General features: G+C 35.3%; 2 protein-coding genes across 3 annotated transcripts; both read left to right on the top strand.

Annotated features, from left to right (window-relative positions):
• Window positions 1-1,947: 1,947 nt before the first annotated feature.
• LOC145668743 (lysozyme 2-like) lies at window positions 1,948-96,888 on the top strand. 2 transcript variants are annotated; one of them, XM_081736874.1, is made up of 5 exons: window positions 1,948-2,104; window positions 25,397-25,582; window positions 28,160-28,233; window positions 33,531-33,685; window positions 96,875-96,888. In XM_081736874.1, exons 1-4 carry the CDS (start codon window positions 2,047-2,049, stop codon window positions 33,681-33,683), a joined length of 471 nt encoding a protein of 156 aa, XP_081593000.1. In that variant the 5' UTR covers window positions 1,948-2,046; the 3' UTR covers window positions 33,684-33,685; window positions 96,875-96,888. The 2 variants fall into 2 exon arrangements, with proteins under 2 accessions (XP_081593000.1, XP_081592999.1); XM_081736873.1 differs by lacking the exon at window positions 96,875-96,888 and having other exon boundaries at window positions 33,531-33,872.
• On the top strand, window positions 34,848-70,023 carry LOC145669328 (invertebrate-type lysozyme 3-like). Its single transcript, XM_081737634.1, has 4 exons — window positions 34,848-35,166; window positions 54,548-54,751; window positions 60,799-60,872; window positions 69,833-70,023. The coding sequence occupies exons 1-4, from the start codon at window positions 35,106-35,108 to the stop codon at window positions 69,986-69,988; spliced, it is 495 nt and encodes a 164-aa protein (XP_081593760.1). The 5' UTR covers window positions 34,848-35,105; the 3' UTR covers window positions 69,989-70,023.
• Window positions 96,889-144,179: the final 47,291 nt, after the last annotated feature.

Here is a 144,179-nt window from a genome sequence, read left to right on the forward strand (position 1 = left end):
AATTTTAAAGACAATATTTATTACCAATAAATTTTACGGCTAAACAACGATGTAGGAATAAGTGGAGTATGTTTTTATGAATCGGAAAATATTCATGACTTTTAATAAAGTGAAATTTTAAATAATACAATGGGATATTTGTACTCTACGAACTCGATGTATGTTCCTTGCACTTTACACACACACACACACACACAGATAGAGAGAGTTGAATTGAGTTGATTTTGAGTTTAACGTCCCTTTCAGCAGCGAGGCTATATGAAACCGGTTTCGGTTTTCTTCAAAACCGTTTCGGTTTTCACCGAAACCGGTTATCGGTTTTCTCCAAAACAGGTTCGGTTTTTCACCGAATTCGATTTCGGTTTTCTTCAAAACCGGTTCCGTTTTTTTTTCAAAATTTGTTCTATTTCTGACCAGAATAGTGTTTCGTTGTTCTCCGGAAACCGAATCCGTTTCCACAGAAATAGTTTTATGTGTTTTTCAAAAGTTTTCACCGGAACCAGTTTTGGTGAAAACCGAAACCGGTTTCGGTGAAAAACCAAACAGGTTTTGGAGAAAACCAAAGTGTCGTTTTTTTGGTTTTCGATTTGTCGGGTTTCGTTTTTTCTAGAAACCGGTTTCCGATTTTTATAAAAACCAGTTTTGTCCATCCCTACTATCAACCCATTAATCAAAGTTCATAGCTACATGAGTGATAATGACTTTATTTGTAAGCTGAAATGATCAGAAACCGCTCGAAATCAATAAAAGTACCCACAGGAAGCTATATTTATACAGTTATGCACATCCATGCAGACCTCTATGTTGCAATTGACCATCCATCACAACAGAATAAAATTTTGGTATGTTCGATATGTAAATTATTGTCATATGATACGACAATTAAGAGACACACGAATTTACTCTTCACTCTGGAACCTGGTAATGCACTATTATTACTTCCACTTTAAAAAAGAAAATATATTCGATTAAATTGTACACAGTTCGAAATAGCCTGCATAAAACAAACACAAATTTACAAGTAAGATAAGTTAGAAACAGATTTTCTAAAACTTCTGAATATCATTTCTGAAACTTCTGAACTGCACGTATGGCTGTCTTCTCGGAGAAAATGTCACAGATTTTTACAAGGGAAAAACGTTTTTTTTTTCCTTGTATATGTAATATACATGGGAAGAATGTAATATATGGAAGCTTCTCAGTTGCGGCAAGTGACCTGCCACTATTGACAGATCACTTATGATCATGATGATGATGATATGGGGTAATACGAAGCCATCCCGCGTGGCCTTGCGCGGAGGGGGGTCCAAGAAATATACGTTAGTAGCTTGAAGATGCTCCTCCTCATTGTTACCTCCTCAGATGTAGGTCATGTTTTAAACAGCATTGAAATTTAATAAAATTAATTTTTAATTATCATATGCTAATATTAACTCGGTGAGAAAAAGTAAAAGTGGATATAAAGTATTAATAATAATAAAAATCTGGACGAATTTTGGAATATAGAAAATAAATAACTTTATAATAGTTTCGAAAGAAATATTCTGTTATTATACAGAGAAGGCCCCAATCCATCACAGACGCTGGACACAGGCTTAATGTTCAGTAAGCAACGCCGAATAGTTCTGTGCAATATACTTTTTAATTGAAGCATCAATACATTTAAGATACATAGATTTAACTTTACTATGTTAATAATATTATTACTTCCATGTGCCAAAAGATAGGAAGGAATCCAAATTGCATTTCTTTGTGCAGAGCTTACAGTACTATTAAGATGATTGTAGCTTTAATCTGTTAAGCGTTTAATTAAGAAATGCAATGCGGTGGAAATTCAAATAACAGAGAATGAAGTATAAGTTGAGAAGAGAGCACAGGAGAGATTTGAAAGCGTGGATTGCACAGAATCACAAGGCCATCCCGTTGGGAGCTGCACTTCCAATGCTTCGGATGTCTCCGCCTTCCTTCTCCCCGCTTCTATGAGAAGATATATTAGTGTTTGAGAAGTTGTGGCGCTGCCAGTCAAGTTCTTAACACGCTGCCAGCATGCAGAGTACAGTGGTGCTGTGTTTTGTTTGTGCCTTTGCATTTTACATCGTGCTGGGTAAGTAAATATCTTATAATATTTTTTTTAAATGATTCTTCAGTAACAAACTACTGCCTAAAAAAAAGTAGTTCCAGTAACTTTGATCATATTTCTGTACTAATATTCAAGAATGTACAGTCAAGTTAAAAAACAGCCACTCGTCTTGCTTAGAAGACTTATGGGGAATTATATAAACAAAATGTGTACACTTTTTTTCATTATTATATTTTTAATGCTGCAAATTATAAAATACCATGTTCATATGATTGCGATTCTAAAGGCTTTTAAAGATAGGTACTCGGGATTATTAGAAAGCATGACTATATGATAAATCTAAGTTTTTGAATAATAATAATAATAATAATAATAATAATAATAATAATAATAATAATAATAATAATAATAATAATAATAATAATAATAATAATAATAACATTTTTAACTTATGCGACTATACATGCAAATAAGGTACTTCGTGCAGATGTAAATAAGGGACATTTGAAATAAAATTTTTAGTTTTACGTCCTACGGTTATGCCCTTTAGGATAAAGGAAACATGTGATTATAGAAGAATAAATTTAAGAGAAAACGCGGGAAGAAACAGATGGAGGCATGTATATGACGTTGTCCACTAAAAACTGTCACTTGTCCTAGGATCGAACTAAAGACCTGTAGCACCAGAAGTGAGCGCTCCAGCCCTGAGCCACCGTACACCCAGGTAATTTGAGGGAAAAATGGATGATCGTCACTATTTTAAAACAAGACATTTTAACATAAATTTAAGAAAATTATATGTAAACTACTGCTGAAAGTTTGTAAGTGATCGAAAGCTTAGTACACTTGGCTTCGGCCCGTGGTTCGATCCTTATTGAGCGTTTCACAAGATTTCAACATTAACGCAGTATATTCAAACTTTTGTAGAGTTACTTGAATTAAGACGTACAGAACTCCAAAAGCAATTGCAATGGAAATCAATATGCTAACTGCACATCAATCAATTAGAAACTGAAAAGCTTTCATTGCTCACTTACCACTTTGGGAGTTACTTTAGCTGATAATCAATACAGAAAAATATATTAAAACGCTTCCCAAGTAGAGTAATATATTTGACAAGTGCACAACAATTCTTTCTTTATTCAAACAAGGTATAGAAACCTTTGGATATCATAGGCTAAGAGTCATACTTGATAAATAAGAGTGGGAAAATAAGCGCGACTAAACGATAGAACGAGGTGAGGTATGTCCATAAATTTATAAAGCTTTAAAAGAAATTTTGTGATAAAGACTTAAACATACAATATACAGCAGAGAACTGATTCCTTGATTAATGAGCAATTGCAGATTCCATATAATTACTTAAAAATATATATAAATTTTGGTATTGACTTGAATTCATGAAATTGGAATTAACCAAGAAAGTATTGCAACACACTTTCCTTTAGATAAATACAAATATACTGTATCTTCCAAATTATATCAAAATTGATTTATTGATCATTAAGTTGTTCAAATAGAGCTAATTTATGATAAGTAAAGCTTCATAGTGGATAAGTGATTAGCATGAATTTCGCCTGTTTATGTAGTAACGATCAACCTCGGTGAGAGCATATAGTGTCGGATCTAATGTTAAAGTGTAAAATTAAATATTTTAAGATTTACGTCCCACCCGTTAGGCTAAAGGAAACGAATAATTTATGAGAGTGAAAGAATTTATGTAATAATAATGTGGAAGGAAGCGGAGGGTGTTGTCCACTACAAACTTGCATGCTCTTGAATCGAACTAAGAATACCCCACACTCTACTAATAAGACCCCTTATGTTAAATTGTAAATACGAGTTTCATACATAGCATCTGTATCAACAAAAGATCTTCAAACAAACAAACATTATAATTATGGATTAATTTTAATTAACTTTTACTGTAATTGATTTTATTTATTTCTAAAATTATTTTTATCTACTTCAATTCTATTTAAAAGAAAAAGAAACTTTTCAGGTTTCATTCTTTGTCTCTTGCCTGAATATTTCTAAACTTATATATCTTATACTGAAGAATACGATACGAAAGAAAATTCGAGTCATCGTACATACTTAGAAATACCTGATAAACTAGAATTGACACAGAGGATCGAATCCAGAATTTTAAAATCAGTCAAATTATATACATTATATGTAGTATTTAAAATTATTTAGTTTTACCATAATATTAGTACGAATGAAACTAAGTTGGGTATCGTTTCCAAACGAGACCAAATTTGAGATATAGAACTACAATTTGATGAGCATATGTATTCTTGAGTTCTAGATTGGCGGGAAATCAAACCTTGTGTTTTCAGGTTGATGAGCTGATATTTTATATCAAAACTATTACAAGCAAGTTGAAGTCTATGGTTCTATTCCCAGAGATTTAACAAGTTCTACATCGTTCCATACATATCACTATGGTACAAAATATAAAAAAAAAATAATAATAAAAAAAAGAGTAATACGTGACACTAGACGTTTAAAACAGAAAAATACTCATTAGAAAATAATACATAGTAATAGATTTTATCCATAAAAAGTATTACCAGCAAATTTTTATCAGAAATTGGTCTCGTTATTTAGGGAGTAAATAACAAACACAAACAGAAACATAAATGCGACCGTGCATCTAGGAGCAGAACATCGCCCTGAAAAGAAGGAAGAGTGAATGTTTTTCTCTGCTAGTTCTGTTGTTTGACCAGTTTGAGAAGTTGTTTGTTTTCATTTAACATTGCGGTAAGATAGTACTTAACTCATAATAGTTGCAAAACAACGCTTATGGATACCACGGTTCTGCTAACAAAGATTTTTAAACTATATGTACATTAACCCTACGTACACTAAGGTGACTTAAAAATTGTCGACACTTTTATTAGGATGAGAATTTTTATGGATATTTCTTTCGTATCATGTCATAATTCAGGGTTTGTGTCAAAAATAATATAATTTGTTTTCTCTGTCATTCAATACTTTTAATTTCTAGAAAATAACCTAAAATTTTAAAAAAAGTTTTCGTGGTGGACATAAAGTTCTCACCCTTGGTGTAACGTGTTGCCATAATGTGCATGAGGTTATTTTCAATTAAAGTTGTAGATTTTGACACTAGGCATCGCTACGAGTACAGCTGACGCAAAGCGTCGTACACGGAAGTAGTGTTTACCATTATGTTTGCCCTAGCCGTTCATATCCTGAATCGAGCCCGCAACCAGAGGGGGGGCTGCCCCCCTAAACTTTTCGTGGCACCTCCAGTCCTTAATACAAAATGGTATTGTTAATACAGAAAATACAATTTACTTATTTGTAAGAGAATCTTTAATGACTTGCCCCCCCCGAACATATTCATCGCCCCCAAACCTAGGGATGCGCACGAGACAAGATTTGAGATTGTCTCGTCTCGAAAATATGCTGTAAAAGTGGTGTCTCGACTCGAAAAATATATATTTTTCTATTGGAAGAGCTGCGTCTCGAATCGAATTTTGTCTGGAAAATTCTGTCTCGACTCGAGTCGAGCGCATCCCTACCCAAACCTCTGAGGCTGGTTGCGGGCCTGTCCTCAATATATCGGGCCTATGCATTTTATATGTATTAGTATTAATGGCACAATAGTTAAATATAAAACAGATGTGGTAATGTAAGATACCGTACCATAGGAAGACGTATGTACCAATGGAAGTTATACAGGTGGAAGCTTCATAAGCATATTAGAACCGTATTTATTCTATTAATAATTTAAAACTAAATATTGAAAACATAAATTAAACTTTCCTATGTCCCATAAAGATTCTATCAGTACAACTACATTGACGTATCTGCAGTTTAGATTCAACTATTGTGTCACTGTTTCCTTAATAAAAAAAAAAAAAAAAAAAAAAAAAAACCTTAGTCCCGAGATATATAATTGAAGTCTATTATGACCCATAGAAGTTCTTAATCCATAGCAACTCCTGCCTGAAAGATTACTATTGTACACTTCATTTGTCTCAAAGATGTCACTCGGCGTTAGTGGAAAATGGTTCTAAACCTAATTCCTATCACGACCCCCATTTTATCACATCCTCTTGCCAGCAACCCCTTATAATCTCTAGTTTGTAATAAGCTTGTGTGGAACTTTTAATATATCTATTGCGGAGATTTCACAATATCCATCTATTTCTATAATAGTAAAATCCATTTCTTCTATAGTGGATACAGTAATTTCCCTAAAAGCGAATGGATTAAAACCAAATTTGGTCAGTTCATTTATCTTACAAATATCGAATCCGATGCGTCATACTGCTTCAAAATGGAGGCTTTTTGAAAATTTTAAAACTTCATAACTCCCTTAATTTTGGGTCAATATGATAAAAGAAAAATAAAGTGATTTCTAATTTTGGTTTTAAAAAACTTGAACAGTTTTTTTTTAAAAAAAGTTGTTGATTATTTTAATTTTCGAGAAGCCGCCAGTTTGAGTTACCTTTTATTGTTCAATGTCACCAAAAACTGTTAAAAGCAAGTTGTTTCATTTAAAATTTAGGAAACAAATAAAATCCCACGCCAAAAATCTACCTTCATTGTGTCTAGCTTGCTGGAAAAAAAGACTATTCGCTCACACATATATGTATCTCAATATATTCCAATTTTAGTTGTACAGTGAAACCTGTCTATGTTGGCCACCATCGGTTCCATCGAAAAGTGGCCAACTTAGACAGGTGGCCAACTTACAGAAAATAAATGTGATTTGTGTATTTTTAGAGTAGGATTTCTAGTATTACTTGATTGTAAAATTTTAATAAGCAGTGGCACGACAGCTACTTATAAATAATGTATATAGAGTAATCATAAAAATACACAGTACTAGAAAATATTACTATAGTATGTTTAATATATTTGCATACTTTTCACTTCCTGAAAACTAGTCTGGTACATTGGATTACTCGGATTGAAAACACAATAACACAAACAACCATGAAATAGAAGCGTATGTACGCAGTTTATTGAAATTAATATTGTAGCACACTGAGTTATTCAGATTGAAAACAAGAAAACCTAAGTTATAAATAGAGAAATTCATATACAATTTATATTACTTTTTTTCAGTTGTTACTGAATGGTGATTCATTCTAGACGTATTTGTTTTATTCTTTTTGGCAGATATGCACATTCTAATATTGTAGTTAACTACCTCTTGTTAATGAGCTAGAAGTTTTTCCCTTGGAGCAAAAGATGTTTTGAGAAAATCTTGAGGGAATTGATATCTCAAAAACTCCGCTATCTTTTGACAAGCCGACAGGTGCCAATAGTTGACAATTGAGATGGTTAGTTTTAACCTTAAGAATTTTTCGTAATTACTAAAGCTCCTCATTGATGAGAGGAGTTGATATAGCTAATGGTTTTACTAAAACAGACAGGGTAAACAAATACGTACAACCATTTAATGAATTCATGTACGTGCTTTTCTTATTCACACCTTCCTTCACCACCCCTTTATGAGGGTAGCGTTCTGACCATTGACCTCCAAGAACAAATCATGCGAATCTATGCTTCTTTGTGTTCAGTCACAAATACAGAACATCTGCCTCTCATATGGGAATACGAAAGAGTTAAGAAAAATAACAAAACAGTATTTTGCGTGGCCAAGATACGCAGGTAAACTTATTATTATCATCATAGGGTAAACATTGCTTCAGTGTGGCCAACTTCCAAGATAGACAGGTGGCCAACTTATAGAGTAGTAAGTAACGAATGTCTTATGGGAAAATGCAGGTTCAAGACGAACTAGGCCAAGATAAGCAGGTGGCCAAGTTGACAGGTTTCACTGTATTTCAATATACAATTCTCGTTAGTTTCATATCGTACCTCTTTCATTTAAATTTATTTTTAAACAACTCAGCACTTGTGGAAAACGTTTAGTAGACCTAATTTTTTGTTGTTCTTAACAGTATGTATAAAAATGAAAATATACCTATCAGAACAAACTTCAAAATAATATTTAAAAATATTTTCCACCATTAGATTCTAATTATATTTATTTCTTCCGCTCATTTTCGCGGCTTCCATGAAACCCCCTTGCGACCCGATGTTGAGAAACCCTGCCCTATAGTATATATGCATCTACAGTTCATTGAATTAAAGAGAAAATCGATCTTGATCTTCTTTGCTTATTAGCTACATTTTGGATTATTTCGCAAAATATCAAATGCACATAACTTACGTCCCTTCACTTTCGAGCCATAACGGAAGAGAAGAGAGAACGATGGTCGTAAAAATAAATCTTTAAAAAAAAATGGTTGTAAATTTCAACGATTCACATGTTTCATGGCTCCTGCATACCAGGGGCAGATCCAGGATGGACTTCAGGGGGGGCGGTAGAACGTAATACTGCTACTTAGAGCTCCTTTTAAGAGCTCTCGGGTGGGTTTTAATTACATATAAAATAAGAAAGTTTCCTCTTCTGGGGGGGATCGCCCCGATCCCCCCTGGATCCGCCCCGGAAATGTCATTTTTGACTACTGATGGTCTGTTCATCCTTTGTCTCGATGTATTTACATCAGGGGTAAAAGTGAAGGGGAACGCGGAGGGACGCTGTCCTTCCACGTCCAAAAAATATGTAAGGCGTCCCCCCAGGTTCCTAAAAAAATTCAGTGGTCAAAGATAGACAGGAGGACGTCATGACGTCATGCCGCTACTAGGGATGCGCACGAGACAAGATTTGAGACTGTCTCGACTCGAAAATGTGCTATAAAAGTGATGTCTCGACTCGAAAAATATATATTTTTCTATTGGAAGAGCTGTGTCTCGACTCGAATTTTGTCAGGAAAATTCTGTCTCGACTCGACTCGAACGCATCCCTAGCCGCTACCTATCGTCCAATATCTTTTCACATCCACTTTTACCCCTGATTTACTTTCTCCTATAAGCCATACTATAGAACGTATCTTCACCAAATTTTAAACTTCAGATTTTCATTAGATTACTCAGAGAGATTTTTTAAAATTTTCTTCCTATTCTCAAAATTAAAGATGTTTTACTGGTGAATAAAAATATAATTTTCGAACGATTGCTTTATTCTTCACAATATTTCATTATAGAACCTAAGTAGCCTCTCTGGGGAAAAAATCAGAAAAGGAGTTTACTTTCCGGATGAGTTCATTTTGGACGATTTCCTCAAAATCAACTCACGTTTTTTTTTTTTTTTTTTTTTTTTTTTTTTTTTTTTTTTTTTTTACATAAATAAATGTCTTACTGAAAGCACCACCATGTTTTCATTTTATTGCACATGAAAATATCCGAAAGGGGGTAGTTTACTTTTGGTGGCGAGCTTATACGGGCTTTTTCAAAAAACTGTTCATGAGATTTTGTTGTCATAAATAAACATTTCATTAATAACATTATGTATTATATTACAATATATCTTGAGGCGAGTTTTCTTTGGATGAACTTTCCCGACTACACCTCCTCAGTGTAAGAAATTAGAGTGACAACGTTTAGTGGTGCATATGGTGGATATAGATAAAGTTTTGACTCTCAAGTGGGAATTAAATGCCAAAAAGGTGAAAGTTCTAACATTCGGATGCTCAGAAACTACACGTCATATGAGTATATTTTGCCATGTTAAATGATTTCTAGTTAAGAATTCATTAGGTGACGTCATCATTGTTGAACCAGTCACATGTAAAGCCGCTAATTTCTCTCTATTAACGTACACAAGGGCGTGCTGGGAATAAACTGAGGAAATGATGTAAGTGTGAGTGAGATGACCATATGATCTCATACTCCTTAGAACTAACATAAGCCATAGACATCAGTATATTTATGAATCATTTTTTTTTTTTACATACGTACTCTTTCTTTTTTTTTTCCTTAAGAGGGAGCAAGAGTGGGTATAGAGTTTCTATTTAACATGGGCCATAAACACTTTTCATTATACAGGGTGTTACAGAAATTTGTTGTTACAATATTTTGGGAATAGAAAAATCTTTTGAGCTTTACGTCCCATGGTTATGCCGGTTAGGCTAAAGGAGACGGTGATGATGAGTGATGAATGAAATGGTGGAATGAAGAAAGTGGGAGGAAATGGGAGAACCCCGAGAAAAACTCACGCACACGGTGTTAGTCCACCACAAAGTTCACTTGGCGGGGGCTGGGATCGAACCCGGGACCCTAAGCACCAGAGGTGAACGCTCTACCACTGAGCTACCGTGACCCTTTTTTAGGGGGGGTAGATTCCTCATGCCAAAATAAGAAAAAAAATCATACGGACCTGTGGTTGGACGTGCATAGTTTTGTAGTTATACGGTGCCGAAAATTTGAAAAAATGAACTTTAAAGGTCCATAGTTCCACTACAATAGGACCGATCGTAGGCGGGTCAAGTTATCACTGAGGAACTAGTATGTAAATTATAAAAATATCCATCTTTCAGAACCTCCGGTACTTGCACAATCATTTTTAGAGAGCTTGTTTGGGAGTACTTGATCACTCTCCACCTACCTCTCTAAAAATTGGTGTGTAAGTACTGAAGCATTCTTGACCATGGATATTTGGACAGTTAACACATCAGTTTCTCAATGATGTCTTGACCCGACTATAATAGGTTTCATAGTAGTGGAGCTATGAACTTTTAATGTTCATTTGTTTCACGTTTTCGGCACCCTATAACTCCGAAACTATCCATTTTTGAGCATAGGTCCATATGAACTTTTTTTCTAATTTTGGTGTGAGAAATCTGTTTCCAAAATATTATGACACATTTTCCTAACACTCTGTATATCTCAGGGTCTATATGAAGCTTTTGGAATAAATGGCACAAGAGATCAATGTAAACGATAGATACATTAATGTAGTTGTATTGATAAAAGGGCTCATGGTCATATTAAAATTGTAATTTATTATTGGAAATTATCAATGTAAAAAAACCGTTAAATACCCATCCTATTGCTTCACATTACCAACATCCATCACCACTTTTATTTTGCACTCTAACATTATTATTTATTAAGTGTACCAACATTCTATCGAAGAGACTGTGAGAGAAAACCTGTGAAAATCTCAGCCAGAATGGGTGACCAATTCATTCACTTCTAATCCAGAATTTCATAATTGTGAAGGGAGTATGCCTCTTTCTCTTAACTTCCTTGGTACTAGAGTATTTATAAAGAACCGGAGATTTTTTTTTAATGTGAAAAATATCCTTCCCATTTTCTATGTGCTATTATAGCTTATGAAAAATATATAAATAGATAGATTGATTGGGGTTTAACATCTCTTCCCAATACCGAGACTATATAAGATGGGGTCTCTATTGCTTAAAATGGGCCAAAAATGACCCTTTCACCGTTTTTTTTTTTCGAAATTGATAACAGTCTACTGCAGACAAGTTGTATGTAGATGTATATACCGGTAGTAAACGTGCAAAATTTGGGTGGAATAGAACGTCTTGAGGTTTCAGTAGGCGCCCGTGCAAAACAAGGCATTTTTGACGCTTTGAAAGATGTTATGAGAAATATTATACGCTTGTTTCCTCGATAACCTTGGTCTAAGATGACGTTGACTGTTGCTTTGTTAGTTGACCTTTCTGAGGTTAAACCTATGTATTCTTTCAGTAAAATATTTCTACTTGATGCCCTTGATGAACAATCGCTATAGATAGCACTAAAACCTTAGCACATACTCATACGCTTTTGATTTTGAAAGTTCATACTTTGCATTGGACAAGATATGACCAGGGGCGGCTATAGGATTTTAATTTTGGGAATTCCCGCTCCCTTGCTTACGGATACATTATACACATTTGATTGCTCAATGACAGTAGGAAATTACTGTTACAGTAGTGGTTGATGCTATTTGTTAAATAATTACCTATCATTAATATAAATAGTGAAAAATATATCTACTCATTATTATATCTTTTACCGTTTATATATTTTTCAAAATTTTTGGGTAGGCCCATGCCTACCCGGCCTACCCGCTAAAACCGCCACTGGATATTGCATAAATAAGCTTATATGACTCCCAAAGAGTGATACTTAATTGAAACGTTTAATATGGTCATTTTGTGTTTGAATATATATTTTTATTCGATGCTCCCAAATGAGTAAGATTTATGTTCGTGTGGTAACAATTGATTTAACCCATAGGTTCTGTGATATACTTCCTTTCAGGTGGTTTCTGTCCATCAAAGTGTAGTGAAATTGTGATAAGCGAATGAAGACAAATCGTATAAAAATTAATGACCAATTCTGTTGATAAAGCTAAACTATTCCTTTTCTAACACATTAATGTTGGTAAGAAGCAGACTAGGTGATTATAGAGGACTCTCTATCAAAAAGAGAAAGAATAAACATTAAGGTTCTAATTACAACGACAAAACCTGAAATATTTCCTACATTGTTGGAAGAAGAATATATACTGTTAATATTTTCTACGTCAACAGAAAGGCGATTGTAAATATTCAAAATAGCATTTGTAGTGATGAAACAAGTGTTTCTCGATAGATAAAACAAATTAACAGCAGATAAAATTACGATAAATTCATTTTATAAAAAGGTAATTTGGCTCCAAAACCAGTTTTTTTTCACGTTATTAAGATAATGACTATTTTTTCCACAATGTGTAATTTAGACAAAGTGTAAGATACGGTAAACTTAACAACACTTTAATGGCCTTTCAGCAAATTTAATTAAAAAGGTAAATTACTTAAAATAAACAAAGTAACCAACCAAAAAAAATCATCTTCCCTTCAATCTACAAATTACATCGCAAGCAGAGCAACTCAAAACAAACAAAAATGAAAAACAATTATCAGAACTTCAGAGTAAAGATAGCAGAGTCTGATTTCCAGTAATATTTTACAATTTAGAATGTGTGTGTATTAAATTCAACTTGTAAATTTACGCTCTTGAGCCACATCTCTAAAATGATATGTTTAGATTCCTAATATTATGTTTTGGCATTCATTCAATTTAAAAATAATCAACAGTTTTGCTCCAATTTGTAAGTTATGTAATATAATGTTTGCATTTAAATTCTTATTCCTTTTACTTTCACTACCTAGGTAGTACTTGAGCTATGACAAACCAAACAACTTCAAACTGTAATTTTTTGAATTGTTCATGGTTACAAACACTTTGGTTTAATATTTGCAATTATATGTCATAATGTTCACTACAAACTCAGGATATGGGTGAAAAAGACAATCTACACTTCTCAAGAAATGGAACACCTACATTAGATAGAGAAGTATAGTAATTTGCTATTAGGAGTAATACATATGAGATATTTACTCTATTTTCATATTCTCTATACCACGAAAACTTTAAGCTAGTACATTCAATTTCATATTATTCAAATCAATACCTTATATGCACTAAACAATTAATACAATATTATGCACAGCGAATTTACTAAAACCTTACCAAACCATTTCCTACTAGTCGTTTCTGTTAACATTAAAGCTTCAACATTTTAATAGAAAGTAAAGAAATAGTATTGTAACGAAATAAACATTTCACTATGTATTAGTGAATAAATAATCAAACACATATGTATTTAAAATTTAAACTACGTTTTCTGACTTCAAAAATAGCACTTTTTTTTTGTCTAAAATTAATGATAGTTTGTAAACAAGATGTAGATATACGGATGTGAAATGTATGCAGTGAAGAGCAAATTCATACACACAAATAACTAACTATTCTATCAGGTCTTGTTTCCATATTGTCAGAGTAACTACAACAACACACTGATCAAGTTATGTGACAACATACATAAAACACGTGACAATATACATAAAATACACAATCACGTAATAGTTTCAAGAGAATTGGAAGTCTGATGAAGATACAGTTATTGTGTTAAAACTGTTACATGATTGTGTTTTATGTGTACTATTACATAGCCTTGCTCAGTATGTTGTTGTGTTTAGTTTAACAAATACGTAAATAGAACATGCAAACATTAAACAACTATTTAAGAAAATAGGCATTCATACATATATCTCCATATATAACGAATGTAATGCCCGATTATTTTGGGGCAGCAGTATCTCTGTAGCTGCAGTGTTCTGGTTACGAAAATCACTTCCACCCCTTCATCTATTTACAACATCATTTGCTTTGCTTGATAATGAGAATCTGCAAAATATATAGATACAATAATCCAACATCTAACAATAATTTTGCCTTGTCTTATGCATTCGTACAAAAGGAAATAGTTAAACGATATCCTATTTCTGTGAATAGTACTCAAATTTTGTGGAAAAGAAACGGTTAATTTAAGTAAATTAACAGTAAAATAAAAGTAAAGTAAAAGGAGGAGGAAAATAAGGATATATTTCAGAAGCCGTTTCTCTAGATATTGAAGAGAGACTGTCAATAGTACTGTCACTCTATACTACTACTACTACTACTACTACTACTTCTACTACTACTACTACTACTACTACTACTACTACTACTACTACTACTACTACTAATAATAATAATAATAATAATAATAATAATAATAATAATAATAATAATAATAATAATAATAATAATAATAATAATAATAAATTGTTTGTCAGAGGTCCAGTCGATCAAAGAATGCATGTTCAGCTGCGTGATGCATGGTCAGCTCATTTGCTTCCAATACAATTGCTACTGGCTTGTTTGACTCATAGTCTTTGTTTATTGCTTTTAAGTGATGATAGGTAAACACCGAAAATTCTGCGCTACATACACACATTATTTGGCTGCATGGGACTTAACTCGGCTTAATGATGTTAAATTCAAAAGTTATTTTGTCAAAGATATCATTTATTCGAAAGTAGAAAAATCTCATTGATTCACTTCATCTATTAAAAAAAAAAAAGATACTTTCTTATGCGTGATAATAAAAATGATTGGTTCCTTCGACATTCATTGTTCGTGAGCAATTAATTTTATTTCAGACGGAAACAATGAAAATTCCAATATTAGATAGGGTTCATAAAAATCAAGGTGAAACATACTAGTAATTAATTACTATATGTAATAAATGCCTTTTTATTTACCGCCTTTCCTTCCGTAAGAGAAAAATCAATTAAATAAATCTATTTCTATCTCACAAGTTAAGTTGATAATTAGATATATAAATTCTATTTTTATGTATCATTATATGATGTTTTAAGAATGTTTCTTCAATAAAGTCAGATCAGCATGTTATAATCTCTCATAAATTCATCTTAGTATTTACAACGAATTTAATGACACATTTCCTTGTTGTAAACCATAAATGCACCGCAACGCTTAATAATTTACATTCCTTTCCTCCTGCGTACCTACCTCTGAATCATCCATATTAAATTTATGAAAGTAACTAACAGATTAAGTATTCTCTAATGCTAAAATTTCGTGCCAGACTTCGTGTATTTGTCTCCAGCGATTGGGAGGAAGCTACTTTTTTTTTTTTTTTTTCATCTGCAAGAGCAACGGCTTAGATGAAATATAATACAATAATAGTGAAAATGTTTACTTTTTTTGCTAGGGCTGGATAATAAAAACTTGCCAAACTTGCCAACTAATATTTACCATTTGTTGTTCAGAAGTTCATCACGATTGGCAGAGCTATTTTAGATCTATTATATACATAGCCCACAAAAGGATTCTCGCTTGCGTAAGCAATAGGGGTATAATTTTTCGGGTAATTTAAGAAGTCACGTTGTATAGCAATTCTGGATGAACATTTCGTACATTAGTTCACTAAGGGCGGTTGTCTCAAAATCTAGTTTTTCAGAAGCAAAAAACGAAAGCAAAGGGTGAACTTCTTAATGGACACCCCCCTTTTCACAACAGCAACAACTCTGAAACTAGCAGGCTTAGTGCTGTTAGAGGGCATCACTGTTATACACTGATAGGGCATCTCTACTTCTATAATGTAAAAAAGTAGCAAGCGCTAAAAATGGATCCACGCCCTAAGTGAACTAAGGTATAAAATTAGACATATACCAAAAAAGACGAAAAGTGAATAATTTTAAACTAACCTTAAAAATATTCAGTACTGATTATAAATCCAAGACTTTTTTCTTAAAACATGAGAGTTTTTATTGAATGAATCTTCTTGATATATTGGTTTCTACCTATCTATTTTAATTAAGTTGTCTTAATGGAGATGTAATAGAAGCTATGGTAAAAGGTTAGGAGAGAGAGAAGGAAGAGGATTGCAACTGAATGGTGATATTATAGAGGATAATTATAACGCTAATTACTATTAGAATTTATTATTAAGTTTATTTATAATCATACATATAATAGTATACGGATCAATAACGTACCCAAGATTTTATTTCGACGAAACAAAAATTAAATCTTAATATTGGATAAAAATGAAGTAAATTCCAATTAATAATGTGCATTATGCAAAACATGTAATTTCTGTAGAATGAGTACGTTTTCAATACACGCTGCAACGACAGTCACGTTGAGGGAATTATATTGTTAATCTGTGTTGTGAAATACTTATCCCTCCTCCCCTGAAAGATCACTTTTATGGCTAAAAGATGTTTGTTATTGAACTTTGCTTGATTTCAATTTTTTTTATGTATATAAATTTAAACATTGTAAAGGTATTCAGTTTAGAAGTAAATTATTACACAAAAAGGTTATAAATATTTATATTGAAAATTACTAATTTCCTCTGTATCATTTTAAGTTACTTGCTTTCTTAAAAATGTCTTATATGTATGAGTTTAATCTTTGGTTCTACATGTATTTAAGGTGTATTCAGTTTGGAACTAAATACTTACATTATTAGCTATATTTAGTCTACATTATTAGGAGTTGATGAACTAACTTCAAGTCGTAAGAAAATAGCAGGTTTGTCACTGCAGAACACAAGAATTTGCCATTAGAACCAATTTTGTACCTAGTTAATCACGCCAGATTTGTTATGTTAGGTATATCCATCTTCAAAAGATTCTGCTTTATGTTATCCTAACACCTTTTTGGTTGAACCTAAGATCAATTTCCCATCAGAACACCATACATGTAACTCGCGTAACAAAATGCTAAGCAACATGAAAAATTACAGTAACGAAATATCCACTTATAGAAATGATAACCTGATCAAATGTACCCCTGTAGGAAAGCTAAACTCCAGAATATTTTTGTGAATTAAAGTTACCAAAATCTATACATGTTATATTAGTAATTTTATGTGCCCCACCTTCTTTAAGTACATTTTCAAAACTTAAAATTGTTTCCGAAACGTTTAATTAACTAAACATTTTGCGAAATGTTTAAAATTAGATATATAACTTCAATTGTCTAAATGTTTTCTTGTTAAACTTAATATTTGTGTACTAGTTAACGCTCAAGTGTTTACCAAAAACTTTATATATATATATATATATATATATATATATATATATATATATATATATATATATATATATATATATATCGTATTGAATTCGTGGAAGTGAATGGGACATTAATTTTCGATGAACCAAATCTTCTCATATACAAAACTTCCTGTTTTTATGTTAAATGATTTACTTTTTATGAATGATTTACTAAATACATATTTTTAAAAAAATACTTTATTAAGCATTTGTTATTCGTTCAATCGAAAAGACATTTTGGATTAATGCATATGATCTAAGTATTTTTCAAGGCTCTTCCTGAAAATATCCAGGAGAACATTTGAGTTTTACTGGCGCAAACCTGTAGACTCTAATAAGAAAGGATTAACGATTTTAATTGGTACTTCTTCACCGAACTTCTACGTTTTATTCCCTCACCCTTTGTTCTCATGCTTACGTCATTGGGCAACAGACCGTTTCAGAAAGAACCGCAATTAGTATAAAGAGATGCAATTAAGATATGTATGAATTTGTAATATGCTTAAAAGAAGTACTGATTATTGTAGCTAACGACATATAAAAGGATCAATGCACACGCCATATTTTACATTTATATATTCATTCATTTGTCTGGACAGACGTGTATATACTTACGCCGTATTTCTTAGTGCAAATAAGTTCTTATTAAATTCACCACTATCGCACTGTATCAAAATTGTAGACGTAAATTGAATCAGGGCCGTGAAAATGGCCTTGAATTTTTGTTGTTGTTTAATTCATAATATTACACAACACAACACAATGCTTCAACAAACGTTATCATTCAATCCTATTCTTTAACACAATATGAAAGTATCATGTTTAATTGATATATTTTTTTTGTAAAAAACAAAAAAAAATCTTCACTACATCCCACTTTAAAGGATTTTATGAATAATTTGAAAACAATAAAGAATATGAACAAGTAGCAGCGTTACAGTGTGTCAAAATTCTAAAAATTGAAGTTTGAATTTTTTGCATTTTCTCTTACCGTACAAGGATTAGGATTAGAAATTAGATTTCTGAACTTTCGGGATCTATGGCCATGTTAGCCCGTTACTTACGAGGGATGACGTCCCTCAGTGATCACATTATCCGGGGATAGGGAAGGAAGGAAGAGAGAAGAGACCTGCAACCTGTACGTTTAGGTACCATCCGGACATTTACCTGGTGTAAATGTAGAGAACACCGGAAAACCTCACTCAGGATGACTGATCTGAAAAAAAAAAAAAAACTTTTACACTTTTTCGACCGAGAGTCAACACATTCCTATTCAAAAACTTGAGTAAGATAAATGAATATTTGAAAATAGAAAATATTTAATTTCTTTTTTTAAGATTTGTCGAGCAGAAAGTCATTTAGCTTCATTTTAGCGTTGTATTTCACGTATAGATTTGCGTTTTGCATTTTGAACATTATACTAATTCACTAATTTCAACAGCATTGCAGATAGTTTATCAAACAAGGATGACATTCATAATTTATTATTCTCATAGCAACATATGGGGAACCGATTTTTGATTGTCCGATCCATATTTTGGAATTGATCATGTCCATTAATGACCTTGAGTAGAAACTTTTGACTAATACATCCTGGCTAAAATGGATGGTCCATCAAATAGTTCCTGAGATTTTGTGTTTCCCGGATGGACACACGGACAGACTAAATATATAAAGAGATTTTTTGATAGATCAAATTCCTTAAAGATTGAGAAAACGGTGGCTAAGTGGTAGACCGTGTACCTCTGGTGTGTGGGTCCCTGGTTCCATCCTGACCAAGTAAGTTTGTGGGGACAGCATCGTGTCCGTGAGTTTTCTCGGAATGCTCTCGTTTCCCCCCATATTTTTATTCCACACCAATTTTTTCCAGCACCATTCATTTGCCTTAGTCATCCGTCTCTCTTAGGCCAAAAAGCATAATCGTGGGACGTTAAACTGAAAGATTTAATTTCATTTCATTTTTACCATTTGAAAAAATTCTAGATACGCGAAAAAGTTATCCCTGCCAGAGATGGAAATTTTCTTCTCGAGGGATTTTTTTCTTTTTTTTTTTGTCATGGGGAAAATCCCTTCCATCTCTTCGTCAGTTTGCACTTCCTTCTTTGCTTTAACTTTTATATGATAATTGCCACACTTCTTTTTGTTTTAGTCACCACTGTCTTTTTTAATATTTATATTCATTCATACTCTTCACGAGCTCCTTCGTGGCTAAGCGGTTAGCATACACGCCTTTGGTTTGGGAGATCCGGGTTCGATTCCTGGTGGGAGCTCGTGTGATTTGGATTCCACGTTAATCCGTAGGTCCACGTCTCATGTAGCCACGCTCCTGAAAGAGATGTTATAATCAAAATCAACTCAACTCCATATTCTTCACAGACTTCCCTCAAGTTTTGTAACGTCATGTAAATTTTCAATTCAGATTCAATAATAAGGCATGGGTGCCCGCAGAGGGGGGCTATGACGCAAACTGCGTCATTGGAATATTGGGGGGGTTAAAATCTATATACATATGTTTGATGGGGTGTAAAAATTAATCGAAAAGATTTTTTTGTGTGTGTGGAAGAACACCTACGGATAGACAATTGAGGGGGGGCTGCGTCATGGATATGAGAGGGGGGGCACCACTGAAAGGACTATACCATTTGACGAATACCCTTAACCTTTTTTACATCATACTGTACTCTGTAGTCAAGCTCTTCTACAGTAATTATTAGTAATTAGTAATTATGAATACGTTGTAGAATTTTGCAATCAGAGTATTATCTCATTATTACAACGTTTTGAAAGACGTGAAAATAATTTAAAGCACTTCATTATGAAGGGATTAATGTTTTAACAACAGTTCTCACACAAGTTTCTTTCAGATTTCTTTTTTAATACATAAATATTGCTAAATTGGCGTCAAAATTTGGTTGTATTCTGAAATCGCGTTTATTTCCTGGAAATTTTTAGTGAAAGTTAAAAGAGAAATTGCTAATCAGTTTTTTCTGCTTTATAACATGTCAATAATATTTTAAACAATTAAGAATTAAAATCTTTTAGTGGTGAGGAAATTGTACTGCAAAGATGTAGCCATTAAACAGTAAAAAGAGATCAAATATTGAAGCTGTGTAAAGAGGAAACAATCTGCCATTCCCAGCAGTTAAAGAAAAATCATAAAGAAATTCTTTTTTGTTTGAAGCGGGAGTAGTAAAACGTTACAAAATTTATACTAATAGTATAACAAACATGTTGCCTGCACTGAAGTGTGGGAAAACCCACAAGGTTTTTTTCATTTTTTATTTTTTTTAAAAAGAAAGAAGAATAAAGAATGAATCGCAACAGGTCATTACGAAGCAACATGCAGCACAAAAGAATTTTCAACCATGAAACCTTCAGAATTCTAACAGAATAACTATATCTATGGGTTTGCATTGGTATACATAAACTGACATTGAATAGACCACGTGACATGAGTGATCATTACTATGACTCAGTTATACAAATATATAATTGCTAGCAAAAATACTTTCCCAAACATGGTGTATTTTCAGTATAGTTCGTATTATTGGATCATGTACTACCAGATATAGACATCAAAATATTTGGCTAAGGTCTACAGGAAACTTCTACCCGTTTTGCAGCTCCTATAAAGACAATGTTATTTTCAGGTTAACAATTATTGTTTCACATAAATTCCATGACCATTCACAACTTCTCCCAACCTAGATGGTAGCTTTAGAGAACCAAATTGTTGTGCATAAGTGTCAGAAGTCATATCATAAAACGTTAAGTTCGTTTGTCTGCCGACAAGTATGGGAGCAAAAACTGAAAGAGAGATCGAGAAGTGGCTTTTTTGTAATTGACTCAACGTCCCAGGAAAAGTTTCGATCTTATTTCTTAAAGCTCTATTCAAGCCAAAAGTGGAATTAAATTAACCATTTCCGGTTTCAATGTTGATCGAGGATTTTTTTAAAAAATCTCGAGAAACGTTACTGTCTTCACCTGCATCTCTGTATTAAAACCGGAAATGGAAGAAATTATCAACTTTTTCCGGTTTCAATATTAATCTCCATAGACTAAAAGCGGTAAGAGATCGCAAAAAGCTATTTTCCGAAATCTACTCAGCCTTCCTGCAAGAGGTTCCATTTATCCCGTCAACCCTCTAATCAAACCGGAAGTGGTCGAAATTAACCATTTCTAGTTTCAATGTTGATCAATATTGAGATCACTCTCGGTAAAAGCGAGAAGCGTTTGTTTGAAATCGATTCAGCCTTTCAAGAAACGATACCATCTTTACCCGCATCTCTCTCTACTAAAACCGAAAGTGATAGTGATTTACTAATATTTCCAGCTTCACTATGGATTTCCTTAGAGCACGAACGGTAATAGATAATGAGAAACAGTTTTCTGGAATCGATTAAGGTCCGAAGAACATATTCCATCTCGGACTTGATTCCACTATTGGGCATATATTCCGAAGTTGGGCGTCCGCTTTCGTTAAGTTTTTTCACTGTTATCTCCTTTCCACACTTTCTGCAATTTGTTATTAGGTTCATTAATCCGTGCTCTTCACAAACTTTTAAAAGATTTTGCTCGTTATTAATGTATTCCTTCACAAATGTTAAAAATGCTAGTTCATTGCCCTTGTACATTCGCCATGTTGGTAACATAAATGCTCGTTTCTTTCCCACAATGCAACTGTTCGGTTACCTTGCGCCAAGTAGTTCCCTCCGCTCGCCATATAGTTCCATGTTTGTAACCGTTTATATATAACAAATATACAGATTTTTCGAGACTCTTATATATTATCAAGCACACAAACGATCAAATTATCCATATATTTCCTGTAAATTTTAAAAATTTCGCTGGAAACGGACGCCCAACTTAGGAATTTAACCCCACTATTGCAACCGGAAGTTGTAGAGGTCTACTACCACTTTCGGTTTGAATATACCAAACCGGTAAGAGATACCAAGCAAGAAATGGCTTTTTAATATGAAATCAACATACCTACAAGTTCCATCCCTAACCTTATTCCTGTATTACAAGTGGAAGTAATAGACCTACTACGACTAGTTTTCGTTTTGAGTTCGCATAGTTTGAAAATCTAACGTAATTTCATACTATGAAACGAAACTCGCCTATTTCAATCCTTCTTCTGTAGAATGTCTCATCTTTAGAGTCTCAAAACTGTCACAGCATCCTTCACATCATTTTCATTTCTGAACCTTTGTTTGTAACACTACTGGTTCTTAATAAATATTTCTTGAGCCACAATATCTATAACAGAACATTGAATCGTAAATATTATTTATTTATACCTTCGTTTACAAACCGCTAATTTCTTGTACATCAATTCTTCTGAGAACTTCCTAATCTTTTTACTTAACAACCTCTCTTATTTATTTTTCATTTACTGTAACTAAGGAGCAATAATAATCTTTACAATTTCCTTTTTCTTTTTCTTTACAAAATATGCTCCGTTGTCGCACCTCTGATCGTCTTTCTAAGACCTGTACAGATAAATAATAGTACAACAGTACAACACATACAACATACCGTTGTATGTTTCCATTTAAGGAAAATTGAAGAGATAGAAAGAGGTAGTAATCTCTGGGAGCAATATAAGGTGAATATGATGGGTGACAGCTTAGGAAACAAACTTCGGTATTTTTTGTTGCGTCTTTAAAGAAACACAAGGTTTTCCATTATTACGCAACGGAGTGACACCTTTTCTGTTCGCTACTGCTGGCCGTTTTTCTTTGATTTTTGCATTCAAAGGTGCCAACCGAAGGCAGTATTTGCCAGAATTGATTGTCTCGTTTACTTTTACTAAATCATAATGAACTGTTCATCTCATATGCCACCATATTGACGACAATTTCTCGTTTGGAGTAGAGAGAATTTTCTTGGACTTGTCCTGGTTGACAGTAACCTCTGTTCCTAACCACATTCGTAGGCGATCCATTTAATTTCCACTAACTAAAAGATCTAAAAGGAGAACAATAGAAAGGAATGCAGAGATCTTATTAAATGCTTGCAGGGACATGGGTTTAGAAGTAAATGCAGAGAAAACTAAATACATGGAAGTGCGTCGGGACCGGAATACAGCAAATTATGGATGCGTTAAAATATTAAATAATACTTTTGATAAAGTGGATACTTTCAAATATCTAGGATCAATATTAACAGAGAAAAATCATATTCACGGAGAAATTAAATGTCGACTAAAAGCATGGAATTCGTGTTACTATTCGGTTCAAAATCTCCTGTCGTCGCGAATTCTGTCGAGGAATTTGAAGCTTAAAATATATAAAACGATAATTATGCCTGTTGTTCTGTATGGCAGCGAAACATGGTCACTTACTCTGAGGGAAGAACATAGACTGAAAGTATTTGAGAACAAGATCCTGAGAAGAATATTCGGACCCAAGAGGAACGGGAATGAGGAATGGCGGAAACTTCATAACGAGAAACTACATCATTTATATGGTTTACCCAACATTGTTAGGGTCATCAAGTCTAGGAGGCTTAGGTGGGCGGGTCATGTAGCTAGAATGGAAAAAAGTAGAAACGCTTTCAAAGTCTTGACTGGAAGACTAAGCGGAAAACGACCATTAGGAAGACCTAGGCGCAGATGGGAGGACAATATTAAGATGGATCTCGCAGAGATTGGAATACAAAGTAGAAACTGGATGCAGTTAGCTAAGAATAGAAGTCAGTGGAGAGCTTTTGTGAACGCGGCATTGAATCTCCGGGTTCCATAGGCCATAGAGTTAGTTAGTTAGTTAGTTAGTTAAAAGATCTGGAAGTGGTTCATTTCTATGATACAAAATCATTTTATCAACAGAAATCTTTTAGAACTACAGATCCTGTAAGAAATATATATAAGAAAAACTCATTACAATTTTAAAAATTATTCAGTATTCATACAATAAAAATGCATGAGATATTATACTACTACAGAAATTATTAATGTATGGAATATAATAGGATTTAGTGTTCCAAGAACAAAGAACTTCATAGTAGACTTTATAATTTTCTGTGTGTTATGGTAACCTGTATTCAATTGCTCAATTTATTCCAAAAATATTGGGAAAAGAAAATCCATATACAGAACAGCATTTCTCAAACCTTTTCTAGTGAGGACCACTTTTATTAGTCAAAATGTTCGGACCACCATACTTTCGTCCCTTTCCAAAGTAAATTTACTATTGTTTAATGTTTTGAGCTTATACCACTATTTTAAAAATATTATTAATTAAAGTTCACTTGTTTTTATATTAGTATACACTGTAAAAAATTTCATAGGTAAATTTACAAAAAACGTTGGCAATCTGTTTGCCACTCCTATATGTAAATCAATTTACGCCTATAAAGTAAATTTACTAATATGAAATTATGTAAAATTACATTTTTATCAATAAAAATATCACACTTTCTTATAAATTTACTGTAAATTTGTAAAAAGATCCAGCAAATTTTGTAATTTAATCTAAGGAAATGTATATCAACTTAGAAAATGAAGGGAAATGAAGGAAGATATTTGGCAATTTAATTACAATTTTTTTTTCAGTGTATACAAAAGAAAATACATACAAGATTTTTAACAATAATGAAGGTTATCAATAATATTTTATAATAATACACCCATTAGGTATTAAAATTTGAATGAACTTAATTTTATTAAGTTGTATAATGTATTATTTATACACTCTATAGATGTTTGAGATTCTTAACTATAGTGTGTAATACGCAATCTACTTGAATTTTATTATTTCTGTCTTCTTGGACTAATGTTATCAATCTAAGAGGACACAAAGGCATACCTTGAGGACCACTTTTGGTCGACGGATCATAGTTTGGGAATCATTCATGTATAGTATAATAAGTGCGTATATCTAAATATGATCTAATTTGCAACAAGAATTTTATTTGTTTTGCTAAGGATGATATTTTATGATTTCAGGCCAGAATCTCCAAAGAGAGCCAGTGACTGATGTGTGCCTAGGATGTATCTGTGAAGCTAGTTCCAACTGCAACTTGACGATGGGCTGTGATGGAAGCGTGTGTGGTCTTTTTAGAATAACGTGGGCGTACTGGGCGGATGCTAATAAAGTTGTGCTTGCAGGAGATGACCCTAACAGGGAAGGAGGTAAGAATATGTTTGTAATAAAATAGTCGGAAATTCCCATACATTTACAACAATCTGTTCACAACTTTAGTAGTTAAGAGGCATTGGCAATGATGACGTGAATGCATTCAATTTGCATACTATGGCGATCGTCCCACTCTCGTTTCTATATCAGACTAAGAAGTATTGAAGTGTGAAATGCACAAGTCACTCCCAGGGTGGGACTTACAAGGATGTATTTATTAAATATTCATAACTTGTCATTGTGACGCATTTAATTCTAAAAGGACTATGACCTTCGCCCTCTTCCACTAACACTAAATATGTTTTATGGAGAGGTTGTAAGAAGGTGAATAGCTTTGGTATTCCATCGTACATTTTATTTTCATTATATGGACATCTTTGAGAGGGGACTATACAATATTAATGTATTATTGTCAGGGCCGGATTTCCCAATAGGCCCGGGGCTATGGGCGCAAGCTCTCAGGGGGCGCACGGCCGAGAGAAAAAAATAAAAAATATCTAGAAATAAAAATAAATAGCCATAACTTAACATATTTTTTGAATTGATTAAAAAAATCAGGCTAATAAAGCATTCTGATTTTGAAGTTCATAGGAACAAATACGGTAATTGTTGGTAAAGTTAAACTATTTTTCAACATTATGCATCAACTTTGTTACAACATTGATCTCAAACACGGGAGAACTGGCTGTAATTTTTTAATAAATGTTTTTAGGAAAGTAACTTTAACCATATTAGAGGGCGGAAAAAATTATTGGGCCTAGGGCAGGGGCGTCATTTAGGGAGGGCAGGAGGGGGCAATTGCCCCCCCCAAGAGTTTGAAAAATACATATAGTTTAATTGATTGTCTACTAATATACTAGTACAAAACCGGAAAGTCTTATGTCTGTGGTGCTTTTGCCCCCCTCAAGCGAAGTCTGAAATGACGCTCCTGGCCTAGGGGCACCAAAATTCTAAATACGGCCCTGATTATTGTTAGGTTCAATGTAACCGAAGTCATTTTGGACAGAGAAACAGAGGGTCAATTATCATACCTCCTGTAGTAATCAAAATTAACATTATAAAAATGAGAACTTCTAGGTTAGTTGCAAATTTGGCCTTAAAACGGGCTGGCAATTTTAATGAAATTAGGAGTTACTATTTTTAGGCACGGGGTAGAATTTAGCTAGGTCCTGGTTTACGGAAAACTCATTTTGAGCCAATTTTAGAAAATAGTGTTGGAACACCTTCAAGTACTCATGGTGCGTTTATCATTTTCACCTCCCCTACATAGCAAAGTCCAGTCTTCCAGATATTTGAGAAGAATTAGGAACACACAGTAACCAGGCTCAATAAAGAACGGAGAATAATTTTAAAAATCTGAGCTTTCTATTTCAGACCATCTCGTGAATCGTATTAGTTTGTCTAACCAGGAGGCGTAGGAAGAATTGGCACAACGGAATGAAACGTTGTAGATGTCAACGTTGTCCGAGAGAGCGCTCATGGTCAATTCATAATTATTCTTAATTTCAATCCATTCGAATTTATTCCATACTTCTGGTTTACCTTTGCAAAGCAGCGGCACACTGCAGAGACCAAATTTCTGTCTATGTCATATGCCATTTTCTTGTGTTTGCAATTTTAAGATGCGAAAGTTTTGTGGTCGATGATTTTCAACATGCTTACGTGAACGCTTCGTTTATTGAGATATGTAAACTAATTTTGAACTTGTTCTTTTAGTAGTGGTCCAAATAAGTCGCCTAATTTATTTATAAATATTAAAATTACAATTAACTATTTGTAAAGTTGAGGGACATTTAACTAGAACTGAAGAAGAAATAAAATATTAATATAAGTTTCCCGATTACGGAGAACAGTCATCGTTCAGTGCTTTTATAAAGAATTTTTAAAATTTTCTTTATTTTCGAAAATTTTACCTCAAATTTGATGGTAAATAACTCAGAAAACCAAAAGCCTGTACACTATAAATTCCATAAGTTTATATCGTATAGTAGCTCAAGATCTACTACCATACTAAGTTTAATAGAGATCGAATGCGTTCGGATGAACTAGCACGATACTCACTGTGACCCCCAAATTTGATGGTCTATAACTCAGGAATCAAAAACCTGCATACCCTAACATTTCACAAGCTTATACAGTAGATCAAGACCTACTAGCATGCCAAGTTTGATCCAGATCGGATGAATTCGGTTGAGTTCGTACGATATATGATTTTTCAGGAAAAGAATTAACGAAGGACGGAAACCAAACTATTAAAATCTCATTTCATTTCAAGGTAAATAGAAACATAATTCTTCATATAAATCAAAGGGTTGAAAAACAAACGATGGTCTAGGTATCAAACACTGTTAAGTTAAGTAAGGTAGAGCCTATATTTAGAGAGAATACTCAAACGAAATACATTTGCTAGACGAGGATGAACCTTTGGTTTGTTCCTTATCTCGAAAGTAAAATTTTTCCGCTGTCTTGAAAGTGGTACATTCTGTCTCTCATCCGTTAATATGTTTTTCACACGTTTAATGAACCTACTTTAGAATTAACTAAAATCTGATCTCATGCTCTATGTATTACAGCCTATGCCGACTGTACCAAAGACGCCTTTTGTGCTGCCCATGTTGTAAGAGAATACATGGATAAATTTTATCAGGTAAGTGTTACAAGTATTAATTTTAATATACTATCCATTTTTAATCCACAAAATTCATTTCAGAAAATTTCTGTTTAATCATTGTCTAAAATGTTAATTTAATATACAATTGTAAAAATTAATAATCCAATTTTTAAAAGAGAAACGTGTCAATCTGTGAGTCATGATATCCTGGAATATTTATACAACCTTTCCTTAAAAGGTTTGTAATGTTGATTGCAGACATACAAGCGGCACAATGGAAATGTCTTATAATAAAAGATAAATGTATCAGTGTGTCATGGTAACTCATAATAGTTACGCTAATAGATGTCACTACATGCGCTATAACTTGACTGCCTAACGACAATAGATATCGCTACTTCAGGAATTGTTGTGTATAACGAGGTTCTTGAATAATTGCATTTTGGATTTCGGGTGGTTGTGTGGAAATACAATAAATAAATAAATAAATAAATAAAATAAAGAATATTTGTTAATTGTAAACAGTTAAAGGTTTTAATTAATACAACTGGTACAACTATTAGTAATAACTTAGTAAGCATACATGTATCATCATGTTAATATCTTTCAAATTCCCATCCTATGTTTCAAAAGTTCTATGCAGGGTCGTGACGAGACAAAATGTATTCCCAGCTGCAACAAGAACAACAACTAAGTCTACATCCCATCATTGGTGTCTGTGGTAGGTAAAATTTAGGGGGAGGGCATCAAAGAAAGTGATTTAAATGGTATTACCTTGCCCAACCTTTCTGCTTACCTTCACGAACCCCCTAAGAACTCTGTTATAATCGTTTCACATCCTGAATAGTACATTCCAAATAAATATAGTTAGTAGACTATTATTTACACGTTAGTAAATAAATTAAATTAGAATAAAGTACTAAATATTTTGTACTTGAAAATATTGGGTCGACGCGTCTCCCTCGTTCCCCCCGCCAGAGACGCCCATGTATCCTATCCAAATACTCCACGATTAGTTCATGTTTTCTTGCCTTGTTAATATAGAAATCCGCATTTTCCGAAATTAACAGCAGTCTTACTCCCGTGAGCAAAAGTAAAAGAAATTAAGCTTTGAAGATAAAATTGTAATGCAATTGAGATATTTTCAATTAAAGATGACTATGATGTCACAGACAACGATGGCTCGTGAAAATATATCTACTTTATCAGGGAATTGAGTTGAGTTGATTTTGAGTTTAACGTCCCGTGTGTACAAAGGCGCGTATGCTAATCACTTCACGAAGAAGCTCTACTTTATCAGGGAATTAAATACTATAGTGAGCTTATGAAAGGAAGGTGGATGTTCATTATTCTTGAACAAGAGTGTACATTAAATTTTGTTAATATTGCAGCATAATAAAATACATTATTATTATTATTATTATTATTATTATTATTATTAGTAGTAGTAGTAGTAGTAGTAGTAGTAGTAGTAGTAGTAGTAGTAGTAGTAGTAGTAGTAGTACGCATGTGGGAAAATTATTATAGGCTAGAATAGTATAGGCGCATTATGTGGTGACACGTAATTTTGTTAAAGAAAGTCGAAAGTTCATTGTTAGGTAAAATATATACAAGTGTTTTGTTATAAAATAATTATTATGAAGATATGATTGGTGAATTGTGTACGGTAAATTATAGCCCATATTATGAATAAATGTGTGATAGAGTGTTACTCAACGGAACTGTAAATAGAAACAGATTTGATCAATATTAATATTTTGTCATTGTTATTTGAAATTATTTATTGAACTAACGATATGTATATGTATTCAACATGTACAGTCTTGTTTAGAAAACCTGGTCCGGTCCCTCCCTGCAGAACTTCCTACCTCAAGAAACAGTTGTGCACACTCTCAATAAAACTATACTTGTTAAACTGTAATGATCGTTGTAGCATGAAAATTTGATATTACACTTCATCTGTACTCTTTCTCTTAAAAAAAAAAATAATAATAATAATAATAATAATAATAGTTATCTCATTTCTTTCCCTGAAAATAAAGGTGAAAGTGTTTTACAATAACTTGTATTTTCGGGTGTAGAATAATACCCGTTCAATACTACATGGACATAGTGGCTTGTAGTATTGGGCCCTTGGATCCCTCCCTACAAAAATTTTTGGGTGCGCGCCTGGCTCTTACCCATAATCGGAATAAAATCAAAGAAACATATATTTTCTTTGGCTACTTGAATTCTTGATTTAGATTCAAAGGATTACAATTTCCTATTCGGTTGCCAGAGCATAACCTTTTAAAGCAAATGGGTGTCCAAAATGATCTCAGCAAAATCGTACATATATTAATTATATATTAGATAATGATGAAATATTGTCAAAATTGTCAATTTAACATTTTCTTTATCATTACACACCTTAAAGCAAGGTTATAGTGCATTTTTCTTATGCAATTAACTATGTAATTATATTTTCATGTTTATTTCTTTCAAACACATACAATTTTACAAGTAATACTTACAGTCACGGATCCCGCGAGTAGACGCAAGTGAGGCATGTCTTCCGTAGAGTTTCAAAATAGTATTCTATAGAGCTTCTGAAATGTTTCTCTCTTTTTGAGGTTCTTCTGTGCGTGCACTGGAGTTTCAAAATAGCATATCTCTTATAGGGATTCAAGAATGTTTCTCTCTTAGAATTGATTCTGGTGTGTTCCTATGTTTTAAAGGTATAATTAAAACAAAAATTTCATTAAAATAGTTTCATATTATTAATTAGTTTCGAAAGCTTAAGAATGGTAACAATATCTTGAAGACACATGCGATCTAACCATCTTCTCGCTTAATTGATCATATCTTCAATAATTGATTTTTGTAATATATATTTCCAACATTGCTTTCTTCAAATCTTGGAAATATTTTGCGTAAATTATTTTGGGAATATGTGGAGTCACGGTAGCTCTATGATAGAGTGTTTATCTTTGTTGTGTGAGGTCCCCGGTTCTCGCTAAATCGGCTTTGTGGTGTACAAACACCGTGTGCTTCATTTCTTTTTTCCGGGCTTCTGCCGTTTTCTCCCACTTTCTTCAAGCCACCATTTCGATCATCATCATCGTCTCTCTTATGTTAGTCTCAGTTCATAATCGTAAGAAGGTCAAATTCAGAAAATAATTCTTATAGGGAATAAAATAAAATTTCTTCCAAAATTTTAATAAAACACTGCATCAATAGATTAATTATAATATAATCTGAGAGATGCATTGAATATTCAGCGTGGAACATAAATCTATTAATCATTCAGATCACAAATGATTAGACTAGAAGTTTTCTTAAGAAAATTTCCCTCAACTAACACAAAATTTTCACTTCTCTTATCAAAATTTCCCTAGTTTGTAAATGAAATGAAATCTTCCTGTTTTAAGTCCCACGTTTATGCTGACTAGGCTAAAGGAGACGGTGATGATGAGAAATGAATACAATGGTGGAATGAATAAAGTGAGAGGAAACGGGGGAACCGAGGTAAAACCCACGGACACGGTGTTTGCCGACCACAAAGTCCACTTGGCGCGAACTGGGACCAAACCTGAGACCGCACGCATCAGAGCTGAACGCTCTATTAACTGAGCCACTGCGGTCTCTTCCTAGTTTGTGGTGTCTAATTTGTATGACAAAAATTATGTGATAAGATTGAGTTGTATTAAAGGAAGTGTTTTTATATATATTTATTTTTTCCTTGTGTTCTTTTTTTCTTTTTTCTTTTTCTTTTTTTCTTTTTCTTTTTTTTCTTACAAAAATAGATACACATAAATACAACCAACCAAAGATAAGTGCAAATTATCCTCAAACATGCAAACGCACACTATTATTATTGCATTGGTTTATTTCTGAAGAACAAAGAGAAATTTAAGTATTTATATTGGTCAATAACTCAACACAAAACTTTCCCTGGATTTTCACGTTTTATTGAAGAAAATCCCTTTTTCCTTTTTGCAAAATTTACCTACTACGAACACTGGACTAGATTTGATTGATGTAACCTATATTCTAAGTGTGATTCTTGAATGTCATTAATAGGTGGTGGCTCGTGAATAAATACATTGTAAAGAAGTGGTTTTATAACTTTGTTAAACTTTGTTACATTTGTAATTAAGAATAAATTAAATTTACAATGAATGCAATATGTTATTTTATATTTAAAAGATGTAATTCGTTACGTTGAATAGGTAACCTAACTTTCTAACCTAAATTAACTTGTAACAGTTCCGTAGTTTTTTTCTTGATAAGTTATTCCAAAGGTATTTTTGTCAAGTCACTTATGGCTAGCCTAGTGTATGTTGCTGAAGCACGTTTAGAAGGAAGTTCTTTGTACAACTTGATAAACAAAAAAGATACAGAAAAAGCCTTACAAAGTGTTTCGTGTGAAATATTATAGTTTAATGGGGCAGAATGATAGAAATTACAGAGGAAGAGATTAAAACGACTGGAAACGATCGAGATGTGGGTGTGGAAAAGCAAAGAGGAAATTTGGTAGGTTGAAGGAGTAGTGTTACCCAAGAGACAAGGCGAGACGAGAAAAGCTTATTTGTCATCTCGTCTCGTAAATTTTCGATGCATTAGAAGCAAGGGCGCCGATTTCTCTAAATTTGGGGGGGGGGGCATGCAGATGCAGAAGGAATATATATATATATATATATATATATATATATATATATATATATATGAGGATTTTAAGAAAAATTGCATTCAAATTATGCCAAATATTGTATATTCAATAGGGGGGGCCACATGGATCGGCAACCTTGATTAGAAAAGTATCATCTGAACTGAATTCTCTGGAGGCACAGTGGCTCAGTGGTAGTGCTTAACTCTGGGTCCTTGGTTTGATCCCCGGCCAAGTAAGTTTGTAATGAATAACATCGTGTCCATGAATTTTCTCGGGGTACTACCGTTTTCTCCCACTTTATCATTCCACCATTTTTTCATTATCATTCACTTGCTTTAATCATCGTCTCCCTTAGTCTAACAGGGATAATCGTGGGACGTTAAACTCAAAGATTTCATTTCATTTGAAAGAAACTAGTTAGGATATTACGAGAAGTTGTTGTATTACGGATGTCGTAGAACGTATGGTAGAAGGTAAAATGAGAAGAGGGAAGAAAAATCAAATAACAGATGTACTAAATTAAAGAGGGCACGTCTTACGTCCAGTTATGCCATATGACTTATGATAATTTAGTATTAATAATAAAAACAGTTGAAAGTTGAATATTTTATATTTCGAATTTCTCGTAAAATATTGTTAGCTTTAACCCTACTTAATGTCTCTTTTTTTCCATGACTTATAGGATTGTAATGGAGATGGCAGAATCGACTGCGCGGACTACGCCCGAATTCATCGTCTGGGCGGATACGGTTGCAAAGGAAATCTCGACACGACGTATCAACTAAAATTTGACAATTGTATGCAACAAGTACAGTTGCTTTCCGGAGGAAAATAATTGAAAAAAAAAATCCAAAGGCACTTTCTCTTATTTTTCTTTGTAATATAATTTTCCGTTTCTAATCTTATTATTGCAAGATATTTTATTTTTAATTGAAAATATTTTTACTTCCTAAAAAATTTATTTAAATTGTATGTGATGTATGTATGATGTTTGTATTAATAAAATGCCTTTTTTATATAAAAAGTAAGATTATTTTTTTAAAAATAAAAACTATTATAATTAGGGCTCTAGCTGCAGTAGCTTTGTACAAGAAAATATTTGCTAGAATTTGTGTTTGTTTAAGTTTAGCGACTCTTTTCAGTACGAAGGCTATGTGGGACTTGGACCTGCAGTGCTAAATGGAAGCCAAACTGCGGTAATGCATTATATGCTATTCCGCTGGGTAGAGAACCCGAAACCCCGTGCACCAGTCACGCGCTCTAGCCTCTAGAGCAAAGTGGAAGATGCTGACAGCTTTTATTCCGTTTCAAAAAAAAAAGTACATTGTTTTCAGTTGTCTAAGGCGAAATCGATTGGCTAATAATTAGTTTTTGTATCAGGGGACCCAAAATTTTTTGAACGGCTCCTAAATCAAGTTTGGTATTTTTTACGGAATAAGCATATCATACTGAGTTAAGTGGTAGTTTGAGTTTGGCTATACTGTATGTAGTTCTCCAGATATAAGGCATACAAGAAAATTTTTACCTGAAATAAATTGGACCTTTTGATCCAAAAATTGAAATTGATAAAAGATTTTTACAAACATTTTCGCAACAAGAGAAGATGCTAAAAATTACAACTCGAGTTTAATCCTGGTTCTAAGATACTCAATATAAATATAAAGAATAGTAACAGTTGAGTTTCGTACACTTTGCTTTGCCTATCTCATTTTCCTTGTCATTTCATTTTTCGCCCACTTGTGCACAATATATTACGTTTATGTTAGGTTCGTTTTTTTTTTTTTTTCAGATGAGAAGATAATCCCATCCATGCTCGCGTTTGACGCACTTGAACAAAAATTTTATTTATGGCCCTATACGTATTGAGGTATAGTTTAACATTACATCTGTTGGGTTTTTAGTTTACCTATGTCCTTTTTTCAGTACGTAAAGGCTGTATGAAATAAGACGTACTGCTATCAGAGAAATCTGATTACTACTCAAATTTGTTTCCTAGACAGGTACTTCCACAGGGATTCGAACCAGGGCTCATGAACACAGAAAATACGCAATCTAGTCACTCGTTATGAAGGGAGTACTGTGACACTAAAGTATGTTTACAAGGATAAATAAGAGGAATATTTTATAGAAGTGTTCAAAACAGGAAGCGGATGATGCAGAGATTTTAAAGGATATCCTGTTTTACAGCAGCAATGTGCTTAATTTACAATCGAGTCACCTAGATTACGTTCTAAAGAACTTCTTATGTAGTGCTAAAATGAAATCTATTTTGATAGTGTGCCTTCTTTATACAGGAGTGAACTATTTCTTTGCTACTGGTGAGTATAACCGTATTATTAGGATACTTTAATAATAAGTTAATATATTTACTTTCTTATTTATTTATTTATTTATTTATTTACTAGTTGATACAATCAACACAGATATAGATATACATACTTCTTTTTACTACTTGGATCTAAAACTTTGTTAGGATTTCAACAGCTCAGAATAGATTTTTGAGCCAGCAAACAAAACTTTGATAAAAAGATATTTATGACAGAAAGCTCTTGATATATATATATATATATATATATATATATATATATATATATATATATATATATATATATATATATATATATATATATAGCCTTAATTACTGGATTTGATCACTAGTGAAGCTAATGTTGTAGAACTTCTGTTAAATTGTAAATCATACAGCATCTTATTAGAACTGGAATTTTAAACCTCATTTCCACCTACGTTCTATTTTCTGTGGGAGCTCATGTGGTACAGAGCCCACGTTAAACTGTACGTTGATGCTTCTTATAACGTTGGTGCTGAGAAAAATTACTTAACCTCCAATTAAATTGACGATCCAATCCGATTAGATGTCGTTTCTCTGCTTGAAAAATCAATTCTGTGAAGTAGATGCTCCATGAATATCATACAGCGTACAAAGTAGGGTGTGAAATCTTGGAGAATTGAGAGAAATTTCCTTCTCCACTTAACGTTTTTGGTGAATAAGGTGGCACTATTATCAAAAGTCTGCAAATTAATTACAGTAATTCATATGTAATTTAATTTAAGTAACATATACTGTGTATTTCACATGTAATTAACGGTATGAACTAGTGATATAGGAAGATACTGAAATCAACTAGAGTTAATTATAATTTAGCAAACTTGGAAACAAAATGATAGCGAAAGATGAAGTACACCTAGTCATTTTGGTATCAACTAATGTAGATTTGGGTATGTGTGTGTGTAGAATGTTTCTGATTTTGAAACTAGTAGAGTGACGTGGACCTTCGAATTATTTCTCCTGCCTGTGATGGGTGCACTGAAATTGCGCAAACTTTCACTCCCTTATCTGTTGATGCGGATAAAGCCTTAATGAGCAGGCAACAAAATTGGAAATTGAAAAAAAAAAATGTAGTGAAAGGTTGCCATCATTACCATAAGCATTTTGGAAAATAAAAACAGTCACCAAAATGCAAGTCGTTTTAGGGAAAAAAGTATAAAGTAATGGATGACAATTGCATTTTCAGTTATCGCTATTATATTTGTGCACGAGAGTTGTTAGAGAGAGAGATGAGGAACATGTTCCATTTTTTGTATCATGTCTAACTGTAAGATTGCCTGTAAGATTAAAACTGTAAGAAAATAGTTATTGGAAAACGGTACGAGAAACAAACTTACATAAAATAGACAAAAACATTTATATTTCTATAAGTTCCGTTGAAATATCCTGGACAGGCGTTCAACCAGTCAGAGATAAGGATTTGTTTACATTTTCTACTTTTGACCAATCACAAACATTTGTTTACATATTTCAGGTGTGTCTACCACGTATATTAGCAACTGTCCTTTCACCTTTCTATAAATGATCCTTATATTTGCATTTGCATCTTATTGTTAGTTACTGTTCTTAGGTATTGTGAGCAAGATATGTTATATATTATTATCGTATAAATTGTTACAATAATGAGTGGTCACTGTTGGACAACAAATGGACCAGAAGCTTTTCATGGACACTACAATTGTCAATTTTACTTCCCTATTCCTGATGTTCAAACGGTGATGTCTGCTTTGCGAGAGATCCAAACGGAAACTGCCATGAAAATGACAAAAAAATGAAATCTTTGAGTTTTACGTCCCACGGTTATGCCGGTTAGGCTAAAGGAGACGGTGATGATGAATAATGAATGAAATGGTGGAATGGAGAAAGTGGGAGGAAACAGGAGAACCCCGAGAAAACCCACGCACACGGTGTTTGTCCACCACAAAGTTCACTTGGCGGGGGCTGGGATTGAACCCGGGACCCCAAGCACCAGAGGTGAACGCTCTACCACTGAGCCACCGCGGCCCCATGAAAATGACGTCGATAATGAAAAATTTCAAAGGCCCAAAGACCAGCAGAAGTCAAAAGGAGCGAGTTCGTCGCTGAGTTTAGGAACTCACAGATAAACCATGAGAAGGCAGGTATGATGTTTTTAAAAGCTGTAGGATTTAAATTCCAAGGATTCAAACCGTAAACGTGAAATGTTCTGTGAAGATATATTTTGCTTTGTAAATATTAGAATGCAATACAAGGATATCTCGCAAAGAAATGGCGTTTGTACATTTTATTTCGGTGCAAAATTTCACACAATTTCCTGAATTCTGCGTTGTTGGCATCGTCGCAGTGGAAATTTGCGCAATTTCAGCACTTTCTGCTCCTCGTTAATAAGTCATAGATTACAGAGATTATCAATGATCTAATCCTTGGAAAAAATTGCGCAATGTTGTTGCACCGGCTATTATCATACTGCTATTTCTCCTGTAATTTTAAATATGTTTTGTCAAAGAGTTCAGCCAAATTATAGTGAGTTAAAGGACTTTGTGGTACATTCTGACTTCTTTCCTGTAGTAATGTTTCGTAACTCCAATGAACGTCTTACCCAATAGCTGTGGTTTATAGCTAGAAGGAAGTGGCAAGCACAGTAGTATTATTACTATATTTGTGTATCCAAAGATTACAGGGCAAATTAAATTGTAATTTTCAAGTTATGACCCATAAATTCACAAAAAGGAATTAATAAAGAAGCATTACTGAAAGATTGGGCAAAATGGGTCCTGCTTCACTTGAGCCGACATATAGGGGTCAACTTTAATTGCCCGGTGATCACATTTTTGCCGGTTATTTGTACGATATTCATCGGAAAGTCACGCCAGGACAATATAACATACAATAAAACATTCTTCTTGATGCCGCCTACATGAACCAAATACACCATTTAAAAAAATGTGAACGAACCAGCGTTGCCAGATTCACAAAACGCGATATCCGTGCGGAAGATAAAAATAGTTTTATTCTCCACAGGACTGTATAGTAACTTGAAAACGCTTTTCTTTTTAAACATATACAACTTCTTCTTCTTTTGTATAGTTATAAAGATACATTTATTGTTTTGCTTTGAAATTATGAACGAAAAAATGAAAGCAATAGAGCATTATGGCAACTCTTTAAAATGTAATATTAATTTTAGTTTGTAGCATGGCAGTAATAATAATAATAATAATAATAATAATAATAATAATAATAATAATAATAATAATAATAATAATAATAATAATAATAAGCCTGTATCGAGACCACAGTTACAAAGTGGAGTAGTACGTTTTCGGAGAAGATATAAGCGTTGGGGAGTATACAGAATGTGAAGTTTGTTACGGAGCAGAAAATGGAGGTAGGAGGGAGAGAAAGTATGTTGAATGAACCAAGATGGAGAGCGGAGAGAACAAGGATGGTGCCAGTACCAACGTGCCTTTGTACACGAGGCATTATAAGTAGTTCAGCGTTGATAATGAAGTGTAATAAGTCGTGGAAAATGTTCAACTGGCGAGACTGAAAAATCTATGGGACAGCCGTGCAGGGCTCCGAAACGGGCTGCGGCATCAGCTAGAGAATTCCCGAGGATGGCGACATGACCTTTGGACCAAGTTAAGCAAGTAGTATAGTTAAGGGAAGTCCGATGCTATACAAGAAGATGGATTTCATAAAGAATCCAGGAGGATTTTGAAGTCCAGGGGGAAGATTGTAAAGATTGGAGGAGAGATTTAGAATCAGTGGCGATACAGATAGATGTATACTGATGCTGAAGAGAATGAAGAAGAGTCGCAAACAAGGCATAAGCTTCAGTGAGAAAGATAGAGACATAATGGGGTAATTTAAAGCTGAAACATTGCTGGAGAGAGGAATCCTAAAAGGCTGATCCCAAATGCAAGCCCTTGCCAGTACCATCGCAGTACAAATGAACAGTGTGCTGAGGGAAATGAGGAATGGATTAGGAAAAACAATGTTGGTAAGATACAGGAGAGAAAAGGTGGGCGGGAGGGCATTGGGGAAAAATTATAGAAAAAGATTGGGAAAAAACTGGATAGTCATGCAAGTAGCAAGGGAGTGTATACGTGCGCTGCATGTGTAACAGATGTGGTGCAAGATCTAGGTAGCTGGTGTATATGAAAGGGAGAGATGCGAGATTGGAGAACGTTTGCGGCCTGTATGAAGGTGTCGGAGCAGAGTGAGTTTAGGGAGGAGAGTGTAAATTGGAAACGTTGAAGACAGAATTTGTCTGAGAGGTGTTTCAACTGAATTGCTAAAGGTGAAACTCGGGTCTCAGAATAAAGCGCAGTAGCAGCAGTGGTGGAAGGAAGGCTAAGAGTACGGCAGAGAGTAGTATATTGAAGGAATTGGAATTTTTGAAAGACTCTAGAAGGAGAAGGAGATAGAAAAAACCACCATACGTTAAAATAGGTAAGTAAACCTGTTTATATAACAGGAGGAGAACACGGGAATCTGTAGACCAGATAGAAGTGGAAATAGAACGAATTAAACGTAAGAAGGATCATGTTTTTTTGATGTAGAAGGTGATAATGGGGCCTCCAACGTAAAGAAGACTCTAAGACGATTTCGAGGTATTTAACAGAGGGACGGAGAGGAAGAGTAATACCGGTAAAAGTAAGGGATGGTAGGGCGGGAGTGCGTTTGCGAGTAAAGACTAGAAAGGAAGTTTTGTTCCAGTTTATTCTTAAGCCATGTTTAGAACACCAGGTGGAGAATGTGGTGAGAGCTGAAATGAGTTGGGGTATAGCAAGTTGAGGAGAGGGAGAAGTAATATAGAAGGCTAAATCATCACAATAGGAAAGAACCCGTACAGTGTTACTGGTTTGGCGAAGAATAGGGGCCAGAAAGAGATTGAACAAAAGAGGAGATAATACAGAACCTTGAGGAAGACCTTGGGAAGTGGTGCGACCTTCAGAGAGTTGGGAACCGAGGCGAAGATACAAGATACGTTGGACCAGAAGGTTATAAATAACACGGAGATATTTCGAAGGGATGCCTTGTTGCCAAAGTATATCTATGAGATCATAAAGGGGGACAGAGTCATAAGCCTGAGAAAGGTCAATGAATACGGCAAAAACAAACTAGGTACGGGAAAAAGCAAGCAAAATATCAGAGATAAGAACAGGCAGACAGTCAGAAACACTGGAACCAAGTCGACAACCGTATTATTGTTTGTAAAATAAAAGCTGGTGTTCAGAGAACCATTGGTGGCGTTGTTTCAGGAGATGTTCGAATACTTTAAAAGACATGAGGAGAGGGCAATAGGGCGGTAATGTTCAGCGATACCAGGTTGTTTTGTGGGTTTGAGGATGGGAATAATAACATAGTCTTTCCACGGAGGGGGAATTCGTTCAGAAGACCATACAGTGTTAAATAAGGTGAGTAGGAAGTGCGGTACAGTGGAGGGAGATGTTCTAGGTGTCGGTAATGTATGCCGTCTTTGCCAGATGAAGAGTTGGGTAGACGGGATAAGATGAGAGAAGTTCAGACATGGTGAAAGGAAGATGGATAGGGGTGGATGGTTCTGGAGAATAAAGAGGAGAGAGCCAGAGCGGAGGGAAGAGACACGTGGATGGGGCTAACTGGGAATGGAATTGATGAAGCCAGGGAGAGGAAATAGATTCACCAGAGGGAGGACGACACGTCTTGTTACGAAGGGACCGGTAAAATTTTCAAATGGAGGATAAAGAGGAACAATAATTTAGGTTTGAACAAAATTGTCGCCAGGCATTACGACGGGTTTGTTGAAGAATACGGGTCGTAGTGGCTTGGGTTCGTTGATATACCAGGAAATTGGAATAGGAGCGAGTGGCGAGGTATGTTTTAAGGGAGGGGGAGAGAAATGATCAAAGCAGGAACAATAAAGCGACCAATCGAGGTTAGGAGAATATGGGCGACCTATAGGGGATAAGGAAGGAAAGGGAGGAGAAGTAGAGTTTTGTAAAATGATAGGGAAGTGATCACTGCCATAAGGATCGGAAGAAACAGTTCATGTAAGGTGGCTAGAGTAAGCAGGAGAACAAAAGGTAAGATCAGGAGCGGTAGGAAGTTTGCGGGGACGAGGAAGACGTGTAGGAGTGCCGGTATTCAGAAGAGTACAGAGTAAGGTGGGAAGTAGTCGATACAGCGCAGAGCCAGCTGGGTTGGAAAAAGGAGCCCCCAGAACGGGTGGTTACAATTTACGTCACCGCCTACAATCCAGGGAGGGGAAAGGAAATTAAAAAGATAGAGCCAGAGATTATCAGGAAGGTGAACGTGAGGGGTAATATAAACGTTAATCAGAGTGAGAGAGTGAACGGTGACCATTTGGCATTGAACTTCTGGATATTGGATGGGAGGAGGGTGTAGAACGTAAGGTAAAGAATTATGAATGCCGAGAGAGAGTCCCCCCTCGACCGTCTGGGCGAACATCATGAAGCCAATGGTAGGAAGGAGTGTTAAAACGATAGGAATCTGTAAGCCAGGTTTCTTGGAGTAAGATAAAAGACGGATGGAATAGATATGAGGTGATGTAAGGCATACATTTTACTGCGAGAACTCCTTATGTTCCATTGTAAGAGATTAGAAAAGCGTGAACCAGATGATGTTATAGTTAATGTGATTATAATAGCTTGAGTATGGTGATGCAAGATTTATAATCGGGAGGAGAAAATTTATGTTGAGATTTTTCCAAAAAAGAAAGGATAGAAGAAACAGCGGAGGAGAAAGAAGGTATAGGATCTGCCGCATGTGACGGTTTCTGAAAAGCTGTGACAGTGCTGGGAAGGGAAGAAATTGCTAAAGTTGATCGTTCAGTTGGAAGAGATGGGGGACTGGCAGAAAGAGAGGCGAAGAGTGAGGACTAAGAGAGTGCTTTTTTCTAACAGCGGAAGGAGAGGAAGGAGAATGAGAAGTGGAAGGCCGAGAGATAACAGCTGAATATGAAAATGAGGCAGAGGTAGGGATAGAGGACGGAGTAAAGCTAGAAGTGGCAAGAGAGGACGAAGTAGAATGGGGAGGTGGATCTCCCTTTAAGGAGCGTTGTGCAGGGGTCGTGGTTAAATAGCGTCGTTTAGCATCGATATAGGAAAGATGTTCTGTAGCCATCAGGGTATTAATTTGAATTTGTATAAGGCGTTCAGGACACTGAGGGAAGGTAGCCACGTGGTCACCAGCACAGTGTTTGCACTTGAGAGGTACAGAGCAGGAGGAAGAGGGTGGCCGGGGAGGCCGCACGTAACACAAGATTTTTTTTACCACGGCAGGCCTGCTTAAAATGGCCGTAAAATAGGCAGTTAGTACATTGCTTTAGTCTCGATATATATGTTTCAACGGGAAGGTGAAAATAGAAAAGAGTGCAATGGGAGGGGAGAGTGTTGGCATCGAAAGTAACTACGATTGTTCCAGTGGGGATGGAAGAGGATTTAGAATCCGTAACAGAAGGGTGAGAATGGGAGGTTGGAGGTAAAAAAGAGTCAGATGTAGGGGGAACTGAGGAATCATCAGACGAAGAACATTTACGAGCCATGCGTCGAACATGTAAAATTGGAGTGCTACATCGCAACGCAGTGATGAGTTCATCGTCCGTTAAGAACGGATCGACTCCTCGTAATATACCCTGACAAGAAACGGCAAAGTTCGGAATGTAAGCGCGCCAATTAGGTGCCGTCAATAAAGGATGTTGAAGGAAATCGTTGGCGGCTTTGCCAGTGCGAAAAAAGACCTTTAAACCCTGAGGGCCAAGAGTGCGAATATCAGTTGCATCTGTTAGATTATTATTGTGTACGGGTCTACCTAGTTTCATAGGATGCTATTTGCTCAAACCAGACGTGGAGGACACGTGGACAACATAAGGTCCTAGATGATGAGTTTTATACCTGTTATTGTTAGTATGTGCATAGGGCACATTTGATACAGGAGAATTGGAAGAATTAGTAGACGAAGAAGTATCCATATTAGTGGATCGAAGCAAGTGTCCGTCTGAGGAGGCTGCCATATTTGGCAGCGAGGAAAGAGAAAAAAAAAATAAAAAGAACCTTGCACTAATACACAACACACGTGGAAAATAAAAGGTGAAGAACACTACACAAGTCAAGTACACAATAAATCGAGAAATATGTCACTTGAAATCACTCGAAATCTGCTGTAGTCCTGTTACAGGTGTACATCCAGTCAAGCGAAATCAAAAGTCTCGCAAGAGAGCTCCCTCGTAGCTATATGGCTAGCGTGTGTATCTTCGATGTGGGAATGCCGGTTCGATTTCCAGTGGGAGCACCTGTGGTTCCGAGCCCACATTAGGCTGTAGATCCACATCTCATATAGACTCGCTGCTGAAAGGAATGAAAAACTTCAAACCAAGTAAACAATCTATTTACCCCATAAACAAGAGATTTTAAGTATATCAAAAAGTTAACTAATCAAAATGACAATAATTTCGAATAGACTGATTTTATCAAAAACTGGAAATTCTGCAGCCAGCCACTTAAAACATATCATTATATTCTGAAAACAAATTATATTTATCATAGTGAACTATTAGATTAATGTCTCCCGAAATCTTCTCCAGTGTTTCTTCCAGATATGTTTTTGGGGGGGCACTGCGAGTGCCCCCTCGGAGGTGACCAAATTAATACTTTATAATATAATAATAAATAGAATAGTACCAGCAGGGCCCCCCGGAACATTTTCCTGAAAGAACGACTGGTCTTCTCCACAGTTATCTATCTTTGAAACTTTCTTCCACGTTACTCCAGTGGTTCTTGATGTTATCATACCACTTTGCAGTCGCATAAGGACGTTTCACAGTTCTGCTGGAAGAACACTAAACTCATATCAATCAACCAAATAAACAAAAAGTCAAATCTAGGACGCTCTTGCACTCGAGATCTAGTCTTGTGTTCGCCTGTCAGTCAATAGTTAATTAAGCAGGTTCCAGGTTAAAAGTTGAGAAAGTAATGCACCAAGATTTTGCCAATGATATTAATCAAGAAACACAGAAAGGTGCACACTGTACAAAGTATTTGCTCTGTAAACTATAAAGTTGCTATTGTTTTAAAATAATTCACGCATCCGGTTGGTAACAGTTCATGAACAGTCTCATACCAGATTCTCCCGACAGCTGAATGCGATTACTAAATCTCGGCGTTAAAAAAAGGTGTGTATTGATTACGTCACAGAGCACTTCCCTGATCGATGCTGATCTACGGGAAGAATGGATGCTACAGGATGAATTGAAGGCCGACGGGACTCATTAATACGCTGAACATTAGAAGTAGGGAGTAATGGGAATACTCTTATTCATGGTGCGTGTGTTGGTGTCCTCCTGATGGGCTACTTATAACTGTTCAACTGTAATCGGTTTAACTGTTCAGGTTTCTCTTAACTCTTCATAATTTGGTTAAATAACTAATAATATGTTGTCCATAAATGTTTGAACAATGTCTCTGAAGTACAGGGTTCTTCCACTCACGGAGCCTTGCCTAGTTCGCCCTATGTAAAGCTCACCACTGTGTAGGCCTATATTTCTCACAGATGTGCGAACTTGTCCCTCCAACTTGAAGCAATAATCACGAAATTAGTGCCATTCGTTAGTGCATTGTTTGTGCTTGTTTATGCACGAAACCATCATATTTGCTTTATAGGTTCCGAGATACAAGCCAAAGATTGAAAGCAGAGTTGGAGACTGAATACAAATTATTATTATTTCTTTCTAAATAAGATGCTTATATTGCTCCCCCAGGTGAACCACAAACAAAAGGTTAGTGTACGAAACCCATCTTTCGTTAGTGTACGAAACCCATCGTTCGTTAGTGTACGAAACCCATCGTTCGTTAGTGTACGAAACCCATCGTTTGTGCTTTATTAATCCCGGAGATATAACCAAAAAACTGGTAGGAGAGCAAAGTTCACGCTGGTCCCCGACTTCAAGCACAAAAGAGTGTCATCGTTAGAACATCGTCTGTGCTCGTTTCTTTGTACACGACGAGAACTAATCGTTTGTACTCCAAGCCTTCGTTTGCTTGCTGCACTTGTTTCGCCTACAGGCAGGGCTGCCAAACTGTACCGTATTGTACGGTACCGGAAACCCGTATTGTACGGGTTTAACAACTCAGATACAGGTGTATGGATTGCTATTCAAAATATACGGGTGAACTTTTGACACTGGTTTTGACGCTTTCTTTGTTAAGGCGTTGTCGTACTTAAAGGAATAGTATGATTACGAAAATTCGTATGCAAATATTGTGAACCATATAATGCCCTCTCTTCCGCCGTTCTGGTACGGTGCAAGCAATCTCACAATATGTGTGGCTTATCATAAGATCAACTAGAAATATGCTGATATTTGCTCGGTTAACATTAAAGCATCGGTCTTCCGAGTGCTGGTACGTTGCCAACGTAGATAAACCAACAAGGAAGGAAACAAGACATAGGCATTGAGTAAAATACATCAGGAATGTCTTGTCTTGTCTTCTTCACCATTTAAGGGTGTTTCATCACTTTTGCCCCTCCTATTATTGTGCAACAAATGTTAGTAAGGAAAGTTTTTTTCTTTCAGATTTCGTTATTGTTATTTAATTTTTCCTTGGAAGTAATATATTAGACTTCTTTTCTTTGTGCCTTCTGCTGGTTATTACAGGTTCACTGTAAGGTTGTTGGTTTTTTGGTTGTTTTTTTAAAAAAATTTTGATTCTTTTTCTTTCCTCAAGGTTTGAATATTACTTCCTTGTATAAGTTAGTTTGAAATGAAAAGAAGTTAAAAGGGAGATAGTAAGATTTTTTTTTAATATCAAATCCTGATTTCACTATATATTGTATAATTGCTTTTATTCCTTTCCAGTTGTTAGATGCCAAAACCAGTTTGTAAGAAAAAGGTCCATGTCCCAGAGTAGAGTTCAGTTGTTGGAGTAGGTTAATTCGGTGTGATTTAAATAGTTCGTATTCAAACATTAAGTGATTCAGAGTGCTGATACCTTTATCGCACCAATAATGATAAATATCCTTTCTTTTTATTTGAAATAACTTAGACGGAGTTAGTGCGGTGTTAAATAACATGCGATAATATATTATCACTTCTCGTCTAGTCCAGGAAGATAGGTTTTTGGAGAAGATTGCAGTATTGTTTCCATGAATTTCCCAATAAAGTTTTCCAGGTAGTGAAGAATTCTTTGATCGCCATTGCTTGATTTCTGATTTTTCATACTCTGATATTATATGTTTGAAATTTTTTGGAGCTGATTTAATATATATATTTTGGCCTGCTTGACATGCACTTTTGGCGGCTAGATCAATAATAGTTGAATTTGGATCGAGGTTGACATGTGCTTTACTGAACACAAATGATATTTGAAATTTGTTTTTTTGACATAATTGCATAAAGATATTTGATGTTCAATATGAGCCAGGTAGACTTTTTGTTCCAGTGTGTTGAGTTGAGAGACATTAATACACTTAAAGAGTCGGAACATATTACTGTCTTTAGTATTTTATTTCTTTTTATGTACAGTAGAGCCTGGTGTATCGCAAAAGCTTCTCCTTCAAATATGGATGTATATTGTGGTAGTCTGTATTTAATAGTTTTGGATTTTTCAGGAATAAATATTGCGGCTCCGACTTTAGAATTTAGGAATTTAGAAGCATCAGTATATATAAATATAGAATCATCGTCGAAGGAATGGATAATCTCTTCTTTCCAAATATTCTGGTAGATTGATTGTTTTAGATCTTCGTGCTAAATTTTTATATAGTTCGGTATTATTGGGATTGATCTGCGTAATGTTTACTTGATAATCCCAGACGAAACAGCTTAGAGTGGGAACTTTCTGAATATGTGTATTAATGTTTTTTTTAATTCAAATATGTTTGAATGAACCATGGTTTGTTTTTCGAATAAGGAGTACTTCTTTCCTGCAGAATTAAATCAATTTGTTATAATTTATTTGAGATTGGAGAATTGGATTTTCCAAGAACGTTTAAGATATATTGATAAGCATATTTCGAAATGATTATGTGAATTGGGTTACAACCAATTTCTGATAAAAGACCTCGTTTTGGGCAAAATGCCGCTTGTGAAAAAAATAATCTTGCTAGTGAGTAAAACATTTGATCCAGTATTCTGATATGGGACTAAATATGATACATGAATATGATACCGTAAAGTACCTTTGATATAAAACCTTGTTTAAGGATAGTAACCAGGGATATAGGATTAATACCCCATTTTTTATGCAAAACAACTAAGTAAATTTTGGTATTTTGTAAATTCGGTCATCAGGTATTGAATATGTTTACTCCATATTAATTTCCTGTCGAGGTGCATTCCTAGGTATTTCATTTCACACACTGGGTTGATCTTGTTGTTTTGCATTTTTATACTATATTGTTGATAATTCCTCTTCCTATTAAAGATGATGAATTTAATTTTTTTTCCATTGAGTTCTAAATCGTTCTGATTCATCCAATTGTTTATTTTGTTTAGACTCCTTTCTAGTGTAGGGATACTACTTTTGATATTATTAGTTTGCATGCTTATCAAGACATCATCTGCAAAGCCTATCAACTGGCATGGATGCCAGTTGTATTTCATTAAGTCCGAGATGTATATGTTGAAAAGGATAGGGCTTAATTTGCTTCCTTGTAATAGGCCCAATGAAGTTTCCCTAGGAAGGGAATATACATTGTTAAATTTAATATAAAGTTTCCTGTTAATTAAGGATTGTGGATTATTCTTATCATTTTTCCTGGTATTTTTAATTCATACATTTTTTTGATAAGATTATCTAATATAACATTGTCATATGCACCCTTAATGTTCAGGGATATTGCTAGTAATGAACGCCTTAAGTAAAAAGATTTGTAAATATCTAGTAACAGTAACGACAAAGCATCATGAGTTGAGAAGTTTATCCTAAACTCGGTTATAATTTATTAGGGGAAGAATTTGAAAATGTTCTATAAACCACATAAGACGATTTAGTAAAAGATTTTCGAATATTTTCATTGAGCAATTTAGTAACGCTATAGGACGAAAGTTGTTTGAAGTATCATTCTGTTGTTTAGTTTTTGGAATTGGAGTCACTAAGATTTTTTTCCAGATTGATGGTATAATACCAGAGTTCCAAATGTTGTAGTAGTTTAGCAATATTTGGAGACTTTTATAATGTTTGAATCCAATGCCATCAATACCTGGGGATGAGTCTTTATGTAAATTTTTTAGGACGATTTCCAATTCTTTTATTGTGAAGTCTTTATCTAATTGAGGATTGGAGTTGTTAAATAAATAAGTGCTTAATAGTATTCTGTCGTTATTGACTCAACACGGTGTTAGTTTGCAATGAAATGATTCAATCCAACTGAAGTCGTTAATTGTGAGAGAGTTTACATTGTTTGTATGGTAGTTTCTGAATTTCTTCCAGAAGTTCCATATCCTATATGTTGACGTGCGATCTGATAAAGAGTTACAGAAATTTTGCCAGTATTGTCTTTTTTGTATTATTAATTGTGATATTAGGGCTTTCTTTTGTTGGTAGTTAGTAAAATTAGCAGGAGATTTTACTGTTATAAATTGTTTGAAGGCGTGTATGCATTTGTTGACACGTTTTTGACATTCGGAGTCCCGCCATATTGGCTTGTTGCGTGTATACTGCTTAGAGTTTTTAATTCTGATCCGCTCTTGTTTTTGTCTCTCTGATAGTCTGGAGGCAGAGATTTTAATTAATCTAAACAAGTCTTGTTCTCTAGTTACGTTTGAAATATTTTCTTGAATTATACTGCTAAATGCTGTCCAATTTAATTCCTTTGCCACATGCTGAAGTTTTGATTTAAAAGTTGCCTTGAAATTATGAGAATTGGCCGGTAGCTGTTTTATTATGTGAGTTTTGAAAATGATAGGATAATGATCACTGTTACACGTATGAAAGTATGTAGACCATTCTGCTTCAATATAATGGTCTCTTTTGGTTAGGGTTAGGTCTGGAACACTAAAAGAATTATTTTGAACTCTAGTTGGAGCCCCGTTATTAATAAACGTAAATGGAGATTCTGTAAGAATTTTAAAAAAACTCCGTTCTTCTGAATCTGTTCTATTTGATTCCCATATCGTATGCGATACATTAAAATCGCCACAAATGTAATCGAATTCTTGTTGATTTTGTAGTAAAGATTTCCAAAAGGAATGATTAACTTTTGTTTTGGGTGGGATATAAAGGTTTATCAACTTTATATTATAAATTTGAATTCCAATATATTGAATATGCTCATGGTGATCAGCTAATTGTACGTTAAAAGTTTGATATTGTAAATTTGATTTTGTACAGTTAGCGATTTCTCCATGTAAATCATGTCTCAACTGATTGATGCAGTTGTAGCCCATAATTCTTAGTGGAATATTAGGTTTACACCATATTTCTTGTAGGAAGACTATATCTGGAGAATATATATTAATCAGTGATTTTAAATAATAAAGTTTCCCATATATACTTTGTGCGTTCCATTGTAAAATAACCAATTTTCTATTAATTACGATATAGTCAGGTGTCGTTGAAGAATTCTTTTTTGATTAGTTTAAAGATTTTATTTTGAGATTTTCTTCCTGGGTCAGTTTTACTATCTATATCGTGATTTGATGCCGCTGAGTCAGTGTTTTTAGGTATAAGGGATGTTAGATGATAGGTTTTGGTTCTATTAGGAAAGTCTTTTCCTTGAAGAAGAGCGTTGTTCCAAAGGGTGTGCTGTGTGTGTGGTTGAAAAGGTATCTTCCTTTTAAAAGCGGGTGCTTCTTCTCTTGAACCCGAAAATATTTTTTGAGGGGGAGTTATTGTCACTCATTGTTTTTGCGGATTTATGTTATACTATATTTTTTTCCCTGGTGGACTTCCGAGTGCTTCTCCGCAATGGGATTCGATTGATGGAGTGGATTTGTTTCAAATAGCTTCCGAGTAAGTGAACTGTTCTACTCTAGAAGAGAATGGTGACAGTGAAGTTTGTGCTGTTGTATCTCTGTGTATTTCAAAATGAAATGAGTTATCTAAAGCTGGAGGTTGTTTTATAATTGTGCTGGCTTCATTAAAAGATATTTTCTCTTTGGCCATTAGTTCCATGATTTTGGATTGTCTTATGCGTTCTACGCATTGATTGTAGTACGCTCTGTGATTGACTCCGCAGTTTAAGCAATGAGCTGGGTTATTGCAAGAGTCTAATTCATGGCTTTGGCCGCACTTGACACATGTGGTTTTTACGCGATAGCTATTTTTTCTGTGACCAAATTTGTAACAACCTGATAGGCATTGTTTAATACTTGGTATATATAAATGTACATCTCGTTTCATATAATATAATTTTATATCTGTAGGAAGTGTTTGTGCATCGAATGTTAAGATAACTGTTGACGTTGGTTGAAGCTCTTTGTTATCATTTCTGCGAAAGATTCTGCTCGCTGAGCTGACTTCAACGTCACACTGTATGTCTGATAAAAGTTCGTCCATGGTTATCTCCGGATCTATACCATAAATGACGCCAGTTGAGTATAATAGATGGTTTGGGATAAAGGCTTCCCATTGATTGTTAGTTAAGATGGGATGTATCATGAATTTGTTGGCTTCATCACCCGAACGAAATTTAATTTTTATCAAGTTACGACCTATTTTTTCAATATCCTCAATACCAGGTATGTCAGCGTAAAATATCTTGCGACTGATAGACATTATGTGTTTTTTGCCTATGTCTTCGGATCGTGATTTAAGAAAGATTGAGTAAGGTGCTAGGTGATGTGCTTGATACTTGTTCTTAACTATATAAGTTGCATTAGTTTCCTGGTTTGTAAACTTATTATCCATATTTCCATTGAACTTTGATTCCTTTTCCGTAATTGTTTTAGTTTTTATTTTCTGGACTCTTTGAGGTTGTCAAAACTACCTCTGTTTGTTCTGTTTACATAGTGATGCATTCTGACTTTTGCGTATCTATCGAGAAAGTATTGTCTTTTACTTCCAGCATATTCTTATTCAAACTTTAAACACCAAATTAGCATAACACAAGAACTATATAATAGCACAAAATGAAACAAATTAATAAATGAATAAATGCAAAAATATTTAAAGATAGAGGAGGGAAGTGATTAAAATTGATCTCACCAGAATGTTCTAGAATTGCACTAGTCACTGTGGGTGGTGATAATACTTTTAGTGAATTTTGTGAATAACTTCAGAGTTGAAGAAAGCACTAAATTACCAATGCACTTATTAGTCTCTTAAAATTCTGGTAGTCCTTTGTAGATTAATTTATCACTTGATAAACATATTTAGTATATCACACTAATAATTATCTTCACCACATCAACAGTTCGTTGTATGCAAATCTTGTTTCGACGCTAACATCAATCTCTCTATATTCTTTTTTCATTAATAAATTCTCCTTTCCTACATCATATCTCCATCAGGAATGGGTACGCAATATTTTAAGTAAGATGACAATGAAATCAAATGCAGCTTTTAAGTGTTGGTCAATTTTATTATCTTGCTGCATACAGCGCACAAATAGTTGTCGGTTCATCACACGAGTTCTAGGCACTTAAGCCAGCACAACTGCAATAAGGTACGGTACAATATCCACATGCATATCGTTACTTATCCATATCAACATCCAAGTTATGTAATTAGCACTCCTCTTTCAGATATGAATCATTCATCATTGCTCATAATTAACATTTATTTAATGTACTTTATCGTATCCATTACATACGTGATCATTTAATTCAATTAAAATCGTCATATCCCATTAATACACTAACTACATTAGTTTCGTCGTATAACAACAGAAGGATGATCATTTAGTTAGAGGCAAGTAAATCATTTGGTATGAAATACATATATATGTAATAACATATATAAAAAAGATATGATCTTGAATGTATACAGACATCTGTTGGCTCCTTCGTGATGAACTTAATACCTTATTCTTCCTGATGCGAAAGATGATATTTATAAAAGAAGGTAATCCAATTACGGAATCCTCACGGATTCCAGACTATTTAAACCACTACGACCATGGGCGGCGATTAGGGGGGGCAAAGGGGGGCAGTTGCCCCCCCACTTTTTTGATATGATCCATTAATGTATATAGTTTCATTTGGAAATATTAAGTTTTTGTATGTATAGAATAACAATTGTGCCATAAAATATTTGCCGTCCCGTGAGTACTTATTGGTTGTTTTCCGGTTCAGTTAAGAAAGCTACAGGAATTGCGTTTTAATTGCCACGAAAAATGGCCCAAAAATTAACCTATTGGAGCGCCATAATTCGAGTGTATTTTCATTCTTCTTACAAGGGCTCAATATGTTAGTCAGCCGCTTTGGTACAAATTGAGACAACATTTCGTACAAAAAAGAAGCCCTTCACAACTTGTGAATCACAAGTTATTCTTTAATCACAAAAATCGAAAGTTCCTAAAATGTCTTTTCATCTTTCTAATACTAAGGAATATTTTGATTTGATTTTTTTTTTAGTTTAACATCCCATTCAGCAGTGAGGCTATATGAGACGAGGACCTACTGATTAACGTGGAATACGAACCACATGAGCTCCCGCCAGGAATCGAACCCGGGTTTCCCACGTCAAAGGCGCGGCAATGTTTGCAGTGTAATATACGAGTTTAGGGGTGTACATATACAACTTTGTATATGCAATTAAATTTAGTGAATTCAACATAATTCTAGGTTTTAGGATTATTTTGTATAACTGGAGTGATTCTAAATATTGTTGAGTTTTGAGGGACGTATTCCAAGAAAGTGAAAACTGTACATGCAACGAACATGCTTCAGGAAGCTGCAAAAGTACTTCTTTAAATGTTACAGCATATGCTTTTAGTATTCACTATCTTTCTAAGAGTAATAACATACATTTAATAGCATGTGTGGAATTAAAAATATAAGTTGTTCATTAATCCCCGGTTTCAATGTAACTTTTGCAAAACAGGCCTCATTTTTCATTACTATTCGATTAATATTATTTTTTCTGTGTATTTGTTTTGCAAATTTGTTATTAAATAGACCCCTAATCTGATCACACAATTTTCCAGACAAAATTTTAAAATGTTCTTGAGCAAGGAATCAAATGTCTTCTTACACCTTCGTTGTTTAAGAGTAAAAAGGGCTACTATCTACTTGCGTTGCTCTTGCCAATTTACTTAAAAAAATATGAAACACGATATACGGTATTTTAACTGGAAAAGAGAGTATCCTAATTGTTATACAACCTTTCGTCAAACAAAATGTTAGAAGAAACCAGGAAAACTAACATTGATATACAAATATTGAGATCTTGTCTTGCCCCCCCCCCACTTTTAACGTCCAGCCGCCGCCACTGACTACGACTAATCACTAATTGCAAAAACAGCAGAAAATCTGAATTCAACAGAAGAAAACGAAGCTCTGCCATTAGCGGCATTACAACGGTGGCGCAGATTCATTTTAGCCCAACGTTAACTCACACGACAAAATAACAAAAATAATGGCATAAATACTGTATAATACTAATAATAACTAACAAACTCTTAATAATGGTAAAGATAAACAATAAGGGCGCATAAAAATACTCTTATTCTGTAATGGAGACCAAACGGGTCCATTACAACCATTAAATTTGGAAAAACCTATCAATTGATCTGATGATGCTGATATTTTGAATCATGTTAAAGTTAACATAAACATTGACAAACTGTATTCAGAATTCACTACTTTAAAGGAAAGTTCAAAGCGAGATTGATCAGTCTTCTTCTGTTAGTTATAAATGGTTAAAAAAATTTCAAAGTAGACCTGACTCAACAGAGTTGTTTAATTTAGCTCCACTTGTATTATCAATATGTGCAAGCAACGCATTTTGTGCAACAGTGTTTAGTATGATGGAAAATGCTTTGTCTGATTCAAGAAACTGTATGTCTGAGAATTTGCTGAAATCTGAACTAATGGTAAAAATTAGCTTGAATTTTACTCTTGTTTTAAAAAAAAAATCCTGCAGTATTAAAAAATGCTAAAAAAGAAAGCAAGTGTAAGTTTAAGTCTGTTCAGAAATAAATGTTAATTACAGTTTCAAATCAATCTTATTTTGTTTCTCTAGCAAATATTGTTAAACATAATTTAAAAAAATGTACATGGATGTGTTTAACTGAATTAAGGTTGTAATGTAACGAAATTGAATTTGGAAGACTCAAGCTGTGAATGTACGGGTGAGCAGATTTGAAAAGTTGGCAGCCCTGCAGGGAAGCCTAATAAATCGATCCCATTTGACTCTGTTGAGTAACGTCCTGTAGGTTGAGAAGTATAGTAATATACAATATTTATTGTTTTGTTGTTTTAACAGTTTCAGGTCAAGACATACCGAAAGAAGAACTAACAAATGAGTGTCTTGGATGTTTGTGCGAAATCAAAAGTCAATGTAACCTGACAGAAAACTGCATAGGGAGTTCATCTAAAGCAGAATGTGGTATTTTTAGGATTACAAAGCCTTATTGGATAGATGCAGAAAGAGTAGTTCTCAAAGGAGATGATCCAGACAGACCAGGAGGTGAGATTATCTTTTGGTAGATTATACGATACTAACAGTCAGGCGCGGATCCAAGGAGAGGGCTATGGGGGCTATAGCTCCATTGACGCTCAAATATACACTGGATAAAATGGGCTTCAATCCTACTTTCTTTGTACTTGATAAAGCGGCAAACTATGGTTTAGCCCCTCCCTTGATCATATCCTGGATCCGCGGCTGCTAATAGTTGTAGTAGAGGTCTGCGCGGATAGGGATGCACACGAGTCGAGACACAGTTTGTAAAATTCGAGACGAGTCAAGACAAACATATTTGTCGACTCGAATTTTCGAATCGAGACACGAGTCGAGTCGAGACTGCTCGTAAAAATCTCGACTCGACTCGAATGTCTCGAAAATCTTTCTATAATTTTTAATATTAATTTGAATAATTTTTAATAGTATTCACTCAGAAAGGCACGAGAATTTCGGAAACTGCAGGACTTGTCGGGTGTTCGAGGAGTGCTGTGGTGAGTGTCTTCAATAAGTGGCGAAACCAAGGGAAACGACGTCCAAATATCGAGGGGTTGGGCGCTCCCCACCTCATTATAGATGTCGGATGTCGTAAGCTGGGCAGACTGATAAAACAGGATAGGTACCGAACTGTGACGGAACTAACATCAGACTTTAATACTGGCAAAGTACAAGTGTGTCTGAACACACACTGCACCGAACACTCCTAACGATGAGCCTCCGCAGCCGACGACCCATCCATGTGCGAATGTTAACACCACGACATCGACAACTACGACTGAAATGAACACATGACCATCGCCACTGGACCTTGGTGCAGGGGCAGAGCGTTGCATTGTATGATGAATCCCGATACCTTCTTCATCATGACAATGGGAGGCTGCGAATTTGTCGTGTTCCAAGGGAACAGCTCCTTGACACCTGTACTACGGGACGAAGACTAGCTGGCGGCGGCTTAATTATGCTCTGGGGAACATTCATGTGGGCATTCATGTGTCTAGTGGAGCTCGAGCAAGGCACCATGACGGCCGAGGCGTATCGCACACTGCTTGCAGACTACATACACCACTTCATGACTACCATGTTTCCCAACGGTAGTGGCATTTTTCGACAAGTTAATGCACCATGTCACAAGGCCAGGAATGTGATGGAGTTGTTCGAGGCACACAGGGGCAAGTTCCAAGTGATGTACTGTGCCCCCAACTCGCCAGATCTAAACCCAATTGAACACATCTGGGATGTGATTGAACGTGACGTCAGAGCGCATCGCCCCCTCCCCGGGATTTACGGGAATTCGGTTGATCTGTGTGTGCACATGAGGTGGCAACCATCCCCAGCGACCTACCAAGGATCATTGCGCCCATGCCAAGACTTCATCCGTGCCAATGGACATACTGACAATTAGGTAGGTGGTCATAATGTTCTGGCTGATGTGTGCGTGCATTTTAACTCGTATATTTTGTCTCGACCCGAATTTCGAGACATCTCGTCTCGAATTCGGGTCGAGTTGAGACAGAAACTGTTGAGTAGACACGAGTCGAGACAGAAACATATTTTCGAGTCGAGACAACATTTTGTCGAGACGAGTCGAGATAGGCTTAAATCTCGACTCGACTCGTCTCGTGCGCATCCCTATGCGCGGATGAGGATATATATTTCTGTTCTGTGCGGATTGCGGATAAAGTTGCGGATATGGTTTCCTACATCTTTTCTCTACCTAAAAAAGCTATGAAATTTGTGATGATGGTGGAAAGAGCATTAAGAAACGTTTATTTTGAATTGCATTTTATATAACGTAGTTGGTATTTGATCAGGAGAAAACTGATATAATGTATTGTTTTGTTTGATTCAGAAAACTATAAGAGATGGCTATTTAAAATGTATTTAAAATATTTTCGAAATCATGATTATTCTAGAATATTAAGTTGTATATATTTACTACCTCATTATCTGCGTATGTGGGTGCGTATGCGGATAGAGATGCTGTGGATGCGGTACGGATATGGATGCAATATTTTATATTCGCGCAGACCTCTAGTTACAAGTTCCATTGCTAAGGAATCGAAGCTCATGACAGTATTTCTTCTAGTTTCCTTTTCTTTCTGTCTCTTTTCTTGGATCTTCTGTTCTTAAGTTTATCTTATGTTTGAATCAATTCACGATTTCCATTAGTATAATTAGGATAATTCGCTATGGGTCATGCCTCCTTGCTTCTGAAAATTGAAAGAACTTTTCAACGACCAGAGTTTTAGCGTTGGTCCAAACATATACTAGGGGACTGCCCTCCTGCACTCCTCTAATTTTTGCTTTTATCCTTCTTGTATGGGATGCGGAAGCCTTATTTAGTTTATGAGATACTACTCAATTTTTATTTAAAGATGTTACCAAACCTGGCGGGAAACACTTTATTCAGGATATAACACTGGTTTAGGAAGGTATATAAGATGGGGCCAGTGGCATACACAGAATTTCAAGCACTTAAACTCATATTCTTTCATGATACACGTGATTTTTGAGTGGGGCTTAAACCTCGAAACCTCCTTTCCTTCTGTACGCCACTGGGCATCACTATGTACAGTATACCATGTATACAATTGTAAATTATATAGATAGTTGATAACAATAATACAGTAGTAGTTCATATGTAACCAATCAGCGTTCGCTGAGTCTCATTAATATGTAGCTGACAGTATTGCCTCTTTTTCTTTCTGGATATCCTTTTATACTTACAATACTAAGTACAAATAATGATTTTCTACCTGTGTGAACAGATAATACGTATTCGTCACTTGTTTCTCGTTTGTCATATCACAGATATTTTTAATTCGTTATGAAATATATAGTTCGAAACTATATAAGGCCTATTTAAAAGGAAAAATATCAAAATTACAGCTTTGCATTCTATATCGAAACAGCATCAATATGGAGTTTCGTAATGATTCTCCAATTTTCATTGGGGGCCGCGGTCGCTCAGTGGTAGAGTGCTCACCTCTGGTGTATGGGGTTCCTGGTTCGATCCCAGGTCGCGATAAGTGAACTTTGTGGTGGATAAACACAATATATGTGGGTTTTCTCGGGGTTTCCCGATTTCCTCTCATTTTTTTCATTCCACCATTTAATTCATTTCTCATCATCACTGTCTCCTTTAGCTTGCCCGGCATATTCGTGGGACGTAAAACTCTTCTTGTTCTTTTTCTTTTTCTTTCTTTCTTTTCTTTTTTTCAATTTTTATTATTCCTGCAAAAACTAAAAGTCCAAAAGGAGAAAACTACAAAGGCATTGGACTGAAATAAGTGTGACGTCGCATCCTTCTCGCTGTCACGGTAATCATCATTTTATTTTCTAAACTACACGGGCTAAAAATTTAATTGCAAAGTGAAAACAGTGGTGTGTAAAATTTCCAGGAAAATGAAAGCAAGCTCACTTGCCCCGTGAAATTCTCAGTCTGATATTGTTCATTTTGTGTTATTTATGCATTTTGAGGTTATATTAAGTATTAAAGTGTATTCACCTTGTTCAGCGTAGGATGTTACATTTAAATAATCTTGGAAAATTTTGATTCAGTAGAGTTGCTACCATGTTTAATATTACAAATAGTTTGTTTAACACTTCTTTAAGAGCTGTGCTGAACCATACATAATTGGATATTTTCTTGTACTATCAATATATGTATATACTAAATATGCTATCAGTATATTTTTTACATAAGGAATATGAGGAAAGATCAGATGCAAGTTAATAGATCAAAAATTAGTTTTGATTGAAAATTCCTACCATACATATGGCTAAGAATCTGTTTTCTTTTTCTTTCGCGTGTATGTTTTAAAGTTGTAGCTATTATAGTTATGCACCCATAATTTAAGGATGGGTGTAAGAAATGAAATTCGAAAATAGAAATAGGATTTTTTTTTTCTGAAAGTAGCAAATGACTTTTCCTTTTTAAAAATCGTATATACCCTACTTGTACTTTTTTTGTGCACACAGCTCTGTACACAAGAGTTTATATTGTATACACCCTAATTACTTCTCCTTATGGTGGATTGCACTTGACTACTGGTGTTAATTATGTTATTTCTATCTTATCATTTAGAGGCTGGACGCCTGTAGAAACAATTTCCTTAGATGTTTCGCTTTCTTTTTTTAAACGCCTTTCGCTCCAGCTTCCAATTGATTACTCTGGCTCGAAATATCAGATTTTCAACATCATCAGAATAAACATTTTAAAGTAAATTTCCTCTCTCTTGGAGTTAATATAATAAATATGACAAATTATCGTATCAATATGTCCAACAATACCAGGTGCTGAGAGACACATTCACTTGCCTCACAAATACTAAGCAAGAACAAAAGAGGACTCTGGTATTAGCTGGCGCAAGCGTCATGGCGTACATACGTAGGCCACTTGCATGGTAGCAGCGGTGCCAGATCTAGCATAATGATGCTAGATCTAGGATAATTTACATGTCTGTAGCATCTAGCATCTTGCTTTTAGCATCCTGCCCAAATCTAGCATAATTTCAGCAAGTTTATCTAAAAGCCGCAAATCCTGGAGATGAGAAAGAAGTTGGTCGTGGGAAGAAAAAGAGCAGCAGAAATGTATCCTCTCCCATTGATTTATGCAGTCGGTAAACCATACAGGTAGTCTTATTGTTCGAAGTAAGTTCGAAACAGCGGCAGGTCATCCCTTTACCGATGCCCCTTTAGAGAAGGGGCGTGAGAGTAAACACTAGTGTTTCTGAAAACGAGCTAGAAAACGAGCTTTTTAAGTGTTAATGAAATTGATGCATCACAGGAAAAACAGACATAGTCAAAAATAAAAAAAAATAAAAAATCAGAAGGTACAAAAAACCTCTAGTTTTCAGAAGTTTTAATGTTTGTGTTGGAACTTCAATTTTTTTTTTTTTTTTTTTTTTTTGAATTAGGTTAGTAGGAACAGAAAGGAAGGGGAAAAAACAGAAAGGCTTTTCTACATCCTGAGTTGCTATTTTTAATGTTAGAGATTTTTTTCTTTAAAAACTCCTGAATTAGTAAGTATCAGGATCTAGCATAATTTGACCGAATCTAGCATAGTTTCGATCAGGTTTTGGAATAATTCCGAGCTGTGAGTCTGGCAACGCTGCATGGTAGGCGTTAATTACTAGATTCTACTTGTAAATTCTTTATATAGTGGGTCCCCTGTTCTTAATCTGTTTCTTCTTTAACCAACTGCACATTGTCTTCAAGAATTCTATAATTGTGAATAATTTTGTAGTCGTTATTTTTATTTATGTTAGACTTCATAATGTTCCTTTTCTTTACGTGTTTGTATTTAAAAAATAATAATAATAATAACATGGCGATCACCATTGTAACGGAGGGAACGACAATATCACTATTTCAGTCTATATTATATTATTTCTGTGTGGATTCATGTTCTCAGCATAGTTTCTGAATGATTTCCCCCTATTTTTCTTCATGTTAACAAATCACAAAATAATAAATCAATAGTAATAATTTTAGAATTGTATATTCTGGTGGCACAAAAACCAAAGAATTTCGTTTTCTAAGAAGAAATAACAAGAGCAGAAAAACAAATAAAATATACTGTATGTCGATTAATAATAAGCCATGGCATATATGAGACAGGTTATGCTAAATGGCTAAATGAGACAGTCTAAATGAGACAGGTTATTAATGGAGATGAATGATTATGAAATAATTAGTAGAATGAAAATGTGGAAGGAAACGGGAGAACCCAGAGAAAAGCCACAAGTACAAATGTAGTCCAACATAAACTCCACTTTATTTAATTGTAATTATGCAAAATGCTGTTTCACTACTAGTAGAAACACCTCCATTTTCCAATTCCTTTGTGCGGTGTTTCACATGACACACTTTTTTTTTTTTTTAAATATAAATTTATAGTGCGAGGATAAGATTTTGATTTATTTCTATAGTAATTATCCTGGATATGTTTTCTACTCCAAATTGATTGTGTAATTTAATGGGAATATTTTTTCTGTACTTTTTAATGTTTACTATTATTGAAAGTAATTTAATTACCTTCACATAAATTCCAGCTTTCGCTGATTGTGCGAATGATCCTTACTGCGCAATTAAAGTAGTGACAAACTATATGAACAAACTCGCAAAGGTAAGTTGGTTTTGTTTCTCTTTTTTTTTTTTTTTTTGTTTTGAATAATTTCCTTATATGTGTACAAAGAAGTCGTCCTATGTATATTCAACGATAATTTTTAACATCTGCCAGAATGATTTCGTCGCACCAAAAGTACATATACATGGGACTTTTTTTTTTTTTTTTGTTAAGTATTCATTTTGAAATCATAAACGAGGTTAACTGACAAAGAACCGTTATCATGTATCCGTGGAAAATGGGTTTAAAAGATCTGAAATGATTCAACGATTACAAGGAGTGTTTGGCGAGTCCACGGAATCCAAACGTTTGTCGTATATCATTGAGTTCATTGATTTAAAACTGGCAGAACAGTACTAAAAGACAGTCCGTAGTGGGCGCCACAAAGCAATCCCATAACGTTAAAGAAAAAAAAAAAGCCGAGGCTGAGAATAAATATAAAAGTAACCAAGAAAGTTCTATCGCTTTTCACCCACCACCTTAGAACATCGATATGTCATCTAAGACGTACCTGGAAGATCAAAAATAGTCCCCATCAACATCCACGACCTTCTGCCAACGTTCTGGAAATCTATGGATTCCATTACGGTAGAACTTGGTGGGCCATGAAGCGAAGAAGGTATCAAGTGCATTTTGCATCTCTACTAGGGATTTGAACTGTCGTCCTATAAGACGATTGTCCAAGGAATGGGACAGGTAATAATCGGACGGTGCAATATACAGGAAGTATGGCGAATGCAATAGTGTTTCCCATCCAAGGCGTAGAATGGTGTCTCCGGTCATTGTAACCACGTGGGCCTTAGCGTTGTCCTGTAACAGGAGGACCCCTTTGCAATTCAGAAATGCTGGCTCCAGACTTTTGAGTTTTTCTTGAAGACGACTCAACCGCTGACAGTAAACAGTTGCATTGATATTCTGACCAACTATTAGCAGTTCCCGATGAACGATGCCGCGAGTAGTCTACCAAACACACAGGAGGACCTTTTTCTGGTGCAGTGCAGGTCTCAGCTATTTTGGAACTGGTTCATGGAATACTAACCAATGATGACGGCGCCGTGGAGCTTTGTACAGTAAGCACTTCTTTTCACATGTCAACATCCTGTCCAGGAAAGGCTTCTTCCTCAGACAAGACAGCAAAGAAACACAGGTGTCTGCTCGCGTTTCCTTCTGCCCGGAGTAAAATTATGTGGGACTCATCGACCCAACTTGTAGTGCTCCCAGAGTTGGTAGAGTTGCTGCGGAATGGTTTCTCCACTCACACTGGATTGTAATCCTAGTTCCTCACATGTCTAACCAATCCCTCAATTGCTCAATTGCTGCCTACATATCTTCGTTTTGTACATGTGTTGGTCTTCTGGCACGTGGTGCGTCTTCCAGTGGTTCGTCACCGTCCTTAAACTTCTTAAATCCAACGTTGCACTGTCCGCGTAAGGCCTGGCATATCTTCCGCCCCGCTGCAGCGGCATTTGACTCCAGTTGAACTTGTATAGCATACATGCCCTTATGACGCTCTATGGAGGTCCCATGTTCACTCTGTGCAAGTTCACAGTGTAACTGAACTGCTAGAACCAAATAGTATGTTGGATATACCCACATCAACAATTGACTTCGACTTATCGTAGTATGTTGGATATACCCACATTAACAACTAACATTCGCATCACGGTGTGAAGGCAAATTGAACACAGACCTCCACAAAAAGCGACATAACTTTCTTGGTTAACTTTATAAATGAATGGCCGAGGATTGAAAGAGAGTAATATGGTCTCATAACTCATTTTTCTCCTTGTTTTGAACAACAGATTGGATTTATGTACATTATGATGCCTAAAGAGACGCATCTTCCGGGCTGTCTTCATCTTACTATTGGTCATGGCAGTGACTGTATGCTGATGTGAGGCATAATTTCATTGTATTGTATTGGTGTTATTGATACATGAAAACAGTGAAGTTACTAGCAGTGATTGTGGACATTTTAGGGAACCAGGAACATTTTATACTAGACATGTTCCTAGCAAAGAAGCAATCTTCCAAGCTGACAATATACGCAGCCAGACCTATAGTTTAGGAAACATGGATAGTCTTTAACAACTCTCCTCATTAGTGTTACCCACGAAACGAGACGAGATGGGAATAAGGTTTTCTGGTCTCGTCTTGTGAATTTTGTCCAGATCTTATCTGCATTTTCCATTTTTATGTCCTGGTTTTTCTTCGAATTTCATCTGGAAGTTATCAGCATTTTCAATTCCGAAGTTCGGAGTTTCCATAGTTTTGAAATGGTTTGGAATTCCGTAATATCGAATACGAAATTCTGAGATTCCAAAATTCCGATTTTCCGAAATTTCGGATGACGTTCCGAGATTCCGGAATTTCGAGTTCTAAAAGTTCTGAAATGTTACACTAAAGCTCCGAGATTCCGAAATGTAGGGTGAAAGTTTAGAGATTTCGGAGCAACTAAAGTGTTAACTCCGATTCCGGAATGCTTTCCATTCCGGAATTTGAAACAGCCTGCTCAGAATTTCGGTTCACATGGGTAGTACCGCAATTGATTTTATCAGGTTATTAGAAAATGTGTTGTTACAAATGCTTTAAAAAATACTTAAAATAAAAATTCATATTTATCATTCTTTCGCAACTGCAAATCTGGCTTACTCGTATTATAAACCTGTCAATTTATAACTAAGAAAAATGAAATCTTTAAGTTTTACGTCCCACGATTATGCCGGTTAGGCTAAAGGAGACGGTGATAATGATAGATGAATAAAATGGTAGAATGAAGAAAGTGGGAGGAAAAGGGAAGATATGTTTCACGTTCGTCTTTGTACACATATTCCTATTGCTGTTACTACTTTAAAAAAAATTATAATTGAAAATATACTGAAGAACACTTATGAAATAACTCCCAAAATGCAATTATTTATTTAGCTAAATATGGAAATAAGATTGTGTATTAAATTGTTGCTTTCTGTACGTACAATGTTAATATAAATATCAAATCAAAAATATGCTAATAGCCTTGCATGCTTTCTACACATATTAACCACACATCACTACTTTATTCTAATATTAGTGGACGAAGGATACAGTTGTTACAGTATGGTTTGATGAAACATGAGTAAATTACTCTAACAGCAAATGCTAGACTGAATTGACACACACATCTGTCCGAATTGTAAATATGGATTTTTTTAATTTTATTTATTTATTTTACATGCAGGCGAGTGTGAGATTTCATATCGAATTCTCTCGATCTATTTTATATCATGTAAGACGACAGAAATTCTGGAGTGTGTGGAAACTCAAAGTAAAACCAATTTTATTAATCTATTATTTTTCCTGTAGATTCATGAACAGAGGCAGGGGTTCAGGCACTCAATCTCACATTATTTATGGACACGCGTGATTTTTGTATATTATATGTCATGTACATTGTGTATATTGTATATACTAATACAGTAAATGTTCATTTTTCCACAGTGCCTTGCTCAAGAGAGTTAAATCCCGAAACCCATCCCTACCATACGCCATTGTTCCAAGTACTATTATTGTTTTTATTTAGAAATAATCCTTCCTGCAATACTATTAGGATTATAGAATTATGACTTGTTAACCGTCCTAAGCTAACCGTCGGAGTTAGGAACAAATCTGTCCCTGCGGTTTCAGAGTCTTTGGCAACAACGCCTTCAATAGACCACATTCTTTCTCGAACTGTCAGAAGCCTGCTTTCGTTAACTCGAGAGTAATTTTAAGATAACGAAAGAACTACTGATTTATACTTTGTACTGTATTATAGTGGCGTCAACGTTCTATCCCGAAAGAAAATAATTTGATGTAGGTGAACCAAACACACATTTGTTCCTAATGCATTTTAAGGGAGTTCAAGGAGAAGACTATATACAGCAGACAGCAATTAAATTATTCCAATTAAAGATGGAGATTCTTCTTGCAAGATTTCACATTTAAAGACTTTATCCAAGAAAAGAGTCAAATGTTGCAGCGAAACAAATGCAAGAGAAACAAGCAGATGCTGAAATTTCTGTACTGGATAAGACTGAAAGGTTTAATTTCTTATACATAATATCTGTTGAACTATCTGTCAACTCCAACTCACTCTCATGGCAAGTTCTACCCCTTAACTCCCTCATTTCATCCTTCTTCTGAGTTTCTGTCTTTTATCTTTACTTTACTCTCGCGCAAACGTCCATCTTTCACGCTCACCTTATACTAGTGCTGTCGAAATCAGTTTTTGAAAAAACCAAAAACCGGTTTTTGAAAAAAGTGAAATTTCATAAAACCGAAATGTTGGTTTCGAAAACCGCATTTGCGGTTTCAGTTTCGGTTTTCAGAAAATCGGTTTTCTGAAAAACCGAAAACCGCAAATATCACAAAAATTCGACAGCACTACCTTATACAAACTCTATTTCATACAGTAAACAGCATATAGGGAAAATTCTTTCCTTTTCTCCCCTAAATTCTTAATTAGCTCACTATGTTTGCGAGATTGATTATCTAATTCACTATGCTAATTGTTTTCGCATTTCTTACGTCTTCAAGTTGATTTTTTTAAAATCTTAATATCGTAAGTTCTTGTCTTCTTCACTTATACCTGTTCCTATTATAAAATTATCAGGTGTATGAAGAGGGGAAAGAAGATTACTAACATCATCTGACGGGGAAATTTAGAGAATACAATTTTTTTTTTTAGGATAAATTTAGAATCTATCTTGTACTTCTAAATGAAAGCTAACTCCAATCTTTCTACTGTTCTACTGTGATTATAAACTGCAATTCTTAAAAATAAAACTAACAGAATTGCACACTGTTAATTTGTACACTTCATACATTTTTATATTATTAGTATAGTTGTCATAACATCAGACAATTCAAGCTTACATTTTTATGGGATGCCACTGGTGTGGGCAGTTATCAATATTGGTACACCATTGCATATATTTGCTCAATAGATTTTTCTCCATCTACGTAAACCTTCTAGAATTTTCAATTATACTATCTTGAGTTGATTTTGAGTTTAACGTCCCGTTCAGCAGCGAGGCTATATAAGACGTGGATCTACTGATTAACGTTGAATCCGAACCACATGAGCTCCCACTGGGAGTCGAACCCAGATCTTCCATGCCAAAGGCGCGTACGCTAATCACTTAGCCACGAAGGAGTTCTATTATACTGCCATATTTAACCTAAACTATCTTTCTAATGACATATTTATACTTATTTAATCCATATATATACAGCATGGTAAGAAACTATTTGAACAAACTTCGGGAGCTGATTCCCAACTCTGAGACTAGCAAAAAAAAAAAAAAAAGTCCTGTGGAACTTTCGTCAGTGAGGGATAGTTTCGACAATATAAGGTGTCGAAATCGTGGGAAAACGAAATTCAGAGAGCTGTAATTAAAAGAAAAAACCACAACGTAGAAAGTTGTTGAGTTGATTTTAGTTTAGCGTCCCTTTCAGCAGCGAGGCTATATGAGACGTGGACCTACTGATTAACGTGGAATCCGAACCACATGAGCTCCCGCCGGGACTCGAACCCGGGTCTCCCACGCCAAAGGCGCACAACGTAGAGAGTGCGGTATAGAACATGACACTCGAAGTCATACCTGCTCGATTGAAAAATGTATGTTTCAACCCTCCGTAAGATGTATGCGAGGGATTCCCCAAAGGAACTTATGGATTCCCTATAACCTGGCAAGTAATCCCTATGTTATAAATTTAATCCCTATGTTAACATGTAAATTTATAAATATTAAGTACATTTATTACACAATAAGTATATAAATATTATATAAATTCAATTAAAATTGTTACCTTCAATTTCCGTTGAGGTTATTTTATTTATTTATTTATTTTTATTGTGCGAATCCTTCAGATTTTCATAATGCTCTCCTTTCTTATGAGAAAATTCGGTAAAAAACATAAAAACTATTTAAGCCCTCCATTACGCTGACATACAATTCCCGAAACATCGTCTTATTTATAAGCTAGAGGTCAAGGAAAACATTTATACACAATTTCAAGGTTTTATGTTTTATAATTTCAGATATGCCAATATATACATAACTAAGTCTTTATCCCCCCCCCAATTCCCAAAACTTTGCCTTATTTGCAGCCTAGGGTGCCGATAAAATATATATATAAAATTTTAAAGGCTCTACGTCTAACTGTTTGGAGGTTTGGCAAACGGCAAAAAAATTATTCAAGGCCCTCAGTCCTCCTTAGGATAAGTATTTCACAAATCTGTATCTTATGTACATATAGGGTACAAGGAGAACTTTTCCACAAGATTTCAAAATTGTATGCACAGAGTTTTAGAGATCTGTTGATGAGCGAATCAGTAAGTCAGTCGGTAGGTTTATTCTTTTTACTTATATATACTGTAGGTTACTTGGTTTTATCATGTCGCTTTGATTAAAGGGGTTAATCTCGGAGTGTAGTTCTTTAAAAAAAAAATGTCAAAAATAGAGTATCTTGTGGAATTTAGACTTCAAGCTATGTATGCTATGTGTGTCAGAAGTCTTAGAAAACAGTGATGTCCGTTCATCTGTCGACAGATGTCAGAGCAAAACCAGTAATATATATATAGGATTCAGCGTTTCAAGAAAGCAGACCACAATTACACATTACCAAAACCTGAAATGTTTCAAATTTACTATTACTTCTGTTTTTAATAATACGAATTTCCACAGAGCAAAATCGGTAAAAAGATATCGAAAAGTTATTTTTCACAATCAATTCAGCGTTCCAGGAATAGATTTAATTTCCTCTGTCAACTCTTTATTCAAACCGAAAGTGGTAGAAATCAATCGTTGGTCACCATAGAATCAAAACAGTGATAGATAGCGAGAAGCGAGTTCTTGCAATCGATTTAGTATCTCAAGAAAACATACCATCACTAGCCGCAATGCTGTACAAAACCTAAAATGGGTTAAGTTTTACTAGTACTTCTGATTTCATACGAGTAATTATTTTCATAGAGCGAAAATGGTACCGGTAAGAGATCTGCGACCTCTTCGGAGAATGAGTTTTGTGTCGACCTTCATCTCTCTGTTCAAACCGAAAGTGGTTAAAGCATGTGATTTTCGCTTGCAACATTGATTTCATAGTGGATAAATCAAGGATAGATAGCGACAAGCAGTTTTTGATACGGATTCAGTTCCGCAAGAATATGTTTCTCCTCTGAGTTTGTTCATGTATTGCAACCGAATGTAACAGATATAAATTAACAAATAGTGATAGATTTCTGGTTTCAAATATTAATCTCCATAGAGAGAAAAAATGTAATAGAACGCGAGCAACGGCTTTTAGATATGGATTCAGGAGATACAGATTTTATTTTTGATTTTATTCCGCTCTTGCAGTCAGTAGTTATAGATGTAATATTTCAAGTTTGAGTATTGAATGCACACAGTTTGGAAGTTACTGTAGAGTCTCACTGTGAAACGAAACTTGCTTGTTTATCACTACATTTTCATTAAAATGGGTATCCTAAAGGGGGTTATATTTTCCATAAACTTATTTTCCTTGTGCGATGAACGGGCATTTCAGCAGGGGCGGCTTTAAGATTTTAATTTCGGGTAGACCCGCTCCGTCGCTTATGGACACATTAAATGTGTATATGTGTCCACAGTGACAGTAGGAAATTAATTTTACAGCAGTTATTCACGCTATTTGTTAACTCATTATCTACCATTAATACATGTATAAATAGTGGAAAATATGTTTACTTTTTATTGTATCTTTTAACTAACTAACTCAATAGCCTATTGAACCCTGAGGTTCAATGCCGCGTTTACAAAAGCTCTCCACTGACTTCTATCCTTAGCCAACTGGATCCAGTTTCTACTTTGTGTTCCTATTTCTGCGACATTCATCTCAATCGTGTCCTCCCATCTAAGTCTTGGTCTTCCTAATGGTCGTTTTCCGATTGGATTTCCAGTTAAAAACTTTGAAAGTATTCCTACTTTCTTCCACTCTGGATACATGACTTGCCCAGCTGAGGCTCATAAACTTGATGTCCCAAACAATATTTGCTAATCGGTATAAATTATGCAATTCCTCGTTATGAAGTTTACGCCATTCCCCATTGCCGCTCGTCTTGGGTCCAAATATTCGTCTCAGGATCTTGTTCTCAAATACTTTCAGTCTACGTTTTTCCGTCAGAGTAAGCGACCATGTTTCGCAACCATGCAGAACAACAGGCATGATTATCGTTTTATATATTTTAAGCTTCAAATTCCTCGACAGAATTCGCGACAACAAGAGATTTTGAACTGAATAATAACATGAATTCCCTGCTTTTAGTCGACATTTAATTTTTTCGTCAACATTTATTGTATCATTTAGCGTTTACGTATTTTTCAAAATTTTTGGGTAGGCCTGTGCCTACCCGCTAAAGCCGCCACTACATTTCAGTTAGTTATTTTATAAAGCGGATACGTAGATTATTGACAAGGCATGACCTAATAATAAAAAAGGGGTTTGAGATGTCTTTGGGATCTCTGTATCTCTATCGGAAATGTAGTTCCGTCTTCTTATAGTGGATCCCACGTTAAATTATAGGTCGACGTTTCATGTAACTGAAAACACGTTAGAATGCATGTTAAAGAGCCGTTAATCCCAAAACTCAAAGCCAGTTAACATAGAGTTAGAATTTAAACATGTAAGATAACTTTAAATAGTAGCAGCTAGTGTTGCCAACGAGATAGAATTTTCCTGATGAGATACGAGACGATAAAGAGGTGTTTCAATAGAAAATTACACTTTTCGAGATGAGAAAGCTTCTTGACATTTTCCCCGGACGAGACTGCCACAAATCACGTCTAGTGGTCAACACTTAACCAACAATGTAATGAAAATTAATGGATGGTTCCTCAAGCATTTAAATGTCATAGTTATGTTAAATATGGTTTTCACTACAGTGCAGTTTTCTTATTCTTTAGGACTGCAACGGAGATGGGAAAATTGATTGTGAAGATTATCTTAGGATGCACCATTTGGGCGGTTACTCCTGTGGTGGATATGTTGATATTGACATTGTACAAAAGCTGAACAACTGTTTGAGAGAAGTCAGACTAATATCTGGACATAATGGATAATTGACATTAAGGAAAAAGGTTTTGTAGTATGTAAATGATGTTGCATGTTGTCATGATTTAATAAATGTTATTAAGCCATCAAAGTTTCCTTTCTTATTTCTAATTTGAATAGATATACACAGTGGCGTAACTAAGGGCTTGGGGGCCACCCCGCAGACAACGTGGAATGGGGCCTCTTCTCTACGTCCTACATCACGATTTGGGGCCCCGTAATGGCTTCGGGCGCCCCCCTCCCGCCGCAATGCGGGGTCTGCGGGGCCCTTATTTACGCCCCTGGATATACAGTTTAAAATGTGAAAAAGTGGATTGATATCTTTAATTTTAACATTCCACGTATATGGTCTTCCGGCTGAAGAGAGTGACTATAAACAAATTCATGGAATGAGAAAGTCAGAAGAACCCTAAGAATACTCACACATGCTCTTTACCAGAAACTAACATGGCATGGATCAAATCAGGGATTTCTTGCAGACTTGGGGATCTGTACTAGCCAATATTCTGATTATCGCCTCACAGTGATGAACCAGACTAGGTAAAGTAAGCAAATGAGTTGTGGATAACATTTTAAGCGTGGATTATTGGATCGCAGATCAACGACTGTGATCCATTGCTAATTATGACCTCATTTGTTACTGAAAGAAGTCTGTCTCTAAAACATAATTTATTAGGTACAGCTATTTAAAAAAAAAAAAAAAAACAGCTTTGAAATGAAGTAAAATTTCTACTTTAAAGACCCAAGATTATGCACCTAGGCTGAAAGGAGACAGTAATGTCGGGAATGAATGAAAATGGTGGAATGAAGAAAGTGGGAGGAAAGGGGAGAACATCGAAATGAAATGAAATCTTTGAGTTTTACGTCCCACGGTTATGCCGGTTAGGCTAAAGGAGACGGTGAGAACTCCGAGAAAACCCACGCACACGGTGTTTGTCCACCACAAAGTTCACTTGGCAGGGACTGGGATCGAACCCGGGACCCCAAGCACCAGAGGTGAACGCTCTACCACTGGGGAGAACATCGAGAAGCCCCATGCACACAGTGTTTGTTCACCACAAATGTCATTTGGCGCGAGCTGAGATCGAACCAGGCACCCCGTGCATCAAATGTGAAAGAGGATTGCTTTGTATAGCTATAGACGATTACGAACTGGACCCCATCGCACACAAACGCCATCTTCCATGAATAGGCTAATCAAATTAAATTTAAAATGTAAACTAATGTGCCTATCTGGACCGCTTTCCCCTGCACATCCAGGACAATATTTCAAGATATGAAGAATCGGAAGATTGTTCACGTTAAGAAATTGGGTACTCGAACTCAATATATACAGAGATTTACTTACTTGAAAGAGAGTACATACAACTGAAGTCATAATTGAAATTTTTCAATGTTCTTCTGGATTCCAGTTGCCTTGCTTCGAGAGGAGAATAGATTGCTTAGAAAGTGAGCGGAATGTTAAAATGAAGAAGCCTTTGTACTCTTTGATAAAAAGAAGAAGGCTGATTAAAAGCAGTTGTCATTCATCTTCTCTACAGGCGGTCAAATAAAGCATTCTGTGCAAGAAGACCTTTGGACATTCTGAGACGCACCTTTTTCTACACCAAACGACGTGACTAGAAGATTTTAGTGTAGGCATGGACCATTCGTGAAGGAATCCTTTTATTGACGTTATGTTAAACACCAAAAAATCTTCATTCTTCTAATAACTCAGGACAATGTCATCTCGAAGAACGTATTGATACACGATTAGTAGGACTACGGCAATGATTCTTTTTTTTTTTTCTTACGACACACTCTACTGAACGTACAATTGCGCCACACTTGTTTGATTTTTTATTAATTATAATTATCTGCGCAAATGAACTCACCCCAACCTTGGTCAATCGAGTCTGTAAGTGTGTTTGAGCTGTGTGAGAGAGCTGTGTTTTCTCGTTTGTCCGGAAATCCCGCCCAAACTGGTCTGCTTTTGGAAAAGATACGAGGTACGTTGGACGAGTGTAACTTTTCCAACTGTTTGTTTTCTCACTATGCCGAGAATACTGCCAAAACTAAATAAGATCTAGTTTTCGGGAATATTATGTTGTAGTTCTTTGCGATGCAAAATTTAGTGTTTCAGTAATCAATAACATGGGCGCCCGAAAGGGAGGGCAGGGTGGGGCTCGGGCAACCCTCTGGCCCACGAAAATGTATATGTAAGATAGCAAACTACTATATTAAATACCAGACGTAATATAGCAACCATGCAGATGGGCCCCCTCCCTAGAAAATTTTCTTCGGGCGCCCCTGATCAGGAAGTAGTGTAAGAGCATGTATTAACACATTAGCCTGCCTTTAATGAGAATTTTATCATAAAATAAGTATCTCGCAGCCCCAGTGTTCGGTTCTACAGCAAAGGGGATGAAAACACGTCTGTGCAGACAGGCCACCACCACCATGTAGACGGAACTACATAGAATGACCATTCAAGAGAATTCCCTGTCCCAAAGACCCTCTTGCAAATCATCTAAATGTGACTTCGGGAACTGACAACTACACCTTACGTCAACGACAGAATCTTGAAAAGGTGTTTTAGAATAGCAGTCATCACCTTACTGATACCCACCGAGTGGCATCCGGTAAACCGAAGGTGGTGGTACGGTACATTGCTACAATGGATGAAGGATGGGTGTACCTTTCCAACTGCGACAAAACCAAGAGCCATCACTTAGAGAGATAAAGACGCAAAGCGCTTCACAAAATGGGTCCGACTACGCAAAAATTCAAAGAAGAAAAGGGTTCATTATGGTAGCCACCTACTGTCACCGAGACAAACTGAAGATTAATAATGTGAAGGATTCCAAAATAACCAGCAGTACTATCTAGGACAGCCATGTGCAACAGCCGGCCCACCTAACCCTGTCTTGTGGCCTGCTGGTCAGTTATTAACAATAATTATTATAACTTTTGTTTTTAGCAAAATTTGAAAAGTATGAACTAGAAATTTTCCATCGATCACGCAGTGAAAACTTGGCAGCGCCGTGAAGACAAACACTTGACAATATGCGGGTAGATCGAGGAAAATTTCCCTTGGTATAAGGATTGCTAGATGTAAAGACAAAATCTTGAGTTGACAACACCGACCTCGGCCCACTAGAAAGATAACGGTTTATGGCCACGGCGATTGGATTATTTTATTCTCGCCTGGATATATGTATTTGCACACTCTTAACGGCTTACTTGTGTGTGCGGCAGTGTTAGATGCACCGCCTCCTCGATTCACTTACGGAGCGGACGGATGTAGAAGGCAGTGGTTAGATGACTGTAGGGGCTGTAACAAAAATAAAGAAATTATTAGTTGAAAGAAAAATTGATAACTTGCAGTAACTTGTGTTTTTTCCATTGTATTTTCCATCAGGAGAATCTTTGTGCTAACATGCTGAAATTTGCCCATGGTTTCTTGTGCGAACTACATAAAGTCAAAAGTCGATCACCGCCAACTTAAAGCCTTTCTAGACGAACTGGAAACGGAGAATGAAAATTGATTTATTATTCTGAAGTACGTTGGTTGAACAAGGAAAAGATGCTACAGCGTTTCTATAATCTGATAAAAGAAGTGGCACTTTTCATCAACATGAGAAGAAAACCTATGTCCCAGTTAAACAATGAAAAGTGGTTGTGTGACCTTGCATTCCTTGTAGATATTAACTGTAACTTGGCTCATGAACTTTACGGACATGTCAAATCCTTTCAAATGAAGCGGAAACTGTTTGAAAATCGAATATGGAATAAAAGTGCTTCCCACTTTCCAACCCTGTTACAGCGTGATAAATCATTCTGTTACTTCCCTTTTACACAAAGTCATTGGCAGATTTGTTTGAAGAATTTAATGTCTGATTCAGAGACTCCAGTAAGGAGGAAGTTAAATTCAGTATTTTCTCATCACCATTAAGCGTTGACGTTTGTAGTATTTCTGACAATTTGCAGATGGAGATCATTGAATTTCAGAAGGATGTTGCTTTGAAGGGGTATTTCAGGACACCTGCTACCAAGACTTTTATCACAAATACTTTCCATCCAACAAGTACTCCAACTTAGCTCTTTTCAACATGACGACCATGAAAGCACATACCTGTACCTATGAGCAACTCTTCTCGCGCATGAAGTGGCTCAAGTTCAAGGAGAGATCAACGATAAAGATGTCCAGCTTGAAAACTGCCTCCATGTTGGAATATCTAGTTATCCCTTAACACTGAGAGATTGGTTCAGGACATGAGTCAAGTTTCCCACTAAAATTGTTATAAGTAAACACAATATTCTGCTCCTTTTTAGTGAGTAATATTTTGGTTACCATTATAATAGTTGTTTTATGTTATTGTAATGTAAATTACGATGAACATGTTCCATCATTGAATGCAATACTATTAAATTATCGTAATAATGATATACCAAGAGTGTGGCCCGCGACACCAATTAGTGCTCTGTGATTGGCCCACCTACTGTTCCAAGTTGCACACCCCTGATCTAGGAGGAAGTGGGGCTATTTCTCAAAACTACTGGTCTTGTAATACTAGTGTAAACATGTTCAAAATCAAGTATTGTTCAATTGTATAGCTATCCATAAAATCATGAGAAATTAGAGATATTAGTGTTTAGAAATGAGTTTTTTTTTAATTATTATTATTCTGGTATTTCTACATAATGATATATTGCGACTTATAAAAATCATACTATAAAACTCGTTACTTTAAGAAATAGCCCCAGGGAAGATTCTGAGAACGATCTACGAGCACTGTAAAATATTTTATGCAGATTTATGACCCCAGTTATGAGTGGTAAAATTCTCTGGAAACAAAAGGCCATGCATAGAATTAATTCGATCGGGATCAAACTTTGTATGGTGGTAGAACTTTAGCTGCTAGTCTGAAATCATGTGAAATATAATGTGAAATATTACGTTGTGCAGGCTTATACTGTTTGCCAGTCTGCTTCGGTTATTGACATGTAGTGTTAAAAGTTCGGTAACTTTGCCGAAGAAATAACTTTAAGTGTTATATAGTCTTTTACAGCCTAAATATGTTTAACCCAGATCAAAATTCGTAATACTGTAGGTTTAGCAGTTTTGAAGAATGGCAAATTATAATACCAAAATTGTCAAACTTGCTTGGATGGAATTGTATTTCAAGGTCAGTATAATAGGCGAAACAGCAAGAAATGAAACACATATAAAGTTAACAAACAAATGTTTAAAAAATTGGGAGGTCGCTTATATTCCATCATTCGTTCAGAAATTTAGCATTAGCAACTCCATTTTAAGGAATTAATTTACCAAAACTTTTTTTTTTTATGTATTTACCCTGTTTGTCCGTGTATGCATGTCCGTCCGTCCGGGAGATAAAAATCTCAAGAATTACTTGATGGAGCACCATCATTTATAGCCAGGATGTACAGAATCAAATGTTAGAAATCAAGTTCGCTGATGTACATGATCAACACACCGGAAATGGAAGATATAAAACATTTGTTATTTTAACGTTGATTACTATAGAGCAAAAACGATTATAGATAGCGAGAAGCTGTTTTATACAATCGGTTAAGCATCCCAAGATTACGTTTACTTTTCATCTTTAACTTTCTACTAGAACCACAAGTGGTATAAATCCACCACAACTTCCGGTTTCAATATTGATCTACATAGAGCAAAAACGATAAGAAATAGCGAAAAGCGTTCTTTTTCGGAATCGATCTAGAGTTCTACGAATAGGTATCATTCTCTATCTTAATCCTCTATTCAAACTGGAAGGACAGCTATAAAGTAAAGATATAGACAGCGAGAATGGTTTACTGCAATCAATGAAGCGTCCCAAGATTCCACTCAAGTCTCTCTACTAAAACCGGAAGTGTTAAAAATCTACAACTACTTTTTCGTTTCAATATGAAAATAACACGCCAATTCAACCAAACTCCTTCACGTGCTGTACGCGTGACACTGCTACTTGTTTACATATAGGGCTACCTAAATTAGGACTCCAAGATTTTTGGACTAAACAAAAATACTAAAAGCTTGGACATCCTATGAAAATTTATAGTATATTCATAGATATGAAGTTGCTTATTGCTGAAGCATCAGAATTAAATAATAGGTCAGACGCGCACCCAGAATATTTTGATCGGAGGGGTCCACAGATTTGAGTAGGGAGTCCAATACTACAAGCCACTACTACATCTATGTAATATTGAACGGGTATTATTCTGTACCCGATAAATAAATGTAAAGTACTTTCACCTATATTTTCAGAAAAAGACATGATAGAACTAGATCGTTTTTTATAAGAGAAAGGGTACAGATGAAGTGTAAGTTCAAATTTTCATGCTACATAAACCATTTCGCTGTTAAACAAGTATAGTTTTATTGAGAAAATACACAACTGTATGTTGAGTTAGGAAGTTTTTTTTTCTTTTTTCTTTTTTTTTAGGAGGGAATGGGTCTGGGCTCGACTAGACCAGCCCCGTGGGTGCACCGCTGTACCATGCGTAAATACGGCCCTGCTGGTTTGCATTTCCTTCCAAAGTTCATTAGTCCTATAGAAGTTTCAGCCATCTACTGGTAGTTTAACGAACAGTTTTTAAGATTTACTCACTCAGTAATTTCACTAATACTCGCTAGATGGCAGATGAAGAAAGTTTTATAATCGTAAGTCCGCTCCTCGGAGTAAAGTTCTAATTTAAATTGTCACCAGCACACTTACAAAATCCAAAAGTAAACTTACTACTCAATATTGGATAAATATTGGTTGTTCCGATAGCAATTAATCAAGTGGTTTATGGGGCCAAAAGGGATTTAATTTTATAAACGAAGTTTACCAACGCATGTCACTAAACTCGGGAGATACCGTACGCAAGCTAGAGCATTTCTTATACAACAGCACTGGCGTCTCTGGCATGTAAAATTTGGGGGGGGGGCATCAAAGAAAGTGATTTAAATGCCGGTACTGTTTACCTTCACGGATCCCCTGAGACATAATCAAGAACGCTCTTATAATCGTTTCAAGCCTCAATATCATATTCGAAATAAATATGGTAATAATTATTTATATGTTATTCTGTCGTTAGTAAATAAATTAAATTAGAATAAAATATTGAATATTTTGTACTCAAAATATTGGGGGACGCGTCAGCCCTCCTCACCAGAGACGCCGGTGTGTGTTGGTATAACCATTCAATGAAGGAATGTGTCAGCTATTTTGGGAACTTTACGGACCGGAAGAGAATTAGAGGAGGCCTTCCTTTCGTAGGCAAGTTATGAACTATTCGGGAGAATGTATAAACAATGCATAATATCGTTCTTTTAGCGACATTGTTTTAGAAACTTATTTATGAATAGGTGATTTGTAAGAGAAATCCTACTATTGTAATAGAATTTATATTTGAATGTTATATGTATTGAAGATTAACACTCAGATTTTAATGAAAACAGGTGGTAAGAAGTTTGTCTCCAAATTAACAATGTCCCTAATATATGTAATTAACTATGAGTTACTTATACTCTACAAATATCAATGTGCACGTAGTGCTGCTGCTATATAGGCCGCCGAAGGCGCCCCAACACCTTATTAAATACAAATTATGTCTTTCTACCAGGTATTTCAATTTCAATGTCCACTATCTCTGCAACTATATGTCATTATGTCCATAGAAATTGAAATCTTTTAGTTTCACAAAACCCAAATAAATAGGAAAGCAATCGGATATATTTAGATGTAATAGTAATAGTTCTTAGAGATGCAAATATTGATTTTTATATATAGGAAATAATCTTAAAAGCTGATCATATAGTATTAGTATTTGGTTACATACTGTACATACATCACTGTATATCACTGTACTGTGTATCACAATGGCCTAAACTGGATGTATTCCATTTAATTATCCGAAATCATTTTAAGCACAAGCAAAGCATCTACATTGACCAGATTGTACACATTTTCAAAGATTTACAGTAGCAAACATTTTAAAGTGTTGTTGTAGTCAAATTACCCACTTTTTTATTTTTTATTGAAAGAGTTCTGATTTTGGTTTAGTTAGCCATATCGAAAAATCAATGCATTAAACGAAGAACTGGGCTAAACATAATGATATCCTAGCAGTTGCTAATTTATTCACTTTTCTCTAATTTCTCTTGATTTGGAAATAACCAATGATACAATCAATTATGTTCATAATACTTGTATGTGAAACTATACAATCATATATATATATATATATATATATATATATATATATATATATATATATATATATATATATGTAATTTAATTAATTTGTATATTGCCGGAAAATAAAACTTTAATATTCATTAGTTCACTATATTTAACTTATTTTCCTTTAATTTACCGTTCAGAAATCTAAAATTAATACTGAAATCCAGGTAAGCCCATCATCCTCTAACCGGAACACCCATACTATCCTGGCCTGCTAGGTCTCTGGATCTAAGCCTTATCGAGCCTTGTGGGACATGATGGCGCCCCACTGGACCGCTAGCCGGCCTCGGGAAAGTTCATCTTCCAAAAGTCATAGTATTTATACGACCGGCTACGCATTTGAAAGTTGCTTGCATAGCTTCTCGGAATAGTTACATGTGCTGCTAAGGCAAGTACTATACGTTTCTGAAGACTGTGTAACATATTCAGATGTTTCACGCGTGTCATGTTGAGAGCAATACCATGCATCGTACAGTTGCTCTTTCTTGTGTGCAACGTTGGATCAAACCCATGAATTGTTACTTAGGTTCTTAAATACATTTACACTAGTATAGTTTTATATATCTCACATATTTTGATTTTATAGCTAGCTCTGAAAGAAGTCTTAGGATGACTTCCTTTATTTGATTAAAAAATTCGAATATTTTTTTCTTTCTTCTCCCATATTCTTAGTAAACTCAATAGATATATTCAATCTTTTCGTTCTTCATTTCGCTAGATATTTTTGAACTTGCTCCTAAGCATCATAATTTCTTTGCCATTCTCGTTTACTTCGTTTTCTGTTCTAATGCCTAAAATACACAGTTTATATTATTGCCGTCATACAGCTCCAAAATGTAATTTTCCTGTCTTTCTGAAGTTCAAATTTGCTCATTTTCATCTTTAGGTTCTATACTCGTATTCTATGTTGCCATAGTTGTTCTCCCTTGCCTTATTTCTATTTTCAAGGAATTTACCTCCAAATACATTATTCAAATTTCTCTATTCTTTTTAATTCTTCTTGTCACCTATACGTCTATTGTGGATTTCCCCTCTTTGTAAATTACTCTCCTTAATACTCTGGTCAATCTTCTATACATTTCTTTTCCTTCTCCAGTTTTCGTTCGTCATAGAATCCAGTTGTTGGTTGAGTAATGACAAAAACGTGTGGCTGTAGCCGAGAGTAATATTTTGACTAACCAGGAGTTGAAGTTTATTTTTTTATTTTTTTTTTTTCCTTTGAAAGTGGGAGTAGGACACATCTTATGGATATTTCAATCACACCAACCAAATACTTAACAACAGATATAATATTCATTTGTTCTGCCTATTTCTTTACGTCTTCCACATAGATTTAAATATTATGAACATTAATTAATTTCAATCGATGATTGCAGGAAAGACTTGAATCCATTTTTAAAAAAAATTAAATCGGTTTATGAACATTTGCCGATTCTCTAGGTGTATACGCAGTGGCGGATCTAGCCCGGGGCCGGGGAACCTAGCCCCCCCCTTCCAGTTTTTTGAGTGACAAAAATACATTAAGCTATTATTTATATATTTTTTAAAGTTTATAGTAAACTTATACCTTTATTGTCTGGGTTCTGGCTGGCTCCCTCAGTTTTTACCTTCTAAATCCGCCTGCATAAAAAAGACCGGAGACAAAGGTTTCACAACATTGTAAACGCACGTTGAGATATAGGTTGAATGCAGGAAGATGTCCATTGTTGAGATTTAAATAATGTTTCTTTGTATCTCAAAGCTATACAAAATGGATTTAGATTCTTTCTTCAATCGTCGATTAATTTCGTCTCCTACGTATAATACTGCGGAGACGCGTCCCCCCGAAAGAAACATCAGTACACGGTAGTAATTGTTCATATTTATTTTTTTTTACTATTACCGATAAATCGTGACATTATCATTGGAAAAGAAAACCTGTGTAGCGTTAGTTCCTTACATAACATCTATCTTTAGCTCCTAAAATATATTCTAACTAAAGTTTTGGTTTGAGCCGTGGTGACAGTAGTAGAGCGTTCACCTCTGGTGCGTGAGGTCCCTGATTCGATTCCAGTTTGCGCCAAGTGGACTTTCTGGTGGACAAACACCGTGTGCGTAGGTTTTCTCGGGTTCCCCTGTTTCCTCCTACCAGGGGTGTATCTAGGACGGACTAGTGGGGGGGCGGTGGATTGTAATACTGCTACTTAGCGCTACTTTTAAGAGCTCCAAACTATGGGATGGGTTTTATATATATATATATATATATATATATATATATATATAATAAGAAAGTTTCCTCTTCTGGGAGGGAGGCAATCGCCCCGATCGCCCCCTGGATCAGCCACTGCCTCCTACTTTATTCATTCCACCATCGCATTCATTTCTCATATATTGTCGCCTCTTTTAGCCAAGCCGCAATAACTGTGGATATAAAACTGAAGGATTTCATTTAATTTGGTTTGGTTCATTGTAAATAATAATTCCGTGATGAAAATATAATCATTACATTTCTACTAGATATTGCTAGCATTGTTCATCTTCCCTTATTTTTTATTTATTTATTTATTTTTATTTTTTATTTTTTTAATTTTTTGTTTTTTATTTTTATTTTTTATTTTATTTTATTTTATTTATTTATTTATTTATTTATTTTTGTCGTCGAACACTACTCCATACGGTAATAGCTCGACAAACAATTTGTTTGAAGTACAGAAACCATTGCGTCATTTTTCTTTCATTCATGAATTTTTTTCACAGTTCTTTAAAAAAAATAACAAGGAAATTTAATGTTTTTTCCTGTCGGAATTGGAAAACAAAAATGAGACGTACTGATATTTCTTCATATATCTGAAACGTTTAAAATAAATAAATAAATAAAATAAAAAGGCATGCAGAAACTTTCTTTAAAATTCTATTTTTTTCGAACCCTTACATTTTTAATGACTACTGAAGAAAGTCATTTTGCAGCTGTAAACTATAAAATCTACTCATTACAGCAAGTTTAATTCCAGGGCCTAGTGAAAGAAAAGCGTATCCCAAGTTTACAATTTTTGTGATAAAGATTTCAAGAAATGTAACAGAGTCTACAAATTTTAGATAGCAAACTAGACAAAATTTGACATATTCAATAGCAAAGAAGTTTACAACACAGATAATAAAAGACACCAGCTTTCTTTCGTATTTTTTTTTTTTTTTTTTTTTATGATCCGAGCTAAGGGAGACGCTGATGATGAGCGAGGTGATAATTGTGGATTAACGAAAGTGGGAGGAAACAAGAAAATCTCGAGTAAACCTACGCACATGAAGTTTGTCCACTACAAAGATCGTTTCGAAGAAGCTGAGAAAGAACCAGGCACCTCCTCTTTCCCCAGACCCTTTAACCAGTCCTGATTTCAATGGTTAGACCGGGAAAAATTAATAACATCATTTTAGAATTTGCTTGCTGGGGAAACAGAGAAGGGTGGCAAGTCTTCACAGATATGAGTTTCACGTCGTTTTTTTTTTTTTTTTTTAATTATTATACTATTGAATAAAATTAATACATTTTCCAAACCCAGAGAGATAATTGCCTCCCGCTCCCCCGTAAATGATGAGCCTGAGGAAAATGCTCAGGGCCCCGGAGCTACGATATTTTTCAAGAGTCATCTTTCCGATTGTGGTCAACGTGAAACGAGATATTTCAGTTAAACATCCCATGATTATGCCTTTAGGCTAAGGAAGACGGATGATTTAGGCAAGTGCATGATGATGGGAAAATTGGTGCAATGAGAAAGTGGGAGGAAACGGGAGTACCCCGAGAAAACTCACGATGTTGTCCGGGGATCGAACTAGGGACTCCACGCACCAAGGGTAAGCGCTCTTCTACTGAGCCATCGTGCCCCGTGTGACCAACGTGAGTTACTAGTATTTTTGCAGTAGTACTTTCACCACCTATGGACTGAAAGTCCCCAGAGAGGAAGTCTCAAATCATCGCTGACTTCAATTCTTCCAATGATTTTGAGAAGCATAGTATCCGCAATAATAACTTTTTTTCTTTTTAATGAATAATAAGTGTTATTTAATGAAGATAAAGATTTCGGTTTCGCTTTTCAAAAGCATTACAAGCAATCTGTAACTAAGGAAATTTAAGAGTAAAGAAATTTCGTGAAGCTAATCTATGTTAAAATGGTAAGTAACAATTCCTTTATTATTCGATTTCTCCTCTCCTATCCTAATTTCGATACTATACTTACTGAATTTTGATGCTGAAATTTACTGTCCAGAATACTAAGATACTATGACAAACTAGGAAAAGGGTAAAGATAGAACTTCAAGCTTAGTCCCAAAATAGCTTCCGAGTCATAACTCATTACTAAATAGATCTAAATAGTAACAGTAAGACAAAATAGTCTTACTTGGTTCCCCTCACTCCTTCCCCAGAAACAGGAGCGTCATTTGAGATTTTACCGGGGCGGAGGGGGAGGGATAGTCCTCCAAAATAATAATTTCACGTTTTTATCAATATATATTAGAATAGAATTTATTAAGTAGAATGTATTTCTCAAACTCACGGAGAGGCAATTGCTCACTCTGCCCCATGCCCGAAACCAGCCTCAGATTTTTGGGGGGCCATGAATATGTTATGGGGGGGGTCCAAGTCATTAAAAATTCTCTTATAAATATCTAAATTGTGTTTTTGTAATAAAAATAGCATTTTATATTGAGGTCTGGGTGGGCCACGAAAGGTTTAGGGGGGCCAGGTCCCTCCTAGCCCCTCTCTGGTTGCGGGCCTGCTCTACCCTCCCTAAATAACGCTCCTACACAGAAAAGAAATAAGATATTTCTTTCAGAATATGTTTCGATTAATATGTTTCGTTTTTTTTTAACATAAATCAAAAGAAACCATTGAAATAAAATGCACTTAAGGCCAGGGGCACTCACAGGAATTTTTTTCAAGAGGGCAAAAGATCGACACAAGGTATATACACACCTTGGCATAGACATACACATAATATTTCTTGTAAAATAATTATTTGCTCATATTGCATAACTGTATTGATACATATTGCATAGTACTATAATAGTATTTAATACATAATAATTGCGGAGAAGGGAGGTTGGGAGTGAAAACAGACATTATTGGTGCATCAATTTATGTAGCAACCGAGCAAGGAATATGGAGAGACAGCTCAAAGTTTATATGAAAATTTACGGCATGAATGCTGTACCGTGCGTGAAGATTGTTAAATTACCATTTGAGATATTTTAATTGTTAATTGTTGTACACTTCATTTAATTAATGCTATAGAAACTATGATTTTCCACCAAATTTGCATAAAATGATAATATTTATATGTTATAAAAAATAATAACTAAGCAAATCAAATATATTTTGAGCTGTATTCCAAGAAACAACCATGGATGGGTAATTGTGAAAATCCAAGGATGGGTAGTTCCTTCCTCTTGCCTTACCCTGCAGACAACCGTGCTTGTGTTAAAATAATAATAATAATAATAATAATAATAATAATAATAATAATAATAATAATAATAATAATAATAATAATAATAATAATAATAATAATAATAATAATAATAATGTTCCAGTATTACGTAGACTCTATAAGAACCACACACTGTCCTATTCTAAACAGACAAGTTAGAATTCAGGGTCGCACAAAAAGTTAAACCTACATTAACATATATCATTGATACATCTATTAGTACTGAATAAACCTTAAGAGTGAGAATGATTCACAAACATGGCATCTTAAAAGCTTAATCCTTCGAAATGAGAAAACAATAAAAGAAAAGGTATTTGGGTGGCACGCAATGGAAATTTGAAATCCAAGGCCTTCATTCAAATCATTCTGTTGTTGCGTAGGCAAACTACGGCAATGTATCCCAGGCTTTTGAAGATAAAAAAGATTATTCATAAAATGACTTATTCTTTGCTTAGGCGTTAAGTGAAAAAAAAGTAAAAAAAAAAGAATTGTTTAACGTTGAATTTCTTTTTTTTCCTTTCTTGCTCTCTTTCTTTCATTTCTTAGAACTTCAAAGGAATAAATTACACGAATTGCATACAGAGTACAATGTACAGCATTTACATCCTTTTTATTTAAATTAGGAACTTAAGAAAGAAGTGAAGCTGGTTCCGGTTGATATGCATACAGGACCTTTCCTTTCATATTACTATTATTATTATTATTATTATTATTATTATTATTATTATTAATAATAATAATAATAATATTATTATAAAAGCTCTTAAAGTTCAAAATAAGTTAAATTCCTGGCAACGCTCATATCCGTGTTTACAATCCAAGAGTTCATTCATCACCATCTATTTTGACTTTTCTCCGTGGGAATGCCTGGTTGGAGGATATGTATATCTTATGCAGGGTGTCCCAGAAGTAGTGACTGACTTGTTGTTAGGTGCGGCAGGTTGGATTATAGGCTATGTTTGATGTTGTTGTTTGTTTCTTTCTTGTTTTGCCTGTGTGTGTGTTGTGGTGTAATTGTGTTTTTTTCTTTTTTATCAGTTGGCAACACTACAAGATGGTGGCTCGCCTGACACTTGAGAAACGTGTCCAAAGCGTTGGCCTATTTTTTGAGACACACAACGTTACGGAAGGCCAGCGACAAATGAAGGAGCTGTACGGTGATTCTGTGCTACAACGGAAGGCAATAACAAGGATAAACAAAGTCTTCGATATCACTGGTAGTCTAATTGACACCAAGAGGCCAGGCAGGCTTAGGCCCATCAACAATTCCGCAAATGTGGCTCGGATACAGGCGAAACTCTCAAGGTCACCGCAGAATTCGAAATCGATTCGACGGTTGTCCCACACCCTGAATATCCCGAACTCATCGGTTGCCAGGGTTTTCAAGAATCTGAAACTGCGCCCGTATCATCCCCGCTTGCTGCACGCACTCAATGAAGATGATTCCCGATGGCCGCTATCGAGTTTGCTGAGTGGTAACTGGAGGACGGTGGAGGAAAATCCCGACTTCGATTTCACAATAAGACGATAAAATTTACTATTCTGGTTCTTTATGATTATTATTGAGCCTTAAGAAAACGATAACTCCTCTGCTGCAATTCATCCATTTATTTACATCATGATTCTGGTTGCCCCTGACAACCTCATATCCAAAATCATATTATTTAAAACATATACAAACATTTAAACATCTTTCTTTTTATCGATCTTATATAATTATATTTAACATATTTCTTTTTCTTCTTCGAATGGTATAATCAGTCTAGTACATATGTAAAAATACTCTGCGCCCCAAAAATTTACAAGTAGTAAATATTTACAAGTAGTAAATATACAACGTATACAACGTATCGTTGTAACAAGACCTCACTCCTCTCGACTTCTTCCTATGGGGACATTTGAAGAACAAGGTATATGCAAGACCCATAAACAGTGTTGTGGAATTGACGGCGCGAATAACCGAGGAATTCAACAACATTCCCGTTCAGATGTGCCGAGATGCATGCAGAAATGTGCGTTTCCGGATGCAGGCATGCATCAATGTTAAATCACCATTCTTGTGTTTGCTAGAGTGTACCAGAAGCGGTGACTCATCTTTTGATTGATCAGTACATTTATTTTATTAACAAAAGTGGCACGAAACAAAATTGTAGGTACAGAAGAATGATGTACAAATCAAGTTCTTTATAGTATCTAATCCTTATTCTCCATTTGGAGATCCACCTGGCGGCCATTAACCCTTTGGGGATTTTATGAAACAATTTTGTACCATACGGGTGGTTCATGGTACATTGCGTTATAACTCTCCGGTATATATATATTTTTGGCGGGCTTACTTTTGTACTTAGAAGATTGAAATTTTGCACAAACATTCAGCCTACCTAGTAGTATTTATCAGATCTTCTTCGGATCACTGCGTTAAAACATGGGGGGTCCAGAGGGGCTAAAAGTTGAAAAACGGCATATTTAGACCCAAAAAATCCCTTTCTTCGGGATTTTCCCGCCTTATATACATGATGGACACGCGTGAGTCATACCGTCTGAAAGCCAGTTTTATTCTGAAGAGAATGATGTGCGAAACATGACCCTAGGGTAATTAAGGATGTGTCAGGGAATTTTTATCAAAATGTACTTCTGTATAGGGAAATATGGGGCAATGTCGGTATATATATTTTATGGCGGGCTTATTTTTGCACCTAGAAGAATGAAATTGTGCACAAACATACAGTCCACCGAGTAGTATTTAACAGATATTTTTTCAGATTTATGCGTTAAGACAGGGGGGTCCAGAGGGGATAAAAGTTGAAAAAAGGGATATTTAAACAAAAAAATCCCTTTTTTCGGAAATTTCCTGCCTTAGATACATGATGGAGACATGTGAATGGTACCGCTGAAAGGCAGTTCTATTCTGAAGAGAATGATGGGCGAAAACATGACCCTAAGCTAATTCGGGATGTCTCAGGAATTTTTTTCCCTGAGATCATAGTGGTTTGTGGTAATTTGGGGCATTGTGGGAATTCTTGATAAAATTTCTCCCGCCCTTATACTATTCAAGATAGAAACTTGAAATTTTGCACACACATTCAGTATACCAAGTACTATTTATCAGATTTTTTTAGATGGCTACGTTCACACAGGGCCGCTCCAGGGGGGGCAAAGTGCGAGAAAAAATTTCCCTCCGAAATTTTCCCTTTGACATCATTTTTCCCACTCCTGGTATACGGTATGAGCATGCAAGTGGTACCATTTGAAAGCCAGCTTTATTCTGAAGAGAATGAGGTATGAACCATGATCCTAGGATAAATAGTGACGATGCAGTAGCTGCTTGACTGAAAGTCTAAAAAATAGCCCAAAAAACCGGAATCCGGAAAGGGTTAAAATGATCCTTCGAGAGAAATTTTCAATACAAGAGAACTGGAAAGCAATGGTGTGAAAATACAACCAACTCACATTCAACACAGACGAAGATATTGGGGGGGGCTGTAGTTACGACGCTAGAGGGGGAGAAGAGGGAGGGTGCCTCCGATGACTACCTCTGCTCATCGACTGACCCCTCACTCTAGACCGTTGTATTGTAATGTAGGTGAAGCGATATAAAACTCTTTCCAGTATGTAAAAAAAATAGCTACATCTCAAAAATGTCTCTGTCGGTCCATTTGCCTCTTGCCCAAGATATTGAAGTTGGAATCGTCACTGTGAGGCTCGGAGAAATTTCGTAGCTACGTAGGGGATGTTTAGGTCCAGGGAAATCATTACTCTGGATCACCCCTGAAATCATCACTATACACAAGAATGAAATTTCCATGGTTACTTAAACTTCAAGAAAGACAAAAGAACATCTGATCCTAAAGACTGAAGATTTAAAAAAAAAAAAAACATCCAGTTATTCTAATTACACGCTAGGTAATTATAACTATAGTATAAGACGGAGACTTGTCCTTGACCTAAGCTTATCTTCATGAAATAAAAAAGTGTAGCATGGAGTTAAATATTGCACCAGCAACAACAAAAACAACAACAACGGATTTATAAATGAAACATTTTTTTCTCATTAAAAGAAAAAAATCCATATAATTTTGCTGTTACAAGAAGTTTCTAAGGAAAAGTAGAAAATGTTTGCGCCGACTTTTGGAACAGGAAGTTATTATTTTAAAAACAACTTATAAAGCTGTAAATCTTTAAATTGTAACGAGAAAAATAGAGGTTTAGGAGAAGAGAGGGGGGGTTGAAAAAAAAAGAGGGAGTTAATTTGCAATTTTGAATTACGTAACAACTCTGTACGTGTGTGTTGGACAACACACAGTAGACTAGTTATCAACATTTACACCTGGCTGCATCTTCTAATCGACAAAGGCATTATCATAAACCGTTGCATTCCCAGAATTTCACCTTCGTCACACACTTTTGAACCGTACGTTTTCCATATCAATGAAAGTGAATAGCTAGAAAGAGGAATACGAACAAATCTTATCTCTGCATCTTTATTTTCTTTTAATAATAATCCTTGTCTGCAGTGAAATACTGGGAATTAATCATACCGAAATTCTGTTATACCTAGTAATTTACCACAGATTGAGTTTTGGTCAGGAATTAAAGCCTTCAACTACAGATACTAGATTTGTGAGTACTTACGTTTAAAACAGCAGCAATTATACAGTCAGAAAGGAAGTATTGCATAAAAGTGTGACAAGACAATTCACTTTCAGTTACATCATAGAAAACTTGCATTTTTCATATACCTTATTTCTGGAAATACGGAATTAACGATGACAATTTATTGTTACTGAGCGAACTTAGAACTTTCCTCTTCGTTAGACAGCGTTATCGTCTTCTGTGTAGGAATACCGTGTTCGATTTACGACAGGAGTTCATATGTCGTTCAAATTCTACGTTGACGTTGTTAGAGCTTTTTTTTTTTATTTCAAGTGTGCCCTCGGAAAATATGTGAAACGTGCTTCAACTCCACTGCTGTCCCGCTGTTACGGAGGAAATCTCCCCTTTGCTTTCGGAAAAGAAGTGAATGACCTCGGTTGTGTTGCCAATTTCTCATTCAATCGTTTGGTCTTTATAAATGAAGATCGTCATTTTCTTCCACCCAAGCCAGATACTGACTCTGCTGCCATTTTCTTAATTATATACTCATATACTTTACCTCATGAAAAGTTATAGGCAACACTAAATCCTTTAATCCAACCTTGAGTGATCTAATTCTATATATCTCTCTAATTTGCTTTCCCATATTTACCCCACAAACCAGTATAGAAATTATTTACATCTTCGGATCTAGAATTGTCTCCGACTCATTAAACTTAACACTTCTATCTATGAATATTATTTTACTAATTTTGTTGGGTCTTTCTTGTACAGTTCCTGTACATTCTCATACTAAGTCTTCTGTAATACATTTCTCTTCATTTTTATTACCTACAATTGCTACTGCTTTTACATTTCTTCTTTTTGGTTTTATATACTGTTAACAATATATCCTAACATTTTTCTAATTGGTCAGCGTATTTATTAGTACTAACTTCTCAGACAAAATTAGCCACCGCATGCTTATTCTCCTTAAATACAGAGTTTAACAATATATCTTCAGTTTTTCCTTATCAACCCTTATTTTCCAATCAGTATCGTTTTCCATTATATCATTTACATCGTTTGGATTTGACCCTCTTTTTTGTCGTCTATCCGTTTAAAAGGTTGCGCCCTTCCTTCGGGGAAGTGTTGTATTAAGAATGCAGAGGCTGCAAAATCGTGATTGGTACTGAAGGCGTCTAGGCTTGGGGGCCCATAAAACAGAAAAAAAATACTAAAATTGCTGGCAATTTTAAACTTGACAATGATTTTCACTTGCACATAAGAAATTAATAATAAAATTAGTACCCAACTGAATACGACTGCATAAGGAAAGTAATGACCACGGTGTTAGACTCGTGAACTAAGCAACATCCAAAAACCTAATCGTGAAGAGTACAAAATTCCCACATCGCGACGTTCATAAATACACTTGGACATCACCACACGGAAAAACACATAATCAAATTGATCACATTTTAGTAGATAGAAGAAGGCAATCTAGCATAATTGACGTCCGGTCGTTTAGAGGGGCTGATTGTGACACTGACCACTACCTGGTAGCAGCGATAATACGAGAGAGTTTATCGTTGAATGAAGGTAATATTCATTGTCCGAAAACGGAGAGATTCAATTTAAAGAAATTAGAAGAGAACCAGGTAAGAGAAGAAAACCAGATTGAAGTTTCGAATAGATTCTCGGCTTTAGAAGATTCGGAGTGCACTAGTGTTGAGGATACCTGGATTGAAATTAGAGATAGGGAAACTTCCAAAACCTTTAGAACAAAGAAATGCGATTTTTTGAAAGCTAAAATTAAGGAATTTGAAGATAATAGTTAAAATAAAAACATCCGAGACATGTATAAGGGGATCAGCGAATTTAAGAAAGGCTATCAACCTCGTGCTTATATATTAAAGAAATCTGACGGTACAGTTCTCACTGATATGGATAGCATCTTAAATAGATGGAAAGATTTCTTTGACCATTTGCTTAACACGCAACCAAAAACTAGTGTGCGTGGAGAAAAGGAGATACACACCGCAGAACCGTATATTCCAGAACCCAACCGAATAGAAGTAGAAACCGCTATAAAGAAATTAAAGAAACACAAATCTCCAGGTGTAGATGAAATTCTGGCTGAGTTAATTTTAGCTGGAGGCGAAAAATTGTGAAACAAGATACACAAACTCATCCTCCTTATCTGGAACAAGGAAGAATTGCCACAAGAGTGGAAAGAATCAATCATTGTTCCAATTCACAAGAAAGGCGACAAAACTGACTGTAATAATTATCGAGGCATTTCTCTTCTGTCAACATCATATAAAATCCTTTCAAATATTCTATTAGCAAGATTGACCCCATACGCAGATGAAATTAATGGAGATTATCAGTGCGGATTTAGACGAAATCGATCAACTACCGACCGAATATTTACCACTCGCCAAATACTCAAAAAAAGTGGGAATACAATACCCCGGTACATCAACTATTTATTGATTTTAAAAAGGCGTACGATTCGGTTAGGAGATAAACATTATACAACGTTCTTACAGAACTTGAAATACCGAGAAAGCTAATTAGATTAATTAAGATATGTTTAAATGAATCCCAAAGTAAAGTTCGAGTAGGAAAATTTTTGTTCACGAGCTTTCACGTCGAAAATGGTCTGAAACAAGGAGATGCGTTGTCGCCATTATTATTTAACTTTGTTCTGGAATACGCTATAAGGAAAATAAAAGATAGCAACCAGGGCCTAGAGTTGAACGGTATTCACCAGGTTATGGCATATGCTGATGATGTAAATTTAATAGGGGGTGATAGGAGAACAATAGAAAGAAAAGGTGACATCTTATTAAACGCTTGCAGGGACATGGGTTTGGAAGTAAATGCAGAGAAAACTAAATACATGGAAGTGCGTCGGGACCGTAATACAGCAAATTATGGATGCGTTAAAATAATAAATAATACTTTTGATAAAGTGGATAGTTTGAAATATCTAGGATCAGTATTAACAGACAAAAATAATATTCACGAAGAAATTAAATGTCGACTAAAAGCAGGGAATTCGTGTTATTATTCAGTTCAAAATCTCTTGTCGTTGCGAATTCTGTCGAGGAATATGAAGTTTAAAATATATAAATCGATAATCATGCCTGTTGTCCTGTATGGTTGAGAAACATGGTCGCTTACACTGAAAGAAGAACATAGACTGAAAGTATTTGAGAACAAGATCCTGAGACGAATATTCGGACCCAAGAGGAACGGGAATGGGGAATGGCGGAAACTTCATAACGAGGAACTACATAATTTATACGGTTTATCCAACATTGTTAGGGTCGTCAAGTCTAGGAGGCTTAGGTGGGCAGTAGAGTAATCTGTAAACGTCTCCATTTTTGACCTTGAAAGTACTTATACTCTATGTACATACTGTCGTTGAAGTAATGAATATTGTAATTACTCTAAGTACTCTCATTGAAGTAATAAATTGAAGTACAAAGGTTCATTTGTAATTAAATTATTACGGCTTTTTTTTACCAGTACTTATGCTGTACCGGACTGTAGTCTTATTACTTCGATTATGTAACATTGAAAATATTTAGTTTTTGTACTAACAGTTTCATTACTGTCAATTTTTTTATGTATGTATGTAACCTTGAAGATATACACTCTCATTACTTGTATATAACATAGCATTCCGCGTATGTAATTTCATTGTCGGACTGTAATTAAAGTATGGAAGTGTTGTAATATACCCTTTATTTGAATCAAAGTTGTGATATTACATTAGGTATGATAGTATTCTTGATAATAATGTATGTGTAAAGCTTACTTACCTTTCATACTCACCCTTTCCGGATGTGTCGCGCGGAACTTTCATATTTGAGAGTGATGAATTTTTTTTTCATGCCCAAACCTGTTTAGTTTAACCGCTTCGTACTCTCTTATATTTATATATGAAATTGATTTGTAAGAAATATTAATTATTCTTTTTTGTAATTGTTTTGTAGAAATTATCGTATTTTGTATGATCTTTACGTAAATCCACAATTATTTTGTGCGATGTTGACCTCTTGCATAAATATATTTTTATGAAGAATCATTTCGATTTGTATATAGATTTAGAATAAATTGTTTGAAAAATCATATAAATGATTGAGTATTAAGAGGTTGAAATAAATAAAACAATATTTTACATTTTAAATATTTTATTCAAATTATACTGTTATAAAGAAATTTTAAAAAAGTTACATATGCAGTTATGCATATAGTGATTCTTACATGAAATGATATACATTTATTAAATATATATAAGTTTAGCAATTAATATTATACAATATGTGTTTTGTCATTTACCATTATGAGTACAATTTAAGGTACATACATTTTATATTCAAAATATTTATATACCTATAATATTGTTATACAGTTGGGGAATAATAACAAATAATACAATACACATTATTTTAATACATGAAAATGTCCATGTAATTTTATATCATATACAAAATATTATCAAGTTGAATCAACAGGTATGATTATCACAAACGTTTACCTTTTTTCTAAAATTATATTTTCATTGGTTATAGATCATAATTCACGTATATAAATGCATTATAACTCACTGAGCAAAGTTTAACTTTTGTATCCATAGGGTAGTGTTCTATAGTCTGTTTTACTGTGAGGATTTAACCGGCGTCTCTTATTGTTTACTACTCTATGCATTTTAGTTTCAGGTCTTGTAACTATAGTAAATCCGTGCTTACGAGTAATCTTACGTGGATTCAACAATGTTTTACTTTCAATATTTTCCTGTACTAAATCATAATAATGCTTAAAGGTAATTACTTGACGTGCCCTAGAATCTAAAGTAATTCCTCTAATTTTATACACGTAATCGAACTCTCCAGTTTGAATATTTTTCATTCTGTAAGCATAATTCTTTGCTCCACACCCTATAAAGACATCTATTTCCCACCCTTCTGGAACCTCGTTTGTTAATTCTCCTAAGTAAGATCCTATCGCAAGCTTGGATTTCTCATATCGTGGTTGAACAAATATAATACTATCTGTGTCACAGTACAGTACGTTGTTCGGTCCAACGGAGGTCAAAAGGTCGTGAAGTTTAAGCCTTGCCCATGATGTTATGAATGCTGCAAGCACAACATTGGAAAATTTGTTCGGTTTGTTTTCATTTTCTCTGTCTTTATATGTTACAATTAAATGTTTCTCTCCTATGGGAATTACTGACTGCACCTCATATTGTGGTGCATATAGATACGTCATAAATTTTTCAGGAGTATTGACGATTACAGATTGTGAAAGATCTGTTCTTTGTCCCCATTTCCTGTACAGCGAATTCAAAAATATTTTCGAAATATATCTTAATCCGGGATTGTACTCTGTTCTCATAATTTAACTGTTTTCCCTCATGCCTGAAATATTCTTCAGTGTATTTTTCCTGTTTTTCTTTTGTACTGCATTCAGCAGGAAAACCTGAAGCTTCCTGTTTCATTTGAAGGAATGTATTTACATAACTGCGAAACAAACTATTTGAATGGCAAACTTCAGATCCCATAAGCTCAAATTCCCAAACTTCTTTTATTTTCAGTATTTTGTATCCGCATTTCATTGCTATATGTAATTCAGGAGTACAAAACGTACTTGTAATGGCGCGATCACTTTCACAATGTGTACATTCTCCAATATTACTTTCTTCCATGCATGATCGACATAAACCAAATAATAATTTTCCATTCCATGTGTAAGGGAGGATTGGAAAATATAAATCCGAAGGTGGAAGAACAGTACATTTTACGAGACCATGGATCTTTTCAATGTCTGGAAAAAATGGTCCTTTGTGAATGTTTGGCTTACCTATTGGGAGAGCTTTACGAGCCATTACCCAGGGGTAAAGACTAGTAACATCTAGGTAAGAGATAGTCTCGTCATTATTACATTCATGCAATGCCTTATAGCATTCTACACGACCACCATGGAAACTTTCTTTAGAGACAAGATGATCAACAAGATCATCACATTGATCTTTAATAAAATCTTGTATTGTTTTGTCTGATTTTACTTTTTCGTCCCATTCACATTCCCACATTTCAATAACATTAAATTTTTGTTTTTTCAAGTACTCGATTTTTGTGATCGTTGATTCATATCGATCTTGCATGGTTGTACGATGATTTGAAGATGAATCAAGGCTTGTATGACGAAGATTAGCATAACAAATTTTACACCCATGCCAAAAACATCCATGAAATTCAAATACGGTGTTTGTTTTACTCTCGTACCCATCGACTTTGTATTTACCACAACGTTTTTCCAATCCATTTGCGGAATATTCGATTTTTGTACCTCTGGTACGTTCCATATATCGTAACCACTGCAACGCTTTTAGGCTTTGTCGGTCACGATGATCAAATCCAAGCGGTGGAATAATAGGAATAGTATTTTCCGGTAGATGCAATGTTCGATAAGTTAACATTGAAGTACTTGCAATAGTGTTAGCAGAGATAAAGCATTGGAGACCACCAGTCTTTTCTTCAATTAGATCGGAAAATTTAATTACTGCCTCCGCTAAAATTCTAACATCATTGCGACAGTAATCTAACATTTCCTTTTGCAGATCGTACTGCATGTTGTTTTCTATACATTCTTTGTGCCAACTAATTAATTCTTTGCGTTCTTCCGGACTTCGTGAATCTGGGTCAAAGTAATGTAATTCAGGAATCTTTCCTACATAATTTTGGTTTTCCTTTGTATTAAATAGGTATGGAAAATATCCCTTCTTTAAGTTTTGATTTAAGCCTAATGTCTTTGGGAGTGCAGATAATTTGATACCCATATATAGGAAAGTATCTCTAAAAATAATTTTATTTGATAATTTCATCTCAATGATTTTGTGTCCCTGTGCTATTATTGAAGGTGAAAGATCTTGACTTTCGATCAATGTCTTAGCAGCGAAAATCATATCATACTTACTGCCGTTATGAGATAATGCTATGATCGATTTAAAGGCGGGCCGATCCATCAGCACGTGACGTATAAAGTCTTCCATGCTCTTAAAGGAAAACTCGCGACTTCCATCTTTATGTTCGCATTTAAGGCATGGATCATCTAAGGATTTATTCTTGCAATCCGAACAAAGATGCATTACATATACCAAAGTAACAGTGTGTTCTTGTTCACCTTTTTCATTCTTATCGAGTAACATCGTCTCTACATCAAATATAATATACAAAAATGTATTTACATGAGTCGGTGCTGCTTTTTGAACGAAACATACGTGATCGCGCTCGACATGATTATAGCACGTTTTACAAAATCGTTCATCACATGTATGTGGAGATTTTCGTCGCCGAATATCATAAATAACAGAACATTCAACACAAACTTTGACATTATCACAAACACTTTTCCCATTCCCTAATACACTTTTGTGATTTATAAAGCATTCTTCCGTAGGAAACAGTCTGTGGCAATCTGTACATTCGCGTTTCATATTGTCTGAGGAAGACACTTCATGATATTTCTCACAATACGTACATTTGTATGCACATTTGTGATCATGTACATGATGATAAGCTTCCAAACAATGATGACAGTATCCTTGTTTCCCTAAGAGTGATCTGATATTTGTAATCAACTGATAATGTTGATCATCATATAAAATATAAATTTGCTTTCCAGCGTGGACTCCAGGATATATTATATTAAATTCACGAGTCATACCATTTTTCTCGTAAACAATAACTTGGTAATCAGGTAACAGATGATTTTGAAACTTTTTTACGTCATCTAAAGTACATCCATTCTTATTCACAATATCTATATCTACAGTGGAACACAATTCTATTGCTTGTTTCAACAAACGTTTTGGGTTAGACTTAAGATGATATATTTGTTTACGATTATGATCGGCCTTCGCCTTCCCAAGAATAATGCTCTTGGGAAGACAGTACACATCTTTTTTCATAGGAATCACATTTCGTTCTAGGAAAGTAATTAAATCAGCATATTTCTTAGTACCAAGGGTTCGTCCTCTTCCTTTACGAGGGTCAACGATATGTACTTTAAAAGTAACTTCATTTGCGAATAGAAACTCTTCGTTGCTGTTTAACGTGTTTTCCACTATAGAAAAAAGAACATCAGGGTTCAGTTGCGCTTTTGGACGCCATGACATGTATATGGGTTTGTTCAGATGGCAAGCAGAGCTTTCAATAGTTATGCCTACATACTTGTCATTATCAACTTCACTAAGGGTATTATCAATAACGAAATCAAATAGGTTTCGAATATGCGTTTCAGGGTCTGTGATTCCTTCATCATCACGCCGAATTGTCACTTCTTTTCCTTGTAAACCAAAGTAAGAATAGTGTTTAGATGTACTTTTGACAACATGAAAGTTAGATTGTTTACCACCAGTACCGTACATTGAAGATGTTGATGGAATTGTACCAAAAAATACTGTGTCTGATGTAGGACTAGGCGAATTCACAGTGTCCCTCATATATTCAACGAAGTCGGATAGAGTTAAACCAGAAGTTTTATCATCCGATATCAATTGCATTACCTTTTCACGCGCCTGATCCCTTATTTCTCCATGTTTAAAAAATCCAGCTTCATGGAGATCAATTATATCTTTTGCAGTCTTACAACTGTTCAGGACAACATTTTGAGCTTCATAATAGTGAATATATAACGCACGCCGCAATTTAAAATATTTAAGATTGTCAACTCTAACACCAGTGGCATGACAACGCGTCACAATTTCCCATGAAAAAAAGACCTCTTCAGCGTCAAAATAGTCTCGATCCTCTATGAAATCCAATATGGTATTGATTGTACGAATGGCGTCCATCTGTAAAAATAAATTAATCACTTAGTTAAGAACAATATTTCAAACAAAATTATAAGCGAGTAATATATGCTATATTAATCAAAATATTTCTCAAATTCTTAATTGTAATAAAAAAGAATTGAACAGTAATTAGAACGATAATAGTAATCAAAGTATTAAGCACGTAATGGAACAAGTAAGTTTAATCAAATATAAAAATAAAATTTGATGCAAAATAGAAATGTATGTCTAAAACATCAAACAATTACTTACATTAGTACTTAATAGCCCTTTCTTGATTCGTAATGACAATGAATCTATAAGAAAAAGAAAAGAAATAATTTATTGTTGACTGCGTCGAAATAGAATTGAATCCAACCATCAACATATACACTAATTCAAGTCAATTCTCTTAATTACTGATTATATTTTATCTTATTACATTAGATTTCTGATTGATTTACGTGTAGAATTTAAGCTAAAATGAGTAACTTCATTTATCTAAACTTTCACTTTCTTGAATTCATATTATTTGAAATGTCACTAAAGTATATTTTAATATGTATAATAAGTTATTATCTTCAAACGTAACAAGACTGTACATTGACTGTATCAGTAAAAGTTCTACGATAGAAAATGAATTATTTACCGAGGATGACATAAGTATCGGGAAATGCTCCAGAAGTTGCCGATAAAGGGTAACTTCGACGTTCGGTGAATTACAAAGTATCACGGAATATAGAGTAGATGCTACTTTGAAGCGCAGACGTATACTGAAATTTCAACAGACATGCCCATTTTATACACTCACGAGATTCCGAAAATAACCGAACATTCCCGAAGCCAAAACCCGAACATACCCGAACATTCCCGAAGTCAAAACAAGAACATACTTGAAGTGAAGACTCGAATATTCTCCAGCTGAAGGCCCGAACTTTCCCGAAGTGAAAACACGAACATTAACGAAGCGAAGATACAAAATTTCAAAAAGGAAAGATTATCGAAGGTAATGTTTTAAATACAAAGTTTATAAGTCAAAGTAGTTGAAGTTTACCGAAGATAACAAAAGTATCGGGAAACGGACCCGTGGTCTCCGATAAATTATAACGTATTTGTTCCCGTAAAAATGCTATATGCACAATAAATATGTGAAATAGAGAAACACCAGATGACATATTCCTAATTAGTATTTATCATTCTTTAATTTAATTATAATAAAAGCATTTTCAATTTAAGTTAATAATAGTTCAAATTGATTAATACATTTTATTTTTAGTTTCATGTGGTTATATTATGTTTCCTGTAAAAATGTTTCTGATTTTATGGAAAATGGTTTACTCTATCATAAACAAAAGACAACACGAATAAAAAATTAACGTACATTAAAAATTGTAAATTTTTACACCTTTATAAATATAAATTGAAAAATTACTGAACTTCAACCAAAATAAAACAGTTCAATACTAACAAAAATATGTTATGGATAATTATAGTGACAAAAGTTGACTACACAAACGATAGTAGAAAATTGTTGTCAACGTTGTAACATTAAATTACTGAAAATTTTTCACATTACACTTAGAGTAATTAACATATGTTGTAATACAAAACTCAAAACAAGAAAAGTTAATAGAAAAAGTTAAAACATTAAAATTATCCAAACGAAAAGTGACGACTAAAGAAATGTTAAAAAGTTTAATCAGAAGTTAAAAGTGAAAACAAAAATGTAAAGTATTAGTTAAAAGAAAAATATTAAAGATATTAAAACAAAAAATTGAGTAGTAAAATGTTAAGAAGTTAAATAGAAAAATTAAAAAGTGTAAACAGAAAATGTAATAAGAAAAATAAGTTAAAAGGAAAAATGTTAAAACAAGAAAAGTTGAAAAAGTAAAAAGTAAAACAGAAAATTAAAACAAATAGTGAAAAATGAAAACAAAGTGTAAAAACAAAATTTAAAAATGTTAAAAGGTGAAATCAGAAGTTAGAAAATTAAAAGAATGTTAAAACGGAAAAGTAAAAACAAAATGTAAGAAAAATGTTAAAGCAAATAAAGAACAGGAATGTTAAAAGTGAAAACAGGAAGGTTAATTGAAAGTAGAAAGTTAATCACAAAAAGTTTAAAAAGTTAAAGTGAAAAGTTAAAATAGGAAAATTATGAACTTCGTTGTACACATGAAGTTAACAATAAGAAAAGTGATCATAGTAATTAGCGTAGCAAGTTACTGGAAATTTAATATGAGTTATTTGATTTCGTTTTTAGAAAATGATACTTGAAATTACTTTACCTAAAAGGTCTCACAAAAGTACATGTTCTTAGGCAAATCTTATCGGCAAGTTAACGCATTCATTTTAAATATAAGTAATTTGTATTGTGTTCAAAATCGAAAGAAATGTTTGACTTCTGTAGAAATTACAAAAAGGAAAAAATAATTATCAGATTGCAACTTTATTGGTAATATTACTTCAATTGAAATGATGTAATATTTATTACGGAAAGAAATTAACCAGTAAAGAATAGGAATCAAATTAAAAACATTTAGTTAAATGTTAAAGACTTAAGTTTGTAGTGTTGCTACAGACGCTAAGAAAACCTAGTAACTGTACTTTTAGAAGAAAAAATATTTTTTAATCATTTGTGGATTTCCACTTTTGACAGAATTTTGTATTATTTAATTTCATTTGTAAATTGTACAAAATAAAAGTATCAGTACTGTTACTTACCAATAAATTTAGTCAAATCATGATGACAGGGAAACTTGATTAGAATGCAGCAATCGAATATCTGTTGTGCAACACTGTAATAGATACAAAGAAAATTTTATGACCATGTTCTATTTAAATTACAATTATCTATATTTGTCTCTACCTTAATTTTATTTATTTATCATCAAAAAATAAATTTCTAAGTTCTCTTCCACAGTCAATCCTCTTTTCTTTCTTCTCAGTTAAGATTCGGGTGTTCATATTTAACTGTTTAGTAATCCTATGGACAATGGTGAAAAGATTCGGTTATAGGTAAGTCAGACAAACTATCAATTCAGCTACAATTAATTCACTACTTCATATGGTTCTCAGTGTAATCATCAAAGTATATTTCTTTCAGTTTTACTCAAGATTTAGAAAGGATCTTGCAACTGATTAAAGTAAAGAGCACTGAAGAAATGAATTCGAAAGCAGAAACATTAATACTAGTTTCTGATACATAGTTTATGCAACTACAAGGCAGTGTTTTGGAAGTTCCAATTAATTATGTAACAGATTCTTCCTTAGATCATAATGATGTTCTCTTTTCTCCATATGAGAAATCGTTAATTTTCTCTTAGTCATTAGATTTTCTCACTATTATGCAAGTTAAAGATATATAAGTAAAACATTATCTTAATTTCTGAGCTTTATTTTATCGAATTATTGTTTACGCTTAAATAACATTTAAGTCATTTTCTTGGTCTTTGTAGTGTGTAGTAGACTATCAAACAAGTTTATCGCCTTATTTAGTTCATTGTTTTCCAAATTATGACTTATTTCAGCATGTTATATAGATTACTTTAATACCTTTGTAGTAATTACTCAATCACAAATATCAGTAAAACACTTCTCATAATTCAGATAATAGTAGTAATAATAGCAATATTAATGTTAGATGTAGTAATAAATACAATTTTGAGCTATAACAGTAAAACATTTTAAGCATATAGATACATTTCTATGAATAAATGTATCTCCTAAGAATATATTAATGTAATATATTTATAACAATTATTGCACAAGAATATACGATTCTTATTTTCAGTACATATATTTTATAAGATTACCATAAAAATAGTGTTAAAAGAAAAGCATAGCAGTCAAATTTATAGAAAATATATTAAAATGTTATAAAGTTCAACCATAGAAACGTAATCATGAAGAGAATATATATAGTAGCAATAATATTCCTAATAAAAGGTATACAAGACAATTAAAATGCTATTCATATGCTCATGATATGCTAAAAGAGCAAGGAAAAATAAAGTGAGGTAATCAATCATTGTAATAGAATTATCTAATAAGAAACGAAACTGTTCTACAACAAGCTTTTAATCAGAAAACAAACGAATATATAAGCATAAGAATTAAAGAGTATGTGAAGAAAGAGGTACAATGCATAGAACTGAAGGAATTAGCTTCCAAAGGAATTCCTGGAGAGGACATTTGCAAGATACACAATAAAACATCGAATATCAACGTAACTGGGAAAGATGGAGACAGAGAAGGGAACGTAATCTTCAATATCACATTCACACAGTGACACATAATTAGTAAAGATTAAAGAAGACAAAAGGATAAAGAATGAAAAAGTAAAACGATCTTATATATTCTACGTATAATATCATGTCAATTTACATGAAGATGATAAGAAGTAAGAAAGAATGTCGACGATAACGAAACGTTCACCAATGCTTTTCATTTCTCTATGAAAAATATATTATGGACCTATTGATAACATTGTGCGTCAATGATCTGGTCATCTTTCGATAATATATAAATTATCTCACACTATAAAAGTTTTCATATTACTACGTTCATCTTAAGATTTTCTTTCCCGTAACCTATCATATTGTTCTCGTCAACTTTCGCAACGATATAGCGTATAACATTCTGTTTTCCCTGGCATTATAGAGTCTCTTACTATACAGTTTCTTTCAATCAGTTTCTTCTCTGAAACTGCCTGGTTCGCGACCTATTTCTCTTCATTCTTCTCCACACCCATAGTTTCAATCTTGTACTCTCTTTCACGTACTTGTTTTCATACCATACGAATCATTTCTCTTTATTCACGGAAGCACAGAATAAACTTCCTCCTAAAGGGTTCTTTTGCCATTTCTATCTTTGATTTTATTCCACGTTTGCAATGTTGTTATTACCTATGTATGAAAATCTAGTCATTTGTAATTGCAATGCACAACGCTCATACGAGAATTATAGTAAAAAAATGTGAAATATGCAACTGAAATAAAATAGAAAATATAGTGAATTAAGTCAAATATCTGAAGCTTTTTAGTATAATCATGTATTATATATGTGTTCAAAAATTATATTAGAGGGAAAAAGGTATATTCAACAATACCTCCTATCTGTATTTTTAATTTAGTGCCCTCCAAAATTGTGCAAGCAGAATTATTACTATGCCTATTTCAAAAGAAAAAATAACGGAAAAGAGGGGATTGATTTTTTTTCGATCAATTGAAGAGGCTGTGTTGGCTTAATAGTAGAGCACTCAACCCTAGTACGTGGAACCCCCTGCTTCCATACTAGTATACATCAAATGGTTTTGGTGATGAGGTGTGCTCCTCAACTGTTTGTTTTAATTCTTAGGTGTCCTACAGATCATAAACGTAAGAATAAAACTTGAATATTTTATTGTACAGTCGCGCTTTAGAAAATGTATCCACAGAGGATAGATAGACACATATATGTATAAAACATCAATCTATCTTTTGTAAGCTAAATTCTGTATGCCACAGTGTTCCCGAACTCCAAGTGTATTCTAATATTCAAGGAGTTTAAGGTAGAACTCATTACTTCCCTTACTGTTACATGTTATTTAACTTAGCTCCTCTCATTTGTAACTCCAACAATAAGTGATTTCAAAGCAATTTGTGTCTTATCACATACTTAAGTAATGTATATATATTTATTTTTCACAATTAATTTCAATCATCATCTTATTAAACACTTACAGAGACATGGGTTTAGAAGTGAATGCAGAGAAAACTAAATACATGGAAGTGCGTCGGGACCAGAATACAGCAAATTATGGATGCGTTAAAATATTAAATAATACTGTCCACATAGTATTATTTGTGTTATTGAGTTATTTGTGTTATTCAGTTCAAAATTTTTTTCATAAAAATTGTATTGAAGCTTAAAATATACAAAACGATAATTATGCCTGTTGATCTGTATGGCTGCGAAGCATGGCCACTTACTCTGAGGGAAGAACATAGACTAAAAGTATTTGAGAACAAGATCCTGAGACGAATATTCGGACCCAAGAGGAACGGGAATGGGGAATGGCGGAAACTTCATAACGAGGAACTACATAATGTACCCAACATTGTTAGAGTCGTCAAGTTTATGAGGCTTAGGGGGCAGGTCATGTAGCTAGAATGGAAGAAAGTAGAAACGCTTTCAAAGTCTTGACTGGAAGACCATTCGGAAAACGACCATTAGGAAGACCTAGGCGCAGATGGGAGGACAAAATTAAGATGGATCTCGCAGAGATTGCAATACCAAGTAGAAACTGGATGCAGTTAGCTAAGAATAGAAGTCAATGGAGAGCTTTTCTGAACGCGACATTGAACCTCCGGGTTTCACAGGCCATAGAGTTAGTTAGTTAGTTAGTTATTTCAATCATCAAAATAACCTGCTGTTTCAAAAAAAAATGGTAAAACTTTATGCTAAGTTGACAACTCTGTTACCCTGATAATAATGCAAAATATGTCAAGCATGTCGGACAAATTCTAAACAGTTTTTCTATTTACCCCGTGCACCATGTTGTTATCCTAATAACGAACAGCATGTCTCAGTCTGTATATCACATTAATAGACTTCACTATATGACCTGCCTGCATAACTGGCAGCTTTTATACAGTAGATATTGTTACCGAATTAAAACTACTATCCTTATTGTAACAGCAAGGCGTCTCAGTAACTCAGTCACGGTAATTTCTAATAGGAAGGTTAAGCCAATAGTTGTTATTATCTGCGCTGCCTCGTGTCTGACGGCAAACATGACGCTAGTGTACAGGAAATTTGCAGACGTCCTACAGAATTTCCAAGCTAGTAAATCTTGTCATAAACTTAAATACTATAATGAGTATGTAAGGCTATTTCTAATAATAAGCACATTAATCACACTATTAGATGCCGTTACCTGCGCTGCCGAATAAACGTTTATCTCTCATATTCCGTAACAAAAAGGTGTCGCTACCTACCTTGTTTAGATGACACCAAGTTGTCCCTGACGTACACTACGTGTTATTACATATATATCTCCTCTTACTAGTCACTTCTCATACAAAGTCGCTCGGCGAGAAACAAATATGTTTTCTATATTTAAAAAGTGCCTTTAAACCATGCAATCAACGTGATTAATATTAGACAACTTATTATTCTCAATTCATTTTAGCCACTGCAGTACGCAGTATTAGTACTGTGTATTAATTTCATACACAGAATTTCAATGAAGAGAATTCTTCGTTAACTAATACCGTATCATATTACAATTACTTTTACATTATCCCCATCTAAAATTCTTGTTCCAAAAATCTATGATCTAATGCCTCGATAAAATAGTATGGTTATGTCTCATACGAAATGTCTTCCTTTCATCCTAAGAAACATTATGTCTGTTTCCCTCTACCACTATTGTTTCTTCCCTTCATAAATTATTTATAAGTATTCGCTTTCACCCGTCTACTTTACCCTAAAATCTAGATATATAATACTAGCAAAACAAAATAATCTCACTTATAATGTTAGTATAAAAACGTCCCAGCCTGTATGTCACATACGCACGTAAAATTACATTCTTGGTACTAATTCTTGTTCTCCATACTGTCTAATATATTCCGATAATTTAATGGCTAGCATGGGCGCTTTTCGTACACGCAGGCCCAAGTTTGATTCACGGTGATTCTTTCATATAAACCATAGTAATCGTTTTACTTTTTAAACTAGTTTCGCATCTTTCATAGCCAGGAAGTGTAAGCCTAAGGCGTTAAAGTGAAAAACCATATGCTCTATACATACAAAAGGCGCTTGTCCGGCATTCAATTAATGAAACTGAGACGTGACTATGAGCAAAATAACATTTTCAAATACTTTCCTCCCATTTACAACACAAAATTCCTATCTATTAGTTTACGACCGCTGTAGATCACGAGGTGAATATACCGTATTTTAGTTCACGTAACGGTTTTAAACATGAATAAATCTTCTTTGTGGCTAAGCGGTTAGCGTACGCGCCTTTGGCATGGGGGACCCGATGGAAGCTCATGTGGTTCGGATTCCACGTTAATCAGTAGGTCCATGTCCCACATGACTATGGTGCTAAAAAGGCACGCTAAACTCCAAATCAAATACGATTATTTGTATCTTCAAGGAACGATAAGAAAAAAATCTAAATTTTCTCATAAAATGATTACAAAAGTATCACAATTAAAACATCACATACCAAGCTTTATTCAGCTCCTGCATTTCACAGTTAACTTTTTTTTCAGATACGCCTCAAAATGAAAAAAGTTGGGAACCACTGACATATGCTAACAATTATAAAAGTATTATTTGTCACCAAAATTCAAACTTATGTTCAGTTCAATATTACTAAAGATAAAATTCAAAGCAGGTGTAGGTTACCCAGTTCCTTTCCCCTGCTGTAAATGTTAATACCACACACAAAAATAATAAACAATTAATACTATATTACATAAATAATCAGTTTCACCCATCATTTAATGGTCTTTTCATGTAACACTAACTTCTTATATTCTGAAGAGATGCTAGGATTCTATGAGCAAGAAAATAATCGCATATTTATTTTGAAATGTATCTGTCTCTGTGTCTATGCAACTATTGTTTTAATATGTAAAATAATAACTGCGTTTAGCCCTGACGGAGAGGTCCAAACAATCCAAAATTTCTTGCTATTTTTTATTGTATTTGGTTTTCGGCGCGGAAGACCATGATTCGATTCCCGGCAGCGTTACACGCTGTTTCCAATATATACGTTTTTTAGTGCCATATAAATAAAAACTCCATCGAACAAAATATTTAGCGTACGGTTCTCCACCTGGGAGAATACTCATTAGATTCCCGGTGCAATGAACAATTTTGATTCCCTGTAGCCTCCATATTACATTACACTACACCTTAGTTAATTTATAATTCCATAAAAATACAGCGAGTCATATGGTTTTTAATGCCGGAAAATCCGCAATCAATTCCTGATAAGAAAAAACACTTCCGTCCCCTATACTCCCAACAATTACAAGTGTTTTGCGTGTATTTCATTTCCAATGTCCCTTCTCATATGAAAAAAAAGAAAACATAAACATAAAACAAGAAAAGAAACACAAAGCCAGTACTTACAGATAAATTCTTCTTCTCTGTTAACTTCTATAGAATACAATCCACCAACTCAAACGCATCGTGCTTTTATTTCTTCAAATGAAACCACTGGATTTGCATCAAAGTTTATATACCAACGAAAATAAATCCAGAAGATTCTACGAAATTCTAGAATGATTTTATTACTCTCACTCTCCGTGACTCATATATTACATCCTCTGTGTCGCCCAACCTCCCCTGCGGGCACTTAAACAGATGGTGGTCTCTTTTCTTAAAGAACCCTTGTCGTTCTGAATTAATTTTCCTGTCGCGTCCTGAACCTGTGGCGTTGCAGTTTACCTGTTCTTTTCCCAAACAATTAATCTTTAAAGGATTCCGTTTCCGTTTCAAAAAAGTCTATCAAAATCAAACGGTTGACATTAATTATACTCTTCAAGAACCATGCGTGAATTCTTTACATTATTAATTACTTCCTTTATATTAAAATGTCCACCCTATCCAGAACTAAATTAACATTATTTTCTCATTTAAACCCAAAACAATTTATTTTCAGTAACTAATGCTGTTTTCTTTAAATTTGTCGCTATAATTCAAAGCACTATAAAGTCTGCCGATTCAATTCATCTAATGTCACACCCTCATTACAAATGCATTTACTTATCACTTTATATATGGGCGAGCTCTGTTTAGACATTCAAAATGTTACAAAGTACACAAAAATAATTAATCAACATAAAATACAAGCACAGCCAACCATTTCGTTCAATTTCCTATTTAAACCTTTATCAAAAAAATAATTCATTCTGTCACTTTAACATGCTCTACAGAGGAACGCATATAAAAGAAAAGTGGACAAAAAAATATGTAGGTCGTTATTACGTAGGCAAAATAATGAAACTACAGTCCGGTACAGCATAATTACATGTCAGTAATTGTTCCTAAAGTACCGGTAATAATTCAATTACAAATGAACCTTTGTACTTCAATTTATTACTTCAATGAGAGTACTTAGAGTAATTACAATATTCATTACTTCAACGACAGTATGTACATAGAGTATAAGTACTTTCAAGGTCAAAAATGGAGACGTTTACAGATTACTCTACTGTGGGCAGGTCATGTAGCTAGAATGGAAGAAAGTAGAAACGCTTTCAAAGTCTTGACTGGAAGACCAATCGGAAAACGACCATTAGGAAGAGCGCAGATGGGAGGACAATATTAAGATGGATCTCGCAGAGATTGGAATACAAAGTAGAAACTGGATCCAGTTAGCTAAGGTTAGAAGTCGCCAGTGGAGAGCTTTTGTGAACGCGGCATTGAACCTCCGGGTTCCATAAGCCATAGAGTTAGTTAGTTAACCAACTGAATAATTAACGGGTTCGACGGGGCCCCCTAGGCTTGGGGGCCCCAGTGCGTTCCACTGCTTGCACCGCCCATTGTTACAGCACTGAATTATAACCCTCATTTTGCCCCTTACAAGTCGAATCTCCAAAAGTTCTTCCTTAGTAGTCACTAAGTCTTATATTAGTAATATCCAAGTTTTAAGTTTCTAGCTTAAGAGCTTAACCTAGGCTGATCAGTCAGTAACTTATTCATTCATTAGTAGTTTGTGTTCTCGGTATGTTTCTTATTGATTAAGAATATGTAACTACTATGTGGGTATCTGAGACGTAAACCTACATCTTATTACGTGATCCGAAACATAGTAGTTCCCACAGGAATCGAATCCGGTTCTTCCCGCGCTAAAAGCATGGACGCTAATCGTTTAATCTTAATTACAAAGAAGGTAGAAGAGTTCTTCCTCAACACAGATATTGTTATCTCCTACATGCATTGCAATAGTCTCCAGGCCAAAAGAATTACGCATATTACATCAAGCCTACATGTGTCTCGAAGCATCTTCAGTAACTATCTGGCAATCTTGTATTTAATAGCTCTGACTCGGTGTAATCAAGAGCAAAAACAAAACCGGAACGATCCAGTTCAGTGAACTCCAGTAGGAATCGTAAATTTTCACCCACGTCAATCACTTGTAGCTCAATGGGCATGCAGCCTCCCACGGCAGAAGAATGGATGCACGTATATGGATGTAGCAGAAAATTACATAAATACACACCCACAATAACGGAATATTTTTCACGTTGCTCATCACGTAAGTGACAAGAAGCAAGGTGATTTCTTTATTTTATTTTCCGCCTGTTCAATCTCTCGTAAAACTATTCCAACATAAATACTACAAACTGCACTCATTACGTGCAATGGCCTGTTATAGGTGTTTTTTTTAGTTTATAGTGGCAATATATGGATTCTTCTCATAATTATTTCTGGCTTTCTAGACCGTAATTTTCTAGCTCTTAATTTAACTAATTCCACAGTCACCTTACGATGCTGACTCAGCAAAACAAACTCTGTTCCATTACGATAGGAGTCTTTAACTCATTGCCCGCCGGACATAGGCAGCCAATTGAGATATTATGTACTTAACATGAAAATCAATTAAATAAAAAGATTGCAGTAACTTACAGTGCGTCCCGCGACTATAATAGAAATTATAATGTGGCCTACACCATCTGATGTGGTTGAAGACATTAGCTTTACGGAAATTAAACTGTGGTCTACATTCTTGTATCTTTCTTGTATATTTTACTTTTCCTAACCATCTTTTCCAACTTAATTTCAACTCTGACTATTGAAAGCTTCAAGATGAGGTCGACCCCAGGAACAATTTTTACGTTCTTAAGCTGTTGAGAAATTTTTCCTGTATCATAATATCTTATTTGATATCCCTATTCATCTAATAGGGAGCGTTCAGATATCCTTCATCTTATACTGCGGTATCTTGAATTTCTTTGGAACATAGAATGTTACAAAGTGGACAAGCCCCAAAGGAAACTAATAACATTAACATATTCATACAGAAAGTAAACAATTGCCTTAAAGCAGTGGTGCAGTGAAGTTTTGAGGAATCTACTTGAAAGTCGTGGGAAGGGATCCATTTATTACATAAAAATAATAACAGGAAATTTTAGGCTCTTCAAGATCTCCCTGTTCCTAGATATTAAACGTCTGCTTACTTCTCACCGCCTTAAGGAGATTGGTCCACGCAGGTCCGCTGCCAGCCTGATTTCTTAGGGGGGTGACAGAAAGGAATATTGAGGGGGCAATGACAAAGACATCAAAGAATATCATAAAATTGTATATTTATTTACTATTTACAGAATCTGTAACAACTATAGCTTCTTTTATACATAATATCCTATATTGATAATATTACAGTACACAAAATTCAAGATTAAGAAATTGAACACTTTACAATTGAGATGCTTGGGGCAATATAATGCTATGGCAAACGTAGGTGAGGAACGTCATTGTACGTCGCATTTACACTAAACAAAAGCTGATTAACTGAACATTAGAGTGAGCACACGTCCCAATAATCAGGATTGTTCCATTTGCAAGAAACAAAATAGTATAAACAGAATATTTTGACATAGATTTTTTGTCACAAGGAAACACTCCAATTAGCTTTTACTATATAATGACATAATTAAACTATATGTTCATTCAAACTGATTTATTATGTTTCTATAAAACCACTATTCTGTTCCACATTTTCATTTTGTAGTAGGCCAACTTGTTTGGTTGTTTGTTAAAAATTTAGCATCTTTTTTCAGCACCTACGCAAAAAAAAAAAAAAAAAAAAAAAACCGCGAAGCTTATAGTTTAAAGTTAATACGAACCACGACATTGTTCTCTAATTTCAAGAATACCACTGGTATCAAACCCGAGATCACGTTCAAACATACACGCTCTATTCAGTAGACCAGCGCCGGTAAAGGCTATTTTGTAGTACTCTTTTACAAATTATTAATTTCTCGTAAACTTTTACTACAGCTTTCTTTGTATTAACGCCTAAAAATGATGAGATAAAAATACTGAGTGCAAAGCACTTGGCATTTGTTAATAGAGAAAACTTAAAACAGAATATTATTATATATGTATAATGAGAACGTCAGTGGCTGATCTAGCCCGGGGCCGGGGGGCCTAGGCCCCCAGTTTTTTGAGTGACAAAAATAATTTAAGCTATTATTTGTATATTTTTGGAAATTTATAGTAAACTCATGATATACTTATCATAGTCCGGGTTCTGGCTGCCCCCCCCCCCCTCAGTTTTTACCTTCTAGATCCGCTACTGGAGAACGTAATTTTTTTGCTTCATTTTGTGTGCTTAATACAAGCTCTTTGCGAGGTACTTTAATTCATATTAATAATTAAAATTGAAGTATTTATTTTCTAAATATTACAACAAAATTATATTACAGCAACTTTATAGATTATACAATTTCAATACAAAATAGAAGTATATGTTTTATTCAACTTTTGCATTCAATTTTCTACTTTCCAAAATAAGCGAGACACTACAGTTTATTTATATTCACTACTAACGTTGTGGACTATGATACTGTTGTTTGGAAGTGCACCTGGTATCCTTGGATGCTTGTCATGGTTGCAATAATGCGGTACGGTTTGAAATTCTTGAAATGAGTAAAGGCAATGGAAAATGTTTTAGTGCATCTAGCAAGAAACGTATAATTTTTATACAGAAATGAGTAGAATTCGCAACGTTGAATTTAATTTGGTAAATATAATTGCAAGAGTTTCACTGGTTTTTGATCAGTTTGAAAATTCTCTTCAGCGTATTTTTAGAGGGGGCAGCGCTCCCTCTAGCCGCTCTCTGGCTACGGGCCTACGTCCACGTCTCGCTTCTGGAGTATGCCCTAAGCTTTTTCTCACTCACATTCTTTTCTCGATGAATATTTGATTTGGGAATTGTTTTTACAACCGACTGCCTACCTGTCGTCAACCTCAAGGCGGAGAACCAGGATATTATGTTTGAGTTTTCTCCCCTAATTTGAGAGTATTACTACTACTACTACTACTACTAGAATTTACCAAAGTACTGTTAAAATTACCGACTAAAAGTTAGAGACCTAATACTAAATTTACTGATCTAGTATTGAAAGTTATCGATCTTCTACTGAAAGTTAAGAAATTACTTCTAAAATTACTAAACTCACAATTTTAATATCTGTAGAAAGTTGACAACTTAACAGGATAAAGAAGATGGAAATTTTTAGTTGAGAAGTAAATAATCGAATTTTCATTTTTTGTGAAGAACATCTGGATTGAGGATATGGACTGAGATTTTTTTTTTTTTTTTTTAATCTCTTCTTGATATTGTGAGGGCTGTAAACAGCGGTGAGTTTCCAAGGGATCTTGCAGTAAACAATCTAGGCCCTTAAGTCATTCAAAGTGGCTAACTATACCCAATCGTATTTTGAGATTGTATATTTCGACGAAAGATCATTCATTTGAACTGAAAACATTAGCAACGTACATTATAAAAACATACGCACCAGTTTGGTTTGCTGTAAAAAAAAAAAAAAAAAAAAAAAAAAAAAAAAAAAAAAGATACTTCTGTAAAAGATTGTGCAAAACATGTGTTTAAACTGATTCAGCCATCATGGTATCTACCGGAACTCTATCGATCCTGTAATACAGCAGAACGCTTTCTTTGCGCATCCCGATAATCTTTTGGCAATGGCGATTGATGAACGTAAACACATACGAGAGTTAGCTTTAAGAAGGTTGTTAAAATCTAGGAATCAATCATCATTATGTAATACAGAGAAATTTTCTGCCACCTGATCTTAATTTTCAAGCCACTAACTATACATAATTAATAGATTGGTTAAATCTGCCATGTCTCGTAAAAAACGGGACAGTCTCGATTTGAACCCGAGAGTCCCGCGTCCCCATAACTTTAGTCGGGACAGGCAAATGTCCCGCATTTTCATCCCGTCCCATTTCTGTTCTCAATATTAACTTAACGAAATATGAAAAATAAAATAAAAATTGACATTGATTGGAAACCTTGTTAGTTGTGAATGAACAAGACGTTGTGACATGTAACAGCTTCGTGCAAGTTATCACATCACACTCTCTGATTTCATATTAAGCAAGCCAATAGACTTGCAACGCAAAGTTGCAGTTGTCCGTGGGCAGTCAAGGGGATCTGGAATCTTTGATAAAGTATACTGGCTGAGCTATTGTTGATAATAGCCTATAATACAAGTGAAGTGTTCCAATTTTGCATCGACAATGCCTAAACTGAAGTGCATGTTGTCTTCAAATTTGAAGAAGTATCCTTTTCTGAAAGCAACGAAGTTGAACTATCAATATGGCTGACAAAATTTGCATACTATTTTTTTCCATTACACACGGTGGAAGTTAACATAAATTATAAATAATAGGCTAAGGGCGCAGAATTTTACTTTGGTCTAGCTAGGGCTTAGAAATGTATAAATTATGGCCCTGACAATCACACACGACACAAAGAGAAAAATCAGCTAAGTTTTCATCCGATTAAACTGACAAACGTAATTTTGGCAAATACAGCCAGTAAATAAATATTGCTAAACGTGCGAAGAATATTGAATGTAGATTGTATCAGTGATTTAAATTAAACGAGATTATTTGCATATTGTTTTGCCGTAAAGCATTTTTGTAAGACGTCATCTTGAGTTTTTAAGGCGCCTTTTTGTAGTTGCATTTAAATACCTTCACTGCACACAATTATAAGGTATCCAAGAAAGTTCTGTGGCTTTTTCACCCACCACCTTCGAACATCGATATGTCACCTTAGACGTACCTGGAAGATCAAAAATAGTTCCCATCTGCATCGAGGACCTTTTTCTAACGTTCTGAAAGGCCATAGATTCCATCGCGGTAGAACTTCGTGGGCCGTGAAGCGAAGAAGGTATCAAGTGTATTTCGTACCTCTACTAGGGATATGAACTGGCGTTCTCGGAGGTGATATTCCAAGAAATGGAAAAGGTGATAATCGGACTGTGCAATGTTCTTGGAGTATGGCGGATGCAATAGCGTTCCCCATCCAAGGCGTAGAATGGTGTCCCAGGTCATCCTAGCCACGTGTGACTTAGCGTTGTCCTTAACAGGATACTTTGCGATTCAGAAGTGCTGGTTCCAGAGTTTTGAGTTTTTCTTGAATACGGCTCAACTGCTGATTGTACTCAGTTGCACTGATGCTCTGATCAGCTGGTAGCAGATCCCGATGCACGATGCCGCGAGCAGTTCACCAAACACACAAGAGGACCTTCTGGTGCGGTACTGGTTTCGGTTATTTTGGAACCGGTTCATGGGATACTAACCAATGATGACGGTGCCGTGGAGTTTCGTACAGGACCCACTTCTCATCACATGTTAACACCCTGTCCAGAAATGGCTCTTTCCTCAGAGGAGTCAGCAAAGAAACACATGTGTTTGCTGCGTTGCCTTTTAGCACGAAGTCAAATCATGTGAGACCCATCGACCCAACTTTTTCCCAAGATGATGGAGGTGCTGTCGAATGGTTTCTCCACTCACACTGAATTGTAGTCCCAGTTCCTCACATGTCTGGCCACCGTTGGTCTCAATTGCTGCCTAAAGATCTTCATTTTGTAGATGTGTTGGTCTTCCGGCACGTGATGCGTCTTCGAGTGTTTCGTCAACGCCCTTAAACTTGTTAAACTACCGCTACACTGTCCGCGTTGTTACGACACCCTCACTAAAGGCCTGGTATATCTTCCGCCCCTCTGCGGCGGCGTTTGACCCCAGTTTGAACTCGTACAGCATACAAGTTCTGATGACTCTCTGTTGAAGTCCCATGTTCACTCTGTGCTGACGCAAGTTCACGTGTAACTGAATTGCCACAACCAGTTAGTATGTTGAACGAGGAAAACGTCGTTAATTTATTTTAACGTAAAACATTTTTAATAATAGCTTTGAATACTTATGTTCTAAGTTAAAAGTACATTTTACAGTTTTTATTTTATCTTCCCTGAAATAAAAAAGGAAGTCTCCTCACCTGATTCTGTTTTGAAGCGTGATCCCGCGTGGCGTAGTCGCTAACACTCTCGCCTTTGGTTCGATTCCCGGTGGGGACACTCGATCGAAAAAGTGTAACAACTTTTTCAAGCCAACCATCTTGAATGAGGTTTTTTTCTGGGTTTCCCTCATTCACATCAGGCAAATGCCGGAATGGTACATAATATAATGCTCCCAGGCCGTTCCTTCCCCCATCCTTTCTTCCTTCCCTTTCATTGGATAGTATGCTCGCCGAGGGAAGTCATTTCTCATACGTGACGGGGGGCGGTGGCTCAGTGGTAGAGCGTTTACCTCCGGTGTTTGGGGTCTCTGGTTCAATCCCAGTTCGCGCCGTGTGGACTTTGTGGTGGCCAAACATCGTGCTCGTGGGTTTTCTCGGAGTTCTCCCATTTCCTCCCACTTTTTTTATTCCACCATTTCATTCATGTCTCATAATCACCGTCTCCTTTAGCCTTGCCGGCATAACCGTGGGACGTAAAACTCCAAGATTTCATTTCATTTCTCATACGTGACGGGCTAAATGACCTTAGACGCCGACAGCACAGAAATCTATCTAATTCCTAATCCTAATCCTGTTTTGGAGCATCGCTCTTACCTCAAAAGCTGTACCGGAGTGTCGCTCCGCTCAGCTTCGGCTCCACCACACCACTGACCATAGGTCAACTCCGTTATGAATAAAGGGACGAAAAATTGTAAAGAAAAAAAGGTTTTTGGAGATAGGTGGCTTCCAATATAAAATGGAGGATCTTTTCCAATCGCAACAGACACACTACCAAGGCGCTCTTGTTAAATGAAAAAGCAACGTTACCAGTTCAATTGGCTGTTTACTTTGGCCTCATTGTCAAAATTAAAACATCTTACATGCCGTTTGAGTTCAACAATCCACTAGAAATCTAAATAGAATGCCAAGTCTACGGTTTTACAAACTCAAAGAAGTGCAACAGTTACCAGTTGACACATACGAATGAAGCACAACATTTACGTCAACACTTCAGTAACACAGATTTGAAGCAAATAATTTATATCCGGAACTCACACTAGTAAATAATTGTATGACAGGTAAGCTGTCATCGCCAGGGAAATCTGCGTACTATGAGAAATTTGCCGTACAAATGCTTGTATAATGATTGTAGAAAACGTTCCGTGGTTACAAAGCATGAGAACTTTCAATAGTAATATCTCAAGGTTTGCTATTTATCTTCGTTATATAGGCTACATCTCTTTTGCACAATGAAGGTACAATGTTTAAATTCTTGTGACATCCGATCGAGTTGAATTGTTCAGGCGCACTGTTTGTTGAAATCAAATGACTGTATTAAGTCGCTATATATATTAGGAGTCTGTAGCCATTGTATATCATACAGCTATATATAGTTATATATACTATATACATATATATTTATAACTAGCAAGGGTAAAAGTGGGGGAACGCGGGGGACGTCGTTCCCAACTTCCAAAAATATTTATGGCGTCTTTTTTCTTTCGGGTTCTTTTTTCTTTCCCTCTTTCTCTCAGACATATACACACACTCTTTTTTTACTGATGATTAACATAACAGTCTTGATATCCCTTGTATATTCACTTTACTTGGTACTTTTTATTATAGTTGTACAGTGATGCTTTGGTATACGAAGTTAATCTATTACACAACTTTAAAATAATAGTATCTTGATCAATTTGTCCCAGATTAATCAAAACTCGAATGATTTTAACAGTAAATACACTATATTTTAACAAAATATCAACAAATAATATATTTGAATAAAAATGAACTGTTTAGGACTCATTGCGAATAGGCTATAATATATATATATATATGTGTGTGTGTGTGTGTGTATTCCATATATATATTCCAATTTTCGTTCATAATCCAAGTTGTTCGAAGTGTGAAGGCAATATTTTATTTATTACATTGCATAGTTTTGATAAAATTTTAAGGTAAAATGGTACAATCAACAGTTACCATATGTTATTGAATCACTAAGGAAGATGTATTTCCGATCCTGACTAAATCTATACTGGATATTGATATTATCAATCAAATTTATTTAAATTGAAAATTAGACAATGGAAAGATTTTTTTCAATGTTGAAAATTCTTACTTAAGCTTTAACATCTTCATTGTTACTTCATCACTTATTTTTTAAAACATCAACAATTAAACAGTTGCTAGGTATTAAGTTTCTCTTATTCGTGTGGCGAAATTCAGTGAGTGAATTATGGTAAGTACTTCCCCATTTCCCCACTTTTTTTTTACTAGTAATGTTGAGGCAAAAAATGTTACTAGGAATGAGAAAAGAAGCATGTGTACAAGAACTAGCATGAATGTTAAATCAATATGTTAGTTTGTTAATTTGGCTGCTAAGACTACTTAGGGGCAACGGAGGGAAGGGGAACAGCGCCCTGGAATAAATCCCTCTATGAAAAGGAAGCTTCGATCAAATTCAAAGGTTTTATTTACTAAATAAAAATTTCGAAATAACATATGATACAACGCTGATTTTTTAAAAAATAGTCTACCTATTATTCTTTCATACTTTGATGTCATAACAAAATTTTGAGTTCACTCTTTGATATACCAGATACACATAGTTCTGCATTAGGGCGGAGCGAAAAATCACTTTTTTGTATATCGAAAACGCAATAGTGCAGAAAAGTTGCCAATTGATGTTGATAAAACACTGTAAAAATTCCATTGCTGAAATGGAATATCTTCGGGTGGCGAATCGGCAAAAAAGATTTTCTCTCTTTATAGGGTATGCAAACCCGCCATACACACCACTCTTTTGTGTTTTTACGGTAAATAAACAAAAGTATTACCCGCATTTCTTAACTTAAGTAATATATAAAATTTAAGAAATATTTTCTGCATGATTTAGGCGCATTTGGAATCACACAATAGTCTATTTGATCAAAATAACAATCTACTTAATACAAAATATATACTTTTTCTGCACCTCTCTGCTTGTTTCAGTGAAACGACCCAGGACCCACTACGAGGACGTGGATGCAGGTCGGGTACCTCCCATGCCCACCCTACCATCCATACACGTATGTTCAAAATTAGATCTTTGGTTCTTTCCAGAGCATAGTTTGCCTTTGCTTCTACTTTTTGGTGTACAGATTGGGATTTTAGTTTACGTCTGATAAAACCATCTCTGCCACAAACTTCTGTGTAAGCTTCTGTTACAAGTTCTGAACTCTGGGTGTGACAGGAATATTTCAAAGCTCTTTTAATGCCTGGATGTTCATGGTTATTACTGTATATTTTAAGTTCTTTGTTGGAAAACAAGGCAGAGGTAGAGGATGCGTCACTTCAACTGATTCCCCATTAATAAGGTATGTGTAATCGTTTGCATTTGAAAAGCATTTTTTTTTTTTTTTTTTTACATGTGACTCATTGTCTTCTTTAACTGGTCTTCCCTGTTTCATCTTCCTACTGTTACTACTGTCATTATCTCTGTTTTTCTCGTTCCTAGCCTTTCCCCTTGAGTTGACTATCTTTCTCCATGCCTCTTTTCTGATGTGAAATCTTTCATTGTCAACCATAGAGAGCAATATATTCTTCGGGTGTGCGAAATAACAATTATTTTGAACTATTTCTTGAACCAATTGCCACTCCTTTTGTGGTATGTATCTTGAAGTTCTCATTAGTCACACGTGTTTAGCTCCATATTTACAAGTAGAGTATCTTTTTACTGAAAAGCAGCGACCTCCAGTCTCTTTCCTGCATAGAGTTTGATCTTTAAGACTATCAAAGTACAAGCCTCTAAGATCTTTCCTTTGGCCATTAGCACTTCCTTTTGTCGTATCTTTTCCCTTTCTCGCCGTATTTTTGAGCGGTCTATCATCTGGCCAGCATTTTTGGATCAATTATCCCAAAAGATTGCAATGTAGCTGTTGCTATCAAAGCAGTTGCACGATGAGGTTTTCCAAAACGGTCTGCCAGCATAATGAGAGGTCTAAGGACATGTCGTTGCTGCTTGCTTGTTTTTCTCTAATTTTCTGTTGTTTCGCAAAGTAATCATCAACGCTAGACTCATCGCTACCAGAAGGTGATGTTTGGATGATCAGTGATAGTGAAATAATACGTTATACACACAACAAATTATAATGTCATTGATATGTGGCACTCATTGGACAACACACTCCAAATAGTAGTAGAGATTCCTCTTAAAAAGGAGAAATTTTTCATGCATCAACTCCACATCAAAATCCTGTTACAGTGATCCACAGGTCTACCTACTGTCGTTGGTTGATTGCAATATTACATGTAAGTTTGGTTGCATTTGCCCAGGCGTTTATGATACCAGCAAAAGCACCGGACCCATCCTAATGAAGTTATGGCAATCAGACGAGAATTACTTTTGAAGTTGACTGTACCTAATAAGTAAAAATCTACTGCCTTGATAAATAGAGTTCGTCTATAGTTAACATTACATTTTGTAATCTCGGTTTATAAATTATTTTATATTTACCAATAGAGAGAAAAAGTTCTCTTTCACTCCGATTACGTAATTGCATTTAACAAGCTTTTTGAAATTAAGAGTCATTCAAAGCACTACTACTTGGAATGACCTACCCTAACCCTTATACCAAAAATGCTTTTCAGAATTACTAACATTTTTTTAAAAAAATACTTTTATATTGCATTATTTTAAAAAAAAATATATAGAGCTCATGCACCCAAAATCGTTAGAATATATTCTGTAGCGAATGGTTACAGTAATTGTTTTTTAAAGGACACACATATTGTTCACGACCACATCAGTTATGTATTATATACATCAATTAGATAGAGTTCGTTCGTGGCTAAGTGGTCAGCCACGTAGGAGACCCGGGTTCGATTCCCGGTGGGGGCTCATGTGGTTCGGATTCCACGTTAATTAGTAGGTCCACGACTCATATAGCCTCGCTGCTGAACAGGACGTTAAACTCAAAATCAACTCAACATGAATTAGCTATAGTTTAGAACCAGGCAGTCGTATTTATGATAAAATTGTCTCACTTGAAAATTAATAGTAACTAAGTTTAAATGAAATAGTTTTAATTGTTCTTCTCTGAATCCAGTTACAGATCAATATATGTCTAATGGAAAGTGTGCATTAAAGAGTCATTAAAGATATATTATCGTAAAGCTCTAATAAAAGATGATAATTGGAACCCGGATTTATAAGCGAATTCAAACAATAAAGTAAGCGTGCAAATGTACACAGTAAATTGAAAAGATAAACATCAAAATAAACCAAAACAAATACACGAAAATTCTACCTTGCACGAAAATTCTATCTTATTCAGTGTTGCAGTAAATAAGCAGAGTTATCCTGAGATTTTCTTGTGTGAAGCTCCTGCGTCTGTCACAATGATTTGTACAGTGAAAATGTTCATCCTATATCGCATGATGTTACAGGGACATGTGAAAAGCAACGCATTTTTTCGGTGAATCACTCTTCAATATCTGTTTCTTCACTGGAAAGATTTCTAGAAAATTTATACAGTGTTTCGTAACCAGGATTTTTAGTAATACCTGACGAATGCAATAAGTTTGGCGAATGCAATTTTACAGGGTGTCTACTGATACCGTAAATAATGGAAATACTTGAATTATACTGGATTTAATTTTGATACTGAAAATATAATGGAGTTTTGATCCACATACTGGAAAAATCATGAAACTGGTAATTTCTCAACAATCTTTTTTTTTTTTTTTTTTTTTTTGTAATTGTTTTAATAGTCTTAGAAACAATTTTGTACCCATTGAGATTGACATTTTTTTCAAAGCAACGTGTTCCCATGTATACGTGTTCCCCTGTATACATTTTATAATTAGACATTAAAAGCAATGGGTGGAGTGGAGGGCTGTGAGGGGAGTTGGGAAGCCCTTTTTAAAATGTTAAAAGATCATTGTATTAAAAAAAAAATACATTTATTAAAAATAAAATATTCTTTTGATGATAATGCAATTACAAACCTGAAATCGTCAAGAGTGTGATTATTCCTAAAGAACATTTAAAAAATCATTATATCAGGTATTGGAATTTTGCTGATAATTATACTGAATGGACTGGAATTTTGAAAATGAAACTCGATAGACACTATGTCTTAGCAACACTATGAGTCTTTGAAGATGATGTTACTGAAATTTATTGTATCAGAGAAAGTAAACATTGTAAGGAATTATTTTGAGCTTCCAACTGTTCTACAAAATCGGGTAGTTTGTAGAGGTGGTTATCAGTGACGTAACTAAGGAAGGACAAACGGGGCTTGTGCTCCGGAAGACGAATTTTGGGCGCAAAACTGGGCAAATATTTATTTTCACTATAAGGCAAGGAAAGGAATTTTAGCAAACTGAAGATCATAAAATAATTACCTCAGAATGTTAACAGCACAACAACGACTCACCAACTTTAGGATCATATCCATAGAGTATAAGTTAGCTTCAAAGCTATCTTTTGAGGACATTTTAAAAACCTTTGCAGGCAAGAGAACCCGCGAAGTTAAATTTTAGTTCCAACTTTTTGTGTTTTCATTTAACTTACATCGATTTAAGAGACTTGGAAACTGTCCGAGTATAATACTCGAGACAACAGCTTGACTATTAGTCATAATTAAATATTCTATTCTAAAGCAACAGGCTGTTGATTCATTCTACACATATGCACATCTCAATATAATTCCAAAAACATTGTGATTTGCAATTATTATGATAAAACTATAAATATATGTAAAGCATGCTACTCTCAGATTATTTAGCAATCAAATACTAATTATTTTGGTGTCTTGTCTTGTACTAAAAATTAAATTACGTACTGCAATTTTAAAATCAAGCTTTATCACTTGAGGAAAAAATGGAATAGAAGAATTACTGTGTTACGCCAATATCAGGTATAGTCGGGGAGTGTTTTGGTTTGGTTGGTCAAGGTGGGACGCTAAGGTGAGTTCTTGTACCGGGCGACAATTAGCCAAGTTACGTCTCTGTGGTTATGGATGTACTACGGAAAATATAGAATCAGTGATAACGTGATATTTTTTTTAGTAAAATCTATAACTTTAATTAAAAATCGTAAAATAAGTAAGCAAATGTTTTTTTCTTATCTGAATAAGCATTTTAAGCACTATCAACCATAGCTAAAATTGGTTGTAGGGTGTGTACTACGAAGTACAACACTTATGCATGCTTTTAAAATTGTGGAAAGAAATAAGCCTTTTACATAAAAATCCAGGCTCTAATGATAATCTATAAATTTTCTTAAATATTGTGGAAGAATGGTCTGCTAATTTGACACATGCAGGCTGACATTGTTTAGTGATTGAAAATATCATCATTAACACACACACACATTGAAGTTATACTAAAAAGGTTCCACTGTACTTCAATGGATTTTTAAAGGAAATGTTTCTTGAAAGTGTACACTGCGTTTACAGCTTTGATAAATAGATTTGTTCCGTATATGTTTGCCTAAATAGTAATAGAAGAAATATTTTGAGAAAATCCGACTACGTCTGAATGCCCCATTATTCAGGAACCAAAGACCTGCACACCATAATACAACATTGAAGTGCAAAACTTGAGGGCAAATATAAGTTTCGCATGCCTGTCACAGACGTGAACGGGGCTGGATTTAGGGGGTGCACCGGAGCACGTACACCCCCCTCCGTTTCGAATACAGTGAACCCACTGAATAACGGACACCAATGTGACATGAATTTTTGTCCGTTACTGAGAGGTGTCCTTTACAGAGAGGTTACAGAAATTTAATTTCTCACAACGGTAATTGTATGCAGTAATATACTGTAAATACATTATGCATAAGCGTAAATACATAAAATTCAATGAGAAAAATATTATATTTAGTACGTATTTGAATTACTGGGAGGGATGAAGGAGAAATTCATTTCTGTTAAATGATATTTATTGGTATGGGATGTGTTAATATATTCGTATAATGCAAAAGTTAATGCGTGTCTGGTAATTTTATTAAGTATATGTCATACTCTGTAAAAAAAAAAAAAAATCAATTAATTCACATACCGCCTATAATAAAAGTAAAAATAGCTTAATATAAGCATGTAGGGCTAATATTATTCTTAAATACTGAAAATATGGAAAATATGCAAAACCTTTTCAAAAGATGCGTTAGGAACCAACTAACCGGCTAAACTCTTTTGTTTAGCGAAAAAGGCAGGATTTTTCCTCTACAAGGGTAATAATAATCATTATCAAGTGTCCTCTTAGAATCCTCAGTACGGTTCTGGAAGAAACATGTGTTTATGTATGTGTGAGTTTGTGTACTGGCGCGGTATCTTCGTTGGCGGAATGGATGAAAAAGCAAATTATTTGGAGTGCATATGTTTACTAACCCAGCCCCAATCATAAAGAATATCATCTTAGAAAAAGTGAAAAAGGAAGCCGGGAAAACTCCAACCCAAACTTGTTCCAGTATCATAAGTAAAAGAAAGATGTTGTTTTTCAACAAAAAAAAATAATAATAACAGAGGAAACATTACTCGAAAATATTATTGTAAAACAATGTTTGTTTTGTTTATCTGTGAAATTGTCGGGAGAGATACAAGGCCTAGAGAAAAAAGGACTACATTTGTTCGGGAAGGGAAGATATTTCGCATAGAATTCTTGGCCGTACGACTGACCCTGCATGAGTGTTATTGCTTATTGAAGGTTTTCTACGATTTCCATCAGAAAGCAGTTTATTGCGGGCAGAAAAAAAGAATAATTTCAAGTTCAGCTTGAAGCTGTTCTGTTTGATGGTTCACCAATCTAGACTCATGATAGATACACTTGTGGGGAAAATATTTTTCTGTTTGCTATAATACATCGCAGAACCGAGAACAATTCCTGCCCGTTATGAAGAGGTTATTGAAACGTTTGGGGAAAAAAGGACTGTCCGCGTCCGTATCTGAGAGTGTCCGTAAAAGGGAGGGTTTTGTTCCGTAAGAGAAAATATATTTTTGCTGGGACAAAAAAATCTGTCTGTATTATAGAGGTGTCCGTTAAGGGGGGTTTCACTGTATATACTATCTAAAATGAGAACGTAGGGGTGAAAATAGCAATACTTTCCGCAACTTTCATGTCATGTCGGTTTCGGGTTTAAAAGAAAGCGGAGTTTTGCAAAAGCAATAGCTGAATTCGATTTTCTGAAGGTTGAAGGAAAAGAATTTACCGAGAACAGAAACTTAGAATTTCCAGGGAAATTCCTCATTCACATCAAAAATACCTAAAGGCATTTAAAAAGTTTAAATTTAATTCAAATGTACTGGTAGTTATTGGTACAGCCCCCTTCAGAAAATCCTGAACTCGGCCCTGGACGTGAAACTTGAGCCATTCATAGAAAGTCTATAGTATGATACAGAAAACACCAGGAAGAAACATATGGTTAGAACCAGGGGTAAAATTGGACCTGAAATGGTAGGGTGACACATGACGTCATGCCGTCTCCCGTACCTATCTTTGCCCATTGTAATTTTTTTTAGAAAGTAGGGGGACGCCATAGATATTTTCGGTTGATGTTTGATACTGCAAGGATGCGATGACGAAAAATTATGATAAAAAATGTCCACGTTGTTATACAGCGGCACTATGCTTTCGGAAGCTTGAAATCTCCCTGACTAGTAGCAGAAATTCTGAGAATTCCGTAATTTTTCTAGAAATTTCAAATTCCCTGACTCTAGGATATCTCGCTCACCTCGCCACCATATATTGCAAGTAATACAAATCTCCTCATAAGAAAGAGTAACCAAAAGCTTCCCGTAATTTATTTTTAACGCTGATCCTTCTTTTTCTCATTTCATTTTGTTTCATCCTTCCTTATTTTTTTAGTATCTGGTCTCGAAGGAGGGGGGGGGCGGACCCTCACTTGGCTACGTGCCTGGGTCCAAACAGGTCAAACGATCGAAACGGGTCTAGCCGGACATACGGTCCTATGGGGTCAACCCGTTTCATATGGGTGAAAATGCTATCTATCTCGTTCTTAAGAGGCCTTATCACTGCGAAATTAAAATACTGCTAATTTTACAGTAATTATGTGATATTTTCAAATAGATAAAAAATAATTGAAATGTGAAACAAGAACGCCCTAGACAATATTATTTTGCATGTGGTACCGTTATCACGAGTCACCTAGTAGCTTCCCGTTTGCAGCCATTTAGAAACGCGAAAATAAATGACGAGTTTTCAAAACGGCTGAAAATCGAAAGCAGGTAAGTGAGTTGTGATAACGGTATCTCATGTAAAATAATATTGTCTAGGGCGCTCTTGTTCTACATTTCGATTACCTTTTATCTATTTCAAGATATCACATAATTTCTGTAAAATTAGCGATATTTTAATTTCGCCGTGATAGGGTCTCTTAAGTTTTGTCCACCTGTGTGTTTCAAAAGTTTATATAACAAGTCAAGGTTTATCACCATCTACGTCAAGCTTCCAGGTTTGATCCAGATCGGATGAGCTCGGCGAACTCCTATGATGTACACAAGTATTATGTTGAGCCTGATTTTCTTTTTTTTTGGGGGGGGGGGAGGGGGAGACCAATCAAGTGTCTTAAACTCACAATATTTTCTGTTTTCGTAATGACATTTTTTTAAAATTACAGTTACATTCCCATCAATAGATGGGCGGTCCACAACACAATATAACGCCTTCTCTTGGCCAGGACACTTACACTTTAGATTAACAATATAAACACCGATAGATATAAGATAATATACATTGAAAATTTGAAAGAGTTGCTCTTTAGATAACGTTACTTCGTGTCAAACTAAGAACTTTCTATGTTGATTCCTAGTCTATTCTAAGTAATATTTCGTGATCCAAAAATATTATTTTTTTTTAAGTTTCATAATACCCGTACAGTATATTGCATTCAAAGATTAAATTGTTCTCGCCACCTAAGTTTGTCCATTAGAGCTATTTAACAAAAACTATTTATAATATAATGTTAATCACAGTACGTTTATGCAGGAAAAATTTGGAATATCGATTTAAAAATAAAAGAAAAAATTGTCACCAGTGTAAGCATGAATCCCAGTATAGTTTTAAGAGTAGATATGAAACGCCGTAGCCTATTTTGTTGATTAGTATGATCGTTCAACAAAAATATGTTTTACATGTTGAGTATGACGTAATGAAATTCGAAAGGACAAGCTGGATAAAATACACTGTAATCTAATTCAGAATATATACTGTTCTCATGTAATACATCATAGAGTTTATCTAAAAGCTTTTATCAATAAAACCACACCTAGACGAAATATCAGTGAATAATGTTGAGATTAGGTTGGAAGTTATTGTTATTTAGATTTTGATTGTTTTGTGTCATCCCACTACTCTGTTACTTGAATCCTTGCTCTAGCTGAGCCTCGAAATGACGAAAACTAGCACTGATCGATGAATAATATTTCTAAACTAATAAACCTAATGTAAACATACCAAGCAATTTGTGTTGATCTTTCACTTGGGGAGCACGACAATGTTTTTTGGGGGGTTAGCCCCCTGTGCCCTTCCGTAGCTACGGGTCTGTACCCAGACGTGTTACATTGTAATGTAGGTAAAGTAGTATAAAATTATTGTTTTCGGTATACGAATAAAAATAGCTGTCCCTCCAAAAATGTTTGTCCCTCCGCTTTCCGCCCCTCCCCCCAAATGAAATATGGTGTCTTCACTACAGTCAAACCAAATTTGGTTGGCAAGTAGCTCATTACCATGTAATGAGTTCCTGTCACCACACCACGGTGCGTCTCAGGTTGCGAATCAACGAGTCGGCCTCTAGATACAGAGGTTAGTTGCGAATACAGTATATTGAATAAGCAGTCGCAGACAGATGACAAGAAGTGGTCTTCCAGCTTAGGATTTGGCGTGGGGGTAGTAACCTCATCCTGTATATATATATATATATATATATATATATATATATATATATATATATATATATATATATATATATATATATATATATATAAAGGGCTCTTGTTCAGAAACATTTACAGAAGCCTTGCACTAGGACTCACCTCGACCTCAGCAAAGTAAACTGGATTCTGTTGACTAAGGACAGAAGTCAATGGAGAGAGCTTTAGTGAATGCGGCATTGAACCTCTGGATTCCATAGGCTATACAGTTAGTAAGTAGCCCATCATCTAAGAAGTAAAGATCACTAAATTTGGTGGCCGGGCTAGCATCGACTCGACTTGCATGTTGTACTTTATTTCTCAGTAATCACTGAACAGATTTGAACGAAATTTGGTGGTGTAGTAGCCTATCATCTAAAGAATAAAGATCGATATATATATATATATTTGGTGGTGTAGTAGCCTATCATCTAAAGAATAAAGATCGATATATATTTGGTGACAGCTCTTCTAGGGACAGGTTCGGCTCGACTTGTATTTGATACTTTATTTCTCGGTAACTACTGGCAGGAGCTGAACGAAAAATTGTGAGCAAGTAGAGTCCATCATCTGAGGATAAACATTGCTATATTTTGTGGCTGATCTCGACCAGGGACAAGGTTGGCTCAGCAATAGAGGCTGTGTTCTACAGCTTTTCACATCAGGAGCTTCTGACAATGAGTTCGGTTTACCTCGGCATGTTTAATGTATGCTTTCAAATATATGTTAGGTAATGAGAAGAATGCATCCTAAGAAGTTAAAATACTTACTAGTAGTATGCCTAATATACCTAAGTAGTTATGTATAGTAATATATAACATGTTAGCCAGGTGAAACGTAGAAGTGTGTTCGTATATTGGAATATCAGAGATGGTAACCTTAATACTAAGGAAGTTAAACATGACGAGGTTCACAAGTACGGTTTCAAAAAAACGCACAATAGTAGACTACTAACCTCTTAAGAAAACTTAATTACAATTCAGAGGAAATATGTTATGCTCATTCTTCACTTGCGCAAATACATTGTGATGTCTTTGTTTATATTTATTACTCACACCAGAACAATATGGTCTTCTATGATCATGAACCTAGAAAAACAGGTTTCTATCTTTAAGTCGTATGGGAACGCAACAATGTAAATGTATCCACATGCGTGTACGAAGGACAAACAAGAAGGGTGTACTTTTTTACACTCTTTGGTCACGTCATGGGTTTTTCATGCAATAAAAAACGCACAAACATATACACATAGTACGGAGACAAAGTTACACGGTACTGAATATTCAAATAAATATATATGTATGCGTAGCACAGAGTGCAACTAACAGCAAATAAGTTAATTAGAATTGGTGTCCTGTATACATTAAGTACTCACCATGTGTCTTCTCTGTGCAACTAGTTATTATTATTATTATTATTATTATTATTATTATTATTATTATTATTATTATTATTATTATTATTATTATTATTATTATTATTATTATTATTAATGAAATTGTCCAACGAAAAGTTTATACGACTGACCAAAAGAGTGCATACCACTAACTAAATTTTATTGATTACATTTTTTGAAAGCGTTTGCCTATTATAGTATAAGGCATATTATACCATGGAATATCATTTTCTTCGTTAGTTTATGTGTAAATCCTCATTACTGTTTTGAAAGAAACATGCAAAGTTATCTTGAGCACCAGTCCTACATAAGACGTGGATCTACAGCTGAGCGTGGGGTTCAAACTTCATGAGCTCCTACTGGGAATCAAACTAGTTGAGCAATACCTAATGTAACCACGAAGGAGCTCGAGTTTTTCTTGCTGGTTTAGTAACTAGCGCGTGCTCCTTTGGTGCACAGGATCCCGAGATCGATTCTTTGTGGAGGAGTCTTGAGATTTGAAACCACTCATCAGTTGATCGAATTCCATCTTAAACTATAGGTCTACATCTCCCGTAGCCCCGATGCTGAAAGCAATGCTAAACTCCAAGTCACGAATCAACCAACAAAAGACTTGACTTTGAGTTGAACGTCTCGTTCAGCAGCGAGGCTATATGAAACGTGGATTTACTGATTAACGTGGAATCCGGACCACATGAGCACCCGCCGAGAATCGAACCCGGGTTTTCCACGCCAAAGGCGCGTACGCTAACCGCTTAGCCACAAAAGAACTCCAACCATCGAAAGAGTTAGTTAGAAATATTGAATTGATCCAAGTAAATATCTGGGTAATGAAGCTTTAGTTACTATTTGCGTACGTGGTACGCTATATCTAATCAAAATTCCCATTCTATTCCTTCCAGTTTTATGCCAGACATTTTATCCGAAGGTCAGAATCAAAATGTGAGAGGATTGCACTAGGACTTCACTTGCTAAAGGACATGCCTGCACAAGAGTGAAAACACGTAATACCGTTTTAAAATCACACAAAAGTTTCCCCGAAACTGGAAGAAGCACTGAATCCATCTGCCTTCATTTTGGAGCATATGATTCGGGTTGGATTCCCGGTGGAAGCTTATGTGGTTCGGATCCTGTTAAGCTTTAGATTCAGTTCTCTTATAGCCTCTTTGCTGATCTAGTGTCATCATCATTATCCTTCTGCCTTCACTTGAATTTTTAAATTTTCCTTATATCACTGAACCACTTTAACCTCTTCACGTCCACTCCCAGATGCTTTTATGTTTTTATGACGAATCTTCTGTATGTAGTTAATTATTAACATTTAGTACTAAAAATTCACTAAAATTGAAATCTTGAAAATTCAGAGCTCGAGAATTGCGTGTGTCGTATGTGACACATTGGCTCTGCAAGCATACACTTCAGTTATCTAAAAGGAATATATTTATTTGTGAAAGAAATGTAGTAACATCAAATTACAGCAGTGTTTAGAGAGAAATATTCTTATGAACTAATTCTACACAATCCAATTTACACTAATTTTCTTTTAGTGTTGAAATTTTTACAGAAATTTCAGTTTACAATAACATCATTTTACAAACTTTACTGTAAATAGTAGTACATTATACAAAAGTAGCTGTATTTCGTGGCACAAATTGTAATAGTTTACAGTAACACCTCTTTATAGTTGAAATTTTACAAAAATAGCAGTTTACAGTTACATCATATTACAGTAACATCATTCTACACACTTTACATTGAGCAGTAACTACATTTCGTGGAAGACTTTGTAACAGTTTCTACCAGACACCAGACACAAGTGAATTTTGCATGTGCTACATTTTCACACATGTTTGAACACTGTTGGAACCAGGCATTCGACATCTATGTTTTATTTACGTCTTCTACAATTTCAGGCATATGTTGGGCAGCAGACTTTCTCTTAGCTCAACTTAGATGAGGGGTTACCGCTTTCCTTTCACCTGAAATAGTGGAAGAGTGTGGTTTATCACTGTCACTCGATTCTCTTTCGGTCACCTACTCTTGGTGAATTAACCATTCAGCAATCGCACTTTTAAATGCCAGATAGTCCATGGCCTGTTCCTTGGCATTGTAACTCTCCATGGAGGTAGTCTAAGAATTCTATTGACGTAAAATATCGCGATCTATGTATATCTGAGACCCACGTTCAAGATATTTTGCCAGCCTTAGTACAACCTTACCTCCAATATCCAGAAAATCATGAAATTCAAGTATAGTGTGTCGCTTTCCTTCCTAGAGAAAAATGTCTAAAGGCAAACCATCAGGAGCACAAATCAGAAAGTTTTTTAAAGACCGTATGGATTGGGTTTTCCAGGAACATATTGTCGCATTCGAATGTGCCCCCAAAATGGAATCATCTGCTCATCAACTGCAGTTTTTCCTTTCTTTTCTTTCTTTATTCCTTTTGTTTGTTTATTTGATCCAGGATTCTGCAGTTCCTGACACTCGCCAACAAAGGTCGAATCTTCCAAACAATTGTCTTCAGATCTAACGTCTTCGTCTACACTTTCGTCTTACACGACTTTCAAATTTGACCTTATGACGAAATATTTACGCCTAGATATTTTGTCAGCAATACCAGCCATTCTCGTTCGGTCTTACCAGTACATTTGTATTCTTGGGTACCACAAATATGACATAACAATTGACACACCGAAGAAAGTTATCTTTTGGGGTGTTGTGTTCAATGATTTTTTTCCAAAGACTTAACGACATTTGGTTCATGCTTATTGAAATAAGATAAAAAATGTTACCTGGTATATATTTCACAAAATAATCTGGGTGCTTCTCTTCAGCAATCCACCGATCCTCTTGATACACTGGAGCGGGTGAAAGTGGTTCAAAGTCTTTGGTATGGCACCATGGAGGAAACCTCTGATTTTGTTGAGCTGAAGTGCTCGCAGTATGATGATCTGAAGTTTCTTCATCATCCTCAGATAAATAGCTATCAGATTCTGGTAAGTCCATTCATTTCCCAAAGCAGTTTGCGGAATGCAAGCATCATCAGCATCGTCACTTTCAAAACCTTCAACTTCTAAATTATCATCAACAACGATTCAGCAAGAACATCCTCTGGTGACACTGGGAAGGGAAACAGCATTAATAATATCAATAATTTGTTCAATCGACTACAAAATATTTTCATAAAACCAATTATATTACATATATCATTCACAAATACAAACGCACACAGGTGCCTCCCTTTAGTGTAGCGGATAGGACGGTCGATTTCTGTGCGCGTGGTCCAGGATTCGATTCCCGGTGGAGGCATTCTTTGAACCTACTGGTACGGAGCACACTTTTCAACTGTAAGTTCCGTCCTATATAGCATCGTTACTTCAATGAAACAATTGCACACTCATGGATTGGGTATGATTTCTGATAGCACTAAAATTAAAACGGTAAGAAAGGGGAAGATTTGGGAGGCTGATAGTTCGAATTTGGGGGATTCGGTCGATAAAAGATTAAGATCAAGACCTTCAATTCTGAGATGCGTATTATTTTACTTGTAAGATACAAAACATTTTTTTTCTTTTTTGTGGTGGGCAGCTTGAAGCTCAGGCCACCCCCATGGATATCTCCCTGTGATAATAATAATACCTAATGCTTAATCTAATTTATCATATTTCTTTTTAAACTTTATCATACTTTTCTTTAAACTTTGTTGACATAAACGAAGGAATGCATAAAAAGTAGTACATTTTGTGTCAGATTGACTTATAACTTCTATACCTAATGAGAACCAAGGTGTCACATGCGACACATGATTAGAAAACAACACACAACACCCACAAGAATACGTTCTACAGAACAGTGTCTTCCAAAAAGTCCTTGTCAATACATTTCGCAACGGAAATAAATGCATATTACAATATATAAAGTGAACAAGTAATTTGTAATAAAATACTTACAGAAACGAACCATTGTTTTCTATTTTCAAGGACCACGTCACACAAGGAATACACAACAATTCCCGCCAACACCGCCTTCTATGCAACAGACTGCTACTGTGCTTCTTCTGACATCTATCGTTGGTGAAATGAAACATTTCGCTCCGGGCGTATATGACACGTCGGAGCTATAGCTTACTGAAACACGTTATATTTATGTATTGCATGCGACACACAGAACCTATAATTGGTTGCCCCTGCCAATTTGTGGGATAACTGACATGACTCTTCGTGCCTAAACTTGAGTTTGAATGTCATCGGAGGTGTCACCAATCAGTTTAGTAACTCCATAAATTTTGAATTTGACACTAATATCAATTGTTTTCGACTATTTTTGCATATCAACCCTCCCAGCTCACTACACCCATCCCCTCTTAAAACACGAATTGGATTAAAATGTCATTGGGAATGTCACCAATTTACAGAGTTCTACTTTTTCTATTCTACTAAAGTTGGGCTAACAGTGAACATTGGTCATATCCGTTTATGTAGGTAGATAAGCCCGTGTAATAAACAGGTATTGTTGGTTTCATGAAGACATGGTGCATATGAGAGAAATATGAAAAAATGTTTATTTTTTTCCATTGATTCTAACCTCCTCCGGCCTCCTCGAATAGAAAATCGAAGAAACGGCTTCGTACGCGATTAGACATGACAGAGGTCTATTTGTGTACAAAATTTGGTTGCTTTAGGAAACCCCTTCTATGCGTTACCTAGCTGACACCAGATACACACAAACATACATACATTACTTTATTATTATTAAAGAATATGAAACCAATGTTTAACAGCATCTGACGGTATCATACTTCTTTCCATTGTAGTAGACAGTTTTCTGTTTACTACAGATTAAATAAGAAAAAAGTCTGTTGAAGTAGTGCTTAATTAACTGATGTTGTCTACACATATACGCAATCTAAATACTTTAAAATACTCAATTAATTTTATGGTAAAAGGATAAGTTACAACAAAAATTATGTGAAAATATTGCATTGTTATCGGGTTTACGTACCTGTACAAAATTTCAGAGCTCCATGAAATAAAATATCTACGTAGTTTTGTCTCACGATTATGCCTCTTAAGCCAATGAAGAAGGTCAATTACTGGAAGTAAATAATTATATAATAATTTGAGGAATGAGAATGTAGGAGCAAACGGAAGAACCTCAAAAAACCTTATTGCCACGATATTGTCCACCACAAACTCATTTGGCCTAGGGTCGAACCAAGGACCTCTCACAGCAGAGATGAACGCGCTACCACGGAGCCACCGTACCTCCTTGAGAGCTCAGATTAATATGGCAGTATACAAAGTTTAAGTTGTAAGATTGGACTTAAACCAACAAACAAAAGTTTCACCAAGCGAAGTAGCTCAAGTAGTAGAGCGTTGGCTTCGCATTCGTGAGGTCGTGAGATCGATTTCCGCTGCCGACCATCTTGACTGGGGTTTTCCAGGGTTTTCCTCAGTCCTACCAGGCAAATGCCGGGATGGTACCTACAAAAGAGACCCTGGCCAATACCTTCCCAAATTCTTTCCAAAGTTGTTGTTAGATATCCAGTGTAAGATGGCCTCTGAGTTGTATCTAGTGAATAAATAAATAAATAAATAAATAAATAAATAAATAAATAAATAAATAAATAAATAAATAAAAGAATAATATAACAAAAGTATTGTAAAAAAAAAAAGAAAGTTGCATCAAATCCTTTATTTTTTTATCTAGTTGACTGAGTTTTATTATTATTATAATCCCTCGACTTCTCTTTGAGCAAGCACTTCATTAAGATACTAAAGGAGGATGGATCTGTGACATTTCATAGTTTGTATTATGAGCTAACAAAGGTTTCGTAGGCATAGATCCTTTATGGAGAGCGATAATTATTTTATGAGCTATCTCGTTGTTATTACAAATGAACTGTCTCAATTGCTGGTTTTCCAAGAATGAATGAGACAACGACTCCGGAAATTATTGTGGAAAGAAAGAAAGAAAGAGCAAACCAAGGTCTATATCTCTCGCGTTTTAATTTCATAAACCGCCTCGTTTCCCGGAGGCCACTAAAACATTAAACATATCCTGAGTTTCCACGATCAAGATTAGTGAACAGGATATGCTCTATACCTTATATTATGATTCAATGCAAGAATAAAAAGGCTAGATTGTTGCAAATGACTTTTGACATAGATATGTTAGTGTACGTATACATGCATAATGCATGTACTGTACATGCTGATGATGACATTTGGTGTCACGCACAAGTTATGAAAATGTGGTGATTGTGCTATTGTAATGAGTGTCGTTTACGTACCACAGTAGGTATGACTAATTTTTGTCATTTCAACAAGGAATCGAATAGTTCTTCATAAAAATTCTAGATGTAATGGTGTACTTGAAGTTTTCTTTTCGTCATACGGATATAAAATTCTTAAAATAGCAGCTGTGATCAACATAGGATAATTGAAGTTCTAGTAAGAAGAGTAGTGGGCGGAAAGAATAGAAGAATAAGAGAAAGATAGTAAATCAATTCAATTTCTCAGGAAGCACACACATAACATCTCTCACTACTGTACAAAATATTTTTAGAACACCTTTCAAGCGCAGCTCCTTCACTTAAAGCCAGATTCAGAGAGGAAATTAAGTCAGATAAACATGTAAGATATACAAAATCCTTGCACAAAATACATCTGACGTTTCAATAAATGAATTAAATATCAAAACACAGAAAGAGACTGAAATTTAAGCCCTGCAAATACATCCTTATTAAGGAGTTAGGTTTACCGAAACGTCTTTATATACTCTGTTCAGTGGCGTATTTAGGGGGTGGCTTCCGGGCTTAAGCCCCCCGAAATCTTACTTAGTATAGTAAAGTAAATGAAATATCTTGCAGAATTTTCACATTTCCAGGCAAAGCCCCCCCCCCCCCGCCGAAAGTTAGCAAAGTCCCTCCCGAAATTTGCCTTATATTGTCTGAATTCGCCTTATATTGTCTAAGTATTCTTCATGAATGTAGATATATTTACAGTAACTAGGCTGCACAATTATAATCCAATATAGCAGGGAAGATGATCAGAATAGTTACCGTCACATGACAAAAGCGAAGTACATAAGGAGATCATAACAAGCCATATTGTTTTGTCTTCTCCGTGAAAAGTATTAGGTTAGTGCGAATGAAATCTAGGTTCCAAGTGTGTTATTTCCAATGGCCAAAAAAAAAACAATATCTGCTTAATCAAAACACTTGTTTGAGACGTGTTGCCACGAGACGAGACATTTTTCGTGTCTCGTCTCGTAAACGAGACGAGACACGAGACGGGACAGAACCCTCTTAGACGAGACGAGACAGACTACTTGTCCCGTCTCGAAAACGAGACGAGACACGAGACGAGACGGGACGTCTCGTGAAATGTCTCGTCTCGTCTCGTGTCTCGAAAATGAAAACGCTGGCGGGAATGGCCAAGATTGAAATTCCCAGTGATCATATAGATTGCAAAAGGAAAATCCCCTTTGTGAGAAAACATGTTGAAAAGCCTTCATAGAAAATTGTCCTCTTTCTATTAAATGAAACAATCGTGATACATGAGCTTCCAGGAATATCATCCTTAATGTCTTGTCCCCAATTCCCCTTGCTGTAAACTGAGGAATTCTCATTGTTTTTAATTTCTGGCTGGAATGATGACAAACAAAATCAAAGACAGGGAAGATTTTTACAAGGTCAAGAAACCGAACTACCACCACCATCTATTCAATTTGAAAACTGGGTAAGATCTACACTTGTCTTTATTCTCTGGTAGCGGTATTCTTTTTGCTATATGAACCGAAAACGGCAATTGAAGTATGTCATCTTGCAACTAAATTTTTGTCTTCTTTCTCTCTCTCTCTCTCTCTCACACACACACACACACACATAAAAGCACACTTTTACCATTTTACCAATCGCTCGCTTATTATACAGCAGTCATGTTGTAAAATTCACCTCTTCGTTTGGAAGGCGGGCGGACGACAAAGGAAGCAAAGATATTATCGACGAACCCTTCAAATTGTTTGCTTTCAGCAAATTTATGATACTAATAATAACACTTTAGGTAAAGAAGTTTTACAAGGGGACCTTCGTTTTGTTACGCGGAAATGTTTGATCTGACGAGAGTGCGAAATTGCCCTCTGCTTCCATGTTGAGAGGAGAGGAATACTTCCCTTTTCTAGTGAATAATATTCTTTAGGACCTGAATTATCTTCAGAAATTGTTTCTTACAGGCGCATAAAACTTCTCGAACTTGATAAGTGTAAAGAACATTTGGTATAATATTCATGGAACTCCGTTGAAAGCAGAAAATATCATGAGAATGATCAAAATTCGAACATTGAAGAACATAATTAACAGAAAAGAAATAGAATACCCAAACCATATTTTTAAACCTGCTATAAAATATATATCCTATATTTTTACTAATTCCTTACTCCCATGAAAGTATACTGGGGAGGATATTCTCTATTTTTTTCAGACTGAAATCCTTTTATCCCGTACGATTTCCCCCCTGACACAGTACGAAAAAACAAATGTTGTTAAAATCCATACACATGACCCTTCCGGGACTCAACCCGGGGCCTTCAAGCCGATGGTCTATCGCCGCAGACCGCTCGGCTTGGTATGAAGATGTACGTTGTATGATTGCGAATAGATCCCGACAATATAAGGAACTTTAATCCAAAATGGCCACCCAAAAATCAACTTTTTTTTATTTTTTAATTTTTATTTTATTTTTTTTTTAGCCATTAGCTAATCTGGGTGTACTGTCATGAGTTTGTTACACAAACGGGGCAAGCACCACATAGTAGCACACACCCCGCGGTTATGGGAACAGATTTGAACCATGGAGGTGAAGACTGGCCCCAAGCATTCTTTCGTCCGATGTGTCGTTCAGTTCCCATTACTATGGCACTTTAAGTAGAGCTTAGTGTGCAGTAACATATAAAATTTAAATCAAATACTTTCCATTACTCAACAAAATTATTTGGTTCCGAGCTTTTTTTAAAAAAAAAAAATAATTGCAATAATATCTATCTCTCTATTTATCTATATATCTTTCCATCTCTCTCTCTCTCTGTATATATATATATATATATATATATATATATATATATATATATATATATACAGACACTATAAAGCAAGTGGGCTGATAGTATACGATAGTGTCGGGGATGATGACACCTTTACATCGAACTTTGCTTGTCGTGTAAACATTATTTAACATTAGTGTCTTCATCTTCGACGTACCTATGAGCAATTTACTGTATATTCGTGTATTGAAACTGATGAAACAAATTTCAATGTTTTAGAATGTAAAAAAAAAAGAAGCCAGGGTCGAGAAGCCTCAGACAACTAACAGCAGAGATATATTATCTTGTAAACTATTTGTCCTTGCCTTGTGAGCTTATTTGAATTTACTTTAAGACCTTTAGGCAACTTGGGCCGAATGGATGATGATGGGAAAATTAGTGGAATGAAGAAAGTGGTAGGATACTAGACAACTTCGAGAAAACACATACATTCGAAAAATGAAATGAAATCTTTGAGTTTTACATCCCACGGTTATGCCGGTTAGGCTAAAGGAGACAGTGATGATGAGTAATGAATGAAATGGTGGAATGAAGAAAGTGGGAGGAAACGGGAGAACCCCCAGAAAACCCACGCACACGGTGTTTGTCCACCACAAAGTTCACTTGGCGGGGCTGGGATCGAACCCGAGACCCCAAGCACCAGAGGTGAACGCTCTACCACTGAGCCACCGCGGTTCCCACACACATTCAATGTTTGTCCACCACAAAGCTCACATGGCACTAACCGAGATCGAACCGACTACCACATACACCAGAGGTGAAGGCTTCACGGTGTAGCTACCGTGACATTTCTTATCTTGTGTGTTCTGGGTAATACTGTAACTTACAAAGGAAGAGAGGGAGATTATATATCGAAGTGGAAGATGGTTTATATACCAATGGGAAGCACTAATGACGCCCATTACAAAACTGTAATAAAAATTTTCCGAATGCATATACTATGCGAGTTATATGGATATATAGAGTGTCCAGATAATCCGTTACCACCCCTTGAAATCGCAAACGATAAGACAGATGCCAAAACTGGAAAACATGTGTTTGATTATTTTAAAAGTACAACGTATCAAAGCAAAAATTCTTGTTACAAGGCCACCCGCAGTGTACTGGGCGGGGTCCAACTCAAAAATTACAAAAGGTAAGGGGGTCAAGTAGCATATCGTTCGAAACTTCTTGGGAAATGAAAGAAGACGGAACAAGTCTCATACTCTAAAATTACCTTGTGCAAAATGGCGGCCGGTCAAACTGTCAGCAAAAACGTCATTGTAAAGTCGATGGCCACCCCCAAAAAAATCCTGAAACGGTGAGGCAGATGTCAAAACAGGAAAACATGTGTGTCATCATTTCAAAAGTACAATGATTGGAGGTAAAAATATTTGTCGCAGGGTCCTCCACAATGTCCCAGGCGGGGTCATGTTCAAATTGTTCAAATGGCAAGGGAGGTCAAGTAGCACATCGTTTAAAGCTGTTATTAAATGAAAGCAGGTAGAACAAGTATGGACGCTCTACGATAATACTGTGCAAACATCTTGCATTTTAGTTGTTTCTGTAACCGGGTTTTAGTTTATTTTCACTTTAATTCTTGTACTCAACGGAAAGAAAGGAAATGCCCCTACTGTGAGATTCTGCTCTTAATATCTAAATAATATAAGCTATATCTATATAATAGCCCAATAATATCTAAATAAAGAAAAAATAAAATAAAAGCAAATTAAGACATAAAGAAAAGAAACGACATTTGACATCTTTGAGTATAGAACTGACTAGTTAACATATAATGTACTTCCACGAACATAAATAAGTAGAAGTTGGAGCCATCAGAAGTAAAGACTCTTACCTCTACTTATTTACGTTTATGACTGCACAACAGTGGTACTTATGCTCGTTATCTGGTTTATCAATTATAAAATGATTCAAACGAAAGAATTCCTTGCACCAGGAAGAGTAAATATGTACAAATGTCTCAGAATGAAAACAAGTGCCGATTGCAAAATGGAAAGTGAACGTGCTCAGAAAATCGAAATGAAGATGTACATTTTGACCGGCCGACATTTTACACAGGGTAATTTTAGAGGATGCAGACTTGTTCCGTGTTCTTTTATTTCTCAACAACTTTATTTGACCATATTTGCTATTTGAAAATTTTGAGTAGGACCACGTCTGGAACCTTGTGGTTGAAAAGATGACACACATCTTTTTCTTTTTTGACATCTGTCTTACCGTTTCAGTTTTTTTTCTTTCTTTGGAGGGTGGCCATAGACTCTACAATGACGTTTTTGCTGACAGTTTGACCGGCCGCCATTTTGCACAAGGTAATTTTAGAGTATTGAGACTTGTTCGTCTTCTTTCATTTCCCAAGAAGTTTCGAACGATATACTACTTGACCTCCTTACCTTTTGTAATTTTTGAGTTGGATCCCGCCTGGGACTCTGCGGGTGGCCCTGGGACAACAATGTTTGCTTTGATACATTGTACTTTTATAATGATCAAAAACGTGTTTTCCAGTTTTGGCATCTGTCTCATCGTTTGCGATTTCAAGGAGTGGAAATGGATTTTCTGGACACCCTGTATATTCATATAACTCGCACAGTATATGCATTCGGAAAATTTTTATTCCAGTTTTGTAATAGGCGTCATTAGTGCTTTCAATTGGTATATAAACCATCTTCCACTTCGATATATAATCTCCCTCTCTTCCCTTGTTAGTTGTATCTTGATTAGCATGGTGCAGCCTGCTACATTTTACTTTCGTCATGTGAACTTTGTGGTGGACAAACACCGTGCGCATGGGTTTTCTCAGGGTTCTCCCGTTTCCTCCCACTTTCTTCATTCCACCATTTCATTCATTACTCATCATCACCGTCTCCTTTAGCCTAACCGGCATAACCGCGGGACGTAAAACTCAAAGATTTCATTTTCATTTTTTTTTTTACTTTCGTTCCCATGGTATGATGGGAACGAAAGTAAAAAAAAAAATGAAAATGAAATCTTTGAGTTTTACGTCCCGCGGTTATGCGGTTAGGCTAAACCCCGGAACCAGACGGGACGAGCACATTTTTTCGAGACGAGACACGAGACGAGACATGCTTTGCACGAGACGAGACGAGACAGTCTGAAGTCTCGTCTCGTCTCGTGGCAACACTATTTGAGACCGCGGTGGCTCAGTGGTAAAGCACTCAACTCTGATGCGTGAGGTCCCTGGTTCGTTCGCAGTTCGCGCCAAGTGAGCTTTATGGGGACAAACACCACGTGCGTGGGGCTTTCTCGGAGTTTCCCCGTTTTCTTCCACTTTCTTCATTTCTCCATTTCTCATCATCATCGTCTCCCTTAGCCTTAGTGCATAATCGTGGGGATTCTGTTTCGGGATTCTATTTACGATTCTGTTTCGGGGGAACTTACAAACTTTACTCCTGGAAATGTGAAGATTCTGCAAGATATTCCATTTACTTTCAAATAGTTTAACGAATTTCGGGAGATATTAAGCCGGAAAGACCCCCTAAATACGCCACTTTTCCTAACGGTTTACGATTGTAATATTAGATTCATTTCTTTTTCTTTCTTTTTTTCTTTTTTTTTAATGAAGTGACATCTTCTATTTTTGTTGGCAACCTTCAACTCATGCGCCACTGAGTCCAACTTTTTCACCTAAGGATTGCGCGCAGTCGAAAAACGATAGTGCTATGCTATATGCCTAACTCATCTGCAATGGCATGAACAGTATTCATACGCCATTCCTGACCCAAATACACTATTAATGTTTTATGCAGCTTGCTGTGAAAAATGTCCCAGTTTGAATTCGTAAAGAAAAATCACTCTCAATTGTGTGTTCTTCATGATGCACTTATGCTACCCCGTTCAACAACGCACTGTTTTCTGACTGTCTGGATACCCGTCTATTTGCTGGACATATACAGTTTGTCTGGACACATGCCAGTAGAAAAATATTCCGATTTAATTTGTTGCCACTTTAAAATTTTAGTATTTCTACCGTATTGTTTCTCCGATAGATGACTGCAGATCATTTTTTTTTTAACTTGATCACTCTGTTATTGTGGAAGTTTCTGTCATTATTGACTAAACGACTTCTTGTATAGCTGAAGAGGGGATTTAATTTGGTAAATTATTTTTTCGAGAAATTCAAATGTTGTGTTTGAAGCAACATTTCATTTATAATTTTCTCCGGTATTTCTTTTTCTTTTCTTCAGTGATAGAGCGCTTACCTCTGGTGTGTGAAGTCTGTGGTTCTATTCTCGGCCAAGTAAGTTTGATGGACAACATCATGTTCGTGGGTTTTCTCGTGGTATTCCTGTTTCCTCCCATATTATCATTTCACAAATGCTCCCACCATCATTCACTTGGCTAAACCATCCGTCTCCCTTAGCCTGGGTCTAGGAAAATTCGGTGTAGGAAAATTCGGTGTAAGAAAATTCGGTGTGAGAAAACTCGGTGTAGGAAAATTCGGTGTACAGAAAATTCGGTGTACGGAAAACTCGGTGTGGGGAAATTTTGGTGTAAGGTAGATTCGGTGTAATACATATTGAATATTACCACTTACGATAATTTACGACATTTCATATTGTGAAAACGAAAACCATATAATGTAACGAATAAAATGTTATTACCTATTTCAAGAAAAGCACATTTATTTTTCTGCCTTGAGTCCAATACCTCTTGCATGTCTTTTGTGGGGTATTACTATAAACTACTTTTCATCACACAATGAAGCTGACACTTTTTGTCAGAAATAAAACAATTACAACTATAAGTTCAGATAATAGTTATAGGAACAACTAAAAACACCTTTCCTATATAGTACATCATAGAACATATACAAGGTGATTCTTTTAAAACTCATGGATTTCATTTGGGTCTAGATTTTCTAACTGAAGTCCGATATTCATGCGGTTTGTGGCAAATGATCAAGGAACGTTGGAAGATTTATGGAACTATGCTTACTTGTGTAAATTCATTTGTGGTAATATAGGCCACGCCTCTAGAAAAGCAGCAAATATTTGCCACTGTACCGAATTGGAATTAGGTGAGGTGCGATATGGAGATTTGAGTTTCTTCGTTAGATGCCAACCTCGCGACGGTCAATAAGAAACAAGAAACTGGGCCGTTGTGTTGAGAATTATGCTGTGCTACTGTACCAATATGATCAGGACACAGTTACAATAATGTACTCTTTGGAGCAACTTTATTTTATCTTTAAAAAGGTTTTGGAGGCCGGGATCTGTTGTTGCTACGCAAAGGGCAGCTACACGCAACTTTGCTTCACGTTCTGCCCCAAACAGGAACATAATATGGTCGCTAGTGAATAAATTGCAGGAAACAGGATCGCTTCTGAGTAAGGCAGGGAAGCATTGGACACCGCTGGTGGATGTTGTTGGACATAAAACTTAAAGATTTCATTTCATTTCACTAACACTTAATTTGTATTCTTCAATTTCGCTTCAAATATCCAATATCTCATTCGAACTGTAACGTACAATGGCGAATATTTGCTGTTTTTCTTGCAGCCTGCTCGATATTACCCCGGATGAATTTAAACCAGTAAACATAGTCCCATAAATCTCCCATTCTCTCTTGATAATTTGCAACAAACCGCATGAAAACCGGACTTCAGTTGGAAATTCTAGAGCCAAATGAATCCGTGAGTATCACTCTGTATATACATATGTAAGATGCACTGGCGCAAATCCCGGGGGGACGAGGGGGACATGTCCCCCCAATGTTGGACCTGGGGGGGACAGTCCCCCCCAATGATCTGACTTAAAAAGTGCTTTTTGGGATAGCTTGATGATTTGTGTCCGACTGCAACAAAGGAATGTAAGATGAAATTGATTTCTCTTGGCTTTTCCATTTTTAAAAAGACTCGTAATCTGTAGTATTTCAAACTGAACTTCGTGCTGTAGTGCGTTTAGTAGTCTCATCAATATGTATTAATTCCACTTCCACTACTTGGGCACAAATTGCAATAAATGAAAGACACTAGCATGCGCAGGACATTGGGAATGTGGGTGCAAGATCCAAAGTGCCACCTTATGGAATGTTGTCATCCCCCCTTTCCCCTAAGAAAAGATAGCATCATTACATCCGACGCAGCGTCGGCGACGCACGGTACACATGCAGACGGGAAATAATTAACACGTAATCTCTTCTCAATTTGTAATAATTCTACATAAAAAAAAAGTTTGTCTAATGGGGGTGCCAAGGCACTCATGGCACCCACGTTGCGCACACCTGTGATGCCAGAGGAGGATATACCCCTCTCCTCTTGCTGAAAAATTGTCTCAGCTGTAGGTACGGGCACAAATTCCGGGGAATGGGGATACATGTCCCCCCCAACATTGGAACTGGAGGCTCTCCGAATAATCCGATTTGAAAAGTGCTTTTTGCAGAAAAGTGTGATGATTTGTGTCCGATTGCCACAAAGGAAAGTGAGATGAAATTTGTTTCTCTTGGCTTTTTCATTTTTAATAAAAATGAAGGCGTGCGACTGTGCGTGACGTAACCTGATATGAAATCTTCTCTCCTTTTCTCCCCTAGGCCCTAGCACACGAAGAATATACAGACTATCCAATGTCAGTAGAACCCATCTTTTCAGTAAATGGGAATTTAATCTATTTGTAGTATTAGCCTAGGCATCTACTCATGCTTCCTAAGCTAACTAACTCTATGGCCTATGGAACCCGGAGGTTCAATGCCCCGTTCACAAAAGCTCTCCATTGACTTCTATCTTTAGCCAACTAGATCCAGTTTCTACATTGTATTCCTATTTTTGCGAGATCCATCTTAATATTGTCTTCCCATCTGCGCCTAGGTCTTCCTAATGGTCGTTTTCCGATTGGTCTTACCGCTAACACTTTGAAAGCGATCCTACTTTCTTCCATCCTGGCTACATGACCTTCCCACCTAAGATTCCTAGACTTGATGACCCTAACAATGTTTGGTAAACCGTCTAAATTATGTAGTTCCTCGTTATAAAGTTCCGTCATTCTCCATTCCCGTTCCTCTTGGGTCCGAATATTCGTCTCACGATCTTGTTCTCAAATACTTTCAGTCTATGTTCTTTCTTTAGAGTAAGCGACCATGTTCCGCAACCATACAGAACAACAGGTATGATTATCGTTTTAAGACTTCAAATTCCTCGACAGAATTTGCGACGACATGAGATTTGAACCGAATAGTAACACGAATTCCCTGCTTTTAGTCGACATTTAATTTCTTCGTGAATATGATTTTCGTCTGTTAATATTGATCCTAGATATTTGAAACTATCCACTCTATCAAAAGAAATATTTAATATTTTAACGCATCCATAATTTATCGTATTACGGTCCCGACGCACTTCCATGTATTTAATTTTCTCTGCATTTGCTTCTAAACCCATGCCCCTGCAAGCGTTTATTAAGATCTGTGCATTTATTTCTGTTATTCTCCTATCATCACCTATTAAATTTACATCATCAGCATATGCCATAACCTGGTGAATACCGTTCAATTCTAGGCCCTGGTTGCTATCTTTGATTTTCCTTATAGGGTATTCCAGCACAAAATTAAATAATAATGGCGACAACACACCTCCTTGTTTCAGGCCATTTTCGACGTGAAAGCTCG

This window comes from Thermobia domestica, chromosome 13, assembly GCF_964235325.1.
Source record: "Thermobia domestica chromosome 13, izTheDome1.hap1.1, whole genome shotgun sequence".
Classification (NCBI taxonomy): domain Eukaryota; kingdom Metazoa; phylum Arthropoda; class Insecta; order Zygentoma; family Lepismatidae; genus Thermobia; species Thermobia domestica.

What these genes read in the sequence shown, in the direction of transcription:
- LOC145668743 (XM_081736874.1), top strand. Translation starts at nt 2,047, where the DNA reads ATGCAGAGTACAGTGGTGCTGTGTTTTGTTTGTGCCTTTGCATTTTAC. An exon ending in TGCATTTTACATCGTGCTGG is followed by an intron (nt 2,105 to 25,396) that starts GTAAGTAAATAT and finishes TTATGATTTCAG; the next exon opens with GCCAGAATCTCCAAAGAGAG. An exon ending in ACATGGATAAATTTTATCAG is followed by an intron (nt 28,234 to 33,530) that starts GTAAGTGTTACA and finishes CATGACTTATAG; the next exon opens with GATTGTAATGGAGATGGCAG.
- LOC145669328 (XM_081737634.1), top strand. Translation starts at nt 35,106, where the DNA reads ATGAAATCTATTTTGATAGTGTGCCTTCTTTATACAGGAGTGAACTAT. An exon ending in GAACTATTTCTTTGCTACTG is followed by an intron (nt 35,167 to 54,547) that starts GTGAGTATAACC and finishes TTGTTTTAACAG; the next exon opens with TTTCAGGTCAAGACATACCG. An exon ending in ATATGAACAAACTCGCAAAG is followed by an intron (nt 60,873 to 69,832) that starts GTAAGTTGGTTT and finishes CTTATTCTTTAG; the next exon opens with GACTGCAACGGAGATGGGAA.